Below are 136,319 nucleotides of genomic sequence, written 5' to 3'. Positions count from 1 at the left end.
AGAAACAGTGATGGCATTTCTCTGTCAGTGCATAAATGAGTAGAGCTTTGAAACTATAAATAGAAATTCCATCTTTCTTATGTCAGCTTCTTCAGAGTCAGACTCGAAGAGCAGCAGTTTAGAGAGCACTGCTCAGTAGCAGCAGAAGCAGAAGCTCTTTAACCATTCGACAATTACCTGATGATTGATGAAAGAAGCTCAGATGGATTACGAAAGGATAGAGAAGCCGCAGGTTCTACTTTTGTCTCTTCTCTCTCTCTCTCTCTCTCTCTCTAGCTTTGCCTGATATTACTTTGCTTTCTCTTCTTTCAATGCCTCTGCAATTGAGCTTTCAAACCCAGTTCTCTGTCTGGATTTCTCTTCAAATTGCCGTTTCCAGAGACTAATTTTGAGGAACTGAGATGGGTAACCCCGGTAATAGACTTTGCAGAGGAATTTAGTTCAAGATCTGAGAGATAACTAGTGGATTTCTTGTACTGTCAAGGTGATTTCTTATAGTGTGAATTTCGTGTAATCAAGCTTGGGGAAACAGGGAACAGATTTTTTTTTTTTGTTTTTTTTTTTGTGGTGAGAAAAGGTGGATACCCTTTTCTTATTTTTTGTTGTTGAAATTTGTGTTTTTTCTCTGTAGGGGGGAGGATTTTCCCCTGGTAAGCTGAGGAGCATGCTTTTAGGGATTGAGAAGAAGAGAAAGGAAGAGGAAGAGCTGGAATCGACTTGCTCTTTGAGATCTGAAGTTACTGAGATGGATAACAGAGGTTAGAACTTGAAACTTCTGCTATTCTTGTTTTATTCTGTTAGGTTTAGGGAGAAGAAGTTAGGGTTAAGACTAACAATTCCTTTTTTGTTCACTTTTCTTCGATTTCTTTTAGTGTATTAGGTTGACGGATTTGCGGTAAATTTTTTCTCTAGGGGATAGTACTTCAGAGAATTGCAGAGATGTAGATGTTCTTCCTGAATGCACAAATTCAACAACCACAGCAGACTCTTTAACTTCTGATATGGCTAGTGATCGTAGATTAAAGGAACATTCTTTGGCAAATTGGAGAATTAGATCTCAAGATGATAGTTGTCTAGACTATGAAAGTGGGCACGAGAGTGTGAGTGTGTCATCCTCTAATTTTGAGTTTCAGAAGGCTGAGAGAGCTTCTCACAGAGTGAACTTGGCACCATTCTCCAAACCTGCTCCTTCAAAGTGGGATGATGCACAGAAATGGATTGCAAGCCCAACTTCAAACAGGCCTAAGAGTGGACAATCCCAATTGACAAGTGTGCAGTTGGTTGGTTCTCGGAAAACTGGTTTGCTCGGATATGGAAGTAAGCAAGCAGCTACAAAGGTTGTCCATGAAGTTCCAGACCAAAAATCAGTGGCTTTCGAAGATGCAGATACTAAATGTATTGATCCGAGCGAATCTAAGAAGGAAGTGTGGGCACAGAAGTCTGTCAGTTGGATGCCAGACACATCTCCAGTAGCAGATTCATATTCTAAGCCTGCGCTTATGATGGAGAAATGTGTGTCAGATTCGGCAAGTAAGCAAGTTTTAAGTCACATTTGGTCTTCATATAATTTTATTTTTATTTTTAATTTATTTTTAATTTGTATGAAGATATTATATTTTCTGCTCAATTCAATGCTACTTAATTTCCAGGAAAGATTTCCTGAAAAATCTATCACTGCAATCAAAATGACCTAACTTTGCTCATGGCACATAATGATATTAATGGACTAATTATGCACATGTTTCATTATTCTGTACTGGTTTTATTTTTGTAGTGTTATCTTTATGAATTATGATAGGGTACATTTGATTATTGTGCTACTATCAGATTAAGGTGTTACAGCATCATGTTTCCTCTGATTGTTGTCCATGGTTCTTCTGTCCTTACCTGATTGCATGTATATGTATTAAATATATAGGAATACACTATTAACTCAATTTTATTTTTTCTGCTGTTCTCTAATAAATTCTGGATGTCTTTTCTCTAGAAAGCAAGATTTTGTAACACCAATTTTGCCCCAAATCTGCAAAATAATATGGACAAGGTGGTTGATTATCTTTATCAAAAAGCCAAGGGGGGAAAAAGTGAAATAGGAATGTATCAAGCAAGAGGATAGTGTAAATTATGTTGAAGTGTTTGTTTATGTTTTAACTTTAATGGATGCTTTACCAAAAAAAAAAAAAACTTTGATGGATGTCTGTGAAAACTTGAACCATTTTCCTTCTTTCAGGAAATAAAAAAAGAATTTTTTTTTTTGGGGGGGGAGGTGTTGGGGGGGAGACTTTCTACATGTAATTCTGTTTTGCTTGAGAAGGACAGCCAACCTCTGTGGTTATTGTTCCTTGTAACTAATCAGTAAGCTAGAGTTAGAAGCAGAGGAAAGCTCGAAGGGTAGGGAGGACAATTGGTATCGTACAGTTGGATTGGCCTTACCTAGACCTTCTAAGGGATGCAAGGGTTTTTCACCCTTTCCCTATCTAGTCAAACAAGATTTTACCCTTATCCTTACCATATAGGGCATGGATAAGTTTCACAATACCTGACAAGGAACATTTACCTAAGCTTCAATTCTACACCCCCTTCTACCCCAAATACTAAACTTTTTTTTCTTTTATTTTTTTTGGCTAACGACAGGTATTCAGGCCTTCGGCCTAACTAGTCCCGTGGGCCCAAACTGACCCCACAACCGCATGGACCGGGTCATACCGGGGTTGAATGAGAACCATTCAACTTTCACTGAAAGCAGTGAAGAGCACTAAACACCTCCGTGTGAGTGGCTCAAGTGTGCCTAGTGGGAGTCGAACTTAGGACGTCTGAGTTTACGGCTTGTACCAAGTTCGTTGCTCACCAACTGCGCTACCCTCTTGAGTTGACCATTTTTTCTTATCTCAATTTGACACAAATTTAGATTTATGAGGCAAAAAGAATGAATATAATATTTCTTTAATTAACTATGTAAGTATTGTGTATGAGTCTGTCCATTTGGGTGATGCTACAAACCCAAGGTTCATAGCTAAGGTGATAGAACCTTGCAATAGCCACTATTTAGAGTCATTTTTCTTTTTCGATCTGGCAAGGTTATATGGTTTCATCATAAGCTATTCAAGTCAATTTAATAATTTTTAATCATGATTTTTCTTAGATCACTACTCTTAAATTTTATGTGGAGTATGGCAGTTCTAATCCTATCATGATGTGCAGATTTTTTCATGCCAAGTACTGATGGCACGAGGCCACATTAAGACAAAGGCCACTGCCCATCCCCTTGCAGTTTTAGACTTTTAGGGCTTTGTACTTGCCTGAACTTCTTCATGGAACAAAATTTTACTTTCAACCTGTGTATTGCTGTCCTATGCTCCCCAAGGAAGATTCTGTCCTATGTCCCCACAAGTCCTCAAAGTAGGTGTGCACCAACTGCAGAGGATTATGGTCCCTAAAAGAAGAAAGAAATAGAGAAATTCTATCATGTCATTGAAACTTCTATTCTAGTCAAATGGATACCGATCCTTCGACCCAAAAAAAAAAATATTGGAAACTGATCCGATAACATACAATGGAAATTTTTTGTTTGATTCAAAAATTTGTTTACATTGAAGTAGTCAGTATAACTGTGTATGGAAAATTTAGTAAATCTGCAGTTCCTGCAATTCTAAATAATGGTAAAAGTTTTGAACTTGACGGTCTTGTGCTTGCATGCCATTTTGTGCAGTTAGCCTCAGCCAGCATGATTCATCCATATCTGTCCTTAATGCCACAACATTTATTGCACCTCCTTCTACGGTTAGGTCTGTGTCTATGAGAGATATGGGTACAGAAATGACTCCTATCGCTAGCCAAGAGCCTTCCAGGACTGGAACACCTGTGAGAGCAACAACACCAACGCGCAGCCCATCTTCTTCTCGTCCCTCAACTCCTGGCCGAGCTGGACCTGCTTCATCAGCTGTTGATACAACTGATTGCCATCTAGATCCTAACAGAGAAGAGGTGTCTGAGAAGGAACTACAAATGAAAACTAGGAGAGAGATAATTTCCCTTGGAACTCAGCTTGGTAAGACAAATATTGCAACTTGGGCAAGCAGGGAGGAGGAGGACAAGGATGCATCTACTTCATTTAAGAGCGTACCCGTGGATCAACAAGCCAAAAGTGTCATTGAGACCCGGGCAGCTGCTTGGGAGGAAGCAGAGAAAGCCAAGTATATGGCCAGGTTAAATTACTTAATGCAAAAAGTCGGCTTTTGTTTTCTTACAAGAATTCCAGTTTGATTCTTCACATAGCTGGAACTGTCAGTTCATGGCAAGTTTCTCTCAGTGAATCAAAACTCAAAAGTGTTGTTGCCAATAGGGGCATACCTTCTTTTCAGTTACTGCCTCCAAGTATGGGGTTTCAGTCTCTCAGATGGGAAGTTATGGTGAACATTGCAGGTACACACGGGAAGAAATCAAAATATTAGCATGGGAAAATCACCAAAAAGCCAAAACAGAGGCTGAGATGAGGAAAATCGAGGTATTTTTTATACTCTTGGTAGTGTGGTGACTTTCAATCTGACTGATTGTTGCGTCAAAACTTCTAAGCTTAGCTAGCCAGTTGACGATTGATGCTTCTATAATGGGTTTTAGTTTGCTTTTATGCTTCTGAATAATATTCCAATTCTTTTGCTCTTGAGAATCTTTACAAAGAATTATCAAGTTATGTATACTTTGTAGCAACCATATTTTTTACTCTCTTCTTGGAAATTAAATTTGGTCTCTGGCAATGATGCTTTCTCCAATAATATGAGTTTAACTTCTTTATAATCCTGTATGTTCAAATTTTGGTGGAGGAAGATAAATGGTACCATATGATTTATAGGTGCCTAACATTTGATGTTATTTGGTCTAGAAGGAATAATCAAAACAACTATAGCAAGGAAATCTGGAGCAGGGGCTGCATCTCAGTGTTTGGAATTTATTTATTATTTTTTTTTTTTTAATGTACATTGTTCAAACTTTGGTGAACCAAAATTGGTTCCATTTGACTGTGGATGCCAACCGTTTGAGGTTATTATGGTGTAGAAGGGAATCATAATTGATCCGTTGTCCTAAATTAGTTAAATAATCAAAATGATTAGCTAGGAAATTTGGAGCTTGGGCTGTCTTTCATATTTCCCCTTAAAATTTAGGACGGGGGAACCTTTTCCATGGAGCAGTTCTATGACCAGGCAATGAGCATAACTCTCAAACCATGGTTGGGAAATTGTATTTATATTGAATAGAAGAAACAAATTACAATAGGACCACCGGGTCTGCAACTAATAACAAGACTTTAAGACTTAAAGACTGGACATAAGTGACTTTACACTTAAATAACAAAGACGCTACAATAATATCCTTAAGAGAACCGATACACTTAACACACCCATAGAATTGACACACTTAACACTCCCCCTCAAGCTGGAACATAGCACCCATGCAAAGCTTGAAACACCCTTGGAGAAATACATTTCAAAACAAGGATTTGGTAAACAAGTCTTCAGGTTGATTACTCGAGCTAACAAACGGAGTTGTAATCAATTTCTTCATTACTGCATCTCAAACAAAACGACAGTCATCTTCGATATGCTTGGTCATCTCATGAAATACTAGATTACGAGCAATGTAAATAGCCGCCTGGTTATTACTAAACATGTCCATAGATTTGCTGACCAGAAAACCAATCTTCTGAACAAACGATCTAATCCATATCAACTTAGTTGCAGTGGGAGTCATTGCTCTGTACTCAGCTTCATCACTAGAACAACTAATGAAGTTTGCTTTTTTACTCCTCCTTGTAACAAGATTGCTCCAAACAAAGGTAAAATATCTTGTAGTTGACCTCCAATCACCATCAGCACCATCACAATCAGCATCAGAAAAATTAATTCCATTGGTGTGTTCATTACGGTGGTCAATAAACTAGCTAATCACACCAACATCAAAGGATATACGGGTAACAATAAGATATATATAAGTTTGTCGACTAACCTCCGATACTGATGTTTGTCTACAAATTCCTTGGCATCAAACTCTCCAAGTTTAACATGAGCATCCATAGGAGTATCAATTGGCTTACAAGTTACAACTAAACATTCATGTCTCACTCAGAAGATCAAGAGCATACTATGACTGAGACAAACTAATCACTTCTTTACCTCAAAAAACCTCAATGCCAAGGAAATATTTTAGAGTGCCCAAACCTTTCATCTGGAATTGCTACTTTAAGTAAGATTTAACATGTTTAATTCCAAACAAGTCATTACCTAAAATAATAATATCATCAACACAAACAACCAGCTCAATAACGTTACTGTACCCGCATAGGGACTATGTAGAAATATGAAAGTGGAATGAAAGTAGTCTACACTACGCCTTCAAAGGGGCTATGGCACATTTATTGACCCTTTGGATTCCAAGAGCCACCAAAGTCTTGTTTGTTTTTTTACTAGACTCAATCAATCGAGAGCTTGCATTAGAGAAAGCAGTAGTGATCAAAGACTTTGTACTGAGAGCTAGGGGTGGGATTTCCACACCTAGCGCTTAGATCGCGGTACTTTCTTTCAGAATCCATTCTAGCCCTTGTGGCATTTCAATCTCAGCCCTTCTTCTGCTCCTATTCTGGTTCTATACCCACCGCCATCCCTCTTTTGAAAAGAAAGAATTCCCTTCCTTCCCAGATCAAGGGTGCTCTACGATTAACTCAACCACCAGGAGAGAGTGCTCGTAGATCAGCTCTCTTGCTTTGTTTGCTTTACCTTGCTTGCTTATTAGCTTAGCTTGGTTTGAAAAGTCAAGTGCAAAAGCTAAAGTGCTTTAGTTTTGCGGTCACATAAACATTGAGAAAAGCTACAGCCATCAACAACTCTACTGAAGTTATCAAATCATGCTCTTGGGGACAATTCCAACCCATATTTGTTCAGCTCATGTAAGGCTAAATAGAAAACTGCACAACCCCAATAGGTACAAATGTCAGTATAGGAAAACAACCCCAAACAATAGTAAACAGCCCTATTAAGATCACAATTTGAACTACTAACACTGACCTAAACTCTGCCTAGAAGGACATAGCAGTAGAAGCCAATAACAACCAATTGGCCAAGGACAGATTTTTCAAAACTGAGAAAATAATTATGACCAAGAACCACAAAAATACGGAACAGTAAAGGGAGATATTACCATCGAATATAAGGTGGTATGGCTAGAACTGAAAATAATTCTAATTTTGATTTAGGTAATTGGGAGATTTCTGAGATCTCGATACCCAGGTGTCAGATGGCCTTTCTTCCTTGGTCGAGGGGCACTCCTAGTGGAGCCAATAGACTCGCCAAAGATGAGCCTGAATGGCCTTATCGGATAACAGATCTGTGGACTTGAATGCTGCCCAGAATTCTCCAGAAAAGTGCTGCCATAGGCCTTTGAAAAGAAATCTCAGATCACAGTAGCAGTAGTGGATAATGAGGGCTTGTATTTAGCCTTCTAACAGCTCTCGGGCAGGGCTATTATGGGTCAGAAAATAATAGAAATAAAGGGAGAGAAAGGAGACTCTTTTGCAAGAAAAGAAGGGGGGTAATGGGTTGAGCTTCTTACCCTCTCATAGGTCTCTCACCTCACTGCATCACACAGCCATAGTTTGCAATAAACTGCTCTTTTCTTAACCCAAATCTATTGGGGATCTACCCCTCTTGTTGTATTAATAACTAGAAAAACAAATTACGAAATAGGAAACCCAGTCCATGCATGGGCTTCTTGTTGGCCAAGTCTACTTTATTAGAAAGAAATAGAAAGAAAGAAAAAATAGAAACTCTTAACTAATAAAAATACCAACTACGTACTAGGAAAGAAGGATCTCAGCTGCACACAAACTCTTCTATCGCTAGCTGGCCTTGAACCCTTATAATACCTCTCAAGTAATCTCCACGCAAGAGAGCGTCCTGGTTTTGACTTATCTCCCAACTAATTGGCCTCGCCAGATCTAGAAAATCTAGGAAAACCCTCTCCACACAAGTTGTATTTTCCAAACTTACTTCTCCCCTGATTATTCTCAACACAAGCTGTACAAGAGGTCTTAGAAGTTCACATCTGCATTGTAATATATACCCAAAAGTCCCCCCCCCCCAAAAAAAAAAAAACACAGAGAGCTAGCATTGAATATTCATTTAAATCTGGAGATATATCCTAGAGATGCTGCTCAAAATAGGCTGCTTGATAGTGTGAAATAGGACCCAACATGCTGGAAAGTTAACCCCAAATTATAGGCCAATTGTGAATCAACTTTGGAGTCCCAATCATGGACTTGTTCTACAACAAATTTCTTAGCATTCTCCCCCTTGAGCAACATACCCAAGAGGTTGCTCCATATAGACCTCCTCACTCAAATCACCATAGAGAGGCATTCTTGATGTCTAACTGAAAAAGAGGCCAATCAAGGTTAATATAACCAGAGATCAAAACTCTCACAAACTCAATGCAAGTAAGAGGAGAGGAGGTTTCAAAATAATAACTCCGTAGGTCCAAGTATAGCCCTTAGCAACCAACCGAGCTTTCTGTTGCTCAACCAAACTATGTGGATTATACTTAATGATATACATCCAATGACTCCACACAAGATCCTTGCCTGGAGATAGATTTACCAAAGTTCAACTCTTGCAAGAAAGCAAGGCATTTATTTCCACATCAAGGGCCGACTTCCATCCAGTCTAAGATAAAGCATCTTGGTGCTTTCTAGGAACAAAGTGAGAGTTCAATGAGAGGCAAATATACGAAGAAAAATAAGATGATGGGAAATAGAAATATAATTAGAAATCAGATAAGAGTTAGAAATAAGGAGGACTAGGGTTAGAGATGAGGGAAGAAGGAGAGAAGTTGAGAGAAGGAAAAAGGTGAAATGAGAGCAAAGCGTTGGGAAGGCTTCTTGCTCTTTCCCAAATATATTAAGTTCAAACAAGTGTTAGGAATATTACATAGACCTCCCTAAGGGAGGTGAAAGAGAAATAAAAGAAAATACATATAAGGACAACTTAACATAAGACAGTTCCTAAAGTACCCCTATTACATACATTCTAACAAAGCAGCTAAAGAGTTCTAAGTATAGGAATGAGTACCTCCCAAAGAGCAATAAGCAAGTTATCAGAAGAAGAAGAACCTTTAGGCAAAGACTCGGATTGAGAGAGGTGAGGAATGACATCAACTGGCAGTGACTGCTTGGGACGATGCTAGTCTACTTATAATGGTGCCCCTGTAGGTTTGAGGTTAGAGGAATAACTTGAGGGATAGATGGAAGAGTAGGAGAAACATGACCTAAGTTAGAAACAACAATGCCAATCTAGGTAGTAGTCTAAAAAAATATAACATCAGCACTAACAAACTACTTACAGGTAACAAGATCGTAACCACCGTAGCCTTTTTTGGTGCAAGAGTACCCAAGAAAGACACACTTTATAGCACGAGGAGATAGTTTATCAGTGCCAAGACAAAGATTATGAACAGAACTTTGCATACCGAAATTTGTGGTGGTAGAACAAATAAAGGGTTAGGGAAAATAACAGAGCAAGGTGATTTATTACTAAACAAAGAAGACATCTGATTGATCAAATAACAACTTGTCAAAATAGCATCTCCCCAATAAAGTTTGGGGACACTTGTATAAAACATTAAGGATCTGGCAATTTCTAACAAGTGTCGGGTTTTCCTTTTCATTATCAGAACAAAAAGAAGAAATGTTCAAGCCAAGCAATCTCAAAAGGATTATTAGTATGCAAAAAGTTTCAAACAAACCCCAAACTGAACTTTAATATCATTATAAGATTGTTTTAAAATAGACAAACTCAAAAAGATTCTTTAAAAGATATCACCATGTCATGCGAGAGTGATCGTCAACAAAGGTAACAAAAAAAAAGTCTTAATCCTATACACTACAAGATGGGAAGAAAGTACGAAGATGTTTGCCAAGCTCACAAGATTCACATTCTATATAGAAGATAGACTTGTGATTAGGGACCATATGCCGTAGCTTGGAGAGAGAAAGATGATCCAGTTGGTGGTTCCAATGTAGAGAAGAAGCACAAACAAAGGTAACAAACGCCACAATAGATGAGGAAGCAACATCATAGTATAGGCCATCCCTCTTGTGCCCTCCATTAATCGTCATCTTTGTCTTGAGATCTTGAAAAAACACAATGAGAAGTGCAAAAGGTGACGGAATAGCTAAGATATTTTGTAATCTGACTAACAAATAAAAGATTGATGGGTAATTTAGGAACATAAAGTACGGTAGACAATAAAAGAGATGAAGACAGAGGATTGTGTGAGGACACACCTGAGTCGATGACCCATGGAACATTAGTGAGGGATCCATTTGTAAGAGCAACTTATGATGTCATGCGAGAGTAATCGTTAACAAAGGTTCTTAAAAAAAAAGTCTTAATCCTATAAGGACCCCAAATATCATAATGTATTGAAACAAATAAAGAGTAACTCCTATACACACTACAAGATGGGAAGAAAGTACGAAGATGTTTTGCCAAGCTCACAAGATTCACGTTCTACATGGAAGATAGACTTGTAACTAGGGACCATATGCCGTAGCTTGGAGAGAGAGATGATCCAATTGGTGGTTCCAATGTAGAGAAGAAGCACAAACTAAGGTAACAAATGCTAAAATTGATGAGGTCTTGAGGAAGCAACATCATAGTATAGGTTATCCCTCTTGTGCCCTCCATCAATCGTCATCTTTGTCTTGAGATCTTGAAAAAACACAATGGGAAGTGAAAAAGGTGATGGAATAGCTTAGATATTTTGTAAACTGACTAACAAATAAAAGATTGATGGGTAATTTAGGAACATAAAGTACGGTAAACAATGAAAGAGATGATATGACACCCAAGAATATGGCAAATACCAGACCTGCCTGGGAGATCGGTGAGGTGTCCCCACCATGAATACGGAAAGTACCAAGGGGTTTGGGAGATCGGTGAGGGTGTGCAAACTTTAGTCCCGCATCGCCTAAGGAGAGATTACTAGGCTAGTTAATAACCTCTAGCCTCCTTAACATGGCACAGTGCGTTTTAAAGCCTTAAGGCCCATGGGCCAAAGAGGACAATATTGTGCAAGGTTAATGGGGTCAGGGCGTTACAAATGGTATCAGAGTAGACCCCAACAGCGTGTGGAGCCACAGTGGGGACATTGTGCCGAAAGGGGGGGAGGTTGTGACACCCAAGAATACGGCAAGTACAGACCCGCCTGGGAGATCGGTGAAGTACCCCACCAAGAATACGGCAAGTACCAGGGGGTTTGGGAGATTGATGAGGGTGTGCAAACTTTAGTCCCGCATCGCCTAAGGAGAGATTACTGGGCTAGTTAACAACCTCTAGCATCCTTAACAGAGGAATGTGTGAGGGCACACCTGAGTCAATGACCTAGGGAACATTAGTAAGGGATCCATTTGTAAGAGCAACTTAGGATGTCATGTGAGAATGATCGTCAACAATGGTTCTAAAAAAAAAAAAGAGTCTTAATCCTATAAGGACCCCAAATATCATAATGTATTGAAACAAATAAAAAATGACTCCTATACACACTACAAGATGGGAAAGAAATACGAAGATGTTTGCCAAGCTCACAAGATTCACATTCTATATGGAAGATAAACTTGTAACTAGGGACCACATGCCGTAGCTTGGAGAGAGTAAGATGATCCAGTTGGTGGTTCCAATTTAGAGAAGAAGCACAAAGGTAACAAATGCCACAATAGATGAGGAAGCAACATCATAGTATAGGCTATCCCTCTTGTGCCCTCCATCAATCGTCATCTTTGTCTTAGATCTTGAAAAAACACAATGGGAAGTGCAAAAGGTGACGGAATAGCTAAGATATTTTGTAAACTGACTAACAAATAAAAGATTTATGGGTAATTTAGGAACATAAAGTATGGTAGACAATAAAAGAGATGAAGACAAAGGAATGTGTGAGGACACACCTAAGTCAATGGCCCAGGGAACATTAGTAACGGATCCATTTGTAAGAGCAACTTAGGATGGGAAATTAGACAATTGAAAAGAGGAGAATAGATTTGGCTTACCAATCATGTGTGAGGACACACCCAATGACCCAGTGACCCAAAGACTGAGGATGAGGAAGCAAGACATGTGGGTCTAAATGAGCCAATGTGGAAGAAGACTGAGGATGAGAAAGCAAGACATGTGGGTCTAAATGAGCCAATGTGGTAGGATGTTGGATCGAATGGCATCACTCTAGAGGAGGGGTGAATTGGGTGTAAGACTTTTCTTTTACATTGAAATAATCTCACAACTTTGAGTGATCACTTGTTCAATGATCAACATTAAATTTATGAACAGTATCTTGACTGATCAAACTCAAGTAACAGTACCTTAACCAAGGATTAAAGTATCGGTATCTGTCTCCGTATCGGTCAACCAAAATTAAAATACGCAGCGGAGGGTATCGTATCGTATCGTATCGGAGATACACTAAGATACGCTAAAGATACACACATAAATGGATAGGAAACATTTTTGCATAAAAACTTTGTTAAAAAAAGCTATTGATAACATGTATTATGCATAAACACTAAATTGAGGGTATCGCACTAAGAATTCAAGGTTTATAGTTGTCTCATAAATGTAAAATCCTTGTTCCCAACCTTGATTTCCACTTTAGTTAGAGAGAAATATGGTTGGCAACAGCTTTGGAACAAAAACCCCTCAAAAATTACCCATCTTGGCCATTATATGACCGTAGTGTACTGTATCAGTACATACCGATACTCACCGATACGTACTGATCGATACATATCGATACGTACCAATACATGCCGAAACGTACATTTGACCTCAATTTTATATATTCCATAGAGTCGTATCGGTGCATATCATATCGTATCGATGTGTATCGGTGGTGTATTGATGTATATCGGTATGTATCATAGGATATATATCGATACGAAAGGATTTTAAAAATTCCATGTATAGTATCAGTGTGTATCGTATCGGTCGGCTAAATTTAAGATACGTATCGGTATCGGAGATACTTTAAACCATGACCTTGACTGATCAAACTCAAGTAGCAAGGAAAATCAAAGTACTAACACCTCTTCTAGATGTGGATTGGATATCTTTCAGATATTATTGCTACCACTTTACCATAGATACTTGCAAGCAAGAGTTAACACTTAAATGCATAAAGGAACTGTTGCAATTGTTGGATTGCAACTAAGGTAAGCATTTAAATGTAAGTAAAGCAAATAAATGGACTAAGAAGAGGAAGTAGAGTAACTTACACAAGAATGAGGTGAGAGAGCCACTAAATGACAATCAATTTATCATTGTTCAGATCCTTCTTGATCCTACATCTGCTCCCACATTCAACTTGACCATGGATTTTCTCCACTAGTTGATTCTTTTCCCAAGCAAGAAACGAGCTTTTATACCAATCAATCACAGTCCATCGAATTGGGACCCAAACCTCCATGTCCAAGGATTTCATTCATACAATCACAGTCCTTCGGATTGTGTACCCAGGCCAGCAGCCAAGGATTTCATCAACACAACCTCAGCCCATCGAGTTGTGCACCCTAGCCAACAGGCAAGGATTTCACACAATCACTGTCCATTGGATTGTGTACCCAAGTCCTCGACCAAAGATTTCCTCCATGTATTCCAAGTACATCCATAAACTTGCTCCAAGCCCACCACCTCTTGCAGCATCTGACTTCTTTCTTCAAGTCTGGAACAACATCCTTTAAGCTCAGTTGTATCTTCACAAGATCTTTCCTTTACCCTTATCTTCAACATAATCTCTAAATGAAGCTCTTCATCTTGTGGGAGGCCACCACCTTATGTAAAATACTCAAGTCCTTGTAGCTATGACTCAAGCCCTTTTAGAGGCACCCAACTTTTCGTTAGAGTCGAGCTTATTCAAACTAATTTTTTCAATTGAAGCGCAAGAACTTTATCATCATTAAACGAATACTTCCCTAACTTCCAAGGAAAATTATCAATTAGGCTCTCTTGATCATCAATGAAAATGCTTTAGAAGTTGACACTTGATTATCCACTAAGCTCCTTCATTTAATGATTCAAACCTCCACTTTTGATTCAATAAATGACTGTTCACAGTTGACCATGTGCCACCACAGTTGGGAGTCCCAGATTAGGAAACCAGAACAGGACTGTGAATTGGGATATTCAAAAGCTGCAAAACAAAAGCATCTCAAAGTCACATATCATGTGATTTGTGTAGAGTACAGGTATAATACATTTTTTCTCATAATCAAGATGTCAACATTAATTTCATGAAGATCTTCTATGATATAGATGTGGCTTGGCTATATGACTGCAAAAAAGTTAGTAATATAACCATAAACAAAAAGCATTCACAGTGCATGAGGCTGCCACCACTGCGGTGTCTGGGGAGGATCATAGTGTACGCAGCCTTAACCACACTTCACAGAGAGGCTAAGTTAGTAATACAACCATATTTCTTGTAATTGAACACTTTCCCTTGGAGAAATTGAGATCTGAGAGACCATATGGATCTGAACCATACAAGTACTCAGAGTTTTAATTGGTGCAATTCGGAAATTTTTTTTTTTTTATTAGGTTTTAGTCTAGTTATTTAAAATTATAAATCATCTAGAACGGACATGATCAATCTCAATTGTAAATGCGAACTTCAAAAATGATTTGAGGCCTTGGCACAATCTAACTTCGGCAGAAGTTGATTAATTAAATTAATAAATCATCATTAATATTAGATGAGGATGTGTTATTCTCCTTGTTGAACGTGGTTGAGGCCTTGGCACAATCTAAAGAGTTCTAATTGCATGGGGAATTGGACCATCTGAACTGTGAATAGTTTATTTCAATTGGGAGTGAAGGGGCAGGGATATTGGATAAACTACCATGGAAGGTTAAGAAGTGGGATTATTTTGTGGAGCATAATTGCTCTCCTTTCTAATATAGACTTCTGACAGTATAATCTAGAAACTTGAATTGATTGTCGGTAGATATATCTACTCTTTCTGCTTCAGTTAAAAGGCTTAAAATCAAAATTGTCTTTCTGTTGCAGTAGGTTGTCTATTTTTATTAGTCCAATTACCTTATATGTCTAGTTCAACAAAACCAGACACAAGGGCAGGTTTGACCATAATAAGTTGGTTCAAACTTGATTGCAATATTTGTAAAAGAAAACTAAGGTTTTTCAATGTCCTCCAATGAAGGATTTAGGTGCAAAAATGTAATGGAACCATAGAATGATGCATTTGGAAATCATGGCTGATATACATGTTCTATAGTAACCAAAGATTATATCTTCAATCTATTACATATAGATATGATTGGATGGTGATGCCGTGTGGCCTGGACATCTTAAGTCACATCAAGGATTAAAGTATCGGTATCGGTCGCCGTATCGGTCGGCCAAAATTAAGATACGTATCGGAGAGTATCGTATCGTATCGGAGATACACTAAGATACGCTAAAGATACACACATAAATGGATAGGAAACATTTTTTTAAACACTTTTGCATAAAGAGTTTGTTAAAAAAAACTATTGATAACATGTATTATGCGTAAACAATAAATTGAGGGTATCGTACTAAGAACTCAAGGTTTGTAGTTGTCCCATAAATATAAAATCCTTGTACCCAACCTTGATTTCCACTTTAGTTAGAGAGAAATATGGCTGACAGCAACTTTGGAACAAAAACCCTTCAAAAAATCATGTTTTTCTGAAAAATTACCCATCTTGGCCATTATATGACCATAGCGCACTGTATCGATATATACCGATACTCACCGATACGTACCGATATATATCGATACTCACCGATACGTCTCAATATATACCGATACGTACCAATACATACCGAAACATACATTTTACCTCAATTTTATAATTTTCATAGTCGTATCGAGGCATATCGTATCGTATCGATGTGTATTAATAGTGCATTGATGCATATCGGTATGTATTGTAGGATATATATTGATACGAAAGGATTTTAAAAATTTCATGTATCATATCGATGTGTATCGTATCGGTTGACTAAATTTAAGATACGTATCGGAGGGTATCGTATCGGTATCGAAGATACTTAAAACCATGAGTCACATAGTTCGGGCAAAATATGCAATCCTCTTCCTCGTCACCGTCGAATCATGAAGGATCCTTGATCAAGTGACGGAAGTCATTCCATTGGTTCAGAAAAATTTCACTGTTCTTTTACTTATCTAGATAAGATGAACAGTCTCCTTTGCTCTCTTTTGACTTTAGTCTCATGTCATAAATGATTCTATAGTATGAAGTTTATATTGTTAAGAAATAAAAACTGTTTTAATTTTCTGTTTGATTCATTTTGCGGGATGTGATTAACATATTTTCATTGCACTGTGCTACTCAACAAAAACATACTTGGAGCCCTGATTCGGGACCACAGGGGGAGGGAAGTAAACTTTAAATCTATAGTTTCAGAAATTATGCATCATTTCACAGTAACACACTAGTGTTAATGATTTTTCAGGTTGAGGTGGAAAGGATGAGGGGCCGAGCACAAGATAAGTTGATGAACAAGCTTGCAGCGGCAAGGCACAAAGCAGAAGAAAAGCGAGCAGCGGCCGAAGCAAAGAGAAACCGACAAGCGGCAAAAACTGAGCAGCAAGTAGAGTACATACGCAAAACTGGCCGCATTCCTTCCTCTTGTTTCTGCTCTGATTGGTGCACTTGAAATTCCTACCCTTATCCCTTGGAGGAGCCTTGGCCATTTTCACCAACATATATGATTTTTTTTTTTTTTCTTCTTTTGTGTTTTGTATTTAACATGCATATATTAAGATAAGCTTCATAATTATAATTGAGTTGTTTGGAATGTTCATTGAAAATGATCCTCATAAATTGGTCAAGCAATCTAGGTTTTTACATTTGCTGTGTAAAATGCCCAGAGTTGATCCTGCTGAAGTATTTATCACCGCTTGGGTTGAGATCAATGGACCCCAAGCCAGAAACATGAGTTTTAGAAAATGAAGGGCTTCCACTCCTGGGAAGTTCCTAAGCACATACTGTTGTTACCTGAAAGAAAATGCTTTTCTTGAAGGTTGAACAATTCAAAAAATTTAAAGAGTTGTAGATGTTAAGAATTGTATATGGCAACCTCTTATTAATGTTTGTTTCTGAGAAAGGCAAAATGTATGGTTGGGTAGGGTTTGGGCCAGACATGGGCTGAGACTGTGGGTTGGAGATATGTATACATGTATATATGTATAGATGCATACAAGATAAAAGGCTATGTTTTGGTTTTAAGGGAAGTGAAATTTTCAAATTTAGAAAAGAAATTTATGTAATAAGGTAAACAACGTAGAAAAAGCACCCATTTCTGTACCCGTTCTGGAAGAATGAAGAAAAAATGGATGTTTTGTTAATAGGAACATAAAACTGTTTATAGCCATCGCGATATATACAAGTATACTCATCCAAGCCATAGGAACATGTACATATGTAATATGAGAATTTTCACATTGTTGAAAATCTTGTGGTGTACCTGAAGACTTAAATGGATAGCAATCGCTGTTAAGAACAACCAAGATCCAATGAGAATTTGCCTGTAGCTTCTGGTCTTTGACATAAATTTGGCCTTAACTAGTGAACAAGAAAGACATGGATGTATATTCAATACGCAATCAAAGGATTTTGCATGCTTACCAAAGAATCAACTCCATGAGAACGCTAGTGTGCCACAGCAAGAAAACGTTGCGCTAGCACACTCCTATACTGACATCTCGTGCATCGTGCTCATCCGTTGCTTGGTTGTTTGCTAGGCGCTAACACGTAGTAGTTTGATTGCCTAATCTAGGACCACCCTGTGGTCAAGCTGATCTACGACCACCCTTGCTTTGTTTTCACTCCGCTAGTGCGTGGCACTCCTTGCTTGCGGAGCGGCATACCGAAAAAAGAAGGAATGACTTTCTATATCTTCGATGGAGAAGTCCCCAGAAAAAGTCAAAGGTCTTCCCGATCTCTTTTTTGGCGAAAAGACTAAAAGTAGGAGTGTTCGGTGCCCCTACTTTCGAGACTCTGAAAGACTTCATCCAGAGTATCCAATGAAAACTCATTCCCCCTCCCATTTTTGATTATACATGTTTTATGTAATTTTTATTTTACATTTTATAGCAAAGGGTTTTGGATGCAAAGTGAAGTGAATTTTAATAACCAAATATGGAATAATTTGAAGTTAGTGATATAGCTAGATAGGGTAGTGATTACAAAAAATTCTTTTTTAAGTTTGAAAATTTCATTTCCCTTCCCTTTAATTTTCTTTACAACCAAACATAGCCAAAAGTCATAAGTCATATATAAGAATTTACATTTACTATAAACCATGAATTTAAGGTTCAAACATACTTTTTCCTATTCTATGTAAAATATAACATAAAAATGAAAAAAAATAGGACCAAGCGGGCCCACCCTGAGCCCAACAAGGCCTGGCTGAGATATTCCAACCTGACCTTGGAGTAAGCCAGATCTGCACTGAGCCTTGGGTAACCTAGGTAAGCCTGGGTTTTCAAAACCCGACACAGCTGAAGTGATGTTCCCCCAACTGATGTATGGTCAACCTACTACATCACATGTCAAATTCTATAGCGAAGTTGAACCATATCTGTCACACCCCGTTCACTGTACCGGGAGGAGAACTCTATGGCAGACTTGTTAGCGAAGAAAGGTGCTTCTTTGCAATCTTTCTTTCGTTTAGGATACTCATCCTACTTTTGTCAATAGGATATTGAGCCATCTCTTAATTATATATTATCTTTACTAGTTTTCTTTTAAGCTTATTTTGTTAGAGGTTCTCTACCGATGGCATTGCCATAAGTGGATCCTTCAGTCGTATTGACTATATATCTTTTGCTCTGCTAATAGCCATGTTATTTCTATTTATACTTCTATTTATTCATAGATACCATTCACTGGCAATACTCAATCTGGATTGAAATCTAATTAAGGCCCTTCATCAGCAGTTTTCAAATTTAGTGATAAAAGTTGGTCCATCCTCTTTTTAATGCCATAAGGAGATGAGATACCTAAACACGTTTTCCATGCTGTGACATTTCATACCATAGATGTGTTAATATGATGTGAAAGTAGCCCACACCCTGTTGCTCAGTTTTTCAGAGTTAGTGCAAGCTGGCCCTCCGTCCCTTGGTATTGGGATATAATGCATGGTCCCTAATGCCAAATTATGACACGTGTTTATTAGATAAGATATGTTCTTTCCAGTCTCACTCACTGGTCCAAATGATACTATTAGGGCTGGACAGCTTTGTAGCAAGAGTATATATAGCCCAGCTATTGACAGCCCTTGTGTGGTCAAGATGTGTTATGATAGCGATCTTGTTTAAGGGTGCCAATCGATCGGTTCGGGTCAGCATTGGTCTGGTTGAATTGATTTCAGTCTGTTATTGGATCCAACCTGAAACCAAACTATTAAGGAAGTTTTTAGTTTGATCCAGTCTGGTCTAGTTTTTTATCAGCTTTTTTATTATTGATTTGTAATCGGGCTACCATCGAAGGCCTGAGAATGACTAGGAAGGAAGAGTGATCCGATTCAGAGTGGAGAACTAAAAGAACCAAAGACATGCCTAAAATGACCATAGTAGAAGTAGTGAATAAAGACATGCATAATTTAGATCTTGTTCCAAGTATGATCTCGAATTTATAGATCTAACTGAAGGACAAGGATCCATGTAGTTGATCCCATCTAGATGGAATTTTACTAATCTATTATTGTTGTTTTCCTTTCCTTTTACTATTACTATTTCTATTTTATCTTTAAACGGATCTATGTAATCAACCATATTTAATTGGGGTAAGGCAGAGTTGTTGTTGTAAACGAGTTACCATCAAATCGGATTTGATCCGATCTAGCTTTGATTTACATAAGAAAATTAATGAGAAAAATATGGTTTATTTTTAGTTTTTGGTTTCTTATTAGGTTATTATTGGTCCAGTAGTTTTCAATCTTATTTTCAGTTCGATCGATGCATTTGGTTTGTCCGATTTAATTTGGGTTTTCTACAAATTTCATAAAACCAACTCAAAATCAAACCAATAAGAGTTCGGTTCAGTTCCATCCGGGCTGATCTTTGACACTCTTAGTCTCTTAGCATTGCTCATTGTAAAAGACAAGTTAAAAATAGAATCCAAATATTCGGTACCAAGATACCATACCATTTCTTATTGTGTTGCCCACTTTGTGGGCCTACACTATAAACTCCTAAACTTTTTGCAGATAACCCTCTCACCACTTTTGAAGAAAAGTACAATGGCTAACTAAATGAAGCAAATGGAGTATAGTCAAGTGTGAATTATTTATGACATATAAGGGTGTCTTAAGATAAAAACAAGCATCTCATGAGATTGCTCTTTTTGAATAAAGTTAGTCATGCAATGATAGCAGCTAAAGCATAATCAATGGCATCTCATCATCCCCAAACTTAACTCTCTTATGGGTTCATTGCCTCCTTAAATCCATGTTACCAACACTTTAACCAACCATTTCATCTTTGCCTAAGCTGAGTTAAAACTTCCTTATTGGATACTCTTTACTTTATCTTTATCTTTTTCTTTGAATTTATTGATTCAATCTGACCAGTCCACTAACTTTTATCTGATTTTCCTTTAAGGAATATGATTTTCCTTTTGGGAAAAACATTCCCATGCTATCAAGTGCAATAGTTCCGAAAGAAAGTGAAATTTTCAAATTTATAAAGAAACTTCAGTAATCATTGTTCCGACATGGTTATGTCACTAACTTTAAATCATTCTATATTTGGTTATTAAATTTCACTTTTCTCTCCATCTAAAAATCCCTTCAATTTGAAAAGTAAAACTACATGGCTACGTGGAAGGTGGACCTTATGTCTAGACATAGGAGCACATGAAATTATTACCTCACCCCCTATGAAATCAAATATCTTGTTCAAGTTGATGCCCTTGCTCTGATGCAATGGCCACGTAATTAGACAACGATCTCTTGCCTATAGAAATTACGCTTAAGAAGTATTATTACCAAATATGATAATAAATTTTAGTTTATACAATCATGTTAAGTAATGATTACAAAATTTTTATTTTAAATATGAAAATTTTTTTATTATTTTTTTTTTCTTTTCTTTTTATAACGAACTTAGTCTTTTTTTTTTTTTTTTCTGTCCTAAATATATGGGCCTCATGTGAATAATACTTTATTCAAGATAATCATTGATGTAGCGCACACATTCCTCTCCACACTGGAAGCATAGGAAATCCTCTCTCTTTCCTTTTATCAATTTCCATTGGAAGTGATAACTCATAAGTAGATTTCCTTCAACTGCACTGATCTTTGGAGAGAAAATCTAGATAATGTTCCACTGTGACTTCTAGGTAAACTGTTGCTTGTGACACCCATTTATGTGAAACACATTTGTCCTTTTGCTCCAAACAAGAATTTTAGCCAAATGTCCATTAAATGGGTCCATATGTTCTAATTACTTTTAATATTTTTTAAGTCTTGCTCAAGCCTAATTGTAGGGTAATTATGAGAACAAGTCCACTTTCCATGAAAGCAATTGTGCCCAACTTGAAATAATGGTTGAATGATTTAGGAGGGCCCATAGTGCTCATTATGTCTTTCACTTGGATTTGCAAAGGAGTTGATGATTCTTTCTTACTTGAGTCCTTAATGGGGTAAACATTCTTAGAAATGAATGATTGAGGAGTGGATCCTTTTCTTGGCATGTGACCTAATGGCTTTTCTCTGTCATCCACATGATGATACTCTTCTATGAGGAAATTAATGTCACCTTGTCCCCACTTAGTAAATTGACAGTCATAAAGGGTTATGGAAGTGGGCAAGTTGCTTAGACAATCCTTGTCGCCTTTTGTTGTACATATGGATACTATCATGTCATGTTACACTTGTATGTGCCCTTGTGGTAGTATACGGTGGCTCACTCTTTTTAGAGTCATGAAGGATCAAGTAGAACACAATGGTGAAGCACTATGTGGGCTTCACTTTTTCTGGACCTCTCATCAACTTTAGAAAAGTATATTTGCACACGCAGCCCGCGCACGTAAAGAGTGATTTTTTTTTTGTTTCTTTGGGGGGAGTGGGGAGGGGTTGGTTTTAACCTATCGAGGATCCATAAGCCACAAGGTAGGAGCCAAATGGGTTGTCTAGAGTCGGTGCCGGGGTGGCCTAAGATGGGGGAGTAGTGAGGCATTGCATGTCAACACCAAATGTGAATCAGAGATTAAATGATACATGTTTGATGGAGTTAGAGAGAAATTGTATTATTAGTGGGTAATAGAAGTTACGATAATTATTATTAGTGGATTAGGGGAGAATTTATAGGAGGAATTATATGGTGGAGTAGTGGAGAAAAGTTATAAGGAAAACAAGGAGAGGTTGGGTTGTAAGTTGTAACTATTATCGTATCCTAATAGAATGTAGATTAGAAAAAAGATAATGCTCAGTTGTTGAGTCGAGGAAAGCTATATCCTAATCAGGCCGAACGCCTAGGTTTCGTCTGTAAAATCAATCATATCCTATTGTATTTCTTTATTTTGTATTATTAATATCAATTATATCTCTCTCACCTATTTTATCTCTTGTACCTCCCTATTATTTCTCCTCTATCTTGTATGTATGTAACATTAATTGACTAAAGCCTTGAATATGCTTTGACAAGATATGCAAACAATCAGACCATGTCAAGGACCGTAGCTGGAGTTCCATTGCTATCAGTCATGTGGACATCTCAAAAAATTACTTAGTTGCATTTGGTTGTCTAGAAAATATAATAGGTCCTATGGAAACCATTGGAAAATGTGAACTTTCTAATGAAATATAAAATGCTGATTGGGGGGCTTCATAAAATAACATGAGTGGTCACTTCAATCTTTACAGTATTAGATGACCTTGAATTCAAATATTTTACAAGGTAAAAAGAACGTTACCTTGTCATATAAACTGGCATCCAAATACAGCTCCCCCACTGAAATGACTGCTTCAACTATAGCATCTCCTTACAAGCTTTTGTGGTAACAATGTATTCTACCTCTAATAGTAGATAGTGCAACTCATTTTTGCAGCTTTGATTGCAAAGAAATGGCTCTCCTACAAAAGTAAATAAGAAACCTAAATTAAACTTTATTCAATTAAAATGTCCTCCTATATATTCATCATATGCATCTGTATAGCCTTTCATTATGGATAATGAGTCTTCAAAACATAACCAAAACTTTATATGTGCTTCTTAGATACCTTACAATCCACTTTACAACTTTTTAAAGTTGTTTCCTTGTATTTCATAAGTATCTACTAACAACGTTAGCGATATATGTTATTCAGGTCTTGTACATACACATACATCAAAATCTCTATAGATGATGCATAAGGTTTTTTTTTTTTTTTTTTTTTTTGCTTACGACGGGTATCTAAGCCTTCAGCCTGACTAGTCCCGCAGGCCCATACTGACCCCACAACTGTATAGACCGGGTCATATTGGGGTTGAATGGCTCCCCTCAACTTTCTTCTCCATCTCATTCTTTGTTTGCTGGAGAAAACTTATTGACACTTAATTTAAAAGTAGCTAGCTAATGATATATTTACAGGTTTGGCATTCTTAATATTGAATCATTCAATTACTATCTCACTGTATTTTTCTTATGATAGACATAACTTTTTATTCTCCTATGATGCTTGCTCATCATACCCAAAATCTATTGTGCAACTCGAAGTTCTTTTATGCCAAAAAAATTACTTATTTCCCCATTTAACCAGTCAATCAAGTTAGCATCTTAAACAACATATAACAAAAGAATAATAAGGAAGAAGTCTGAATATTTTCTAACATAAATACAATAGTTAAGAGTGATTCCAGTAAAACCTTGAGTCATCATAAATCAATCAAAATTTTTGTACCATTATCGTGGTGCTTGTTTCAATCCATGCAAGCTTTTCTTCAACTTGGATATCACGTGCTCATTGTCCTTCATCAGAAAACCTTCTGTCCATTCCATGCAATTTTTTTTTCATTTAAATCTCAATGCATGAAAGTTGTTTTGACATCTAACTTCTTAAGGTTGAAGTAGTAATAACTAAACCAAGAATAGTGTGAATAGAAGATATCTTCACAAAAGGAGAAAATGTTTTATCAAATTCAACACCATTTTTCTACCTGAATCATTTGGCAACCTGATTTGCCTTGTACTTTATTTTATTATTTATCACCTTCATTTTTCAGAATGAATACCCACTTCGTTTTTAAAAAAATTTACCCTTTTGGAAGTTCAACTAATTAATAAGTTTTATTCTTATGCAAAAAAATTAAACTCTTCTTTTCATAGTTTTTTTCATTATTTATTTTTTCCTTAACGCATCATGGCTTCTTTCAAAGTTTTTAGTTCATCATTTCTGTGAACATGACATATTTTGATGATAGATATCTTGTTGAATCTTTTCGTTCTTTGTGACCTTACTATCATTGGTGGTCCTTATTGTGGAGCAAATCCCTTTGCTCAACATCGTCATGTATATCATATTTTTCATGCATATATTGTGATGACATGACACACCAACGAGGACATACTTTTCAATGTCATCTCCTTGAGAGATAAGAGAATTGAATTCACCACCAATATTAGGTGTTTGGTACCTTGATATCCACCCGGTTAAAACTAGCCTCCTTGTTACTTGGTTGAACTAAGTATAATACACACAAATAAATTAAAAATGCAGTAAATAACGTAAAAGCACATAAAATAAAAAGATGAAAGAACATCACATACCCAAAAAAAATTTCAGAAAAAAAAAGTTAACATATGAAAATGTGACGAAAATAAAAAGTAAGAGTCACATACCTAGAGCATTTGATTAAAAAGTTAGTATACAGGAAAGATATAGAAAATAATACTTAAACAAAAGAGAAATATACAACCCTATATGCAAAACTGACATGCATTAATACAAAATATAAGAAAGGAATTCCCTCAAAATATGAAAAGAAACCAAGATGAAATATAACAATGTTCTTAAAATAATAGAAACTGAATAAAATAAATACAAAATTTGTGTACAATAATATACGAAAAAAAAATAACGAAAATTTCCCTGAGGCTAGAAAATACATACAAATATTTTGGGAGGTAAAGCATAGTACAAAAAAAAAAATTTAAAACAATTAATTTAAAATATAAGAAATATGAGATAAAAACACAATCCTACAAATTGTCAACAACACATCTATTTTGATAGTAAAATCATGACAAAAAAATTGACAAAACGTATGAAAAATAATGTTTGAGAATATACATGAACAAGATGTGTAAAGATAAAAAAGAAGACCTCTTGAGAGCACTTTTGTACCACTCTTGTACCAGTAACAGCAAAAAATCATTAGGCCATTTTGATGGTTGTAGTGTTCAATGACTTTAATTAGTTTCACTTGTTTTTTGAAACAAAAATAGAAATTTATGCCTATTTTTGTGTCTGGAAACAGGAATGGATAAACAAGTGAGACTTGTTTTTCTGTTTATTGAAACAATTGGGAGAGAAAAATTGTTAAAAAACTGATGCTTCATTCGACTACCCAACCCATTGAAACTTCTCGTTCAAAATTTTGGCTCTTCCCTGTTACCCAGGAGCGGATGCTCTCAACACAAATCAGACATGGCATCTGAGAAACTACCGATCAGTGCGTAGAAGCTCAATGAAGAGCCGTTGGCATCAGAAGACGTTGTACGGTGGAGGAGGTGGCACTGGTTATACCGGAAACAGACGATCCTTCACTTCCAGTGATGATGTTCAAAGCTTGGTTTCTGGGTGTTACTTCCTATGTTATGATTATGATCCTTCGCCGGCATCAACAGATCCGCTGTAGCCCCTGATTCATCTTGCATATGGTTTAATAAAAAAAAAAAAAAGAAAAAACCCCTTAAAACTTGTAGAAATTGGTGGCAGTGTTAGGTGTTTTCAGTCGCCGGTTTTGGCCATTGATAGTAGCCATATGTCTAGCAAAATCTATTCATCCTTCGCCGGCATCGACAAATCGGCTGTAGTCCCTGATTCATCTCGCATATGGTTTAATCTAAAAAAGAAAAAAAAATCCTTAAAACTTGCAGAAATCAGTGGCGGTGTTACGTGTTCAGTCGCCGGTTTTGGCCATCAATAATAGCCATATGATAGGCAAAATCTGTTCGTCCTTCGTTGGGATTCAGACACATCGGCAGAAGCATTACTGACCGCTACCAAGGGTGGCTCTGGTCCTTCAAATCGATGCGCTTTCATAGGTTTTGGCCATATGTTTTGGGGTCGGAATTTTGACCTTCTGATCTATTGAAGGGGGGCCAGTAAAATCCTAGCATAGTAGACCCAACAGAAAATTTCAAGTTTTAGGGAGAAGCTTCAGCTTGAATCCAGGACCCTTTACATGAAGGAGCATGTGATCGTTACTATTTTTGCTAATTGTGGGGTGGCTTATGGAGGTGGAGATGCCCACTCTATCGGTGCCATTACGGTTATGAAGGCTTACTACAAACAGAGCTTGAGTTTCATTCGTCTCTTTTCCTTGTACTGGTTTGGACTTTGGATTTGAAGGGTTGGACCCTTGGATAATGAGATTTGAAATTGTACAGGTAAATTGTATCTTTTAACTCTCTCTCTTCTTAATCAATCTTTGCGGAAATCGTTTTCGGAAATAGATTTATCAAACACTTTTTTCAACTCCAAATATTATTCTTAGAACAGAAATGAAGAAATTTGTTTCTGCTATTTCTAGAGACAGAAACAGCATAAACAAAATCAAACGGGCCCTTAGTGTTATCAATTGAACATTCGTTGAACTATTTATTTGTATACCTACATACTAGAGGTTTTTAGTTTGAGATTCAATTTATATATCTTAGCTATTGAGCCTATTGTTCTTCTTCCCATAATTATTGAGAGCTTTTTGGAGGGAAGCAATGGAAGTGGGAGGAGAGAGATGGTCTGAGGGATTTGGCTCCTCTGTGGCGCAAGACAATGTCCGGCGCGCATTCAATGCCTAGCAACGTCTTGGGCTGCGTGTGACCACCTTGGACTCCATGTCAAGGCGTTTTTGGCCATTGGATGCACGTCGGACACTGTGTTGCACCACAAAGGAGCTCAATCCCAGTCTGAGGATGAGGCGTATGCCCTTGGAGATGGTAAGGATCCGGGTTGTGCTCCCCTCCATTCTCGAGGGTGGCAACCGCTGATTACTGAATTCCTAGGACCAGATTTGGTGCCTGCCAATAGAGAGAAGATTCTAGATGATGGTGGTGGTGGAGGTAGTCTTCCCCCTAAGCGTTCTTTTTCATTTGTGGTGGGAAGAGGGCTTCCTGATGTGGATGATTTGGCTAATCCGATTCATGCCAGCTCCTCAACCAAGATCATTTTCCCCCAAGAGGCATATGAAGAGTGGTTAGAAGGTTTTCAATTTGCTCTTATTGGAAGAACAAATTTTAGATTCGTTTCTATAGATGCCATTCATAAGGAAGCGAGAGAGTCCTGGAATCTGAAGGGTAGGGTGGTTTTGGCACCCATGGGTCTAGGGTTTATCCTCTTCCAATTTGAGACTGAGGCAAACATGGCCTTGATATGGAGAAGGAATTTCATTCTGGTTGAAGGGTAGATTATTCGATTTCAGCATTGGAAATAGGATTTTAGTATCCAATCTAAGCATGGCAATACCAGAATAGTTTGGATTCGTTTTCCAGACCTTCCACTCGAGTAGGCATGAAAAAATCCTCATAATGATGATAAACCAACTGCTATTGATCGGCACGTACACGCAATGCATCTGTGGGTAATTTTGCTCGCGTGTAGGTAGAGGTGGAAATTGAAGGTAAACGCATCAAGGAGATTCAGGTCTGATACGGCCAAATCAGTCGCTCAGTAGGGTGAGGACACGCTTCGCCCACTGGGACACGGGTCGCCCACTAGATAGGGAGTACAAAGACTCTATCACGCTCTATCACGTCGCTTGCATGAAGGGAATATTCCCCACAAGAAGAACGGACGTATTCGAGCGAGACTCTAAAAGGGAGGAAGGAGGACCCGAGAAGGACAGGGGGAAGGCAAGAGAAAACCCTAGACCCTAGGAACCATATAAGAAGGCCCGAGAAGAAGGAAGAAGGTAAGCATCAATACCCACACCATTACTCCCATGTTGAAAACTGTGCGGCCGACTCTAACTTGAGCGTCGGAGGACTAGCCCCAGACAAAGCTCCGGGCCTCTGCTGTCTGTGCTTGTGTAGGATCAGATCAACTCATATGGGGTTTTTGGCAGCAACTGATTGGCACCGTCCGTGGGAACGACAGTAATGGTGGGGAGAGCCTACAACCGCAGGAAGATAAGAGCAGCGTCAAACATGAACATGGGGGAAGAACCTTCAGGGGGGCTTCCTCCCTCGACGGAGATAGGACGAGAAAGGGGCAATGATGACAGGGAAGTATCCATAAGGTACCCGCGCTCAGGCGGATATTCAGTACAAGAAGGTAGTGATCCTCCGCCCCCTCTTGAAGCGCAAGAATACATGACGAGGGAGCAATTCGAAGCCCTCCAGGACAAATATGACCAGATGGTCGAGGCAATGAAGGAGGTCTCCAAAGCGGTCTCTCAGAAGACCGGCGGAGCACCGCCAGGCCCCCACATCCAGCCTGAGAGGGCTCGAGACGAGGACCAGAGCAGTACAGGGTCTATAAGGTCCGGTCATAACCTTCAAAATCGAGCAGTGAGAGAAAGTCCCGCACCCCGAGGTAGGACGCAGCGTGCCGCCAGAGATCCACATGGGGATCCGTGCCAAGGAGACAATAAGAGGCACGAGGACTTGGGGTTAAAGCGGATGATCCTAGAACTGAAAGATGAGATCAAGAAGGTGGCAGAAAATTGGACGAGAACCCATGAGCCAGACCTCACTAATGACATGACTCTAGCTGATGAGGTCATGAGGGATCCGCTCCCGATCAGCTTTCGCCTATCCAAGTATGACACTTATGACGGGTCGGGGGACCCCATCGATCACCTGGAAGGCTTCAAGGTCACCATGTAGTTCCATTGGGTCTCGAGAAACATCATGTGCCGTGCCCTACCATTGACATTCAAGGGAGCGGTGAGGCTATGGTACAACCGTCTGCCGACGAAGTCGATCCACAGCTTCAACGACCTAAGTTACTTCTTCGTGAAGGGATTCTCTAGTAACCAGCCCCTTCAGAAGACTACGTTGAACTTGACCAACGTCAAGCAACAGGAAGGGGAATCGCTACGGAACTACATGAAGCGCTTCCAACAAGAGAAGATCACAATCAGAGGTCTGGACCCGAAAGAAGAGTTCATGGCCCTGATAGGAGGCGTCAAGGATAAGGAGTTGAAAAGGTCCCTGGCGAAGCATACACCTAGGAATCTGACCGAGCTGAGAGCTCGGTGCGATAAGTACATCCAGATGGAAGAAACCCTCCAGGCCGATGAAGAAGCCGAAAGGAAGGCGGTAAGGAAGAGGCTCTCAAGGGCCGACGACAAACCCTCCGAAGAAGGCAAAAGACGAAAGTCTGAATGCGATCAGGCACCCAGTCCACCAAGGAAGTTTGAGAAATACGCACCCCTGAACCAGAGGCGAACAGAGGTACTAATGCAAATAAAGGATTCCCTGGATGCCAGGGCCATGAAGTGGCCAGGAAAGATGGGGCGACACCCCAAGAGACGCAACATGGACAGATATTGCCACTTCCACAGAGACCATGGCCACGATACCGAAGATTGTTGGCACCTCAAGGGGGAGATAGAAGGGATGATCCAAAGGGGATATCTAGGCCGATTTGTAGACCGCGAAAAGGAGGATGCCCAAGACGGTAATGGCCGTAGGGATAACCGTCGGAGAGATGGCAGAGGTCGCTATGAGAGAAGGGGGCTTGCCTGTAGAGGCAATCAGGAACGGCGAAGGGACCAGACACCCGAGGAAGCTGAGCGTCGCCCCCGAGATGAGAATAAGAGCCCAACTAGAGTTATAGCTACCATCTGTGGAGGCCCAGCCGCTGGAGAGAGTTCAATCTCTGCCAGGAAAGCAAAGGCCTACGCAAGAAGAGTACATATGGCAGAATGGCCGAATAAGAAGGCGAGGACGGGGACGGTTATCTCCTACTCAGATGATGATCTGGAAGGGGTACATACTCCGCACGACGATGCCCTGGTTGTCACCATGACCATAGCGGATTGCAAAGTGAAGAGGATCTTAGTGGATAATGGCAGTTCAGCTGATATCCTGTTCCTTGAAGCTTTCCGGAAGATGGGCCTGAACGAGGGAAAGTTAAAGAAGGTCGAACACCCGTTGCAGGGATTCTCCGGCGTCCCAGTGAAGGTGGAAGGGTCGATTGAGTTGCCGGTAAGAGCCGGCACCAGAGATCGCCAAGCGACGGTCATGATCAACTTCCTGGTTATGGGCATTACATCGGCATACAATGCCATACTAGGAAGGGTTGGATTGAACCTACTAAAGGCTGTCGTCTCCACACCCCATCTCAAGATGAAATTCCCAACCAAGAATGGTGTCGGGGAGTGTCGGGGCGATCAGGAGGCATCCCGGAGGTGTTACGCCACTACCTTATGGGGAAAAGAAAAGGTGGGCGAGGCGCTCCCAATAGAGGATCTGCGCGATGATGCCAGTTATCAACGGGGGGAGCCGACCGAGGATTTGGTGCAAGTTGAAGCCGAAGAGGGGGATGACACTCGGCAATTTCAGATTGGGGCTACCATGCTAAGATTGTAGCGAGAAAGACTCGTCTCATTCCTACAGAACAACGCTGACATCTTCGCCTGGTCGGCTTCAGATATGCCTGGAATAGATCAAGAGGTGATAGAACATCATCTGAATGCTAGCCCGATGAAGAAGTCGGTGCAGCAGAAGAAGAGGACTTTTTCCACCGAAAGGCAGCAGAAAATAGACGAGGAAGTGGAGAAGCTGTTGAAGGCCCAATTCATCCGCGGGATCCATTACCCGGAGTGGATATCCAACGTGGTAATGGTCCCGAAGGAAAATGGGAAGTGGAGGATCTGCATCGACTTTACCGACCTGAATAAGGCCTGCTCGAAGGACGCATACCCCCTACCAAAGATAGACCTCCTCATCAATGCCACAGCAGGATACGAGGCGCTGAGCTTTATGGATGCATACTCGGGGTACAATCAGATCAAAATGTCTAAGGTCGATGTCCCGAAAACATCCTTCATAACCCGAGGGTGGGCTGTACTGCTATGAGGTCATGCCTTTCGGGATAAAAAACGCAGGGGCCACCTATCAAAGGTTGGTGAATAAAATCTTCAAGGGGATGATTGGAAAAACCATGGAGGTATATGTGGATGACATGCTCATAAAAATCCTAAAGGCGGAACGACACATCCAAGACTTGGAAGAGGCGTTCCAGGTGCTGAGATGGTACGACATGAAGCTGAACCCAGCAAAGTGCGCATTCGGAGTAGCCTCAGGAAAGTTCCTCGACTTCATCATCTCGGAGAGAGGAATTGAGGCCAACACGGTCAAAATACAAGCCATTCGGGACATAAGGTCACCCCAGAATGTGAAGCAAGTCCAGGAGCTAACGGGTCGGGTCGCCGCCCTCGGGCGATTCATGTCTCGGTTTGCAGATAGATGCCTCCCCTTCTTCAAAGCACTGAAAGGGACCAAAAAGTTCAAATGGACGGAGGAGTACGAAAAGTCCTTTGAACAATTAAAGGAGTACTTGGCCGCACCCCCGCTGCTGACGAAGCCAAACACCGGGGATACCTTGCAGTTATACCTTGCTGTATTGGCAGTGGCGGTAAGCGCAGTACTGATGAAGGAAGAAGGAAGGCAACAACGGCCAATATACTATGTCATCCGAACCCTTCTAGATGCCGAAACAAGACACAGAAAGACAGAAAAAGTGGCGTATGCCCTAGTGACAGCAGCAAGAAAGCTAAGGCCATATTTTCAATCACATACGGTATGTGTACTCACAGACCAGCCCCTGAAGAAGATACTGCAGTGGTCGGATATGTCTAGTCGCGTGGTAAACTGGGCCATAGAGTTGGGAGAATTCGACATCCAGTACAAATCGAGAACCGTAATTAAAGCACAGGCCCTCGCAGACTTCATCGCCGAGACGACGCTCCCCGATGACCCCCAGGAGTTTGCCAAGGACCGAGAAGAAAAGGCTTGGACATTATACGTGGATGGTGTATCCAATAGTGCAGGAAGCATCGCAGGAATCATGTTGGTCAACCTCGAGGGTTTCAAGGTAGAATACGCCCTACGGTTCGGCTTCGACGCCTCCAACAATGAAGCAGAATATGAAGTGTTAATAGTCGGAATTAATCTGGCTCGGGCTTTGATGGCAAAGGAGCTGGTAGTGCATAGCGACTCCCAGCTCGTGGTATGACAGGTGAATGGAGACTACGAGGCCAAAGAACAAAGGATGGCCGAATACTTGAAGACGGTGCGAGATAGGGTAGCGACCTTCAAGGAATTCGAGGTAAGGCAGGTGTCACGAGAAGTGAATGCTAGTGCAGACGCACTGTCACAGATGGCCACCTCCGACTTCGCAGATCTTGGACGATAGGTGTATTTTGAAGTGCTATCACAGCCAAGCATCGAAAAACCCCGAGAGGTATTACCTGTAGGTGAAAACGGCCAAAGCTGGATGGATGCCATAATCGAACACCTCAAGGAAGGAAAGCTCCCAGAGAATAGGGATGAGGCAAGAAAAATAAGAATGAGGTCGGCGCACTTCCTTCTGAAGGACAAGACACTATACAAGATAGGGTTCACATTGTCGTACCTCAAGTGTATGGATTCCGTCAACGGCGAGTACGCACTCCGGGAGGTGCATGAAGGGATATGCAGCCAACACCTAGGAGCCTGGGCCTTGGCACATAAAGTGTTAAGGCAGGGCCTGTACTGGCCGACAATGAGGAAGGACGCGGAATCACTAGTCAGGAAGTGCGTCAAGTGCCAGATGTTCTCCCCGTGCCTAGGCTACACTCTATCGAGCTCTCATCCCTATCGAGCCCAGTACCATTCGCCATGTGGGGAATCGACATCCTAGGCCCATTCCCCCTGGCCACGAGACAGAGGAAGTTTGTCGTGGTGGCAGTGGACTACTTCACGAAGTGGGCAGAAGCCAAAGCCCTAGCGACGATAACTGAAAAGAACGTAAGGGACTTCTTCCAAAGGGCGGTAGTCTATAGATTTGGAATCCCTCGGGTTGTGGTGACGGAAAATGGAACTCAGTTCGCCAATCTGACATTCGGCTCATTCTGTGAGGCCCTTGGCATCGACCACAGGAAAATCTCTGTCGGTTATCCACCGACCAACGGGCAGATAGAGGTAACTAACCGTACACTACTTCAAGGAATAAAAAAGAGATTAGATGACACCAAAGGACTATGGGCAGACGAGTTGCACCACATCCTCTGGGCCTACCGCACTACTGAGAGATTAGCCACCGGAGAAACACCCTTCATTTTAACATACGGCACTGAAGCTGTACTTCCAGTGAAGAAGGGGCCATTACCCATCGGATTCAGTACTACAATGAAGACGAAAACGATGGAGGGCTCCGAGCAAATTTAGACCTCTTGGCAAAAATCAAAGACACTTCGCAAGAAAGGATCGTCGCTTACCAACAGAGGGTCGTAAGGCTCTACAACACCAAAGTTTGAAAGAACGAGTTTAGGAAGGGTGACCTCATCCTTAGAAGGGCTGAAGTATCGGACCCGAGACATCAAGGGAAGCTAGACCCAAATTGGGAAGGTCCCTACAGAGTCTTAAGGGTAATACGACTAGGGTCCTAGCACCTGGAGACTACGGGGGGAGGAAGGGTACCCCGATCGTGGAACTCTCAGAACTTAAGAAAATTCCATTAGTAGTGAAGTAGCAAGCACACTTGTTTTTTGTAGTTTTTTGTAATTTTTACTCTTATGCAATTTTAAGTTGTAATTCCTCATCCTAAACTCCGGAGGATTTTGTTCATGGAAAATACAAAAGCTGGTTTACGGCAATTGAGAGGAATTCTCTAGCCTGATGACCTTAACTTTACTGAACGATTACAGCCGAAGGTCTTCACCTCAGTCGAGCGCCCAGACAGGCCGATCCGATCTGGCTGAAGGTTGAGCTGAGCTTACCAAAGGACCAGGCATCGGTCAAGGCCCAGGCAGAGGCCGAGCCGAGCTTACCGAAGGACCACACAGGCATCGGTCAAGGCCCAGGCAGAGGCCGAGCCGAGCTTACCGAAGGACCACACCTCGGTCAAGGCTGAGCCGAGCTTACCGAAGGACCACACCTCGGTCAAGGCTCAGGCAAAGAAGGCCAAGCCTAGCTTACCGAAGGACCACACCTCGATCAAGGATCAGGTAGGGGCTGAGCCGAGCTGGCCGAAGGTATTAACCTCGGTCGAGGGGCTCGGGAAAAGAACAAGCTGTGCAGGCCGAGCGTTCACTCCTCGGCCGAGGGAACTTGACTGAAGGTCATCGGTTTTGTTGGGAGTGACCACTGTCGGAGGGTTGGCCCTTTGCTCGATCTCGGATCAACACTAGTTAACAGACCCTTTGGCTGTAGCTGAGGGGGAACACTTGGTGAAAACCACTTGTTCCAGGTCCCTCAAGTCCAATCCTCAGACTCGGGAAACCTATCGGATAAGCCGAGGGAGCAGGACCGAGCCGTGCTCAAGTAGAAAGGCAAACCCTAAGGCTAGCAACGAGGGGTTTCGGCCTCCTTGCGCCTAGCTACGGACTAAAGACCTTACTCAAAAGAACACAGAATGCAAGAAAAATGAAGGTTGGAGCAAAAAGAGAGAAAAGAAGTGCATTCATTGATAAGGCCCGAAGGCCAAGATTACAAGAAGAAGGCCCAAAGGCCGAGATTACAGAAGAAGGCCCGAAGGCCGTAGTTACATTAGAAGGCCAAGATTACAAGGAGCCCGAAGGCTAATACCAAAAACAAAAAAGGGTTGTCTGAGCCGAGACCCGGGGTGACTTCAAGGGGCGTCAGTCAGATTCACGGCCTCTTCCTTGAAGGGATGGGTCTCCTGGTCCAAACCACCGGGGGTCGGAGGAACCTCTCGTTGCAGCTGAACCTCACCCTCCTCGCTACAGCCTCCACCGTCAGCATCGGCAACCTTGGTGGCTGATGGGCCCACCTCAACATCCTCCTCGAAGATAAGCCCGATGTCCTCGAAGGAGACCCCTGGGTAATGCTCGAGGACCCAGTCTCAGACCTCTGTAGCTCCCATTGTGAACCCGGGGGCGATGGCGCGTTTAATCTCCTCCCAAAAGTCCTCGAAGGACCTATACTCCTTGACCCCTCGGGCCTCGGCCTCCTGGACCCTGGCCTTCATCTGCGACTTCAACTCCGTAAGCTTCCGATCGCATTCCCAGCGCGCGAAGAGGAGGTCCGTCTCCAGGTGCTCCACCTTCTCGAGGAGGATTGAACGCTCGTTCTCCAGGGCGGCCTTCTCCCGTTCGACGACCTTGAGGTCTCGGCACATAGCTTCAGCCCGAGCCGCCAGTTGACCCATTTGATTTTGTGCCTACATGAAACATTGAAGGTTAGAATGCTAGGACAAAAAAAAAAGGAGAGGATTAGGGGACCGAAGCTTACCCCAGCCATGAAGATGCAAGCGTTCGTTACCATAGCAGCCGTCCCTTGCCTTTGAGCCTCTGCGGCATCTCGGGGAAGACTACCCTTCATCACCAGCTCTCGAGCAACTCGCCCGACGGCCAGAGTGTCATCCTCCTTGACCGACCACTGAGGGACAAACCCCACTTCGGCCCTCACGGTCGCCACCCTCGGGCCTCTGGAGGCCACGGCGGGGGAAGGGTCTTAGGAAGGCACGTCATGGCAAGGAGCAACGAGGGCCTGGACTACCTCGACGCTCGGCCCTGGACTACCTCGACGCTCAGCCCATCGACCCTAGGTCTCTTCTTCGGGGTCTCGGAGGATGGCCCCTTCTTCTCTTTCCGCTTTGTCCTCGGCTGCTGTTGGGAGTCTCGTGCCCTGGCCTCCCTGATTTGAGCCTGCCTTGCCTCTGCGGCAGCCCTTGCCTTGGCCTTGGAGACTTGCACTGCAAAAAGAAACGATGGGAGTCAGTACGAAGCATTGACACTCGAGGGAAACAAACTGAGGCTAGCCTAACTCACCCGGGCTAAGCCCGAATCTGAAAAGTATGGCGTCGGACTTAAGGCAGTTGGCCTCGATCGGAGGTCAGGTTTCTTGCCGCCTCACCATCGCCAATGACTCCGCGTCTGCCCCAAATAGGGCAGGGGCGGAGTTCACCTCCCTAAGGTCAAGGATATCCCAGATGGTGTCGAAGGGCACCCCCTCGGACGACTTCACGAATAAGAACTTCTCCTTCCACCCGTGGATTGACGTCGGGTAACCCTTTAGAAGCCGAAGGTCCTTCCGGGGGCAAAAGTAGTACCAACCCGAAAGCCCCTTGCAAGCCTGAAGGAGGAAGCAGTTAATGAAGAGGGGGAGGGAGAGAGCCTCTGGTGCCTTGTGAAAAAGACGACGAAGCTGAGCACTTGTCGCCACCCGTTCGGTGTCAGCTGGGTCGAACATATCCCATAGTGCCGAAACACTCGGGTGAAGAAGGGATGGAGGGGAAGCCGAAGGCTGGGCCTTGAACGCCTCCTTATACAAGCACAGCTCCTCGGAGTTTCGATAGCTGGCTCAGTCAGATGGTCTGGGCAGCCGAAGCTCGAAAGCGTCCGAGACACTGAAGGAGGCCCTCAGCTCCTCCAGTTCTGGCTCGTCCATCATGGATACGATGTTGAGAGCCTCCACTTCTAAGGGCTCCTGGGTCTGGGCTCGGGAATCGAGCACCCTCTCCCTAAATCCTGCACAGTTTGAGCCACCCTTGGACCCAGACGGTGAGGCCGCGGACGATGAGTCACGGGAAGAGGGAGAGTCGGTGGAATCCGAGTACATCCATCGGATCTCCCCTGGACTCCGATGCCTATGGTTTGACTTCATCCTCTCGGAGGACGATGAGCTGTAGCCCGACGAGCAAGACATGAACTTACTTTTGGGTGTCGCTAAACTAAGGGAAATCGGTACGAGGGCGAGCTCTTCGAAAGGAACACCGAGACCGAAGGTGAGCTCTCTAAAGGAAAAAAGAAAAGTGCCCCACAAATGGACCCCTGCACTTTATAGATGGGGAGGAAAACGGTATGACTACCCGAGCATTAAGGAGCCGCCACGTCAAAGTACGAACCCTCAAGTTTTGCGCCTGAACGAACCTGACCGAAGGTCCCCCTCTCGATTGGGAGTTCAACCAAAGCCGAACAGACCTGACCGAAGGTCCCCCTCTCGGTTGTCTGTTCGGCCAAAGCCGAACGGACCTGATCGAAGGTCCCCCTCTCGGTTGGGAGTTCGGCCAAAGCCGAACAGACCTGATCGAAGGTCCCCCTCTCGGTTGGGAGTTCGGCCAAAGCCGAACGGACCTGACCGAGGGTCCCCCTCTCGGTTGGGAGTTCATCCAAAGCCGAATGGACCTGACCGAGGGTCCCCCTCTCGGTTGGGAGTTCAGCCAAAGCCAAACGGACCTGACCGAAGGTCCCCCTCTCGGTTGGGAGTTCGGCTAAAGCCGAACAAACCTGACCGAAGGTCCTCACCTCGGATGGGGAGTTTGACCAAAGCCGAATGGACCGGACCGAGGGTCCCCCTCTCGGTTAGGAGTTCGGCCAAAGCCGAACTAACCTGACCGAGGGTCCCTCCTTCGGTTGGGAGTTCGGCCAAAGCCGAACTAACCTGACCGAGGGTCCCCACCTCGGATTGGGAGTTCAGCCAAAGCCAAATGGACCTAACTGAAGGTCCCCCTCTCGGTTGGGAGTTCGGCCAAAGTTGAACGGACCTGACCGAAGGTCCCCCTCCCGGCTGGGGGCTCGGAGCAAGGCCAAAGCCGAACGGACCTAACCTAGGGTCCCCCTCTCGGTTGGGAGTTCGTCCAAAGCCGAACGGACCTGACCGAGGGTCTCCCTCTCGGTTGGGAGTTCGGCCAAAGCCGAACGGACCTGACCGAGGGTCTCCCTCTCGGTCGGGAGTTCGGCCAAAGCCGAACGGACCTAACCGAGGGTCCCCCTCTCGGTTGGTATGTTCGGCCAAAGCCGAACGGACCTGACCGAGGGTCCCCACCTCGGATTGGGAGTTCAGCCAAAGCCGAACAGACCTGACCGAAGGTCCTCACCTCGGATTGGGAGTTCGGCCAATGCTGAACGGACCTGACCGAGGGTCCCCCTCTCGATTGGGAGTTCGACCAAAGCCGAACAGACCTGACGGAAGGTCCCTCTCTCAGTTGGGAGTTCAGCCAAAGCCGAACGGACTTGACCGAAGGTCCCCCTCTCTATTGGGAGTTTGGCCAAAGCTGAACGGACCTGACCGAAGGTCCCCACCTCTATTGGGAGTTTGGCCAAAGCTGAACGGACCTGACCGAAGGTCCCCACCTCGGATTGGGAGTTCGGTCAAAGCTGAACGGACCTGACCGAAGGGTCCCCCTCTCAGTTGGGAGTTCGACCAAAGCCAAACGGACCTGACCGAGGGTCCCCACCTCGGATTGGGAGTTCGGCCAAAGCCAAACAGACCTGACCGAAGGTCCTCACCTCGGATTGGGAGTTCGACCAAAGCCAAACGGACCTGACCGAGGGTCCCCACCTCGGATTGGGAGTTCGACCAAAGCCAAACGGACCTGACCGAGGGTCCCCACCTCGGATTGGGAGTTCGGCCAAAGCCAAACGGACCTGACCGAGGGTCCCCACCTCGGATTGGGAGTTCGGCCAAAGCCAAACAGACCTAACCGAGGGTCCCCACCTCGGTTGGGAGTTCGGCCAAAGCCGAACGGACCTGACCGAGGGTCCCCACCTCGGATTGGGAGTTTGGCCAAAGCCGAACGGACATGACTGAAGGTCCCCCTCTCGTTTGGGAGTTCGACCAAAGCTGAACAGACCTGACCGAAGGTCCCCCTCTCGGCTAGGGGCTCGGAGCAAGGCCAAAGCCGAATGGATCTGACCAAAGGTCCCCCTCACCTCGGCTGGTGGCTCAGGGTAAGGTCGAGCCGAGCCGACCGAAGGTCTTTACCCCAACTGACCGTAGGCCTCGATCGCAAGCAAGGCTAAGGCCGAAGGAATATGGCCGAAGACAGGAAAAAGAGGAAAAAATTATAATTATGAAAAATTTGATTACTCCCACAGGAAGAGACTCCTAGCGGGAGTAAGGGGGCTCTTGATACGGCCAAATCAATCGCTCAGTAGGGTGAGGACACGCGTCACCCACCAGGACACATGTCGCCCACCAGATAGGGAATACAAAGACTCTATCACGTCGCTTGCATGAGGGGAATATCCCCCACAAGAAGGACGAACATATTCGAGCGGGACTCTGAAAGGGAGGAAGGTGGACCCGAGAAGGACAGGGGGAAGGCAAGAGAAAACCCTAGACCCTAGGAACCATATAAGAGGGCCCGAGAAGAAGGAAGAAGGTAAGCATCAATACCCACACCATTACTCCCATACTGAAAACTGTGCGGCCGACCCTAACTTGAGCGTCGGAGGACTAACCCCGGACAAAGCCCCGGGCCTCTGCCGTCTGTGCTTGTGCAGGATCAACTCATACAGGGTTTTTGGCAGCAACAAGGTCGAACGGAGGCAACCGGGTACTTCTGATTTGTTTTGGTTCAAGCAGGCTATTGTTTATGAAGACAACTCGGGTGTCTGCGGGTATTGTAAAAGACAAGGGCACACTGCTGCTGCCTGCAAGTTGCGGAAGATGGCTGAAGTAAGGGATAATCTTCAAGTTCTTGGAGCAGTTTATGTCAATGCAACAAGGAATGGTGCTCGTGAAGAGGCTGGTCGTTCTGATCACATTCCTGTAAATTCTTTGGGCGGTTTTGGTCAGGGAAGCGGTGTCCACGGTGGAGGCTTCAGCGAGGATGGGAGAGAATCTGGTGCGCTAATTATGGAAGGGAATTTGGGGCATATATCTAACCAGCCAATCAGAGGGAGTACTGCCAAGGAAGGAGAGATTTCAAATTTGAATACATCGCTGGTTCCTATTCAAAGAACGGGTTCTATTCAAATTATGATTCACTTAAATAAGGAATCTGAAATGGTTGTCAAGTCTCCATTGGTCTCTTCCACAGCAGGAAGTGAGTATGGGGATGACCACGTAGCTGAGCATGTGATCTATTCGATCTCTCCGAGCTCGCTTCCTCAAGGAGCGATAGTAATTCACCATGAAGAAATCATTGCTGCTGATGCTCTGCTCAACGTAGCTGAGAAAGATAATGTTGAGGTAGGAAGGCGCAGAAAGGAGAAGTCTTTGGTCAATACGGAGCAAATAAGAAGGTCTGACCGTATTGCCACCACAAAGAAATGAGGTATGAAAGTTCTATTTTGGAATGTGAGAGGTTTCAAAAAAACCTCAGCTCGTATGGCCTTAAGAAATTTTGTTAAGGAGAAAAACCCTAATTTTTTATGTCTAGCTGAGCCCATGATTGACTCGATAGCTTTCCCAGCTAGATTTTTGACAAATTGGGTTTCGATACTGATTTTATAAGCAATTCAAGGGTAGGGAAAGTTTCAAACCTATGGCTGGTTTGGAGAAAGGGTATTTTAAAGCCCATTGTTGTTTCATCCTTGGATTAACAGATATTTGTGTGTGTAAAGTCAAGAAATAAGATGGTTAAAATCTCTGTGATTCATGCCAGTTGTCTCAGAGAAAACCACAGGAACTGTGGACTGATTTAGCTATTGTGTATTCTCCAACTGATCCCTGAATGACGGTGGGTGATTTTAATGCCTTATTGGCCTCACATGAGAAGCAAGGTCCTGGTGCATTTAATTTAGGATCTGTGGCGGAGTTTGCTGCCATGGTTGATGTTTGTCATCTGATTCAGTTGCCTTCCCAGGGTGTGAAATTTACTTAGACAAACAATAGAAAGAGAGGGAATGTGTTAGCTGTTCTGGACAGGGGCTTTTGTAATGAGGTTTGGTTGTCTTATTTTCAAGACTGTGCCCAATTTGTTTTTCAAAGAGATTTTTCTAATCATTGTCCATTATTAGTTGTCTCTGAAGCTTGCTCGAAGCCTCCAAACTGCCCATTCCGCTTCCATAAATTCTGGATAGAAAATGATTCATTCTTGGAGATGGTTGCTGAAGCGTGGGATCAAAGAATTGTAGGCTCTCCTATGTACATGCTTACACAAAAGCTGAAAAGATTAAAACCGGTTATTCGTTATTGGGCCAGGATTTCTTTCCCTAACTTTGAAGCTGAGCTGGTCAGAACTAAAGAAGCTCTTTCTCAGATTCAGGAACAAATTGATTCCCAAGGGCTAGACGACGACTTGTTCGGGAAAGAAGCCTATGCTAAGACTGAGTATCTATTAGCTTTAAAAAATCATGAGAAATTATGGGCTGAAAAAGCTAAAATTAAATGGTTGAAAGAAGGGGACAGGAACTCCAAGTTTTTTCACCTCTACACCAAAATCAAAAGAGAAAAAAACACAATCCGTAGAGTGAAGAAAGGGGATGGCTCTTTTGTCTCTGATAGAGCCAGCATTACGGATTATATGGTGAATTCTTATAAAGATTTCCATAATAGGGTCCCTATGGTTGATCATTTGGAGTTACTGGATGATATTCCTCACTTGATAGATGAAATGGATCTTCTAACTCTGGATGCTATTCCTGGAAAGGTAGAAATTAAGAGAGCAGTTTGGGACCTTGACCCAGACAATTCCCTTGGTCTTGATGGATTTCCAAGTTCTTTTTTCATCATTGTTGGGAAGTGGTTTCTGTGGATTTCATCTATGCTGTCAGGTATTTCTTCAGCTCTGATATCATGCCAATAGGGATAAATAACTCTTTTTTGGCTCTTATTCCTAAAGTGGATGGTGCAAACTCCCTGAATAAATTCAACCCTCTATGCATGGGGAATTTTCTTTGCAATGTGATTTCAAAAATACTAGTTATAGGACTATCATTTCTTCTCCCTCATCTAATCTCTGAAGAGCAGGGTGCATTTCAATATGGGAAAGTTATTCACAACAACATTGCCCTAGCTTCTGAATTGACTAATTTCTTATATTCTTCCACTAGAGGAGGTGGAATGGGTGCCAAGATAGACATACAGAAGGCATTTGATATAATATCTTGGAGTTTTATTTTGCATGTTTTGAGAAGATTTGGGTTCACAGAAAAGTGGACGGACTTATTTTTTCGTCTTCCAAAATTTCCATTCTTCTTAATGGAGGTCCTGTGGGATACTTTGGTGTGGAATGAGGGCTTCATCAAGGGGATCCTATTTCTCCTCTATTATTCATATTGGCAGAAGAAGTTCTTGTAGAGGCTTGAAGAAGTTGCAACAGAAGAAAAAAATCAAAGCTCTGCAAGGTCCAAGAGGTGAGCCGGTTCCAATTCACTTGCTTTTTGATAATAACATATTTATATTTATGAATGCTTTTGTAAACTATGCTAGAAACCTCCATGATTTCTTGCATAAGTATCAGAAATTTTCCAGAGAGCATGTGAACCTTGACAAAAGTAAGCTTTTCATGGGCAAAGTTACTCCTTTAAGAAAATTATTTATATCTCTGATATTATGGGAATAAGCCCTTGTAACTTCCCAATCAAATATCTGAGGGTACAAATATTTAAAGGAAGAGTTAAAAATCAGTTCTTATTGCCGGTCATGACAAGATCAAAGAGAGGATATCAGGATGGAAAGGAAAATGCTCTCTAGGGCTGGTACAGTGCAATTAGTTGGCTCAGTTATTTCGGGTATGTCTGTCCATAATTTTTCTGTGTACTGGTGGCCATCTTCATTGATTAATCAGATGGAAAAATGGATGAGGAATTTCATTTGGTCAGGAGACGTTGACAAAGTGAAATCTATGACAGTGAAGTGGGACCTAGTGTGTAAACCAAAAGAAGAAGGAGGGCTGGACATTTGTAGACTACGTGATATTAACAAATCTATTCTCTGTAAGCAAGTTTGGAAGATCAAACGTGGGAATTCAGCCATGAGTAGATTCTTTATGGCTAGATTTCTCACCAATGGTATTCCCAAAAAATCATATAAATCATCTTTGGTATAGCCAAGTATTCGTAAGATGTGATCCTTCGTCTCCAGCAAGGAAAGATGGATTGTGGGGAATGGTAATAGTATTAATCTTTAGAGGGATAATTAGGTTGGTGAAAAATCCATCATGGACTTATGTGTTAATTTGTTGAATTCTTTGATAAGCTCTTCTATGAAGGTGTCTTCTATTATTCAAAATGGTAGATGGGATCTTCTTGATGTTACCTTTGAGACACTAAAAAATGTTTTCTCTATTGTCCGTTTGATAAGACTGCCTCAATTTGAATTGGGGGATAAGTGTTTGTGGAGTGAAACATCTTCTGGGATTTTTTCCTCCTCTTCTGCATGGAACGAGATTAGGAGAATAATCCCAAAGTCCCCTGGTTCTCTTTGGTCTGGAACAAAAATTTACAACCAAGGCACCACTTTTGGTTGGCGCCTCTTACACAGGAAACTTCCAACAGATGATATTATTTGTGGAAAGGGTGTGCCTCTTGTATCAAAGGGTGTGCCTCTTGTATCAAAGTGCTCCCTATGTGCACTTAGAATGTTGATACCTAACCCAGCATACTACATGATGCACATCCATTCATCACATACATACACATATCTTAGGCACCTACAAGTGTCCCAACTTACCTGTCTTACCTGTCTCAATTTATGTCCTTCAGAATGGAGATTTTCATAATAAAATATAATGCACAAATACATACAAGGATGCATGGTCATAGAATGTAAGCATAAAAAGAAAACTAGAGAAACACTCCAAAAAATCCAGGCACCCTCTCACCTTGGTACTCTGAACTAAGTGACTTCACTTCTTGTATCGAACAGGCTTCCTCACTATTAATCAAATTTCCTAACACCAGAACATATATAAAATATTAAAAATAAAACTAATTTAAAATCAATGTACTTCTAATAGGGTCATTTCTATCTCCTCTTATATATTTTATAGGTCCTTATGTGAAGAGGTTCTTAACATTTAACTAAATATTCTATCTCTTCCATAGATTAAAATTCTGCGAAAAATATAAATTCTCCCTTGGTAATACTTTCTTAAATGCCAAATCATCTATGGGCTATTGATTCACTGAAAGTTTGAAACCCTAAGCTCCAAGATCTGATTGGTCATCAAGTGAGTCTCAAATAGCCTTCAGGAATTATGGTTCTTCTTCTATGCCACTTAAAAGTAGAAACCCTAATCCTAATTATCATTCTCATGTAAATTTACAATTCTAACCTTAGTACAATAGTACAATACTTACCTGGCTGCTAGCTTGGTCTAATCTTTCCCTCAATAGGTAAGTTCTCTCTTGATTTCTCTCTCCACTTCTTCTTCCTTCTCCTTCCTTCTTCTCCTTCTTTTTTCTCTCTTCTTCTCCTTGCTCCGAACCAGATTCAATAGGGTTAAATGGGTATTCAGTGGTACCCTAACCCCTTTATATATATATATATATTTTTTTTTTTTTTTTATTTCCTCCACCGAATACATTTGTCCCTTTTTATAAAGCTCTCCACCGAATTGGTTTTATTTATATATATATATATTATATTTTCTCCACCGAATACACTAGCACCCAAAGCCCTCTCTTAACCCCACTTAAGCTTAAGGGGTTTTGGTTTCACGGTTTTAAACGGTTTCGATTTCGATTTATTCTATACGGTTTCTAAATGGTTAGCAATTGGTTTGCTAGTTTATTCACATGTTTACTAAAATTTTCTTTTGGTGATAAACGATTCAATCTTGCGAATGTGAAATGCAAACCATTATGTTTTGTTAAAACAACCAAACAACTAAGTAAAAAAAATATTTTGATAAAAAATAGTCTCAAACGCATCTAACAAGTCAGTCAGTAATGCTTACAGCAGGGATTTTCTTTCTCTCCCCACCCTCCTAAATAATGTGTTATAATATTGGAAAATATATATTTAATATGCCATGGTATAAGCAAAAATTGTATTTTATCAGTATACATTCTACTTAGTGTATTGGATTTAATTTAATCGGCATTCCAAACAATGACCAAGCTACCTCTAGAATTACTTGTATGCTTGCAGCACTCAATCTTTGAATCAAATGAGATACTAATGATATTTTGCAACCACCTTATTTAATCTTTAAACGGGTTAATCAGATCAGTTTTGACGGTTTAAACGGTTCAGTTTTCATGATTTCAATTCGGTTTGAAACCACAGGTTAAACGGCTCGATTCGATTTCAACCCGTTTAGTTAATCGGCCTAAAACTTGAAACCATAACCAAACCATTTACCAAATGATTTTGAGGTTTCAATGTAAATGGCTCAATTCAATTTCGATAAATGGTTTCGGTTTCAAATTCACATCCTTAAAGCAGCCTCAAGAAAACCAAAGAATGGTATCATGCGAACTCGGATTGGTGGGGATATCTCTAGCGCCCTCATTGCACATCCTAGAATGTTGGGCTTCGATGGTGGTGATAAAAAAAAACAGGATGTTAATGCTGTAGATCAAATAAAGGACTTTTCTACTGCAAATTATGAAACCTCAATCGATACTGAAAAGAAACTCAAGTTCTTGATCTATGGAAAAACCGGGGATTTTCGTTCTTTTATGTGTAATTGTTATGCAGTTTCATATATGTAGGGAAAGTTGTGTCAATTATTGAGAGAGCAAACCTCAGTGTTGCCTTATTGATAAGAGAACTTTCAATCTATCACCTGTATGAAATATTCCTGATACCTGAAACAAAGATTGTTAGAAAAATTGGTGGGCTGAGTCATGCCACTTGACATTGTCCTTAAGATCATAGATGCCCCCTATGGTGCAACCGGAAATATTGCAAATCGGCCTCCAAGATAAAACAGCCCGATGGCTCCCCTAGTAATCGTGCACTCGACTACTAGACCCCTTTGAATGCTATAGGGTTGTGCTCAAACTAGAAAACAAAACATCAAGAAATGGACATGTAAAATCCAACGAAACTCAAGAAAATCAAAGCTTGACAACACACACTTGAATACTTCAAATGCCTTGATCCATGTTTTACAAATGCTAAATCTCCCTCTATTTATAAGATAAGTGAGATGAGGAGTAAAGGAGAAGGAATTAAATTGAGACTTGAATGAGAGATTATACATCTCCCAAAACTGAAGAATTGATGCCTCAAGAGGCTTCTCATGTAGAGACATAAAGTGACTCAAACGATTAAAAGAGAATTACCTTAATGAGCTTTTAGCAAATTGTAGAGATTAATAACCATTATGTGGAGAGACTTAAAAAATCTCCAAAACTGAAGAAATTAAGGGGGGATGTAAAGAATCTTCAAAAACTGAAGGGGCAAGTGTTTTGAATCTTAATTTGTTTTTAAAAACTTGCATTAAAAACAATAATTCCCCCACAAGATTCAAAATACTGGTAAAAATATAAATACAAAAAAATATATATATAGTTTGAGCACATTAGAATGGTAGGACACATCGTTGCAGATGTCTTTCGGACTTGAATCTACACTAGGTCTGATAAGTCACGCTACAGAGTACGGGTGAAGTCAGACTTCTTGAACCTTTCCTCATTGGTGTAGCCGACTAACTTACCATCCATATCCTACCATCCGACGCCATAGTCAATCTTTTATATATTGTGGACAATTTTGGCCTTTATCCCCATCTTGGAATCATTAATGTTTACAGAATCTGCCCGTAAAATTCTCATTAGAGGTGGCCTCACCCCCTACATCCACTTAGGTTAGTGCATACTAGCCCGCAGTATGCACCACAGTTAACATACCCCCATCTGACATGAGCCTTGGCCGATTAAGAGTTTTATAAACTCATCCTCCTTGTCATTATGGTGAGTACTATCTTCCACATCTAATCCGGAATAGGAATATGATAGTATTAATCAAGTCATCCAGTGATTCTCAGGATCTCCTATCACATAGGTTGGGTGTCCATCACTTTAACTTATGACATGGGCCTCAAGCCTATTCCTTTAGATGTCTCTTGAATAACCTTGGTAGATTGAGGCTTTGTAAGCATGTCTGCTACATTCCTCTCTGACTTTACAAAGTCGATAGCAATGGTACCATTAGTTATATATTCCCTCACCAAATTGTGTCTAAGGCATATATGTCTTTTCTTCACATTATACACTTTGCTTTTAGCCTTTGCAATGGCTGCCTGACTGTCACAATGTAGATATAAAGAAGGCATAGCCTTAGGCCATAATGGTATATCTGCTACTACCTTAGCCATTCAGCTTCAGATCCAGCCTTTTCCAAAGCTATAAATTCAGCTTCCATGGTGGAACTTGTACCACATGTTTGTTTAACCGATTTCCATGAAATTGCTCCACCACCTAGAGTGAACACATAACCACTAGTAGCCAATGTTTCATTTAAATCAGATATCCAGTTAGCATCACAATATCCTTCAAGCACAACAGGGTTACCACAAAAATGTAAACCATAATTCATAGTACCCTTTAAATAACTTAACAATCTTTCTAAGGCATCCCAATGTTCCATTCCTGGAATCTTGGTTTGTTGGCTTAATTTTCCAACAGCAAGAGCTATATCAGGTCTTGTGCAAGTCATTAGATAAGAGACAGAACCAAAAATTTGGGAATATGTTTTTTGTGAAACTGGTTTCTCCCTTATTTCTTTGTATATGACTTCCAACAACTAAAGGTGTTTTCATGATTTGCTATCAAAATAGCCATATTTCTTTAGTAGGTTTTCCACATAATGGGCTTGATTTAAAATTATTTCACCTTCTTTTCTAATAATCTTGATTCCTAAAATCACATCAACCTCTCCCATATCTTTAGTATCAAAATGGGACTTTAGAAAGGCCTTAGTAGATTTTACTAAATCAAGACTAGTGCCCATAATTAACGTATCATCAACATACAAAACAATAACAACACCTTTGTTGTTATGGAACTTACTATAAACACACCTATCAGAATCATTTACTTGAAAATCATTTGAAATTAAAATATTATCAAATTTTCCATACCATTGTTTAGGTGCTTGTTTTAAACCATATAATGATTGCACAAGTTTGTAGACTTTATGCTCTTGTCCAGGAATGACACATCCTTCAGGTTGTTTGATATAGATTTCTTCCTCTAAATCTCCATTTAGAAATGCTGTCTTTACATCCATTTGATGTATGATAAGCATATAGAATGATGCAATAGCAATCAATAATCTTATGGTTGCAATTCTAGCAACTGAAAAAGTATCAAAGAAATCTATATTCTTCTTTTGCTTGAAACCTTTGACCATTAATCTGGCCTTAAACTTATCGAGTGTACCATTAGGCTTTAGTTTCTTTTTAAATATCCACTTGGTATCTAGAACCTTAGTTCCAGGTGGAAGATCAACTAATTCCCAAGTGTAGTTAGCAATTATAGAGTCTAACTCGCTCTTGATTGATTCTTTCCAGAATATAGCATCAGGAGATGTAATGGCATGTTGGTATGTAATAGGATCATCATCGACAAAATATGTAAACATACCATCACCTAAATTAGGTTCTCTCCTTTGCCTTTTACTCCTTCTAAATTGATTTTCACCACTAGGTTCAACAAGACTTGGTGTTAAAAAGTCTTCAGTCAACTTTTCAAGTGACACATTATTATTATTGGCCAAATGTGTATCAACACTTTGTAAATTTTTTCTTAAAGGAAATATATGCTCAAAGAAATCAGCATCTTTAGATTCAATGATGGTATTTGCTTCAAAAATGCCATCTGTAGATTTAATCACCATGAATCTATATGCCGCACTATGTTGAGCATAACCAATAAAGACACAGTCATAAGTTTTAGGTCCTAACTTCTTTCTCTTGGGTTCAGGTAATCCAACTTTGGATAAACAACCCCAAACTTTTAGATATCTAAGGTTAGGTTTCCTACCATGCCATAACTCAAATGGTATAGAGCCAGTTTTCTTATGAGGTATTCTATTGAAGACATAACAAGCTGATAATATGGCTTCCCCCCACAAATTCAGGGGTAATCCCAAACTTATAAGTATAGAGTTCATCATCTCTTTTAGAGATCTATTTTTCCTTTCGGCAACTCCATTTGATTGTGGTTGATATAGGGCCGTTGTCTCATGAATGATCCCATTATCTTCACAAAATTTTGATAGATATTGGGTATCATATTCTGTCCCTTTATCAATTCTAAGTCTTTTTATTTTTCTTTCCAATTGATTTTCAACCTCAGCTTTATAGGTTAAGAATGCTTGTTCAGCTTCATCTTTAGTCCGAAGAAGGTATACCTTAGTATACCTAGAACAATCATCTATAAAGTTTACAAAGTACCTCTTACCACCTCTTAACTCATGTGATTTGAAGTCACCTAAGTCACTGTGAACTAATTCCAATAGCTCACTTTTTCTTTCTACAAAAGCATGAGGCTTCCTAGTGAATTTCGCCTCAACACAAATGGGACATTTAAATGATGGAGGTTCTGGGTTACCATCTATCAGACCTACTTTGCATAACTTCTTTATGTATGATGCATTGCAATGTCCTAATCTACCATGCCAAACATCATACGAATCAACCAAGTAAACAGAACTACCAGCTTCCTCATTAATAACATTGGAAACATTCAATACAAATAACCCACCTGAGTTGTACCCTTTACCAACAAATATATTTTTTTGGAGACAATAGCTTTATCTGCCTCAAATGATAACTTAAACCCTACCTTGATGAGAAGAGCACCAGATACAAGATTCTGCCGAATGTCGAGCACATGCAACACATCTTTGAGAACAAGGGTCTTTCCTGAAGTTAACTTCAATTGAACCTACCCCTTGCCATAGACCTGAGATGACTGGAAATTTTCCATATATACTTGTTCACCTGATCCAACCGTTGAATAGTTGAAAAAGGCATTCCGATCCCCACAGATGTGCTTGGTAGCACCTGTGTCTATGATCCATTCTTTTGGTTTTTCAACCAAGTTTACCTCGGTCACCAGGCAGTGAAGACATCAGCCTCAATGAGGTTGACCTTAGTTTTGTTCTTCCCTTTTTGGCATTCTTTCTTGTGGTGCCCAGGTTTGCCACAAACGAAACAATTTCCCTTCTTTTTCTTGAAGGAAGTCCACTTCTTGGTCTTTAGACCTTTCTTAAATTGTTCGTGTTTTTCTAACTCAACCAAATTCGCTTTAGATTGAAATTCTTTAGCCTTTTTGATTTTGCCCTTTTCCCAGTTCTTCTCTTCAATTTTAATCCGGACTAAGATTTGATCCAAGGTCCAGTCCTTCCTTTTGTGCTTCATATTCATTTTGAAGTCACTCCAAGATGATGGTAATTTCTCTAATAGAGAACTAGCAATAAATTCCTCTAGCAATACCATCCCTTCTTTGGCCAATTTTGCCACTAGGACTTGGAATTCATCAACTTGGGCAGATATGTTCTTGTCATCCTTTATCACAAATTCTAAATAATTTGCAATAATATATTTTTTGTTTCTAGCATCCTCTAAGGTATACTTTTTATCCAATGCAGTCCAAATCGACTGAGCCAAATCATAAGATGCATAGACATGGTAAAATTCATTGGATAAAAAATTCAAAAGGCAATTTTTGCATTGATAATCCGCTTAGATCCATGCTTGCCTATGAGCTTTGAGGATAGGATCATCACTTTCAGCAAGTAAGGGTGAGATTAGAGCAAATGACACATTTAATTGTTCTAGGGCAAACAAAAATCTCTGTTTTCACCTCTTGTAATTTGAACCATCAAATGGTTCTACTTTATCAATTTCAGAAATGATCCTCATGTTCTCCATTGCTGACACAATATTATTAGCCATATCAAATAATTGATCTCTCAATAAACTGGTTCTCGGTCTTAAGAAATGTAGGGAAAGTTATGTCAGATTATTGAGAGAGCAAACCTCAGTGTTGCCTTATTGATAAGAAAACTTTCAATCTATCACCTGTATGAAATATTCCTGATACCTGAAACAAAGATTGTTAGAAAAATTGGTGGGCTGAGTCATGCCACTTGACACTGTCCTTAAGACCGTAGATGCCCCCTATGGTGCAACCGGAAATATTACAAATCGGCCTCCAAGATAAAACAGCCCGATGGCTCCCCCAGTAATCGTGCACTCGACTATTGGACCCCTTCGAATGCTATAGGGTTGTGCTCAAACTAGAAAACAAAACATCAAGAAATGGACATGTGAAATCCAATGAAACTCAAGAAAATCAAAGCTTGACAACACACACTTGAATACTTCAAATGACTTGATCCGTGTTTTACAAATGCTAAATCTCCCTCTATTTATAAGACAAGTGAGATGAGGAGTAAAGAAGAAGGAATTAAATTGAGAGTTGAATGAGATATTATACATCTCCCAAAACTGAAGAATTGATGCCTCAAGAGGCTTCTCATGTAGAGACATAAAGTGACTCAAGCGATTAAAGAGAATTACCTTAATGAGCTTTTAGCAAACTGTAGAGATTAATAACCATTATGTGGAAAGACTTAAAGAATCTCCAAAACTGAAGAAATTAAGGGGGGATGTAAAGAATCTTCAAAAGTTGAAGGGGCAAGTGTTTTGAATCTTAATTTGTTTTTAAAAACTTGCATTAAAAACAACAATTATTTTTGTCAGATTGTCAGATGTAAGATATACAGAAAAATATATCGTTTTTATAATATGATTGAGGTTGAGTGAAGAAGTAATTGGTTCCCCGTTTTGTTGTTTGCATGTGGGTTTAGGGTATTGTAATAAATTTCTCTTGTATCTGTTGAAAGGGTTGTAATAATATAGATAGCATTTTCTTTCCTCTTTGTTGATTTATCTTCAGGCTTGGATAAAGGCAGTGAAGGGAAGAAAAGGTGTTTTGTCTTGAAGTTATAAAAAAATCTAAAGTTGAGAGATTGTAGAAGAATTCTTTGCTATTAAGAGGGGATAAAAGGTTTCTGCCTTTTGGTTAGTTTGGTTTGTTCCCCTTTGTTTTTCTTTGTCAACTTAATATCAGATATTTGCACTGTAGTGGTTAGGGATACCGGGAACCATGTCTTCCTTAAGTAGGGAACTGCTCTTCTTAATTTTACAGTTCTTGGATTAGGAGAAGTTCAAGGAAATTGTACACAAGTAAGTAAATTTCTTCATTATGATTTAAGTGGAGCAGATTATTCCCAATTCCAATAGTAAGTGGATGTTTTACAATGAAGATTGTATCCAGAGCTACTGAATATTCAACTTGTATATAATGAAATTTTGCTACTCATCCTAGAAAATTTTATTCCCTTATCAATGTGCTTGTCAGAAGAAAAACTTTATGATTTTCTGGCTCGTTTTTTATTAGAATTTCTCAATTCATTGGATGGCCTACGAGACCTCCGGTGCTCTTTGTATCCTAATACCTCGGGGTGACATATTTTTGGTGGATTCCTTAGTTATTGTAGAGTTACATTGATGAGGAAGATCTTTGAATGCTTGCATGGTACTCACAATTAAATATACCATCAATGGTTCAGTTGGAGCATTTCTTAATTTTACTGTATCATTGAAAATTTTCTTTGAGATAAGGAAACAGAAGTATTTGGAAACCCTTGATAGGTGAGTCTTCGCCTTTTTTCCCCCTATTGTTTGTAATATCCTTTGGAGGATTTTTTTTTGTTTTAAAGGTTGCAATCCTGCCTTCCTTCTCTTTTCTATGCATGATTGAGTGAAGGCAGTTGAGATTCTTGAGAAAGATCTTAAGGTTTTTGCTTCTTTCAATGAAGAACTTTTCAAGGAGGTTGTGACGACCCAAGAATACGGCAAGTACTAGACTCACCTGGGAGATCGGTGAGGTGTCCCCACCAAGAATATAACAAGTACCAGGGGGTTTGGGAGATCGGTGAGGGTCTACAAACTTTAGTCCCACATCGCCTAGGGAGAGATTACTGGGCTAGTTAATAACCTCTACCCTCCTTAACATGGCATAGGGTATTTTAAAGCCTTGAGGCCTATGGGTCAAAGAGGATAATATTGTGCAATGTTAATGGGGTCAGGACGTTACAAATGGTATCAGAGTTGACCCCGACAACATGTGGGACACAATGGGGATGCTGTGCCGAAAGGGGAAAAGTGTGACGATCCAAGAATACAACAAGTGCCAGACCTGCCTAAGAGATCGGTGAGGTGTCCCCACTAAGAATACGGTAAGTACCAAAGGGTTTGGGAGATCATTGAGGGTCTACAAACTTTAGTCCCACATTGCCTAGGGAGAGATTACTGGGCTAGTTAATAACCTTTAGCCTCCTTAACATGGCACAATGCGTGCAATATTAATTGGGCTGGGGCATTACAAATTGTGACTACCCAAGAATACAGTAAGTCCCAGACCCGCCTGGGAGATTGGTGAGGCGTCCCTACTAAGAATACGAGGCATTATAAATTGTGACTACCCAAGAATACGGTAAGTACCAGACATGCCTGGGAGATTGGTGAGGTGTCCCTACTAAGAAAACGATAATTATCAGGGGATTTGGGAGATCGATGAGGTTTTGTAACTTTAGCCCCACATCACCTAGGGAGAGATTATTGGGCTAATGAGCCAAAGAGGACAATATTGTGCAATATTAATTGGGCTGGGGCATTACAAATTGCGACTACCTAAGAATACTGTAAGTACCAGACCCTCCTAGGAGATTAGTGAGGTGTCCCCACTAAGAATCTGGCAATTATCAGGGGATTTGGAAGATCGATGAGGGTGTGCAACTTTAGCCCCACATCGCCTAGGGAGAGATTACTGGATACCCGCTTGGGAGATTAGTGAGGTGTACCCACTAAGAATCCGACAATTATTAGGGGATTTGGAAGATCGATGAGGGTGTGCAACTTTAGCCCCACATCGCCTAGGGAGAGATTACTGGGCTAGTTAATAACCTTCAGCCTCCTTAACATGGCACAACACGTTTTAAAGTCTTGAGGCCTATGGGCCAAAGAGGATAATATTGTGCAAGGTTAATAGGGCCAGGGCATTACAAATGGTAGCAGAGCAGATCCCAATAGCATGTGGGACCACAGTGGGGATGCTGTGTCGAAAGGGGGGAAGTGTGACTACCTAAGAATACGATAAGTACCAAACCCGCCTGGGAGATCAGTGAGGTATCCTCACCAAGATTATGGCAATTACCAGGGGTTTTGGGAGATCGGTGAGGGTGTGTAAAATTTAGTCCCACATCGCCTAGGGAGAAATTACTGAGCTAGTTAATAACCTCCAGACTCCTTAACATAGCACAACGCATTTTAAAGTCTTGAGGCCCATGGGCCAAAGAGGACAATATTGTGCAAGGTTAATGGGGCCGGGGCATTACAGAGGTCATCCAGTTGCTTACACTTGAAAACTTGAAAACTTCAGGTACTTACTCGGTCCTTACTGAATTATAGTAGTGCATTGTGTGATCCAACTGCATTTTCATTTTCACTGTGTGGTATTAGATCTACAGGAAGAATCAGCAGCTTTCTAAGTATGGAGATACAAAACCAGCCTAGATTATTATGCTTATGGAACTTAAAATGCTTATTGAATTAAATCCATTATTTCATCTAATTCAAGTTGTTTTCTATAATATTTTATTTATATTTATGGCATCTCCAGTCTTAACTGGCAGCATCAACTGTGCAAGAATCTACGCCCAACCCTAATATTAAAATACTCTTCACTGACCATACTTGCACTCCTAACATTGGTGATCGTGCTCCACCTCCAACCAACTATCCCATTGTGGATTTCTCCTATTGGTGTCCATAGCGTAAGTAAACTCCATCTGATGTGTTTTAAAATAGTTTTTGATACCTTAAAGCATGCACTTATACCGGCCTTTCTTACTATGCATCCATTCTAGCCAGTTGTTAATGACACAAAAAATTACTAATCAGATGGAAGATACCTTATAAAATCCTTTTGCTTAATTCCTCCAAATATAAGAGTAGGGATAGCACATATAATTCACATATATGGCAAAAAATTAATATTACAATGTAGTATCTCTACATAATTAAGAAACATTAGACTGAGAAGTTATCTCGCTTAAATTGCATTGTATTTAATTCTATCCAATCTATTGTATAAATTCATTATGATTAGAGCAGGCAACTTATATTTAGTGAGATAACATTTAAATGATTTTGATATGGAAAGTCAATATGAGGTTTAAGGGAGAAATAGCTTCATATGGAACCCTATAATGATTTCTTTGCCCATGTATGAAACTATTCTATTGCATCTTATTGGTAAAAAGTTTCATATAATGGAGAAGGATCAGATTCTACTTCTGTTGGATTTTGGCTTCTCACCATACATTATATTCATATTTTGAATGCATCCACTGACAATGTCTAGAGTTGATCATATTCTTTTTATCCTAAGTGTGACTGGCCTTCAATGTAGTATAGTCTGTAGAAACTAGCATAAATTGAGTCTCAGACTTCGATTGCTCTCTGGCTTAGAGTAGTGCATAGAATTTCACTGGAGTCACCCATAAGAATAAAGGCTTTAACACTTTATGAGAAAAAATGTGCACCTTACATGAGAAGACTTGCAAAGGTTGTTGAGTGCCAATCACAGCAGAGTTTTTTTTTTTGGTAATAATAGCAGAGTTCTTCCTCCCCTTACAAATGCTAACAAGCAAGATAATGAATTAGTACTGGAGTAAATGAACCTAACAGGGTTACGGTATGGAGTTTTGATATTTGGATGTAGATCTTCAAATCAAGCAATGGATTAAGGTGGAAGTTATACAATGATGCAAGACCATAAGAGCGAATCATAGTGATCATACAAGTTGATGTTGGGATTGCGATTGGGGCATATATTCACCCCAGATAGAGATCATAGAACAAAACCTTTATCAATTTTAAATGGAGTAAATTTTTTGGGGTTGCACTTCTTGCAATTCCCCTGATTTGTCTGAGAAGTCACTAGTTTTCTTCCCTTTTCATAACACATTTTTCTCCCTTATTACTCTCATAATAAAATACAATCAACTGAGGAAGAGGTGGTTATTTTCTATTTTTTGTGTTTGATTTTTCTGTTGAAGGTTTTTTAATTTGAACCAACAGTCAAATAAATCAATTGGAGAAGTTGTATTCGAGGTTGTGATCTAACTTTACAAAGTTTATATTCAAAATAGATCAGCCTTGCTTCATAATCTCCTTTGTTTTTGTTTTGTTTTGTTATTTTCTTCCTCTAATCCTTTGTATCTTAAACCCTTGTTTAAATAATTTTTCGTTTCTTTCCAATTTAGATTGAAATAGATTGAGCCTTACAGAAATTTGGATTAGTAAATTTTACAAAGGATAATTTTTAAAATGAATTTAGATTGTTGTAGACATTTAATTTCTCTCCCACCTGACAAATGTTCACACTTGTCTTTGCACGTGTTTATTTTACTAGTAATATATATATATATATATATATATATGTGTGTGTGCACCTCAATTACGTGTAACAACAAGAAACACACTAGAGGGGAGGGGTCCACATGTCAGTGAGGTGTGTGTGTGTGTCATAAAATCCAAAAATCTATTTCCTGGTAGGCCAACGAGCCAGCCTGTTACTCCCAAGGCTCTCCCACCGGTTGGGTTAAAACTAGCCCTCTTTGGACTGTAATACTCCCTATCACTCCCATATCCTATTAGAGGTTAATATTTACCTATTGGCCCATAGTTCTTGTTGTTCCTTCCAACAATGTTGACGAAATGCCTAGGAACATGTTGAGTCACTCTTCCCTTCTTGGCATTCCACTGCTGCTAATCAAGCCAATATTGGCTTTCTCTGCTTGTTATTCTTGTATGTTCACAAGGAAGGTAGAGAAATGAAATTAAGGTGTTACATAGTTTCAATCTTATATTAGAGTGTTAACTAAAAGACTTGGCATATCTAATCATGATGCTCTAGTTGTTCAGAACTAGGAGATCTTACCATCTCACTTCATCTGTTTCTAACCTCTACCTTAGCTCCTCCTCCATTGATCAAGCTTAATGTTTCTTATGTTTTTTTTTATATAAGATATATATTATTTTAAAGTGTGTATTAAGTTAAAATGACAACTCTACATTTAGGCTATATATTAGATTTTATTTTATGGGATGATACTCCCTTGAGAAATGCTATTTTCTTATTCTTTATATTTTATATTTTAAGTGGGTTATGTGTTTACGTCATTACTACACTTATCTCTATAATTTTATTTTTATATGAGTATGCATTATCTTATCTTATATTTTACTCATTCGTGTGTGGTTATGAATGTTTGGTGGTTTATCTTATTTTAATGTCAGTAGTACTTTTAGTTTTATATTTGTCATTGGCTCTCTTTGTCAATCCTAGTACTAAATAGTTACATTATTTGTGTTGATTTTTGTTACTCATTTGAGCATATCAAATATGAATCAATTTTTGTACCTTATCATTATAGTCATAAGGATTAATTGGTTATGAACTATTGTACTTGTTAGTTTAATATCTTTTTGACTTCATGTTTTGCATTTCTGGATAAAATCTATGGTATAATTTCTTATTCTCCTATAGTTGCTCTCTTTTTTTCTATGACAAAGAAGAAAAATTATTTTGGAGAAAAGCATTGTATTAAGCATGTGAAAAGCATTGTATATATACCAATAGGGTTGGTAGCCTAGTGATGAAAATGCCCTCAACCTATCACCACTCGAGTCAGCTGGTTGTGGGTTCGAGTCTTGACATACCCACTATCTCCCATTGGTCCTGCAGAAGCGTTGTTTGCCGTACGGAGGCTTGTCTTGGGGGCTATGATCACTACCATGGAGCATCTTTTTAGTAACAAAAAAATAAAAACATTGTATGAGAATTTGAAATTGTGACAATATAACGTCCCGACCCCATTAACCTTGCACAATATTGCTCTCTTTGGCCCATGGGCCTCAAGGCTTTAAACCTCGTCGTACCATATTAAGGAGGCTAGAGGCTATTAACTAGCATAGTAATCTCTCCTTAGGCGATGTGGGACTAAAGTTTGTACACCTTCACTGGTCTCTCAAACCCCCTGGTACTTGCCATATTCTTGGTGGGGACACTTCACCAATCTCCCAGGCGGGTCTGACACTTGTTGTATTATTGGGTCTTATAGATAAGCCAAGTGTGATATTGAGAGTGGATGTAGGTAAGTTTCCAAATCATTATAAATTTCGTGTGTCAATTTGTCTCTTCTATTTTTACAATCTACATTGTCACCATCTTTGTTACAATTTATCTCCTTAGATTATAATGTATTTTGGGTATTTGAGTGTTTTGTTTTGGAAGAAATTTTAGTAACCCTATTCATCCCCCTCTTTGTGTTACCATGATCCAACACTCTAGTCTAAAGGGGATTGTAAATGATCTTAGCCTTTTGGTAAAAGAATAAAGGAAAAATTAAAGAGGAAATCTGACCTTCTTAATAAGTGAAGGTTGACTAGAGATTTGTTAGATAAATGGAGTTGACCTAGTAGGAACAAGATTCCCACAACCTTCATAAGTTGTTAGCCTCTTTGCATAGGCTTTCAATCGTTTTTTGGAGGCCTCAAAATGCATGCATTCTTCCATCGTTAAAGTCTTCAAGTGATAAGTTTTACAAGCAACTATTAGGATAACTACTTAAGCCTCAATATGATTCTTTGAAAAAATGCTCAACAACCAAACATAGCTCATATTGGATTTGAAAATTAAATTCTTATAAATAATGATGTGGATAAAATGACCACGAAGTATGATCTCCAGATAATAATATCATATGGTCAAAATAAGTTAGTGTGAGAATGGCTTCTCGCATTGTTGTTTAGCAAAACTTCCCCTTGAAAAGATTGTTAATGCATTTGAGCAAACTCCTCTTAGACAAATTCATAGTTCAAAAACCAAACTTGAGTCTGTGATGCCCCGAAACCTGGCCTAGGGTTTTTGGACATCAACGGTCTACAGGATCTGTAAGTTCTAGGCGATAATGAATTGAAGTAGCATCCACAAACATAAGTGCAAGCAAGAGTTAACTAAACTAATATATTATTAAAATTCAAGGTTCAAATATCTAATTCAAATTTTAAACTTAAAGTAAAGTTGAATTAAAGTATATCTTTTAAAGTTTAACTTATCATCTAAAAATAAAAATCATTTTCTTCTTCAAATCCATAAGCAATGTCCTCCTGCTGATCAACTATAGGTTCAACATTCATGTCATTTTTATAATAGTCCTCACCAACGTTATTTGCAAGTTATGAGGGTAAGTCTATAGGAAAAAACTTAGTGAATAGAACCACAATACTAAACATGTTTAAAATCATAATCATATAACCAATATCAAAAAAGACATATAATATAATATAAAATTTTTAAGAAGATAAAGAACAAGTATATCACACATACTTACATTGCTATATTTATATCGTCGTATAAGTACATATGATGACTCAAAATAAACTAAACAATGAACTCAAAATATCATCCATAAATGGTCAATATGTCACAGTAACACATTGCCCCTATTCAACATATAGAAACTCGCAGAAGCTAGCTAGTGTCCAACCTCTCAAAGACTAAGTCATACCTCCCGAAGGTCAAGTAACAATTGGTAGATCCTGCCGATGGTAGGTTTCATCATCTAATAGTCCACAGTTCGACTAAGTAAAAGTCCAGTAAACCAATCCTCACCTCAACATTATAACGTCAATGTTAATAAGGCAAGACAACAACAACAAAGTCAACCAAGAATGAAAAATATATATAAATACAAATAATTTTAGAATTTAAGTGTGATCAATACTCTGATTCCACCCTATCAATCCCTATGTAAATATGAAATCAATTTCAGTTTCAGTTTTTTATAAAAGTAATCAAAATAACAACTATAAATAACAAATCAATGATCAAGGAAGTCTCACATCCCTCCTCAATCAAAGCCGGTAATGTTAAGCATTATTATCATAACAAAAAATGTATCTCATATATCAAAACAGTAAATTTATGTAAACTGGTGTTTTTAAAAATATATGCACAGACAAAAACTCATTTGGTATAAGAATCATACAATGCACATAGTACATTACTCCATGCAATCATAATCATAGCTTAACACATAATATTAGAAACTAACATTATGTAATCAATGTTCCATTTAGAAAATTCTACTATGTACATATAATGTAAATCATGGAACAACCTTCAATTTGTTCCTCATTCTCTCATGTACATGACATTAGGTTTGTAAAATCATATTTTTAATGAAAAAACATTATAAAATCCAAGGTTTAGAATAGATCTAGGGTTTACATAATTCTCTTTTGGATAATATTAAGAAAATAAACAAATTAGGGTAGAGGTTCCACTCACCTTGATGTCATTCCCAAAATTCTGCCTCAGCCTATTCTGCTTACTAGAATAGAAAAATAAGACATAAATATCTCTAGAATTCTAAATAAGTTGAAATTAAATTCTATTGAAACCTAACTCATATATACAAGTCTCATATAAAGATCAAATCAAAAATCCCTTCTTAGATTAAGTACCAATTCTCCTCAAAAGCGGTCTTCAGACTATAACAGATTCTGACCAACGAATTTGAAAAACTCATTAACCCATTTTTTTGACTCAAATCACTTTTAATTTTTTCAGAGATTTAAAATACTCATGAAAGTTTATACGATAAAAATATAAGATTAAAAATCAAAGTCTATCTGCCTCCGTCACTACCGCTATTATCGGGTACAGAAAACTCTCCTAACAATTACCTATCTGAGTATATGAATTTTTTGAAGTATCAAATCAACTCCGAATTCAATGAAATTTTTAGAAGATCCTATAAATACATGAATATACTTCTAGTAATTATTTTAGATCATAAAATAATATTTAACTATTTTTAATAATATAAACAATCTACCCAGAAATTATTGTTAACCTATCAAAATCTTATTTTCTCTCTCCTTAAACCCACAATCCAAAATCGCAAACCTTTAAATCATGACTAATCCTCCAAGTAGAACATAAGAAAGTAATTAAATTATGTCAAAAACTCTTATCTTGAAAATCGTTCTAAATCTTGATTCATTTTCTTCTTTTTTTTCTTCTTTTTCCTTAACCTCTTTCTTCTCCACAATACATTTTCTTTTCCCTTTTGATTTTTTTCATAAATAGAGAGTGAGAGACAATAGAGCCATGTTTTTTGTTTGTATTTTCCTTCCCTAAATCATCTCCAACTCTATCTCTACCATTCCTACTTCATCTCCAACTCTCTCATCATTTATTCTAATCACAATTCATCTCTAACTCTTTATTTCACTTGTCATACCTTATCTTACTTACTTTATACTCAAGGCTTTCCAAATTTCAAAAGAAAAGTCCTAACTTTACAAGGAAAGCCTTCATTTGTTAATTATTAATTAGCAATAACTAGTTAGTTAGGGTAGTTAGTTAATTAAGTTTTATCCACTTGTTATCTAATTATCCATGTGGATAATAAGTTAATATGTGTAAATTCTTAATTAAATAATTCAATATTAGAGTTGAGATTAAAATCATATAATTAAAAGAAAAGTCAAATTATAGTCCAGTGGCAAAATGGTAAATTAAGGTTTAAGGGTAAAATGATAATTTATAGGGTTTCACCCTAAAGTTATTCTATAGTGTAATTACATCTAATGGATGAGTTTTAGCATTTACCAAGGATCGATGCACCCTCAATGGTCAGGTATCCCCACTTTAAGTCACCCTAACCCTACAATGGTCAAAAGACAAAATACCCCCAATCAGATTTCAGGGTATTACAAAATCATTGTTAACTATTACATTGAGCTAACCACCTTTTAAAGTCTCCAACTTCCTCACCAAATTCCTAGTATGTATTTAAAGGGTAAAAGTTGGGCATGTTAGCGTTGTGCCCAACACTATGTGTCTCTCATCTCCCCTGAAAAGCCCTCCCTTCCCCTCCCTCTCCCATCACAAACCCACCATTGGTTGAGCCAACAACAACAATAATATCAATAACAAAGCTTTTTCTAAACTTAATGGGGTCGGCTACATGGATCTACGACTGTGAGATAAAAAGCAAAGGAAAGAGAAGGGGGAAAGAAAAAGAGAAGAAACATAGCAACACAACACCTCTAGGACATCCCGCTTAAATGCAATCAACAACATGGATCTTTGCCCTCGAAACAACTATATTCGATGTCTTACTAGGATCCAAGCTTAGCTTCTACATGTATTTCCTTACCAACTCATTAATAGTCATTTTAGGCTTGCACATAACTTTTTTAGTTCCTTCCTTATGGATCTGATCACTTCTCCTTTTATTGGTTGAGTCACTAACTCCAAAAATTTAGTATCATGCTCAACCTCCACCTTCATTTAAATTTGGAATGTAAATTAGGAAAGAGCATAATGGTTTGATGTGGGATCTATCTTTTAGTATTTAAAAAACATGTCCCATTCGCATTTTGGGCTGCTGAATAATTGATGGACATTTTTAAACTAGGATTACCAAGCACTACGCAGTTGTGTCAATATGCCAATTACCAAAAATCCACCTATATTTGTAAGTGGCAAATCATCATTTCTATTTCTGCCTCCATCTCAATTAGCCACTTACCAAGAATGGGTAGACTTAAGGTAATGAGGATCACATAAAAGTGGAAAAATGTCTTATAAGTGGTTTTAAAATTAATTAAATTATAAAAATACCATTAAATCTCTTTACAGTGAAATAACAATCTTATAATTTTATGAAAGTTTGACTCACTTTCTAAATCATTATCATGCTTACTTCAGGTTGACATTTTGATTTTTACAGTGGAATGTTGTTCTCTATTATATGCAAGGTCCGAATAAGAAAAACATAACTTTGTGAACAGTCAAATATCACCAACATAATTATTTAATCATTGTTTTTGTCAAACCCAATTTGGAATGATTAATTTTAAGGAGAGAGAGAGAGAGAGAGAGAGAAAAGCTTATAAAAACCATTTGCAAAATCACTTAAACAAACAGCTGAAAATGGTTACATGATCAACAAAGCTCAATGCATATAAAAAGTCCGACACATGATTTGAAATGTTTTTTAATTGAATTGACAATTCAAATTAGAATCGATTTGTTGAATTATAATCAAAATGGATTCAGTGGACTTTGATTTCGATTAATATCAATCTCTGAAATGTAATTTCGAATCGATCATGTGCAATAATTAAATGGTACTTTTGCAATATGTTGGTCATAGGTTCAAAACTTATAAATAAAATAAACTCTCTTGAGAAGCAAGGGGTAAGACTGTGTACACTTGCCTTCCCAAACCCTGCAGTAGTGCGAACCCAGTGCACTGAATTGCTCCTCCATAAATGCACAAAATTTTTCTTTCTTTTAGATAGTAAAATGACAGAAAAACAATTAATCTTGTCCCTTATAGTTAGATCTAAAACCTTTTCAAAAAAAAAAAAAAAAAAAAAAGACTAAATGATCAAAGATATCTGAAAATGTTTGCATATGATTCCTAATTCTGATGTTGCTGTGCGAATATACACGTCTCCCATACAAACAACCAGGCTCCACTTTCTCTCTCCACTAAAACCCCTTATCTGACGGTTTGAAATCATTTCATCCATATGGCCCAAATTGCGGACGGGTGCGAGGAAACCCTCACCAAGCTGTTTCAATCAGTTCCCAACCAATTCCAATCTGATTCAAATTGCTTCGTTAGAGGCTTAGAGCCCAATTTCATGTTTAATAGTGGTTGAATCATTGTAGAGTGCTAAGCCAAAGCTAACCCAGCCCTATCAGAAACATTCCCCCAACAAATTGAATTATCAAAATGGGAATCATAATTGGTGATTGGAGTATACAATTACATGTTATCAAACTATCAACTGGAATTAGCTTCTAGAACAGTGGTAGACGGCTAGACAGTTGGGTTCAGCATAAGTTCAAAAGAAGGTCGATTGTTTGACCTTCCTACCCTTTAGCTTTCTTGAAATAGTAGCAATAGTAGTATGATAGGGGTGTTAATTTCAGGCCCACACCGGTAGGCCCAACAGAGCCTTGCTGGTCAAGCCTAAAACCAGCCATTATAAATGCTCATTCCCAGTATGAGGGTTTAACTTGATGAACGCCCAATAGGGACCAATCGCTTAATAGTCCGACTCAGTTTGACATGTTTTAAAGGTTGATTAGAACTCGTTTACCGAACCCGACACATTTAAAGCCCATATAACTGGATTAGAGCCTGTTTACTCAGCCCCACAGTTTAAAGCTTATTTTGAGATAAATGTCTTATTAACCCGTTTAGTTTGCTTATTGATAGCCTGATTAAAGATCGATACCTGGCCAACCATTTATAAATGGGACCATACATAGCCTATGAGGCCCATTTGGTCATGGTGCGAGTTCTTAAAGTGGGAAAACCCGAATAAACCCAATCAAAACTGGCCCAACCCAACCGGTTGACACCTATAAATATAGTAGTGTAGTAATAAATGTGAGCACTTTATGGGGGTTGAAATCGTCTGCAATTCCGATCTTGTACAATTCCGTGTAATACCACCTTCAGACGGTAACACATGTATTGATACCAATACAATAGTCCAGATCTGGTACAACTAATAAAACATTAAATCAGTGAATAAGCATTTAAATCATATCTGGACCATTACATTGGTATCAATACACGTGTCACCTCCTAAAAGTGGTATTGCATGGAATTGTACGAGATCGGAATTGTAGATGATTTTTTTCCACTTTATGGTCCCTGGATAGCCCTATGTGGGGCTTAGCAAAAAGAAAATATCAACTGTTGGATTTGAATCTGCCGTGATAATTAGGCCATATTTGTTTTGATGAAGAAAAATGAAAAAGGTAAAAAAATGTGATCAAATGTGAGTATTTAGATAAATGTGGTGGAAAACTTTGTAAGATAATGTTTGATACAATAATTTTTGTCCCGTAAGGTGACAATTAACTTTTCCCATCCTATTCACTTGCAAAGTACACTAAAAAAGTTGTCTTGTGTTTTTCTATCTCTCTCCTCTTTATATTTTATCTTTTCCCATACAAGTCTACCTCACTTCCATTTCCTTTCTTTCTCATAAAGGTAGACCTTATTAAAAATTACATATTTCATTATTTATTTTTATCCTCTTTCCTTATCAATCAAACCCATAACATATAGGATCCATCCTCATGAGTTTTTCATTATATTTTATCCTTCAAATAATTAGATCATTAACATCATCGTCCAATTAAGATCAATTCTCATGGAGATTCTTGATCTAATGGCTGATGGTCTAAAGCTATGTTTGGTAACTTTTCAGAAAAATATTTATGGAGTTTTTTCATTATATGGGAACAAAAAATCAGAATAAAGCATTTGGTGCATTTATGGTGTGTTTCATTTTTTTTTTTTTTAACAAGAAGTGAAAAAAAAAAAACACTAGAAACAAGAATTGGTGGAATGAAAAAAAGTAGTTCTGTCGTTCTAATTTCATTAAAAGAAAAAAAAATATTTTAACATAAAAATTAAAATTTCTATTTTTGATACAAAACGTCATTTCTAAAACACGTTACCAAATGCAACCTAAAGCTTACAACATGGTTGACACGTTTCGTCTTCCTGTTATGATGTTTGCATGGAATGAATTGTTTTGCACACCGAAGGTTACAATGAGTGGTCCCTTGGACGAAAAGGTAGGTTTTTTCCTTTTTAAGAATGAAAAGGTAGTTAAAAGTAACTCAATTATATGGGTAAATTGGGTGCTCATTTACTTTTAAAAACCGGATTATATCGGGTTGTATTGGGTTGCAGTAGTGTGTCATGATTCATGAGCAGGGATTTAAATCTTGTTAATTGGATTGGTATCAGTCGCCTCCGATATCAATTTGAATTGGTTGATTTTATCTCTTTTTAAATATTTTAATTTTGTTTAAATATAAAAAAATAGGTTTTTCAACCATTTTATCTTAATCTAATATTCATATCTGATGCAGAATCAATCAAGTATTAATATTAGTCTCAAAATGATAATAATATGATTCATTCAATCCAATACCAACACTTAGATCCCTGATCATGAGTCCATGTCAGGAATGTAAAGCAAATAAAGTCAATAGGCATAAAATGAGATTGTAAGAAAACCAAAATTTACAAAATTGAACCAAATTTTTACTAGGGTTGGATGTGGACCACGTAAAGATTTAGTTCTCAAAGATCGATATTAATCCAACGCAGATTAGATTAGTACGTATTGATCAATTTTGCTTTTGCTTGTTAGAAAAAAATATTTTTTTTTTACTGTTTTACCTTTGAAATGATATGGGCAATTGATCTAGATTGATCAAGTATCAATATCGGCCTTATATGACATCGATACGATATGACTGATATGACACCAATACTTAAAATCATGGGGCCACTAATGAAATCTACTGGTCGATGGTGTTGAACCAAACCAGATACGGATCGTATGGAACATATATGAATTTAGACCGGATAAGCCCGGGTTGGTTCAAGTATAGCTGCCCTTTAGTCGCTTGTATGTCAAGAGTCACCCACACAACGGGACCTCGAGGGTCTTACGTCAAAGACGCACAAAAAATGTAGGGACCACAGGAAGGCGCCAGAGGAGGCTATGAAAATCTTTAATAGTCTACTAATGAATCAGAGTGAAAATGACATCTTCCCTTTCACACTTCCTTTCATTTTTTAAAAGCTCTTTTAGAATTCGTATAGATACTTGAGACGTAAGGACCATAGCTGTGGCTTATATGAGAATTCACAAAAAGAAAAGAAAAGAGCTTATATGATAAGATCCTCGTCTAAAGGCCACTCTTTTGGAATATTTTATAGGTAGAGTTAATATTTAGTTTTTTAGTGGAGTTAGAATCAAAACGGTAACAGAGAGAGAGAGAGAGAGAGAGAGAGAGAGAGAGAGAGAGAGAGAGAGAGAGAGAGAGTTTAGTTTTCCCGTCAATGCCGAAGTGAGAAATTGAATCATCCAATGAAAGATTTTAATGAGGAAAGAGAGTGAGAGGTCCACTGGCAGGATGTGAGAGGGTGTATATCAGAACACATTGGTATCATGGAAACCTTTTTTCTATATGACAAATACCTTTTAATTAGAATTTACATTGTTCATAGGTGGAGATACTCAACGGTGCTTTTCTACTTCAGGGTTAAGAATCCAAATTAGTGTAAACTCATTAATAAGCCTATATTAATTACTTGGGTGATTTACATCAACCTCCCCTGTCATTTGTTCAAATTACATCATTCTCCCTAAAAATAAAAAAATTACATTTAAATCCACCCAAACTAATACCGTGAGTAAGGGTGTCAATCGGTCTGGAACCAAGTATCCAGTCTGATATCGGTTTTGATTCCAAGGAATGTTAATGTGATCCAGAACCAGACCAAGTCCCATCTCGGTTCTAAAAATTGGTACTCGTACCTGACCTATCCGGTTCCAGTCCCGTTTTGGTTCCTATTCGAGTTTTGTATTTGGTTCTTATTTGGTTCCAATATCTAATTTCAAATTCAATTTTTTTATGCAGTTGCTATTCGGAAGAAAAAATATAAATGCTCATTCACTAAGTTATTGGTCTTCCCCAACGAAAAAATGAACAAAAAATCATGAGCTATCAATGGATATATATCCATGTCGAATGATCATAAGCAATCGATCATCTATTGAACTTCTAATATCGTTAATTTCACTATTTGAAACTCTATTAGATGATTTATCATTTAGGTGATTGAAACTAAATAACGTTAATAAGCCTGAGCAATCAATCTCCTAAACGATAATTGGAAGGCAAAGGGTTTAGAGTTGGACTATATTTGAAACTCTATTAGATGATTTATCATTTAGGTGATTGATTATGCCGGGTTTCCATATAAGTTATATCAAGTTTTTAGTTAAAGAGGAAAAAATGATATTAAGTTATTCGGTTTGGTTTCTGTTAGAACTTTCGATTATTGGCATAAATCCAGATCAAGATCGAATTGAATTATAAATACTTATTTCAGATCTGGGATTTAACCATATTATAATGGGTTGGATTTGGTTCAAGGTATTCGATCCATAATTGGATTCGATTTTCGGTTCCGGTTCGAATTTGACATCCTTAACCGTGAGAGGCGTTAGTTTTTTAAATAAAAAAGATGATTTTACCCCTTAAATTTGGATTCGGTTTTCTTTCAAAAACCAGTTTCAGTGTATATAGAATCACGTTAAATTCCAAGATAGCTCTTGATAATGAACAAGACAAGATATGACTGTCGATCGGAAAATCCATGAATGCCCTGTTTGTTTCAGAGTTTTTGGGTCCGGTCAAGCTCTTGGTGGGCACAAGAGGTCCCACCTCTCTGGTTCAAGTACAGCTACAAATGCTGCTAAATTTGCAGACAATTTGATAGATCTTAACCTCCCAGCTCCGATTGACGATGACGATATAAGCCAAGTTGAACTATCCGCCGTCTCAGATGCAGAATTCGTTGATCCGACCAAATGACGAATGGTGGTGATTTGGATTCGGTGCCATAGGATGTGGGATTACAGTGGAAAAACTCTAAGCTCTTAACGCAATTATGAGGTAAAGAGAAATTCCAAACCTTGTGTCTTATGGATGCGATCTATGATTATTTTTAGGTTAGTTGAAGAATTGGGTCAAAACTCAAATTGGGTCTCTGTATTTACAGATTTTTCTTTATATTTCTTTATAAAAATCCATGCTTTTTTTTCCCCTTCTTCTTCTTCCCCGAAGTCTGGCGTGCGGTTGATTCCATCACTCCCTGTCTGTCCGAGATGGGTGTTCGAAAGGGCAATGTGTCCTCCTCCTTTTCCCCAATTACATCTTCTTCCCAGTAATTTGCCTCTCCGTCATGTCTCTCGGTGCCATCATCACCACCACTAACCCTCTCAACACCCCTCGAGATCCGAAAACAGATCACCGATTCCAAACCCATCATCGCCTTCACCACTCTCCCTAAACTCTCCGGCACGGGTCTTCCCGTCATTCTTATCGGACAACACGACAACCTCTCCATTAAGCAAGCCAAGATCGTCTCCTCGCTTGAAGATACGATGAAGAAGGATCCAAGCGAAATCGGAAACCGAGTCAGGGAACGAGTGAGACTAGACGATACGGCAACGCTGCTCTACTCATCTAGCACCACCGGCGCCAGCAACGGCGTGGTTTCGTCGCATCGGAACCTGATCGCGATGGTTCATATGGTCCTGAACCCTTTCAGGTTGGAAGACGGAGAGCAGACCTTCATATGTACCGTCTCAAGATCTGTACTTTTCCTTTTCTCTTCTTTTCTGACTGTGATGTAAATCCCTCCCAACCTCAGCAGGGATTTGGCCGGAGATGTGAGCTGCAATGGCGATGTAGAGGCTAGTGATGCGGTTTGTACTGTTGGAGTTGTCACCGCACTTCTGAAACTGGTTTTTGACAGAAGATAGAAGAAGAAGCAGAAGTGGGTAAAATCGTTATTTTCATTTGAAAAACTAACACGGCGTTAGTTTGGATGAATTTAAATGTATTTTTTTTTTTATTTTCAAGAGGGATGATGTAATTTGAGCAAATGATAGAGGAGGTTGATGTAAATCACCCTAATTACTTTATCAATTAGTGTATATGACCTAAAATCAAAAACCACTCCCTCTGTTTTTTTTCATATTAATGGTTAAGGATGAACACTGTGACATCTACAACCAAAACCCATCCCTCTCTTTTAATACTAATCAATGGCTAAGCTTGAACAATGTGACATTTACTTCTTTGAGTAAAAATGATAAAAATGATGCTCAACTCAAATCATCATTTTAGGCTTAACCTATAAAAAGTAGTTCTCTCTTACAACTATGTTTATCTCTTTATCTCTCCCAAATAAGGAGTATGTATATGTCTTTTCAAGGAAGAGGAGGAAGACAGATTCAAGGGAGTGGTTCTTTTTTCTCTTAACCTACTTACAATTCTAACATTTTTAAGACTCTTATCTAGTTTCATTTAGGGTCTTTTTCTTGAAAGGTATTTACGGTATTTACAATTGTCAAACTTAATTCAACCATCCAAATGCATTTGATTTATTGATAATGTATTATTTTGGTGTGGAGCATGATAGAAAACATACATTTAATACAATGTGGAGAATAATACATGAGAATGTAATCAATATAACAAAAAGTGTTTATGACATATGATCGGAGAATGATGCTTGTTTATCCTCTTCTCATTTTTTGAACATTAAGATTCTTCATCCATGCATAATGGTTTTAATCAGTTAATGTCAGCAATATATATAGAATAAGGGAAAAAAGCTTGGTTGCAACCCTTTATTGGTTGCCAAAGATATGGAATAATTCACTTCCCACTAGGGTTCACAAATACCCTCCGATATTATGGTATTTTTCAAAATATCCTTTTAGATTCCATTTATTTGATTGTCACAGGGGTTGCAAGTTTGCAGTTACTTGGCTCCAACTCGGACAATAGTTAAATTTCGTCATAGAATAAGTATAAGGACCAACCCTGCAACAAAAAACAAAATCTAATTTTCTATTATAGAATATTCTGATTAAGTCTACACATAAGCTATATTTTAATACCAATTAATGCATCTCAATAAGTTTTTTTTTTTTAAATGCCTAATAAGATACAAAATCTCAATGTTTGATCACTTATCATTATTGGACTTAATTGACTCACTCCCTTAATAGTCAACACTTATTAATTTAATTTTATAAAATTCACATTAATGAGTATGTTACATTGTTACTCCACCGAAAAGGAAACCTTCCAAAGTATGACCTAGTATAATTCTAAAAAAAAAATAAAAAAATAAAGAGAGGTTTAAGATTATAGTCCATGGTAACCACTGCGTGCCTTATACATAACATTTTTTTTTTCAAATTTCTAAAAATTTCTCACACATTTTTTCCCTCTCCTTCTATTTCTCATGCCGTACTCTGACAACGACCACTAATAGATCAGCGGCACATGCCTCGCGTCATATCAGACAGAGCATCAACGCCAACCAACGGATGAGATCCTCCGAGTACGGAACCTACGAACGATCAAGATTGAATTTGCCCGAACTCGCAACGTCCGCGTCTCTCTTTCCCTTCTCTTTTTCATCCCTGTGCTTATAAAAGCCTGCTCTATTGCTGCAGATCGAGTTTAGTCTGTTTTGAGAAGATAGCGATAGGTCCCAAAGGGTTGCAAAGCTTAAAGCTTCTCTCTCTCTCTCTCTCTCTATATCTTGCAGAGGAGAAAAAGCTCTTTCATGGCGATCTTGGAGTACGAGCTTCGCTCAGAACTCGGTTGATTTCTTTCTAGATACATGCTTACTTCTACGTTTTCGGTGTTAGGTGAAGAAATGCGCGATCTCTGAGTCTGATAGAGATTAATTTCTTTCGATTTTGAATTTTGTTCGTCAATTTAGGTTGTAGTGGACGCAATTGAAAGTTGAAGACATCAGTTTAAAAAAGCTTCGAGATTTTACAATTCAGTTTCGGTGATTGTAAAGCTGCTTGTCTGTGTTTTGGGATCTCCAGCTGTGGTACTTAAAGAAATTAAGAGGGAGTTGGAAACGGAGATTTGAGTTTGATGCTTTGTATTTAGTCGAGGAAGTTATTATATTATCTAGCTTTGGATGCGCTCACAGGAGTCTGCTACTGGAAAAGTTCTGGTTTAGCTGCTCTCAGGGGTGATAGATTTCTGTCTGGTTTGTGAAATGCGAATGTTTGAGCGAAGAAATGAAGTCTATTACCATGGATTAATGGTTATGGGGGGTAAAATGGTTGCGGAAAGAATCTTCTGATCTCGGGATTGGGTAGAATGGCACAGTGGAGCAGACTTGGGACGAAGCTTAAGCTATCGACGTCTTCAAGTCAGTTCTGCTGAATCTAGAGTTTTTTCTTTTTTTGAAAATGAAGCTTTCGACTACGGGGATGTGTCAGCCGGGTCAAGAAGGCGGTATACATCTTCTTCCTGTTTTTCTTCATATGCAGAAATTACTTCTTGTTGAAATAGTTCGTTGGTAACGTCGTTTCCTGATCAAATGTTTCCTTTGTTCTTGGATAGGGGAGAAGAGGTGCTTGAATTCGGAGCTTTGGCATGCTTGTGCTGGTCCTCTTGTGTCCCTACCAGCAGTCGGCAGCCGTGTTGTCTACTTTCCTCAGGGTCACAGTGAACAGGTACACGGAAGAATCGGTGTTTCTTTCCTGTCTTTGTCTTCAATTGAGCAGTTTTTGTTTACTTCTATTTTGCATTCAGGTTGCTGCTTCGACTAACAAAGAAGTAGATGGGCATATACCCAATTATCCGAGCTTGCCTCCACAACTGATCTGTCAACTCCATGATGTTACGATGCATGTAAGTTCTGGACTTTCGTTCTACAGATAGTTCGTTACTAGTTAAGGTTGATAAGAGTTTGAAGGGAGCTTGTTGATGTGAAATTTCAGGCAGACGTGGAAACAGATGAAGTTTACGCTCAGATGACATTGCAGCCCTTGACACCGGTAGTCCCAAGTTTGGAATTTATTTATTTATTATTATTTTTTATTTTTTATTTATTTTTAAGTATTGGCTTTCATCTTTTCAATGAAATGATGATTTGTTCGAAATTGAAATTCTTAAAAATGTTGCTCCTCCAGCAAGAGCAGAAGGATGCTTATCTTCCTGCGGACCTGGGAATTTCAAGCAAGCAGCCAACCAATTATTTCTGCAAGACGTTAACTGCAAGTGATACCAGTACTCATGGAGGGTTCTCCGTTCCTCGTCGTGCTGCTGAGAAAGTGTTTCCTCCTCTGGTAGGCCTTCAGCGTGAGAGTTCAATTATATTGTTTTGTAGATGGTTCTATGCGATGTGTTATTTATTATTATTATTTCAAAAACTTCTTTCAGGACTTCTCCCAGCAGCCCCCAGCTCAAGAACTTGTTGCAAGAGATCTTCATGATGTTGAGTGGAAATTTAGACATATTTTTCGTGGTAAGTTGAGAGAGTATTTATTCTTCTATGACTCCTATGGGCCCATGAACCTCGTCTCCTTTCATTCCGCCTGCAGAATACTTGCCTATTGATATCCAACTAGCAACTAATTTACACTTTATTCCTTTGGTATATTGACGAACTTGAGGTATAAATTTTGGACCAGACAGGGTAATCCATGGAGATTAGGGCTTCCTACACTCCCTGAAATGAATATGTAGCTTTAATATCCGTAGTTCCTGTCTTCTCTTCTGTAATTCTGTTTCCTATAAATTATCTGGAAAAAAAAAAAAAGGGTTTCCTACTCCATTAGCCACTTGCAATAAACATGTTTAAGCAAGTCAGAAGTCTGTACAAGCAAAATTGAAGGTAATATCCCAGCCTTGCCCCAAATATTTGGAGTTTGTCCTATCAGGGTTATAGCCTCCAAAATTATGTGTATGATTATTTATAATTTAGCTGAAGTAATAATTGTGCTATGAGCCTCCACTCTATTTAAACCCTTTGGCTTGCACTGTTTTGCAAAGTTCTCAAAGGTATTCATATCTACATGTCACAGATGGACAGCTGTAGAAATCTCAGTGTGCTTTTAGCTGTTATACTTTGATGTTTGATTAGGTTAAGTGCAACCTACAGTTTCTTGGCCTGAATGGGACACTGCTCAAGTTAGTGGAAGCTATGTACTAGTCTGTGCAAAAGTGTCATGGCTATGGTTGATGATTTCAAAACTCAAAAATAGTGTCTTCTTGGATTTGGATATCACCATCCAATGCTTTTCCACGATTTATATTTTATGTTGTGGTCGTTGGTAAAGAAGCAAAAGTGTCAATGCATGATGGAAAGGTGGGAATAGCTTTCGATCCTTTTTCTCTCCCGGAGTTAGCTCAGCTTGTCTGGATGGTAGAGAATGAACAGTTATATGTGGTTGAAGAAGATGGCAAAATATGGAACTGTGACAGTTCTGACACCTTTTCCGTGAAGTCTTATTTTGACATTTGAGAGGGCAGTGGCAGCCTTTGACATTGTATTGGTTAGAGCCTAGAGGGCTCCATAGAAAAACTAAGTTATTTTTTAGGACAGATTAAAGTTTACTGCTAACCATGTGATTTTTAGACCAAATTAATGTCTATTTTTTCCCCTAATGTTTAATTAGTCATTAATATTATGCCATTAATATTATGATTCTTGCACTTGAACTTTTCAATGTTTGGACTTTGAACTTTTCAATGTTTGGACTGGTATGATTTAGCTGGGTCTGACTTGGTTGATGCTGTGAATTTCTGTGCTACTGTGGAGTTTGTAAATTTCAGTACTTTAAGGTTGGTAACTGTGTTGTTTAATTCCAGCGGTAATTTCTTTGAGTATTTGGTGGGAAGAAACACCAAGGTTTCTGAAGGGCGAGCAAAAACTAGCATATGTGATTGCTAGAATGGAAAAGGGAAAGTTCAGTTTCAATGCTCGCGGACTCAGAAACTATTAATGCCACTGAGATTAGAACAAATTGGTCCTATTGAAGGAACTTAGGTCGAGCAATTTGCAAGGATACTTGGAGAATATTTGATTCCTTGGAGAGAAAATTTAATAATTTTGGAATTTTGATATTTTCCCCTCTAATTTTTCAATATTCTTTGTAGGAGATAAAGGGAGCAGTATGAGTAAACATTCACACCTTTAAGACCTACATTATTGATTAACTTGACTTTAGATCATCTTTTCTGACATAATCTCTTTATTTTGGCGGTATTTATAGGTAGCAGGTCCCTAAGGAATGGGACTGATTGACAGTGGAATAAATTTTTAGTTTTGAAGGTGGAAAATTATTCAGCATGCTTTGATCTCATAGTATTAAAGAGTTGCTTTTTGTTCAGCTTAAAGTTATCTATAAAGTTCTAAATTTTAACTTTTTATATGGGCCACTGCCATGTCTGGACCTTTTAGTTGGCCAGAGCAGTGATAGATTATCAATATTATTTTTCCCTTAAATGTTTTACCCCTGCAGCCATATCTGTGAATGGTCATAAATGACTATTGTGGTCCATTCCATAGGGTTGGGTTCATTGCTAAAGTACTGTAGAAAGGATCTATATATTTATTTTAGGACTGTGAGAACGTGGATGTGGTGGTCTGTCAGGTGAGTTTACTTACCAGGTGCATTATATTACCCCAGAATATATTCCATAAAATCTTGGTTGCTGCTTCTTACTGCATATACACATCATTCTACTTGCCTGCTCATCATGCAGGACAGCCCAAAAGGCATCTTCTGACCACAGGATGGAGTGTGTTCGTTAGTGCCAAGAGACTTGTTGCTGGAGATTCTGTTCTGTTTATTTGGTAACCAGTGACCTATACTCTAATTTTGATGTGAATTTTCAATCCTTCAGACTTTTCTGATGGTGCTCATTATCTTGTTCTGATATCAAATTTAGGAATGAAAGGAATCAGCTGTTACTGGGGATTCGCCGTGCCAATCGACCACAAACGGTGATGCCTTCATCTGTTTTATCAAGCGATAGCATGCATATAGGTCTCCTTGCTGCTGCAGCACATGCTGCTGCCACTAATAGCCGTTTCACGATTTTTTATAATCCAAGGTAGCTAATGATTTTCAAATTCCTTTTTTACTACTTCAGTTTTCCTAATATTTTGTCTTTCCTGTTTCATTGTTATTTTCCAGGGCAAGTCCTTCAGAGTTTGTTATACCCCTCTCCAAGTATGCAAAAGCGGTGTTTCATACTCGTGTATCTGTTGGGATGCGTTTCCGTATGCTTTTTGAGACTGAAGAATCTAGTGTCCGCCGGTAGTAGCATAATTTGATCTTTTGACAACATGGCTATCTCTTATGTCACTTTTGAATTTCTTTTTCTTGCATATCTAGATATTTGGTAGGCGTCCTATAGAGCTATGAATTTCCTGCAGCTTTCATTCTTATTAGTACTATTATTTGGTTGGGGGTGGGGGAGGGAATCATATGTATCCAGATTTTATGTTTTTAATAATGGTGGTTGTCGAATTGTTTTGGCCTATCAGTTTGAATAATGAAGTCTAGAGTCTATATAAGAAGAAAGAGCGTATAAACTTTGTTACCCAGAATATAATGTTAGTCTACTCAATCATGCAACAGCAATTGTGTTTATGGGGGTTGCCTGATCTGGTGCTTGATGTATGTCCTGGTTTTTATTTTTTGGCTATCACTTCCTCATGTAAATACTCTATTTCTGAGGGAAGTAATAACCTTCCGAACTCCCTGTTCGTGGTTGAATTATTTGAATTTGGCAGTCCTTGCTAGTGAATGTTGAGATCACTGTCTTGGGTTTGAAAACATTATCAGTATATTGGGATGACCTTTTTTTTTCTGATAAAGTCTGTAATTTTCAGGTACATGGGCACAATTACTGGCATAAGTGATCTTGATCATGTTCGTTGGCCAAATTCTCATTGGCGATCTGTCAAGGTAAATATGTGCAATATGTCGCCTTGTTTTTAAAGTAGTATAAAGACTAGTACTGCATTGCTCCTATTGGCCTTTATGATATTGATTCTATCTATGTGCGGGGCAGTAAGATAGTTCATGAAGGGAAAAAATGAAGTTTTGGTAGGGAGGAAATAATAGATGTGTTAATGTATCTGGGATTGTTCTATGCTGAAGGATTCAATGATAGTTTAAGGGCTTTGCTTACCTCTCAGAAACAACTTCACAGCCACCTCATCGGCCTTTAAGTTCACATAGGTAATCGGAAGCCCCATAAAATGAGGTTTATAATTAGTAATAAAGATTTTCTGACATGTCATTGGGCTGTGACCTCACTGTTTCGGAGTTTTGCATCATAGTTGTCAAGGTGCCTAGGTGACCCAAGGCATTGGAGAGCTGCTTATGTGCTTAGGCGACAAGGGGCCTAGTTTTTTTTTTTTTTTTTTTTTTTTTTTTTTATTAGTGTATCCATTGTATCTAGTAGGGCAATATAATCATACATATAGGATTGCAGCAATAACAATAGAGATTGAATCTATGCACTAATTTGCATGATATCTAGCAACATCATTGCAGCATTATAACAGCAACATTATGTCAAAAACAACATTTTTTAGAGGGGGAAAAAAACCCAAGTAAACAAGAGAGGGAGAACAAGGGAACTGAACTGGTGAAGTTCAAATTTTTTTTTCTTAATTAATTCATTCATTAATTAATTAATTTTTTTGGTTACTAAAGGATCCTGTGCTTCTCAGCTATAATTAATTTTTTTGGTTACTAAAGGATCCCGTGCTTCTCAGCTATACACAAACTATTACATAAGCCAATAAAATGTTAGAAACAACATTATTTAGAGGAAAAAAAAATTGAGTGAAAAAAAAGACTGCCAAGAGACCTAGGTGTCCCAAGGCGCCGGCCTTATTAAGTCAGATTAAGGCGGGGGAGTGCCCAGCCCTTGAAAACCTGCCTGGACACGCCTTGACAAGCATGGTTATCATTTTCGATATTTTAATGAGAAAGTTGTTTCCTAATCAAAATTTTCCCAATTGTAGGTCTCTTTTCATTGAAGAGTCCGGAGCTCTTATTAATGTGTTCATGTATATGAGGTCGAGGCTGCAAATAATGTTGCTGGAATTGTGAAGTAATTGTTGGTGAAATCATTTGGAGATCCTCACAGATTTCCAATGACAGCTAACAAATAGAGTATATAATCCAGTGATTCCAACTCTCAGTTGTTCCTTTTTCATGGACTAGCTCCCAGAAACATGGATAAAACTGAAAGGGTAGTTATTGGTGTCACAAGTCACAAACATTTGTTATGTTACGAATGTTATGTTTATATACTACTGGTATGGGTAGTTAGAAATTCTGTTTCTTCCCTCTAGTGTTCTGGACTTCAAAACCCATGTTAGTCGTCTTTGCTTCCCATATTCCCCCTCGGGTCTTTGGTTGTGTTTGTTATGCCCACAACTCCTTGCTCGTTCTAAGCTTGATCCTTGCGCTTTTTGTTGCATTTTTCTTGGCTACTCCTCTTTCTAGAAGGGCTACAAATGCTACCATCCCCTCTCTCTCGCCAGTTCTTTGTTACCATGGATGTCATGCTCCATACCTGAGCCCTATTTTCAGTCACCTCTTGAGGGGAGTATGCTATGAGTCCATTTGTTATTGACACTATTCGTCTTGATGGGGAGCAAGTTTGTGAGGGGGACCCACCTCTCAAGGAAAGTAGTATAGGGGCTTACTTACATATTCTCGCAAGAAGAAACAGCCTAAAAGCGACCCGCTATAGACATTTGTGCACCGCGATCCACCTCCTGTGTCTTAGGTAGGTAACATGGATCCTCCCATTGTTGTCACTTGTCCTACTAATATTCCCGTTGCCGTTGGGAAAGGAGTTAGGACGTACTAAGTATCCTATTTCTAACTTTGTTTCGTGTAAGTCCGTGTGCCCATCATATTTGGCCTTTGTTTCCAATTTTTCCTCTGTTTCTATTCCGCAGGGTTGGAAAGATGCTGTGGCTGATCCTAAGTGGAAAGATGCTATGGTGGAAGAGATGCAGGCCCTTCGGAAGAATGGTATTTGGGAGCTTGTTCATACTCGAAAGTGAAAGAAACTTGTGAGGTGTAAATGGGTCTTTACTATAGTGACCAAGGCAGATGGCACCTTTGAGAGGCACAAAACCAGATTATTTTCCAAGGGCTTCACTTAGACCTATGGCTTAGATTACCAAGAGTCCTTTATACTAGCAACTAAAATGAACTCTTGTCGCACTCTGCTATCATGTGCTGCCAACCTTGGGTGGAATCTCCAACAATTAGACGTGAAAAAAGCCAGTCCTAAACATTGATTTGAAAGAAGTCTATATAGATATCTCACCAAGTTTTGAGTCGTCATTCATTATCAGGAAAGTATGCCAATTACAGAAATCGCTCTATGGTCTAAAGCAGTCTCCATTGGCCTGGTTTGGTCGGTTTTTCAAATCTGTGCTTTAATTCAGTTACAAGCAAAGTTGGGCCCGATCACACCCTATTTGTCAGGAGTGATGGTGGTAAAGCTGCTCTTATAGTTTATGTGGACTATATACTGATCATAGGAAATGATGATGTTGAAGTTTTCAAGTTCAAAGCTCAACTTGCATCAAAGTTCGAAATTAAGGATCTGGGCTCTTAAATATTTCTTGGCTATTGAGGTTGCTTGATCTGACAAGGGAATTTTCATCTCCCAAAGGAAATATGCCTTGGACCTTCTTAGTGAGATAGGCATGCTTGGGTGTAAATCTACAGACTATCCTGTTGAGGCTAACCATCATCTTAGTAATGATGGTGGAGATCCAGTTGATCGTGAAAGGTATCAAAAACTTGTCTGCAAGCTGATTTATCTTTCTCACACTCGTCTTGGCATTGCATATGCCATAGGGATTGTGGGTCGATTCCTCCATGCTTAGTTGTCCACTCACCTTGAAGCAATGTACCATATCCCGGGATACTTGAAATTTGCTTCAGGAAAGGGACTCTTGTTCTCTAACAACAACAATACCAAACTCGAGGCCTTTGTTGTTGGGGATCGGGTAGGATCTGTTGATGATCGTCGCTTTAGTTTTAGTTATTGCACCTTCCTAGGTGGTCACCTTGTTACCTGGAGGAGCAAAAAACAACCTGTGGTCTTGAGGTCCAGTGGTGAGGCTGAATACTGTGCTACTACTCAGGGTGTTTGCGAGCTTATATGGCTCAGGGTTCTATGCAGTGATCTTGGAAATGTTACTACTGGTCTTATGCGGCTATATTGTAACAATAAAGCTGCTACCAATATCGTTTATAGCCAGGTTCAACACAACCGGACGAAACATATTGCCATTGACCAACATTACAACCAACATTACATCAAGAGAAGCTTGGAAAATGGTTCCGTTTGTATTCCATTTGTCACCTCCAAGAATCAATTAGCTGATGTGTTCACAAGAGGTTTATATCATAAGGTTTTTCATCCTCTACAAGTTGGGCATGCGTGATATGTATGTACCAATTTGAGGGGGAGTGTTAAAGTGTATAGGTTCAATGTGTCCAGGCCTATCAATCATCCTTATGCTAGCTGTAACACTAATCTCTTGTTTAAAATAATGTGGCCTCTATCATATTAGACAAGCTGAATCATTCTCTCATATTTTACTTTTCAACTTTGTAAAATAAGGGTAAGGATTCTTTAGTGTATAAACATATAGGGAGGGTAAAATTGAGCATCTCATACCTGCCTCGTTAGATGGGTTGCAAGTGAACAACTCATAATAAATGAAATATTACTTAAGATATTATTCATAAATAAGCAAATACTCCCTATTTGAATCCAATAAAAATAATTTAAAAATCAAATTTCAAAAGGATAAAAAGTCAACCCCCCAGTCTAAGAACAAAAACTGAATTTGGTTATAGAGGTGATTTTCAACTTTTAAATGCTGGGGTTTTTCTCAATTATGAAAATTTTATAAATTATATTATGTTAAAACATTGCTAAAATCCAAAAGTCGTGTAAAATAATCTTTTGTTTTGATATCCATAAAATTATTTTCATTTAGGCGATTTTAACAGCACTCGCGCACTTAAAAATACGTTTTATTGGAGCATAACTTTGTCATTACTACTCAGATTTAAGTAATCTTAGACTTGTTGGAAAGCTGATTTTATGTTATAACTAATACAAAAGGTCTCATATAAAAATAAAATCATTTGACCGGACAAACTTATTATAGAACAAGAGCATTTATCTAAATATTGATTTTTTATAACTTAATATGACTTAATGTTAATTTTTTTATGATTTGATGACTAAATGTTGATCTTTAATGACTTGATGTGGCTTAATCTTGATTTTTTATGATACAAGGTATAAATAGCTTACTAAATAATGTTAGAAAATAGGAAAAATAAAAAAATAACACTTGGTTGCCTTGTCCGCCTTAAGGCGGACGCATTCTCGCCTAAGCGCTTAAACAACCCTCCACCGCCTTGATTTGCCTTGACAATTATGATCTCACCTCTCTTTTTCTGGTTTTCTCTTATCTTCTCCTTTCCTCCCTATCTTCCTCTCATTTTCTTAATTTTCTCGTGCTGGCTGAACCTCTGTTCTGGGCGGTAGTTGCAGCCCTCAAGAAGTGGATCGATCTCTTTCATGGGAGATCTGTTTTGGTCGAGCCTTTAATTAGAGGAAGCTCTCCCCTAGGCTACTTGAACCCTAGCACTTCAGACTAGGGGTGTCAACTGGTCGGGCCAGTTCGATTTCGGTCGGGCTTAATCGGGCTTGAAGACTTTCAAAGGCTCCACCGTGTCTGCCCATTTAACTAATCGGGCTTAGTTATTGAGGGCATGGTATGCTTTATATTTGGTCGGCCTGCCTCGGGCTATAATTGGGCTTTAGTCGGGCCTTAACCGGGCTACGGACATGTTTAATGTTAAACGGGCTTTAACCAGTTTTTAAACGGGCCCTCTTAAAAATATGTTCTTAAATTCTTGCCCACTCATGCAAGCCCAAAAAAATAACAATAAATCAATAGATGATACCAAATATAACCATTATTTAAAATGTGAACATGTCTTTACTTTTTAGTTTTTACTCTTTAATTTGAGGGGTAAAATAGGTATTCTACAATCATTAAGGGTCGGGCCAGGCCGTTGTACAATAGGCCGGTCTTGGTCGGGCGTTATTCAGTCGGTCTCGGTCGGGTGACCGACGGTCCAAGTAGCAGGACTGAGACCGACTGTTTGTAAACGGGTCGGGCTCAAGCCCGACATGTTTAATAAATGGTTTGGGCCGGGCCGGTCTATAAATGGTCGGTCCCGATCGGTTTAGTCAGGTCGAGCCACGAATTGACACCCTTACTCAGCCCCAAAGACCCTTCCTGTGGTGAAGAGCAAAACCTGCAATTGGGTTGCAGCCACATCTATCGCTAACTTCAGGTTCAGGAGCTTCCCACATCATGCTGGCCTGCTGATCTGAGCATCTCCTTGGTGGTTTTGGTAGACCTTCTCCTTGAGAACCTTCGTCTGAAATTTCAGGCCAAGCCGATGTCTAACCAGTGAGTTCTCCATCTCAAAGCCCTGCTGACTACACCCCTGCAATTCTTGCCCTATGGTCTTATTGTATCGTGAGGATGAAGGTGACCAGGTTTGGGAAACTTCATATGAAGTCAGATCTTTTGTTATTTTCACAAAAGCCCCTTCTTTCTGAAGTTTGGTTTCTAAGTTATCCTTAGTCTGAATTGAATCTCCAAAACCACCCATTCTCCTAATTTTAATACCTGCTTCGTCCCTAGTCACTTATTTCCCTCCCAAAGGGGTTCTAATTTTCTATAGAAATTACCAGATTGCCACTGCTCTGCTTGAGATTGATTTAAATGCTCTTTTGTGGGCCCATAAGCAAACTGATTCTGATTTAGAAACCCGGTTTCGCATCATCAACTGTCATTTCATCAAGGAGAAGCTGGAACAGGGCACTATTTCTATTCCATTTGTATCTTCTGAGGCTCAGTTAGCTGATATATTCACTAAAAGTTTCGGTAGTTAAGTTGTTCAGTCCTATTGTTTGCAATTTGGGCATGTTTGGGGCTAGCATCTATGAGATATAAGCTTATTTCCCCAAATCAACAGTTATCCATCCTACAGACTGGCAAAAAAAGGGTGTACCTAGTGCACGAGGCATCCACCACTGCGGGGAGGATCATAATTTACGCAGCCCTAACCCCTACTTCATAGAGAGGCTGTTTCCCAAATCCCAGAGACTAGCAGACCCACTGTAAAGTTTAAATGATCTGAACCATTAAATCGTTGACCAGTCATTTGTTTTCAGTGGACCTTATCCTTGGGGAATATGGAGTACGAACTGTTCAGGTCATATGATCAGCAGTCCAATAGTTTTTGAAAAATATTTCTTTTGAAAACGAAGGAGTTTTTGTGGGACTTAATATCGTTTTGAGGCCATTAAGCTCATTTTGAAAAAATTCTGGATGAGGGATATATAAAAGCAAGGGTTTTGAAGGTTCAAGCGAAGTGCAAAATATTCTTTGGAGTGATGGCGTCAACCAATTGAGAACTTCTACTCTGCAATGGTTAAATCAGGTTTTCATCACTCTATGAATCCTAATGAATGGTATTCCATCCAGTTAGACAATGCCCCAATAGAATGATCCTGCTCTAAGTCGCAAATCAACGGCCATTAGGTATCTTGTGGAGATCTGTCTGAGCTGAGAATTTTATTTTTGTGCTTACAATTTGAATGTGCTTTAGCTAAAATTTTATTTTGGTATAGTATTGGTCATAATTAACTTGACTTTTGAAAGTGTAGGTTGGTTGGGATGAATCAACTGCTGGTGAGAGACAGCCAAGAGTTTCTTTGTGGGAGATAGAGCCTTTAACCACATTTCCCATGTACCCATCATTATTTCCTGTAAGGCTTAAACGACCTTGGCATCCTGGGATTTCTTCTTTACATGGTACGCTTTTAACCTTCTATATATTTACCTTTTGCTGTCTTCCTCAGATGCTGAGAAAATGCTGATGTAGCAGCGTGTTGGAATAGTATTAGCCCAAAAAACGAATAAGACAATGTTTAAGCCCAGTTTTGGTCTGAAATATTTTCATTTTCCTGTTGATTAAAAATTTGAAAGGTATTCTGATCAAAATATAAACAAATAGGATTTGTAGTCATGGATGTTAGGTTTTTATTTATTTATTTTATTTTTATTCTTTATAGCATGTAAAAAAAGGCCTTCCAGCTGTAAGTATTGAAAGTTGGATTGGGCATCTGTTATTTAGGGTGCTTGTATGTAAGGCTGACAGAAGTTAATTGTATGAACTACATTTTATTTTTTTAGTGACAATTGTGCCACAGATTAGAAGCCAGTAACTAAAAAGAAAAAAAGGGAGAAAAGAAGAAGAAAAAGATGAGGAGTTGAAACTGCTAGAGAACTGTAAAATCGTCACTCTAGCACCAACCACACTTATTTAATAAACAATAAATTGCATACATTTAAACAAGGGAAGCAATTCCTACTTCCCTTGTGCAGCAAGAAAATGGAAAATGAAAATTTAATCTAATTAGGAAATAGAGATCTACCTAACTAGGAAATAGATAAATCAAAATATAGGTCTGGCCACGATAGGGACACTCCCCCTATCATGGTACACATGAAAATTTGCTACCACATGTACAAAGGTTCCAATCTTTAACACTCACCCTCAAGCTAGAGCGTACAGGTCACCCATGCCCAACTTGAAGTAGCATTTCTGGATAGTAAGGCCAAACAGAGACTTGGTAAACACATTACAACTGATCTGTAAAAGAGACAAACATAGTAACAATTCATTTCTACATTACAACATTTCTCACAAAATGACTCTCACCTTCAATGTCCTTGGTCCTCTCATGAAACATTGGATTGTTGGCAATGTTGATAGTTACTGGATTATCGCAAATCATCTTCATTGGTTTGAGTGACTGGAAAACACAACTTTTGAAGTAACGATTTCAACATCAACTCAATTGTAGTATGAGCCAGAGCTTGATACTTAGCCTCGAGTCCTCGACACTACACTTAGATACAATTGTTTGCTTCTTGCTTCTCTAATTGACTAGATTGCCACAAACAAATATGCTATATCCTGTTGTCAATCTCCTGCCATCATCAGCACAAACCTAGTTAGCATTAGAAAATCCTACTAGATCAACATTAAATGATCCCCTTCCTTGGAGCCCCTTCCGATAGTTTAAGATATGACAATCTACCTCCCGTTGAACCTCCTTTGGAGATTGCATGAACTGACTAATAGTGTCAACAACAAAGAATATCTCCGGTCTAGTAAAGGTATATAAGTTTCCCTATTATTCTCCCATACAAGGTCTTGTCTTCAAGGTCTTCACCATCATTGTCCCAAACTTATGATGTGGATCCATAGGAGTGTCAACAGGATTAGAGGTATGCATACCAACCTCAGATAAGAGGTTTAACACATGTTTTCTTGTGATAAACTAATTAAATGCTGAGAAAAAACCTGAGGGGATCTTCATCTTTCATTTGAAAATGTTGATGACGATAAGGTTTCATCTCTGCAATTCCGGATGCACTTTCATAATAATGTCATCTACATGGACAATTAACACAACCACCTTAGAGCCCTACGTTGGGTTAGAATAACATTGTGAAAACCCGCCACAAGTAACAATGGAGCTAAACTTGTCGAGCCTTGCTCTAGGTGATTGTTTCAAAGATATAGCCTTGTGTAGCTGGCCATGCTCTGTCAAAACTCTTCCCCTGAGCAATATACTTGAGAGGTTGGTCCATATAGAACTCTTGTCGATCACCACATAGGAATGCATTTTTGATATCCATCTGATACAGAGGCCAATTTAGATTCACAGCCAGAGATATTAGTCCATGAATAGAATCTAAACGAGCAACAAGAGAGGAGGTTTCAAAATATTCCACTCCATATATCTAGGAGTTGAGAAGAAGAGACTAGCTTGAAAATGATAGAGTCCCCCTTGTTTATTTGTGACCTATTAAATGGAGATAGTTTGAGTAGAAAACATTTGGATGATTGCATTATTCAACAAGATACCAGACCTCATAGATATGTACAAAAGGTTAGTTTGGCAGAAGTTAAAGAAGCCTTAAGAAAGATGAAAACATGCAATACACCAGGTCCAGATTAGATTCCAATTGAAGTGGGTGGAAAACCTTAGGAGTTGGGTATATTGGTCAACCAATTTGTTTAACAAGATTATGAACACAAGTAAGAGATGCCAAATAAATGGAGGAGAAACATTATAGTCTTGTTCTACAAAAATAAAAGGGATATCCAAAGTTGCAATAAGTATAGAAGCGTAAAGCTAATGAGCCATACATGAAACTTTGGGAGAAGGTTATTGAAGGTCGTCTGACAAGAGAGCCTTGTATCTTAGTGTACCAATTTGGCTTTATGTCAAGTAGATCCACGACGGAAGCTATCTTTTTATTGAGGCTTATAGAAAGATATAGAGATAGCAAGAAAAAAAAGCCTATGACAGTCTCTAGAGATTTAATTTGGCATGTTCTAGCGAAGAGAGGGTGTTGAGTAAATATGTGGATGTGATTAAAGATATAGATGTGGTGACTAGTGTGAGGTATGTGGGAGGTCAGGGCAAGGAATTTTCAATTACGAGTGGGTTACATCAGGGATCAGTCTTAAGCTCTTACCCATTTGTGCTTATCATGGATGAGCTAACCAAGAGCATCCAAGATAGGGTCCCATGGTGTATGCTCTTCGACGATGATATCGTTTTGGTGGATGAGACAAAGGTAAGGACTAATGCTAAGTTAGAGCTATGAAGATCAACCTTGGAATCACAAGAGGCTTTATGATTGGTAGAACGAAGACGGAGTGTACCATGTAATTTTAGTTACACTATGATGGATAATGACATGGTGAAAATTGAGAATAGAGAGATACCGCAAAATGATTATTTTAGATTTCTGGGATCTTTATATATAAAGAAGGTGACATTGAGTATGATGTTTCACAAAGAATTAAAGTGAGATGGATGAACTGAGACGTGCAACCGTAATATGTGTAATTGATGTATCCCTTTAAAACTTAAAGGAAAGTTTTATAGGACTGTTGTAGGACCGACTAAGATGTATGCAAGGATTAAAGTATCGGAATCGGTCGCCGTATCAGTCGGCCAAAATTAAGATACGTATCAGAGGGTATCGTATCGTATCGTATCGTATTGGAGATACGCTAAAGATATGCATATAAATGGATAGAAAACACTTTTTTATACACTTTTGCATAAGAAAGAGTTAAAAAAAGCTATATATAACATGTATTATGCATAAACAGTAAATTGAGAGTATCACAATAAGAATCAAAGGTTTATAGTTGTCCTATAAATGTAAAATCCTTGTTCCCAACCTTGATTTCCACTTTAGTTAGAGAGAAAAATGGTTGGCAGCAACTTTGAAACAAAAACACCTCAAAAAATTGTGTTTTTCTGAAAAATTATTTATGATGTATCGGTACGTATCAGTGTACTGATACATATTGATACATACCGAAACGTATATTTCACTTCGATTTTGAATTTTCCATAGAATATCAGTGCGTATCGATGTGTATCATATCGAATCAGTGGTGTATCGGTGCGTATCGGTATGTATTGTAAGATACGTATCAATACAAAAGGGTTTTAAAAATTTCATGTATCGTATCGGTTTGTATCGTATTGGTAAGGGCCGATACGGTACGATACAGACCAATACTTTAAACCCTGGATGTATGGGGTCGAATGCTGGGCAATTAAGAAATGCCGTATTGCAAAGTTATGTGCAGTAGAAATGAGGATGTTAAGATGGCTGTGCAAGGAAAATAGTAAAAATAAAGTAAGGAATGGACATATTAGAGCTGATTTGGGAATTCCCCCGATCAATGACAAGCTCTGAGAAAATTATTTGTGGTGGTATGGACATATGGTCGTGTTCAACAGAGGTTTAGGGGTGCCCTAGTATGGAGGAGTGATATCATTCTGATTGAAGGAGCTAAAAGAGCTAGGGGGTAGGCCTAAAATGACGATAGGAGCAGTTGTGAGGAATGCATGCATAGTTTGGGTTTTGCACCAAGTATGACCATGGATAGAGCTTATCGGAGAGCAAGGATCCATGGAGCTGACCCCATTTAGTTGAGATTCTCTTGACTTGTTGGGTTGTGCCATTTACTCTTACTTTCATCTATCAACTCTCACTTTTCAGCTTTCATTCATTCATCTTTCATTTCTCATCTCTTTCTCTATCCCTCTTTTTTTATTTCTTCACCCCCCTTTTTCTGTTTAGAATTCAGTTTTTCTTACTTTATTTTGTTTGGATCCATGTAGCCGACCTTATTAAGTTGGGATAAGGCCGAGTTTGTTGTTATGGGTCTGGTTGAGTCACAAGTCTTATCCTAACATACAATGATCCTAAATGGTCTAATCATCTAGTCAATGCCTAGCTTTAATACTCCCCCTCATTTTGTTGAATAGATATCCCTCATGCTTAATTTGAATACAATAGGATGGAATGACTTAGAAGTCAAACCCTTTGTGAATATATCAACTAACTGATTCTTTGAAGTGACAAATGGAGTGCAAATTGAGACTTGTTCGAGTTTCTCCTTGATGAAGTGTCTGTCATTCTCAATAGTCAATATGCTTGGTCCTATCATGTTGGACTGGATTATGGGCTATACTGATTTCTGACTTATTATCATAGTAGAGTCTCATAAGTACTCCAGATGTTAACCCCCAAATCTCCAAGTAATACCTTAAGCGAAATAAATTCACACACATTATGCCATAGAGCGGTACTCTGCTTCTGCACTGGATCTTGATTTTTTTTTTTTTTTTGCTAGAAGATCTTGATACCATTAATCGCTTCTTTGCTTTGCCAAGTAACCATAATTTTGTTGAGGAATGTACAATATCTTGACGTAGAGCACCAATCATCGATGGAACCGGTCTGGCCAGCATTGGTAAAGCATTCATTCTTTAGACTTCCGTTGTTGGAGAAAAAACCCTTTCTTGGTGCTGATTTTAAGTACCTCAGTATTCGGTATACAACCTCAAGGTGATTGGTCTGAAGATCATGTGAAAAATGACTCACGACACCAAAACGACAAAAAACACCAACAACATAAGCAATATCTGGCCGAGAATGGAAGATGTATGTCAATTTTCCTACAAGTCATTGATATCTCTCCTTGTCTGTTTATCCACCACTGCGGTTGAGTTGATGATTAACCTTAATAGGAGGGTTTGTAGGTTTACGACCTAGAATCCTTGTCTCACTGAGAAGATCTAAGACATACTTTCTTTGGGAAATGAAAATACCTTTGCTTGAACATACTGCTTCAATCCCTAGAAAGTATCTGAGAGGTCCTAAATCCTTGGTCTCAAATTCTATATACAATTGGGTTCTCAACAAGGAGAGTTTTGCATCAAAACTCCTTGTTATCACCATATCATCAACATAGACAATAAGGGCAGTAACATTTCAATTCTTGTGTTTGACAAACAATGTATGATCAACATGGCTTTGCATATACCCAAACTATTGCGTAGCCTTCTAGAACCTGCCAAACCAAGCTCGTGGTGATTGTTTGAGACCATAGAGGGACTTTAGTATTATATACACCTTGCCAACTGTAGATGATGATGCAAAGCCTGGAGGGATATCCATGTATGCCTCTTCTTTGAGATCAGCATTAAGGAAAGCATTTTTTCACATCAAGCTGTTGGAGGTTCCATCCAGCATTTTTCACATCAAGTCGTCGGAGATTCCATAAAAGATTTGCAGCATAGGATAGCTTTGCTCAAACAGAATTCATTTTGCAATAGGGCAAATATGTCCTAATAGTCCATCCCACAAGTCCGACTGAAGCCCTTGGCAACCAGACTTGTTTTATATCTCTCAATTGCTTGCATTTCCTTCACCATCACCTTTCCACTTAGGATCTATGATAACTTCTTTCCAGCCTTTGTGGGATAGATACAGAGGTCAGAAGACAAGAAGAAACAAAGACACGATAAGAAGGAGACAATGGTTCATAATAGACAAAGTTAGAAATAGGGTGTTGGGTGTATGTTCTAAATCCCTTCCTAATAGAAATAGGAACATCATCAGACGAGGAGGGAATATCATTACCTAATGTCTGAGAAGAAGAAGGATCTAGGAGCATTGATGGACATGGTGGATTGGGATGGGCTTTTCTTTCCTCTTTTCCAGTGACATGGTTAGTGTCTATCTTCTCTCCTTGAAGTCGATCAGTATCAATAACCAAAGGAGAATGAAGCTCTTCCCCAACACTCTCCCCTGAAGGAAGGACTAGTAATAGGACATGAAATATAACATCCATTGTAACCAATAAGTGATGGGAAGGAGGATGATGACATTTGTATCCCTTTTGAGAGAGAGAATACCCAAGGATCTTAATTTGGAATTGTACACAAAATACACATAGACGAATACCCTGGGAGGAACATGAGAAGCAAGAGAGGGATCCGAAAGTAGACAAATAGGTCTTTCAAAGTCCAAGACACTGGAATGAACCTGGGTAATAAGAAAAGCAACAGTAAGGATGGCATCACCCCCAATAGAATTTAGGGACTTGGGTGGTAAACATCAATGAATGAGTGACTCCAAGAAGATGTTGATTCTTTCTTTATGGGATACCATTTTGTTCAGGGGTATGAACATAAAAGTTTTGGGACGACCGTGTTAAACAAGGTAATGAAGGAATGAGCCATCTATATGCTCCTTCCCATTAGCAATCCTCAAATCTGATCTTGAGCATGGAATTGAGTTCGGATCATGTTATGAAAGAAACGGAAATAGGAAAAAGCCTCGGACTTAGACATGAGTGATGCAGATCCCTTGGCTTGGCTGGACCGGACTGATCCATTATGGAGGCCTTAGCCAAGACATAACCAACCCAAACCGAAATTCTGGTCTGGCCAGGGTTGGTAGTCGATATTTATGAAAGCAAATTAGTATATTTGATTTTTCTTTACTTTAGAAACAAATACATATGTTTCCTTTGCAAGTAGTTAGTTTCCATTTTAGATTAATTCAATCTTTACTTGCTTTCCAATTTTATGTAAGGACTTCTTCTTTAAATTGCTGTAAACGATTATGGAGTCGGAGTTTTGAATGAAAGAATTGAATGTTGGAATTAATGGATGAGTCTGTGGCTGTTGCGAGCCTTGCGTATTTCCCCCTCCTACTTTGAACTTCTTCTTTCTTCATCTTTCTCTTTTCTTTTCTTCTTCCTGTCATCTCTACCTCTTATCTCCCACTTTTATTACCTTGTTATGTTCATTGGCTACTGTTCTTCATCTCTGCTGGGCGTTAAAGCCAACATCAACAAGAAGCTGGCTGACCCCTGTCCTGTGACCGACTGAATCAGAGGTTTGGGTCGAAGGAAGCTGCCTTGTAGGCGACTCCAACCCTTAAATCTTAGACCAAAAACCTTTCTCTGCTGTGAGAAAACAAACCTGCGACAGGGCTGAACCCTAAGCTACCGCCAGGTTCTATTACAGGTTCCTACTGCAGCCTTCCAACCTGCAGATCCAAGTGCTTGTCTTGTGGGTTTGCTAGAGCCTTTTCCTGAGAATCTCCGCTTGAAGTTTCAAGGAAAACCGAGGCCTGGTGAAGAGTTTCCCTTGATCTGAGTTTTCCCAACTATATCGTCCCTGCTTTGGTACAAGGAGGAAGACAACCCCCATGGTGAGTTAGGGTGTTTAATTCCTTTTATTCTGATTTCCTATTCTACCCCTCTATTTGTCTTTAACTCTTCCATATCCCATACTACTATTTTACTTCCTAATTTACCCCCACCAAATAATTATTAACTCCCTCTAAGTCCCATGTCCCAAGTACATCAATAATCTGTTTATTTACGATACTACCATTGCAATTTGATTATTGAGTTTTCTTATTTGAGTGGGCCCATTAAGCGAATCAAATAGGGTTCTCTTAAACCCCCGGTTCTGCATTAAGTGGTATCAAAGCCGAAAAGATTCCTATAGCTATGGTGAGTAACAATGAACTTCTTCAGCAGATTGGTTCACAGAGAGAAGAGACTGATACAACTATTGCCAATCTCACTGAACGAGTGACTACCTTAAAGGGAAGTGTCAACACGCTCAATAATAATATCACTTCTTTGCAGGCTTCTATTGACAGGTTGACAACTTCTGAGAAAGGAAAGAGTCCCATGCTACCTAAGGATTCTTCCAACTCCATCCCGCAAGGGTTGCCATACGTCACCCGACACCTATTACCACATGTTCCCCTTCCACCACCACCGCCACCACCACCACCACCACCTCCACCACCTCCACCACCTCATCATACACCACTACCACCACCACCACTACTACCACCATATGGGCTTGGATGATATGATGACGGAGCAGATAAGGTAGCGAGATTGGACGTCCTTGATTTCTATGGGGACCACAACCCAGAGCAGTACCTTGACTGGGTTCAAAGTTTGGAGATTTTCTTTAAATGGTACAACTTGATAGAGGTGAGGAAGTTGATATTTTGCAGAGGGAAAATTGAAAGGCACAGCTCGTGTTTGGTGGATAAAACACCAACAGAAAATCAGACTCAAAATTTGGGGCAAGTTACTACATGGGCTGAAATGCGAGGTGCGATGGACAAAGATTCCAACCGACTGATTACAAGCAACGTGTACACCTGAAATTTGTTCAGTTGAGACAAGACAATATGTCGGTTGAGTAGTATGTGGCTAGATTCTACTATTTAGCCACTTGATCTGACTTTGAGTGGGACGAGAAAGTCTTGGTGGTGCAATTCCGCAACGGTTTGCATCCACAGATTAGTGCTGCACTGGCTGCTAGTAGGTTGTCTACTATGGAGGAAGCAATTCATGTGGCCTATCAGGTCGAGGAAAGTCTGAAGAGGCCCTACACTTAGAGGACTTTTCCTGACACATTCTAAAGGAGATACCTCACACCCACAACAATTTTCTCCTTAAGAGAAATTGGCTTCAGTTAATAAACGACAAGCTACTGGTTCTTCATCAATGCCTACACGACCGGCTCTTCCATATTCCCCTTCGTGTCATGGTTCTGACAGACCTTACTCCCCACCTTGGCGTGGTTATGACAGGAACTCAGTAAGAGGCTATTCAATGCTTCACGTGCAAGGGATACAGGCATCGAGCTAATCAGTGTCCTAATCGGTTGTTAGCATACATCGATAAAGACAATTTTATACCCTATGCACCAGAAGAGCAACTGAAAACAGGAATGGTAAATCTGGAGGCTGAGTGTGAACGTGAGCCTAGTGAGATCAATGATGGTGATAGTGACGGTGAGCGTCAACCGTTCTATGTGATCTGTCCTCTTTTGACTAGACAGAAGGTTTCCGAGGAGGACGATTGGCGTTGTGATGCAATGATATCTTGTGTAACATGGTGATTGACCCCGGCAGTTGCACCAAATTTGTCGCTGAAGATGCTGTTTGCAAGTTGAGTCTGAAAACAGAGCCTCATCCGAATCCCTACAAGGTTGGGTGGGTGAACAACATGAATCTGAAAATTAATGAAATGTATTTGCTCACGTATTCCATTGGTGGATTGATTGATCAGGTGCAGTGTGATGTTCTCCCTCTGAAGGTCTGTCACATTTTTCTGGGGTGCCCATGGTTGTTCGACAAGACTCCTTTTAGCATGGTGGACTTGAGATGAAGTTTGTCCCGGCAAAGAATCTTCCCCCTCTGAAACTCAAGAAGACAACTGGTACTTTTCTCCTCAGGCGCATTGACTTTGACGGCATTCTTGGACCTCATCCAAACTCGATGGAGTCGAGTTCTGTTCAGAGGAGGCAAGCTGATGTTGATGCAGATGTAGATGGCTTGGCTTGGATGGACCGGACTGACCCACTATGGAGGTCTAAGCCAAGACATAACCAACCCAAACTGAAATTCTGGTCTGGCCAGGGTTGGTGGTTGATATTTAGGAAAGCAAATTAGTATATTTGATTTTTCCTTACTTTAGAAGTAAATACATAGGTTTCCGTTGCAAGTAGTTAGTTTCCATTTTAGATTAATTCCATCTTTACTTGCTTTCCAATTTTATGTAAGGACTTCTTCTTTAAATTTCTGTAAACGATTATGGTGTTTGAGTTTTGAATGAAAGAATTGAATGTTGAATTAATGGATGAGCCTGTTGCTGTTGTGACCTTGCGTATTCCCCCCTCCTACTTTGAACTTCTTCTTTCTTCATCTCTCTTTTCTTTTCTTCTTCCTGTCATCCCTACCTCTTATCTCCCAGTTTTATTACCTTGTTATGTTCATTGGCTACTGTTCTTCATCTCTGCTGGGCGTTAAAACAAACACCAACAAGGAGCTGGCTGACCCCTGTCCTGTGACTGACTGAATCAGAGGTTTGGATCGAAGGAAGCTGCCTTGTAGGCAACTCCAACCTTTGAATCTTAGACCAGAAACCTTTCTCTGCTGTGAGAAAACAAACCTGCGACAGGGATGAACCCTAAGCTACCTCCAGGTTCTATTACAGGTTCCTACCGCAGCCTTCCAACTTGTAGATCCAAGTGCTTGTCTTGTGGGTTTTCTTGTCTTGAAATTTCAAGGCAAACCGAGGCCTGGTGAAGAGTTTCTCTCGATCTGAGTTCTCCCAACTCTACTGCCGCTGCTTTGGTACAAGGAGGAAGACAACCCCCATCGTGAGTTAGGGTGTTTAATTCCTTTTATTCTGATTTCCCATTCTACCCCTCTATTTGTCTTTAACTCTTCCATATCCCATACTACTATTTTATTTCCTAATATACCCCCACCAAATAATTATTAACTCCCTTTAAGTCCCGTCTCCCAAGTACTTCATCAATAATCTGATTATTTACGATACTGCCACTGCAATTTGATTATTGAGTTTTCTTATTTGAGTGGGCCCGTTAAGTGAATCGAACAGGGTTTTCTTAAACCCGGTTCTGCATTAGGGAGAAGATAAACCCAAGCCAAACGTGTGCAGTTATCAATTATGGTGATAAACCGTTTGAATCCACCCTGAGCAACAATCCTAGAGGAACCTCATTAATCTGAATGAATAATAAAAGAACATTGATTTTAATTATCAGTGGGAAAATTAGGTGACCGAGTGTGCTTAGAGAGTTCACAAATATTGCTATGCCCAAATAACTGCCATGTGGCAGTTCGGATGTGGCACATATTTTGTTGACTGGTAGACTCCAGGGCTGCTGCTCACATGTCAAGTTTCAGCCTGAAAGGTGTTGGCAAAATGGCCAAATAAAGCATTGAAAGTCCAGGATCATGAAGGGTGCATGCCCTTGCATGGATTGCTGAAAATACAAAGGAATAGATGGCAAAATATATCATCGAATTTTAGCATGAAATTTTTCATGCTGTCTATCTATGCCATACCCAGACATTGAATGATTACAATCTATACATCATCCTTTGACATGGCACCAACAAGGTGTGCATAGATTCCTTTAGGGTGAGCCATCAAGAGAAACTGTGTCCTCTATGGCTCCATCTGGTTGACAGTGAAGTCAAGGGAAATGAAACAAAAAATAAGATGGAAAGTTTTTGCACTCAGCACCAACAATGACTATGTAACTTACTATGGAATATTTCTTTATCTGGTGATTAGATTTTGTAAAAAGAACTTTGTGGCCCCTAAGAAGGGTTTCCTTAGGGCCCACCTCATTTTCCATATGGAATGATGAAGTGGAAATTTTGGCCGTTGGATAGAAATGACGTGATCTAGATTACGCTCATGTAAAATTTTGAGCTTAATGCAATCAAATGCCCTTCAGTATATTGCATGCAACTTCTTGGTAGTTTTTGCATAAGTGTGCACCTTCTTGGTAATCCTGGGTTTTTATTTTGCCATTTGCCATATGGTCAGCTCACTTTAGGGCTGAAATTGGACATGTGAGAAGGAAATTTTGGGGTTCGTATGTCCACAAAAATTTGGGCCTATCCAAGCTGCCATATCGAAGATTCTTGTGCTGTGCAGAAGGCCCTTCGTAGGTGATCTGTCCAGGAACACATTGCTCATAAATTTTACTTTTCAACCAAATTCCTTGGAGTTTAGAATTTTAATAGGGACATAAATGCAGATCAGAGGGGAGGTCTGCTGGTGGTGGGTTAGATCAATGGGAGAAAGGGAGAAGAAGAGAGAGAATATCATGCATGTGTGTGTGTGTGTGTGAGAGAGAGAGAGAGAGAGATATCAACGAAATTACATTCATCAAATCATGGGGTGCTGTTAAGACTGACATTTATAAGAATCAAACTAACTTTATCTAAAAAGAACATAAATAAAAGAAGAAAATACAGACTAGAAATCTCCAACCATAGGGGCTGTTGGGAAATCCTTGATTGACCCAAACTTCCTATAAGCAAGGCATATAGAACTCCATAATAGCTAGCCGTAGGGCGTAGGAACACTGAGATGGGGCTTCAATCAACATTAATTGTAACCAGCAGACTAAGAACTCTCTCTCTCTCTCTCTCTCTCTCTCTCTCTCTCTCTCTCTATGTGTGTGTGTGGTAGTCGTCAAAAAACATTCTATGGGAACAAAGAAACGGAATAAAGCGTTTGGTGTCAACTTGGTGTTTTTCGGTATTTTTGAAACGAAAAGGGGAAAAAAAATCCTTAAACGCAAAATGATGGAATGGAGAAATCTTGTTCCGTTATTTTGGTTTCGTTCCAAATACAAAAGAAGTGAACAACTAGGGTAATCGTTCCTGAAACAGGTTCACAAAACGCTTTTTTTTTTTTTTTTTTTTTTTTTTTTTTTAAAAACGGCATTTTGACAAACTGAAAATTCTGTTTTTGTGACGAAAAGTTGTTTCTGGAACTGAATGACTACCAAATGCAGCCTTGGTACCATGACATTTTCCTTGTGTTAATTCTTTTGTAGCATAGGACTGTGGTCTGTTCTGCAAAGTTATGGAATTGCAACTAGATTCTAATAATGTATAACGGCAGAATAAGAGAGTTCCAGCAAGTACGATCCCCTCATGAAAATTTACAAAATAAACCATACATAATTGTCTTCATGCATGTTTGGCCCCTGACTCCCTGTCTTCTAGCCAACCTCTCACATGAACTCTTGCAATATTGGTCATGCCAAATGGGAATAGTAAAAGTATGGACCCGATTTGTCCTTCTACAAGCATCGATAGGCTGTCCACTATCCCCATCAACTAGATAGATCAATAGATGGTGTAGATGGAACTGTAAACAATTTCTCATCGGGGGTGATAGATTTGTGAATGGCCAATAAAATACTGCAGTTGTTCATCCTTCATCACTAATATCATCTTCATTTGCTCTTGAATGCAATATCAGACTTCCTCACTGTTTACTGTCATTATCAGTGTTGATATTATTATATTTGTTTTATTACTGTTCTGTTTCAGATAATACAGATGATGCAGCAAATGCCCTTATGTGGCTGAGAGGGAATAATGGAGAGCTGGGTATTCAATCCTTGAATTTTCAGGAACTTGGTGTGAGCACCTTGATGCAGCAGAGGCTTGATCTTCCATTTCTGAGAAATGAACATGATCCACAGTACCAAACCATGGCAGCTGCAGCCTTGCAGGATATAAGAAGTGATCCTCTGAAACAGCAAGTTCTGCAATTTCAGCAGCCTTTGCCTTTCCTATTCCAGCAACAGTCAAGTGGGCCTAATCAACTTTTGCAGCTGCAAATGATGCAACAGTCATTTTCTCAGCAGACTGTGCAAGCACAAGCCCAAAATTTAGCTAACCAGCATCGGCACCTTGTGCAGCCACAACTGCTACAGTCACTGAATGATCAGCAGAAGCAGCAGCAGGCGCAACAGCAGCAACAAACATATCAAGAAGCTTTTCAGATTGCAAATGATCACCTCCAGCAGCAACAAACAACTTTTTCTGCTCCTTTATGCCAGAAAACAGATTTTACAGATTCAAACATAACCTTCTCAGCTGCAATAAACCCTGCATATATGCAAAGTATGATGGGCTCACTTTGTCCTGAAGGCAGTGGCAATCTTCTGAATTTCTCAAGAATTGGTCAGTCCGTGCTGAGTGAGCAGCAACAACAGCAGCCTTGGGGACCAAAGTTTTCTTGTTCACAAGCCAATGCATTTGGTAACTCAGTATCTGACCCACAGTTCACTGGCAAAGATGGCTCTGTGGAGGCGGACAATTGTAGTGGAGATGCCCAAAACCACACTCTTTTTGGTGTTAATATTGATTCATCTGAGATCCTGCTTCCCACTTCAGTGCCCAATCTAGTTACTTCTTCAATTGATGCTGATGTGTCCTCCATTCCCTTTGGAGCTTCTGGCCTTCAGAGTCCTTTGTATGGCTGCATGGATGATTCTTCTGATTTTCTGCATGGTTCGGGGCAAGTTGATCCACCAACCAAAACATTTGTGAAGGTGAGTAGGATTTTGGTTCTCATTTGAGATTCCATTGCAATGCTGTTGGTTTGTCAGTGTGGTTTATGATCTGTGCAGGTCTACAAGTCAGGATCAGTTGGGAGGTCACTGGACATCACCCGCTTCAGCAGCTATCATGAGTTGATAGAGGAGCTTGGTCAGATGTTTGGAATTGAGGGCAAACTTGATGGCCCTCTAAGATCAGGCTGGCAGCTTGTATTCGTTGACAGGGAGAATGATGTTCTTCTCCTTGGAGACGACCCTTGGGAGTAAGTACTTTGTAAAACGAATCAGTAGACCTGTTTGAAATAGCGGTTCAAAATGCTCTGTTTGTTTTGATTTAAAATGGGTAAAGTTAAAAAAAGAAAGTAAAATCAGTAAGTTAATGAGTTTTGTAAGATGAAGGGAGAATGATATCCCATGATTGAGATAATTGGCTGAATCCCGTGAAACCATTTCATAGAAGTTCATTGATATCTTCTTTTTATAAAGCAAACTGACTTCGATTCTTGAAAAATCCACATCACCTCTGGTTAAGTTTGCAGTGGGTGCCACTATTTTTGAGCCGAACTATTGTTGTAAAAGCAGGGGAATTAAAAATATTCCCTTTATTGTACTTTCGGGAATTTGATATCGAAACAAATGTGGCAAACCCACTCAAATTTTCTTCGACCTCTTCAATGGGTTTTTGATATTAAGCATGAACTAATCCAAATATGTTGGTTCTGGAGTCCTTGTAGAATTTGTGCTGAGGGTTTTTACCTGTCTTTTAAACTAATGGAATGTGTATATGGCTATTTGTGCAGGTCATTTGTAAATAATGTTTGGTATATCAAGATACTTTCTCCCGAGGATGTGAAGAAACTAGGGAAACAAGGGTCTGGGATACTTCCCGTGAGCTCTCTTGACTACTGAAAATGAGACAAGATGGTATGACCTAGCACATCATTTGGTTCTTGCTTCGATGATTTCTAGTGGTATGCTTTTAATCTTTTATGACTGAAATTTTTTGGCTCATGATACTCTTATTCCTGATGGAAATAACGATGTCGTCCTTTGACTATATTATTAAGCTAGTACCTTGGTAAGTTGAAGCTTTTGGTGGTCTTGAGTGAAACATAAAATTTATACAAAAGAAAGCAAAGTGAGAAGAGAGCCTTAGAAAATCTAAGGGGGAAAAAAGAAAAAGAAAAGAGGAATGCTAGGAGATTGATTGCATGTGGCCAGTCTGGACTCTGGGATTTTAGTTAAATTTGGTCTATTGAGTAGTGTAGTGGGCTTTTGTTGATTCCTCTTTTACTTTACTGCACTGTACAGTGATAAAGACATGATTGATATTTAAATCTCATATAGTGGTTCTTCTTTAATTGCTTAATGTTCCACTTTTTTTATGTTGATATATATGCATGCATTTGTGTCATTACCATGATCTGGATCCAATTTGCTCAGACAATATTCTGTGTGACTTCTGTCACCATTTTCTCTTTTTGAGCCCAGCTCTGTACCCATAACATAGAGGACTTTCCATCTTATGAAGGTGGCATCTGGTAAACCGTTTTGGTGTTTCCACTACATAACTTCTTTAATTTTTAGGGATCAATCGTCCAAAGTCCATCTGCTATGTCCGACTGATTAACCCCCTTTGGGGACACTGTTGTAGATGGTTACGATGACCTCTTTCGTTGTTAAGGAGAATGAAAATTTGAAAAATGATGGTTTTAACTACGTTGACATGGCGATATAATAACATGATCTCTCTCTGTCTCTCTGTGTTTTTCCGTCAATAACATACCTAAAATTCTTGTTTGCTGGATGACCATATGGTCACTATATTTGTTTTTGAATTGAAGTTGCTTCAAAATTTATGCAGATTTTCCAGAACAAGCTGGCATTCACTGCTTGACTTGGAAATAATTGTATGCGATGAAGCTTCAGATTACGAACTCTTCGAACAGGTGTTTTGGTTTCCTATGTAATATAGATATGCTCACATGCATGCTTACATAAACTTCGTACCTCATTCCCCACCAATTTGTTAGTGTTTCAGTATTGTATTTGTTCATCAGTCTGAAAACTCAAACCACTCATTTAGTAGCTATGAATGTTTATAAATACTGAATTACGTTGTCTAGTTATTATTATATATGGAAGTCCTTAAACCCCAGTTTTTTTTTTTGGTTTGGAAAAAAGAACCAAATAGTATTTGATAGTAACTATACGGTTTAACAGGTAATCAGGGTCTATGATTGTAGTTTTTCTAACCATAGCCTCAAGTGCTATATACTTTGAAATGAGGATGGTTTCGATGTTAGCCTTGATACACAGCTTGGGTTTAGACAAAAAAATTCAGTTTCCAACAAGAGGGATTGCTATCCATGGCCATTGGGTACTATCGTTAGTACCAAAAAAATTCCCTAATTCCCCTACATTGCTCCAAATCTTAACCACCTCCCATTCATCTTCTTTTGCTTTTCTCATCATGTATAGGAGAAAATTTGGTCATAGGTTCAAAACTTGGAAACAGCTTCTTCTGTGAAGCAGGGGGTAAGGCTGTGTACACTTGCCCTTCCTAGACCTTGCTAGTAGAGGGAGCCGTCGTGCATTGGGTTGATATAATCCTATGCTGAAATATTCAACCATCTTGTCCTTTAAAAGCACACATATTGCATGGTTATCAATGGTAATACAAGTATAGAAAAATGTGTATTCTAATCAGTTACAGTTATGGAATTCCAAGTAAGTATCCTGTGGCTAGGTCTTAATTTTAATTTTTATGGAATATTTCACAAAAGTCTGGTAAAGCATGCTACTCCGAGAAAATGTAATTTTGGTATTTTGTCAGATATTTTGTTGAAAACCTACATTCAGAACCCATGCTGGTAATTTTTGGTTGAAATTCATTCAAGAAACTCTTGAAATTTTGACTGAAGAGGCCGGGCCTCAGAGGGACTGTCGTGGGTTTGAGTTGGAAAATGGCCTCTTTGCAAAGCTGCGTACATTATACTTTCCAGACATCATAGTGGCGTGGAGCATTGCGCATTGGGTATATGTTTTTTTTTCCCCCTAAAACGGAATAGGTTGTGTGAACGGTTTATGACCCGAAACTCTAACGTGAAAGCTCTCATACTTCAGTTAAAGGTTTCCTTGGGAATATGAGATAAGATTTTGTTACGATTCTAATTCCCCCTCCCCCAAAATAAATAATTAAATAAAAAGTTACAATCTACCAACAAAAAAAGAAGTTAGTCATAGGGAACTGATCCCACATTGATCACTAAAGGGATTTGATATGGGTTGATATAGTTTTGGGTTTCTTCACCTTAAAAATCTGTTTATGGGGGTTAAATTCTCCCTCTAGGATTTAGTTCTTGGTTATTGGGTCTTTACAATGTTGATACAATACCAATTTAGAACCATGATCTCCCCATAAAAATGTATCTTTACCACTACTAAGTTCCTTCTTTGTGTTTTCTTATTAACCCTATTGGAATCTCAAATAGGTGCACTTACTTATCTCCTTCACATTGGTAGCAAATTTTTTGAAAACTTCAATTACCTTCAAGAGATTAGAACTTGGAGGATTGTCCCAAAGACATCCTGGGCAGATGGATGGATGTTAATCCAATCTATCTTTTTTTACAAATGCCCTGAATCTATGAGGCACACTTTCCTATCTTGCGATTTCATCTAGAGAATCTAGACAGCTAGTCCATTGGGTTGAAAAACTAGAATTTTTTTGCCATCTCGTTTTGTAATATGCTTATGTATTTATTTAACTCAAGAAATATACCTGGATAATAATATTTTCACTTTCTTCAATACCTTTATTATAATATGCTACTTTACTGGTCACATTAAAAAGAAAAAAATAAATAAATAACATTATTTTCAAAATGGCTAAACTGAACCCCCACTCAATTCTATTACTGGCTAACCTATGGAAAACCAACTATGCCACCCTACACAACATGTGATATCTACCTGCTCTTATTCTAATATTCTGTGTTACCCATCCTTGAATTTTCCTTTTTCGTCCATGCGAGCATAACTGATAAAAGTAGCAAAAAAATGAGGTTGAGCCTTTTGTATTATACATAATGGAGATGTGTCTCAATATAAGCTAGTTTTTTTTTTTTTTCTTCAATGACAGGAGACTTTTGAGGTCGGTGCAAGGAGCCTTCTTCTTGGATTAAAGAAAGCAAAGCTAGATGGGTGGAGCATTGGAGAAATATGAAGCAATTCAAATGAAATGGAATACTTTTTTTTTATCACAATACCACCTCACGGCCTTCGAACATTGGACAACTCCTTTTGAATGTTCATAATACATTATCTCTAACATCATTTTGGCTCAAGCCTACCAACAAAGTGGTACTCCTCTTGGCGTGTTTGGCTCATAGATCAATGAACAATCTCTTTAACATTAGCATTTTGAATCCAAACATAGATATACTACAATTTTTCCTTTAATCTATTCTAATTTTTATTCTTTGATTAAAAAAAAAAAAAAGGTTTTACTCCATCTTTTTTTTTTTCCTATGCATTCTACTCATCATTGAATCTAAATATATTCTGTAACATATTCTATTTTATAATGAGTCTAGGTGGCCATGAATTTAATATTTCATCAGAGAGAAAATTCTTAATGTAAGTTCCAATTTATTCGGAGGTTATGTAATTTTCCCTTGAGGTGGCAACCCAAAGGCAGCCAAGGCGGCGTCCCAACTCAAGAAAGGTAGTGGGCTGATTAGTGGGAAGGGGGAGACTTAAACAAGTGACCTCTCCCTAAGACTTAGGCCAACGCTCTATTGTTATGATAGTCACCACCACACCAAAGGCGCCTACCCCATGTTGTATTCAGTGACTAAAAAAGTATAACATAAAAGTTGTTTTGGCCCTACACAGAACAATAGTCATAGGATCAGACATGAGCCAGTGCAAGCTAAAAACCAACAGATGACCATAGAAGCAGACATCTCCTTGGTTAGCCGTTAGCTTGGAACGCATGCCCTGAAATGGGGAAGCAGACTATCTCCTTGGTGAATAGTGTGCAATCAGAGAACAAGGATAATAATGGATTGTAACAAACCCACACAGATATGATCGCAGATGAGATGATTGTTCGCCAACTCAATGCCTAAAGCATTGATACCACAACAAATCTGTAGAACTTGAATACTGGTGAAATTGCTTACTTTTGCATTAATATGTGGTATATAACATCAACAATAAATTCATTCTTATCTCAACTTCATGGGGTGGACTACATGGATTCAAGCGAAAGTGCCAACGTGCAGACCAATGACAATACAAGCATAAACACAAGTCATTGGGGTAAGATTGTCATTTCACTTTCACCATCCAATGAGTCTATGTGTAAGAGTGCACAACTGGCACACCGTAAGGTAGCACCCACTGTATCTTAGGGGTGTCAAACGATGCAACTTTGGTTATTCGTTCTAGTTCTGGTTCAATTTATATTTTTATGAGGTGAACCAGAAAACACACCGGATAAGAATAAGCTGAAAAAGGATTCAATACATATTACATGTTAACACAATAGCACTAACAACACTGGTGTCAGTTAACTGTCGGTTTTGTGATTTCAAATAGAATCAAACTGAAAAATAACCTACAAAACCATTTTTCTACTGTGTGCTTCGATTCAATCATATATTTTGACACCTCTCTCTTTGGTGCGGCTTGCTACAACGGTGTGCGTATCCTTCTTCAGTTCTTCCTTTGGCTTATGTGAAAGAGTGTGGCCCCTATGCTCGTACACATGGGGACGAACAGACCAACTCGTGCCCCATGGAAGGAGTTATTAAATTTTTTATGGATACTTTGTTGTACACTCTCAATTGGCTCACACACGCATAGGAGCTGCACTCCTCCACAGAAAAACTCTTCTCCCTTTTTCGCCCTTTTCTATTGATTTCTTGCTAACCAAACACCCTAAGTCTAGATTTTCTTAACATAACCCAAATCCATGTTTAGCTTAGAGTTGACATATGGACCACAACATTGTACAAGTGGTCAAGCTAGACGTGTATGGAAATGTATGGAAAGGTTTAGCTAAAGTGTCCCTATCTTGTCTCCTCTAAATGGATAAGAGATAGCCCCCATTTGTCCATCATCAATGAAACTTTCCACCAGTCAGCTTCAAAATCTATGGAAAAGGTAGGTTAAGTAAATACGTAAGCCGCTTGATACTATATACATTTACCAAAACATCCTCACTCTTACTAATATCTTTCTGACATATCACGCACACCTATTGGAGGTTTTTTCGTAATTCTACAAATTCAGTAACTGTTTTCATTCTACATTTACAAAACTACCATTAAGATTCTTTTTTCTGATACCTGATTAGACAGAAGAGTATCTTTGTTCTCTCAGATAGCCGTTACCCTAGTTGAAAGTACAGACAAAACCCGTGAATAGAAATTAGGAAGTGCGCTTCGGTGAAAGCTCATTCACTCGTTGAGAGGTTAAGAGAGAGAACTCTCTAAAGCCTCCATTCTTCTCTCTCTCTCTCTCCTCTTTCTTCCCACGCCCACGTGAGTGGTGAGATCGGATCAATCTTTGCTACTCTTATGTTATTGCCCTAATCTTTACCAGCTACAGCGAAGCTTCTGCGACTGTTAAGCTTTTTCACGATCGATCTTATCAGGAATTGGGTTTAAAATCAAGGGATCATTTTGAGGTTGCAGAACGTCCATGGAAGTTGGGACTCGAGATTCAGGTCAGCCTGTATTGACGGCTGAGGAAGAGTTTCTGAAAAGAAATACGGATTGCGTTTATTTCCTTGCGTCGCCTTTGACCTGTAAAAAGGTATTGAATTGGTTTTTAGGTTTTTGAATCTTGATTGTTCTGTTTTTAGGGTTCATGGGTTCTGTTTAGATTGATTATTGCATCGGTTTGATTTGAGTGGTTCTGTGTTTTATCTCGATGACAAAAGGCGTTGGTGGTCTCTCCCACCGGGGGTGATTAGATTTATGCGCTTAATTAAGATTTTTTTCACTAGAAAACCCAGAATTTTAATTCTGGATAGTTGGAATTTTAGATAGTGGGAGGTCGAGGATTTTGAGTTCTGTTGTTTTATATCTTGTTTATTTTTTGTCAGAAAACAATAAAAATTCTACCGTTCTTCTAGTGATTTGTCATCCTAACTCCTAACAACTGGTTAATATAATTGAAATATGGTATTTATGACAATCACTGAAGATTAGTTGACTGGGAATGCTGTTGGATCTTATTTAGTTTATCTGGGGATTGTTGATATAAAATTTTAATTTGCTTTTGTTGCGTGAGATCAGATTCCCGGTAGTTGTATTTAATGAACATGAGGAGTCGTTTGTGGGAACTGTTGACACCAGAAGCTAAGTTGTTTTGAAGAGTGGGTTTCCTTAATCTGCATGTACAGGAAATCATTTGTGGGGAATATTTTTTATTGAATGGAGGACCTTATATTGCACACTTTGTTTCATCTGGCCACAGATTGTAAACGGTTTATCCCTCCTTACCCCTATGTGAAGTATGAACTGTCAGAAGCTTGATTAGATAGAATTGTAGTCCCTTCTATGACACGTATTTTACATTCTATTCTTAAAAATTTCTTAAGAGGGGAATGAAGAAAAAGAACATCTTTTGCCTATCCTATCAGACTTTTATTTAACTTAATTTCAGTTATTTATTTATTTTCCATAATTTGATTTGGCAGAAGCTCAATATTACATGTAGAAATTATAAAATCACCTCTGAAACTAGGACTTAGTGGCATAAGAAAATTACTTACAAAGGTGAAATTTAATGATCTGGAAAGAAATTAATTGTTGGGAAGAACTCAAATGTTTGGGTGCAAATTGCAAATGCTTCTCTTACCTCATAGTGCTTTTGGAAAGGGAAAGCCATTTTTCAATTAAGCTCAGGTGCTTGATGACAACATCTCTGATTGCTTTTGATGGAAATCCAGCTTCTGCTTCTACATAGCTTGTGACATTTAAATTAATGCTTCTTGAGTGGCATATTAAGATTTTCATTTGAGATACTGCAAAGAAAAAAATTAATCACGTGGCTTTGCCTCCTTAAGGAGAAGATATCAGCTAAACACTTACAGCGAAGTGGATTTAGTTTAATGAATGGGTAATTTGCAAGAAAATGGTAGTTGCCTTAAAAAGGATATATTGGTGACTGCGATTTGTGAGATCCCGTTATAAGGGATATACACATGGGTAGCTAAAGGAGAAACTATGAAGGACACGGCTGGGGAGTGGGGACCCATCAATGATCATGCCATGTAAGAATAATTACAAGTCCCACTTTTGCAAGGTCACTTGTGGGTTGAATGGAGTTGGCCTTAGCTTTCAGAGTTTCTAAGTTAAGTTGCTGCCTTCGAACTTGTCCCCATGACTCTACACTGGAAGCTCAAGCTGAAGCAGATCATAGGGAGGAGATTTGGAGAATATTTTACAAGATCAAGAGGAGATTTAGAAGATATTCTAGAAGATCTAAAGGAGATTTGAGTGGGAAATATTATGTTGAAGATATTTCTAGCTACTATGGGGACTGTGGGTTTCACTTTGAGGCTTCTTACTTCTATTTTGTAGGGTTGGGTAGTTATGCTACAATCCAACCATAGTTTCTATTTTGTAACACCCTAGATAGTTTCTATTTTGAAGGAAGACCTAAATTGTGAGGCATTCTCCTATTATACTGGAGGTTTCCTATTTTGTTAGTTTCTTTAAAGTTATAAATATAGGAGAAGGGGTGTTGACCCCCTAACGATTGGGAAAAAGTGAGTTTTGGCTTTAACCTTGTTACTGCAGTAATGATATTGTGCTTTTGGACCATGGGCATATGGGCATAGCCTTATACCCAGCTTCGTGGAAGGCTGTTGTAAGCATATGCCAATCGTGCGTAGTAAGGTTACTACTAATTATATCATATTGTATTAATATGGCTTCTATGTTGCATATAAGTATAATTATATAAAATATCATTGCTATATTACATATAGTCATATTTTAATGCATTATTTGTGGAGTGACCTTACATAGGCCATCTTTGTGGTGGTTGTGAAATTGGAAATGTTATGTCTAATTAGAAATATATGTTGATAATTTTTTTAATTTAATGAAGTATAAATCTACACTATGAAATCATTATATCTTTATTTTTTTTTTGTACTATTTTTATATTACTAAACTTGCATATAAAGTGAGACACATTGGATAGAGAATTTACTTGCTTCTAGGCATCTAATGGTTTTTTTCCATTTTGATATTGAAGCTAATGGGGGTCAACAAGCTGTTTACTTGTGAAGATGCCACTGCATTTGTTTATTGTTGTTGTTGTTGGTTCATTGAAATTATGCATTAAAATATTTTCATAAAGGTTTTTATCTATAAAGCCCTTGTTGTGCTTAGATGCAAGCCTCATAGGAGTGGGCTCCTTAGTTGGAGAAAATAAAGTTGGGCCAGGAGGGGGGGGGGTTGTAGAGGAGAAACTTCTCCAGCAAATCAATATGTTAGTGTGTGAAAAATTGCAGTTGTATAGCTAAGTAATTTTTGGTCAAATGAGCTGAGCCTGAATGATTTGCATAAAAAATCTGTTGTGAAGGAATTGTCGTTGGCACGTTTTGGCAATTTTCCCTGGGAATTGGAAATTTTTTATTCAGGAGGCATAATCCCTTTTAAATGTTTTCTCCTGTGACAGTAATAATAGCAAACACCTTGCCTACCAGATCACTATTAGCTATCCTGCAAATTGGTAACTGATGTACTATTTATGGCACCGGACGATAAAGTTCTTTCCATTTGTCCTCGCCATTGTTTTCCTTTTTACTCTGTATATAATTTTGGACCTGTCAATTTAATGTGGTGTTTTTTTCTTGGTGTCTTGGAAGATCCAGTAAATTCTTTTTGCCTTTTTGATGATTGTGATTCCTTTGAATTCTTTCTTTGCCTGAATCATTTCAAAGAATGTCAATCACGTGGGTGGTCTGACATTAAACAATTATGGGTATTCTATGTAATCATTTTCTTTCTGAAATTTTCCTTATATCCCTTTTCTTTACCTTTCTTCTTTGTTATAGGGAAGTGAATGTGAATATCGCCATAGTGAAGCTGCCAGGATTAACCCCAGGGATTGCTGGTATTGGATGAATGGTAACTGCTTGAATCCAAAATGTGCATTCCGGCACCCGGTGAGTCCTTTTGTCAAACATGCCTTGTTGGTTTAGTGGACAAATAAACTTGTTGTTTCTAACCTTTAGCATTTAATTATCTTTATTTTAATTAAAATGTCAGTGCTATGCCTAATGTAATGTTTTCAGCCACTCGATGGCTTGATAGGAACCCCAGGAACACCTTCAGTGGGATTGTCTGCACCGCCTTCACAAAGTGTATCATCACTGCAAATGCCTCCAGGCCATACTCCTGCTTATAGCTCGGGAAAACCAGCTGTTCCCTGCTATTACTTCCAGAAAGGGCTTTGTTTAAAGGGTGACAGATGCACCTTCATGCATGGACCACAACCCCTCGGTAATCCACCACCACGGCAACAGGAACCAAAAACTGCTACAACTGTTGCTGAGCCCCAGAATCCAAAGAAGACTTATGGGGGCCTTGAAACACATCCACAACAGACGACACAAGAGAACATTAGAAAGTCAGGTTTCATAGCTGGTTTTGGGGGCCTTGAAAGGTGTGATCAACAACAGACTACACAAGAGAACATCAGAAAGTCAGTCGACGTTTTGCCTCCACCCAAACCTGCTATGAAACCTGAAACTTTTCCTCCAAAAAGCAGCATAGTTAAGAGAAATATACTGCCACCCACCACAGTGGATGAGGAGCGTCTTAAATACATAACAAATGCTCCCTCTAATGCCAGTGGGAACTCTGTACCAAGGCCCCAGCGTAGTCGCCAGGCTCAGGCATTTGATGACCGTGTCTTCCAGGATGGTAAAGAGGCTGATGAGTTCTTAAGGGAATCCTCTCCTGGTTTTGATGTTCTTGTTGATGATGAACTCAGGGATTCTGATTACTATCATACGGAAGATGAGTACAGAAGAACAGCCAGCCATGAGGGAAGGCGTTTGAACACTGTGAATGATTTTGATTATGACCGTTCAGTTGATTATGCTCCATTTGCTAAATATGACCGAGAACCATATGATGATTCATGTGGCTATGATTCATATGGGCAAGTGCAAGATCAGTATGCTTGGGAAAAGCGAAGGGCTTCATCTGAGAGGACAGAGAGGCCATCTGTGCCAGAAAAGAGAGGTTTCTCTAGAGTTGAGAGCCTTGATCAGATTGATGAGTCAGATCTGCGCCGACGACTGTCAAAGCAGAGGAGGGTCAATGGTTTGAGGTCTGCAGTTAGCCCTGACCGTCATGGTGATATTCATTGGAGGGATGACCGTAATCGCCACATTCAAGGCCAAAGAAATCTGGGTCATTCTCGGAGAGATTCGCACCATATACCTTATGAGAGTTCCAGAAGCAACAGGCTGCAAGGTCGACTTACACTTCCTGGGAGATCTTCACCAGACAGAAATCTGAATGATTTGCGTCCAGCGAGGGAAATAGATAGGGGAATGAGCCGCAGTAGATTGTCACCAGGCAGGCCTCCAATATCCTCCCACCAGGTGCGTGAAGGAAGAATAAAACGGCAAGGCCAGGACGACTTTAGAGAGGCCAGAAATATTAGAGGGGTTCCTAACAGAAGAGATGAGGTGGATAATAACACTCCATATTTTGCTGGTCCAAAAAGCCTTGCTGAGTTGAAAAATTCTAAGGTCTCAGAGAGCACTGAAGCTCGGAATGCAAAGGTTCGACAAGTGTCACAGCTAAAGGAGCAGAAAAACTTAGAACTCGGACAACCAGTGGGTCATGAAGAATCTGAAGGTTCACTTCCTTTTGAGGGCCCAAAGCCCCTGAGTGAGATTTTGAAGAGAAAGAGAAAAACAGAAACAGCATCTTCTGGGAATAGCACAGTTTCACAAAATGGGCAGCTGGATAGTGGGAAAATAATTACCGGCAGCTCCAGGATGTCAGCAGAGAAAGATTCTGTTCAGACCTCAGAGCCTGAGAAAGAATCCAATCATCAGGCTCAGTGTGAGGAAGAACCAAGGTCCTCAGATGCTTATCCAGATAAAGCTGCTGAAGACAATGAAGAAGGTCAGATCACTATGGAAGGTGATGATGTGGTTCACGAAGGTGAATCTTCGGATGCCCAAAAGGGAACTGAGCTTGAGACTGAAGATGGAATGATGGTTGATGATGCAATGGAAGATCAAGAAGATCAAGAAGATCAAGAAGATCAAGAGCTTGAAAACTTTGATCACAGGGATGGAGAATATGATTATGACCAGGCTGATGTTGGGGATGAAGAAAATGTGGACCAGGAAGAGTACTTGGATGATGAAGATGGGGATGATTTTGCAAAGAAGATTGGGGTCATGTTCTCTTAAGAGAGACGGAGAGAAGGAAATTGTGGGAGGGACTCATTTTTAGTGTTTTAAGAGACTTTAGGACTTCTGTTCAATTTGAAAAGAATAGAATGGCTCTTTGATGTGAGCCGATTTAGATGCAGCTGTTGGTTTTCTGCATAACAGTTAGGAGACCTTGTATTAATCAAAGCCTGTTTCTTTGTATTTAACATTTGAGCTAATTCAAATCTCTTTATTTCGAGTAGTGGCTCTTGCAATCCCACCAAATAATATTGTGTGCATTTAGGCCTACTGTTTTACACCCAGCTGTGCTCAACAACCACCTGATTTACAAATTATCTGGTTTTTGGACTTTGATGATCCAAATTAATGCCTAAAGGTTTTAAATGTTAAAGAGGCTTTTTTACCTGATCTGAGGATAGGTTAGATAATGTATTCTCTAGATGGGTATCTTCAAATTTGTAGCTCCAAGTTCCATCATATGTCAGCCCAGTTGTGTAATATAATAATGAGCAGGGACTAGAAATGGAGCTCTTTATGGCCAAATCAGCCTAAAGAACTACCATAAACAGGATCTTTGCTTCAGTTGGGGGAAGCTTTGGAAATTCTAATAGTATAAACTGAATCTTTGCTTCAGTTGGGGGAAGCTTTGGAAATTCCAGCCCACCATAGAGTTGTTCTTTTAATATAGAAATGCCTCGTGGGATCTAATCTAAACAAATTTAGGATCAAAGCTTCTCTACAAAGTTACAACCACGCAAACCCAGTTTGTGGACAATGAGAGATTCATGCTATTTTCTTGTGTGATTATGCCAAGGCTACTTGATTCACTCATTTTTTTTTTTTCCCCCTTTGGGTTGAGGGAGTGGGATGGTTTAGGTTATTTGGAGAGAAACCTACATCAATCCTTCTAGGACTTTCTTTCAGTTTAAAGAGCAACAACAACAACAACAACAACAACAAAACCTTGTCTTAACTTAATGGGGTTGGCTACATGGATCCAAAGAAAGCTGAAAGAAGAGAAAATAAAAGGTGTTAAATGGAGACAGACTAATAACCACTAGCAAAGTAGAACACAGCTAAAGCAGGTCCGCTACTTGGATCCTAGCCCTTCAATATGCTCTATTCGAAACCATACTCGGGACTAGACCTAATTTGTGCATATCTTTCCTCACAACCTCTCCTATGGTCATTTTAGGTCTACCTCTTGCTCTTTTGGATCCTTCTATCTGAATCAAGTCACTTCTCCTTACCGGTGCATTAGTTGGCCTTTGCTGAACATGTCCGAACCACCTCAAATGGTATTTTCGAAGCTTGTCAGAAATTGGGGCAACCCCCAGGTCTGCTATAATATGATCATTCCTAACCTTATATCTCTTCTAGTTTTCCCATACATCCATCTTAGTATTCTCATTTCCGCTACCCCTAGCTTATCGATGTGATGCTTCTTAACGGCTCAACATTCTAACCCTTACATCATAGCCTGGCGCATGATAGTCTGATAGAATTTTTCCTTAAGTTTTATCGGGATGCGTTTGTCACATAAGACTCTAGACGCACTCCTCTACTTCATCCATCCCACCTTAATCCTATGTGAAACGTTCATCCTCTATATCATCTTCTTTATTAATGATAGATCCTAAATATCTAAAATAGTTACTTTGCTTGATCCTTTTTCCTTCAATAGTCACTTCTTCATTATCTCTCGTAGAGTGGCTAAAGTTACACATCACATATTCTGTCTTTGATCTGCTTATCTTCAGGCCTCTTGTTTCTAAGGTAGATATCCATTACTCTAGTTTAGCATTAAGTCCTGATTTTGTATCATCCAATAAAACAATATCGTCGGCAAAAAGCATACACCAAGGGACGTCACCTTGTTTATCTTTTGTCAGCTCATCTAGAACAAGCGCAAACAGATAGGGGCTTAGAGCAGACCCTTGGTATAGCCCAATAGAAATAGGAAACTCATAGCCTTGACCAACCTTGGTTCGCACACTTGTTACCACGTCATCATACATATCTTTAATTAGATCCACATATTTGCTCGGCACCTTTCTCTTATCTAGGACATACCATATTAAATCTCTAGGAACTCTGTCGTAGGCCTTTTCCAAGTCGATGAAGACCATGTGGAGGTCCTTCTTACCAGCTCTAAAGGTCTCCCTGAGTCTTCTAATAAGGTATATAGCTTCAGTAGATGATTTCCCTGGCATAAAACCAAATTGATTATCCGAAACTCCTGATTCTCTTTTCAAGTGCACTTCAATAATTTTCTCCCAAATTTTCATCATATGGCTTATAAGTTTTATATCTCTGTAGTTATTGCAATCCTGGATATCGCATTTATTTTTGTAAATGGGAATTACAAAACTTCTTCTCCACTCATCAGGCATCTTCTTTGTACTCATAATCTTGTTAAAAAGGTTAGTTAGCCAAGATACGCTAGCAAGTCTTAAGCTCTTCCAAACTTCTATAGGGACATCATCTAGGCTTGGAGTCTTTCTAGACTTCATCTTTCTTAAGGCATCTTTAACCTCAGAAACTCCAATCCTTCTTACGTATCTATGTCTAGTGTTGTCCCGATGGGAAGGAGACTCGAAAAGAGTAAGATCCACTCGGGTTGTCTCAGTTTAGAAGCTTGGAAAAATAATCACTCCATCTCGTCATGATGTCTTCATCCTTAACCAGCATTCTACCGCTTTCATCCTTGATACACTTGACATGTTCAAGATCTCTGCTTTTCTTGTCCCTCAACTTAGCTATTTTATATATATCTTTTCCCCCAGCTTTAGTGTTCATGTTACTATAGAACTCATCATATTTCTTAATCTTTGCTTTCCCCACCAATTTTCTAGCTTCATTTATGGAAGAATAGTATTTCTTTTTATCCTCATCTTCCCTTGTCCTTTGCCAAGTCTTAAAACAAAACTTCTTGTGCTTGATAGCATTTTGAACCTCCTCATCCCACCTCCAAGTTTCTTTAAGGTCATGCCTAGTGCCTCTCGATTCCCCTAGAACCTCTTTAGCGACATTTTTAATACATGATGTCATCTTGATCCACATCTCATTGGAGTCTCATTCATTGTCCCACTTACTAAGTTTGGCTATTTTATCAGTAAAAGTACCCTGAGTGTCTTCTTTTAGTTTCCACCACTTAATCTTAGGGAAAACTAGCTTCTTTGTCTCATGAATCTGTGAGCAAAACTGCATATCCATGACCACCAATCTATGCTGAGATGCAAAGCTCTCTCCCGAGATAACCTTGCAATCTTTACACATCAATATATCAGCCCTTCTGGTGAGAAAGAGGTCAATTTGGCGATAATGATGGCCACTTCTATAAGTAATAAGGTGTTCCTCTCACTTTTCAAAAAAAGTGTTCAAAATAGGTAGATCATATGCTACTGCAAAGTTTAAAGCTGAAATCCCCTCCTCGTTCCTCTCTCTAATACCAAAACCTCCATGAACATCTTCATATCCTCGTCGATCCTTCCCAACATGTCCATTGAGATCATCTCCTAAGATAATCTTTTCATCATGTTGAGAACTTTGCACTAGTCCATCCATATCTTCCCAAAATTGTACTTTACTAGCATCATCCAGCCCTACTTGGGGAGCATAGGCGCTAATTATGTTGACAACCTCTTTCTCCAACATGATCTTTATTGCAATGATCCTATTCCCCACTCTTCACATCCACCATGTCATTCTTCAGGTAATTGTCCACTATAATGCCAACCACACCCTTATGGCTATGGTCTCCCGAGAACCAAAGTTTGAAGTCATCCAAGGCCTTAGCTTTCTTACCCTTCCATCTTGTCTCTTGAATACAAGCAATATTAATCCTTCTTCTCCTCATGACATCTAAAAGCTCCATGCTCTTGCCTGTTAGGGATCCAATGTTCCAGGTAGCAAGTCATACTCTACGTTTGTGATCTACATTTGCAACAGGTCGGTGAGACATGAAAATCAGCAGAAAAAAGATGTTATAAAACAAAAACAAAATGGATCCATGCAAAGGGGGAATGGCTACATATGATAGAGTGCCGGCTGCCTACCTGACGGTAATTACCCACACTTGGCAAATCGTCAAACTCTTCCCCGCATCTCCCAAATCTTTGTATGAAGTATGGAAAAAAGAAAGCTACTTGCTTGCATGTGTCTATGCCTAGACATAGGCAGTGCAACATTTTTGCACTGCCCCCTACCCCATGCGATGAAGATGCCTCCGAAGCTCTGTGCAAACTCCCATTATGTGCTGGTGCAGGGGCCGTGCAAGCGGCTAGAGTTCTATTGCCCGGAAGGAATTTGTAAAAGAAAATTAAATTTAAAAATACATCATCTCGGTTATCCTAGTTTTTGTCTCCTAAAAGTTTTGAATTGTGCTGCATATTACAAGTTGAACTAAGTGGGTATTGTGGTTTTCCTAGTTCTTTAAATATCCATGATTTTGAGATGGGGATAAGGTTAGATAAAATGTCCACATATTCAAATAGGACATAAAAAAGATTTGATGGTAGGATGAGAATGATAAATTAAATGGCTACACAGCTTGAGAAAAGGTTCACGAAGTTTAAGTTCGCCCGTACTCTATAATGCGATTTATCAGACCTACTGTATATTCAAATCCAAATGACATCTACAACGAGGCATCCTAGTGTTCTTATATGCTCAATTATTATTATTATCTTTTTTTTCAATATTTTGTAACTTCTTGAGGGAATTGTTGTATTAAATGTAAAAGAGTTTCAATATGCCTCTTTTTTTGTTTTTGTTTTGTTTTGTTTTGTTTTGTTTTTTGTTTTTGTTTTTGTTTTTGTTTTTTGTTTTTTGTTTTTTTAATTTGTCTACCAAAAGTCTCCCGAATATGCTGTTTCTAGTAAAGCAAAGTTGTGGGACATGCATACTCTCACATTGGTTATAAAAGAGAATAGACTGAAGTTCATATAGTACAATAGGAACCATGAACAAGAGCAAGGTTCCATGAAATAAAGTTCACGTGTTCTCTCGTATTTTTTTGTTAGAAAGTTTCTACTAAATATATATATATATATATATAGTAAATATATAAGGTGGTGTTGCTCTCTAAAATACTATCAGAGAGCTTAATAATATATATATATATATATATTTATAAAGAAAATATATTAAATCACAGAGGAACAAAGGCCAAGGTCTCTCCTAAACAATTAGGAGTAGAGAACCAACACTTAGCTGAGGTACAAGAGGGGGCCAAACTTGATAGCGGTGTCATTGATCTATCAATATGAGAGAAAGAAATCAAAAATAAAAACTGACACAATTTGAAAATGTCAAAAATAAAAGAGAGCATTTCCTTTGTAATTCCTAACAACAAACAACAATGGAAGCTTTATCTTTATTTATTTATTTATTTTTTCGAACAAAGTTCCATCATAATTGATTTTAAGTGTGTTAATAGGAGGCATATATCTATGATGTTTTTCAGGTGATGCAATGTGGTTGCTTGGAGATCAAACTCTATTTCTACTCGAGAAGCCCTATCAAGAATATATATGGTGTGAGGGTCAGATGCTTTGCTACAAAAGTTTTTTATGTTATGGATTTTCAAAAATTTCCAAACAAGAAAAGCAAATTAAGAATCTAGCTGAATAATGGTTTCATCTTTGCCTTTGGATTGCACAAGCCATCTATGTAACCAATTTAAAAAATGAAGATGTTGGGAGGGCAAGTGATTTGGCTTGAGCCCTAGAGGGAAATGAACCACATTGCTCTTGCCAAGGGGCATAGAAGGGTGGCATGGAGAGTAGTCTCCTTCTCGTCATTGCATTAAGGGAAAATTGCATCAACCATAGCTTTCTTCTTAAGAAGATTTTCACCCATTGAGACAACTTCCTTGCAACATTCCATATAAAATTCTTGATTTTTGGGAGATCTTTGATGTGCCATATTTTGTTTCAAAATTACTTTTGTCTTGGACAGATTATTGTGGATGTAATACCCGTGGGTCTACATACATGAATTTTCTCAATGTAATAAGAGATCGCATAATTTTCTTACTGAGAGAATTCCATCTAGGGCAATTGGTGTTCAATTTACACAAGGAAATAAGCCAATTCAGCAATTAATGCCTGAAAGAATGTCAAAGAATGGATATGTTTGTCATAAATAAAAAAGACAATGAGCTCTATGAGACCATAGAACCTTGAAAGGACTTTCAAATCGTTGCATCACAGAGAGAATTACTTATTGACAACCTGCTCTAATACCATGTAAAAAAATTGAACAGACCAAAACCTGTGAAGAAGAAGAAGAAAAAAAATATCAAGAGAGATATCTAAACCCACGATAGTTTAATGCTCTTAGATATCATGGTTCTCATCTTATTTATAATGCAATAAGTAAGAGTCTTGATAGGAAATCTACTAAGACTCTAATAAAAAATAAATTAATTAATAAAACTCTTTTATTCATTAGTACCATTGAATTGATGTTTAAGAGTAGCATAATTTTTTTTTCCGTTACTTTAGAAAACAGTAGACCTTTTGTTCAATTAATATAATATCTGAAATAGATATGTTTGTACGTTGGGATTGATCTATGAGATTATGGAGGATGGATAAGTCGATTGGCAAGGATCTTAGCTATGAATTTGCATGAAACATTGCTCAAACTAGTTCGAAGAAAATAATGGACAACTTTTGGATTTATAGTCTTGGATATAAGGGTAATGTTGGTGTGATTCAACTCTTTGAGGTAATCGGTTTAAAAAGAAGATGTTATGTTTGTCTCAAATTCTTGACCCATTTTAAAAATTAACCCGCTTTGACATATTTTGGTGGCAACCTTAATGAGTTTTTTTTCCCCCTTCTTTTGAGGTTTGTGATGGTACTGGGCCAAGTTTGGAGCCCATCATTGATTTGGTATGGGGGTACGACCTGATCGAATGTGGCACGATGGATCGACCCTATTTGAAAGACTATATATTTGTACTATTTGTCTTGTTGTGTAAACAAGTAAGATTTGAGGATTTTTTTTGATTTAGGGTTTTTGGGCGAGAGTTTTTGCTGTGTGTTTAGGTGTTCTTGAGAGATCTCCATTGTAACTTTTCTTCCATCATAAAATGAATCACCTTCTTTTTAAACATCACATTAGCATGTGAACCTCGTCAAATTTTTCTGTCATCTTAATCGAATATGTTCACTTTATAGTGTATATTGGTGTTTATTTTAACCTTTGTTGATGTTTGTTTTAACAAATGAAATTAAATCGTTGTCTATAATATGTCAAAATTTATGATAAAATTTACTTGACATCCTATCAGATCCTGGAGATCCCGTCGGGTGAATCTTGAAGACAATAGTTTTGATTTCTTCATCTAAGCCACAATGCACAACTACTCGTTTGTTTCATCTAAGATGCAATAGTAAATATAGCTGAGAACTTCAAAGAATTGAGAAGTAGGTGATTTTTTTCTTTTTTAGCCTTGTCCTCCTCCACTCAAGTATTTCCAACTTATATTCTGTAACTGATTAATTTGTCTTCTTTGGATTGTAAATGAGGAAAGTGGTAGTAGCACGTACATATTGTAATCTTATTTTCTCTTTCTTTTAATATAAACCGTCTATTTAATAAGAATTAATTTAAACCATCAATCAATTTTCTATATTGTAATTGGTTCCCAGTTTTTAGGGTGGAGAGATCATGATCATCCTTATCTTTAACTTGCTGTGATGGTCACAACAGGGGCGAGTGACGGCCTCATTTCATATGTAACCGTTCCAATTTCTTTCCTTCCAAATAACCAGGGAGAGAAGAGGAGGATAATGACAGTAGATTTCTCTCTCTCTCTCTCTCTCTCTCTCTCTCTCTCTCTACAACATTTTTTTATTTCTCTCCAATTGCTCTCTTTGTAGACGATCCGTCTCCCTCTCACTACAAATTTGTTTTAACTTCTCAAGTTTAGAATACACAATGCCAGTTCACACAAATCGGGTCCAAGCAATCCATGGAAACAGAAGATAGAACATAGAAATCAGGTATTCACCTTCACTTGTTCTGAACTTACTATTGCAAAGTCAAGCAAAGCAAGAAAGCCAGAACTTCAATTTTTTAATTTATTTATGGTGATGGAATATGCGATAAATAGTACCCTCATTCATTGTATACCATATGCGATTTCCTCTATAAAGAAAATCCATGAATTTCTTCATTGAGGGAATTTCAAGAAAAATAGGGCAACTAGCGATAGTGAGTGGTTTGGATTTTGGTTTTGAATTTTTGGTATTATTTCATGCCTCCTAAGTTGAACTACCTATGCTGTCATTAAGAACTCTTTAAGAACAGAAAAAAACCTCAATTCTGGCTTAGAATACTCACGCTTATTAGAAATGTAATCATATTGTTAATTATGCAGAATATATATGAAGTCTTGCTTCTTAGATTTCCATAACTTCCATTCTCTAGGTCTAGAAAGTAAGACAAGCTTGGATCCCATGAACTGATCTCAATTTGAGTTGAGAACTCCTGACTTCAACTATAGATTTCACGATCTGATCTTCTCTTTATTGTTATCGAATAGCCTTCTATTTCTTTCCCTTCCAAATTATCGGGCACATGACATAAGGGATCATGCTCCAGATCCGCTAATTGGGTAAAATAACACTCATGAACAGTCTTCCCATTCTCTCTAAAATCTTTCCTGTATTGAATAGCCATCTATTTCTTTCCCACAAATGTTTGAATGCAACCATAGAATAGAGTGCAAGTTAGATGGAATAAGCTTGGAACTCAGTCAAGAAAGATGTTTACACGTGGCAGCTAAGTGGTGCCCAATAGGGGTTTATGTTTCACATACCATCCTTTCAACCCAATAACCTTCTACCCAAGGCAAAAAGTCTTATATTGACCTTGTTTATTTGAAAAAGAAACAACAACATTAAAGAAAAATTGAAGGCTGTTATTCATAGGTGAAGAAGTGCAAAGGACTTTGCTGGTGTGAGTGACAGTGACAAGGGTTCAATGAAAGTGCTAGTCCAATGGTTCCCCTTATTGTGGGTGGCATGATTATCCATATCATTGATCATATTGCATTGATTGGAATACTTGTTTACACAGAAAACTGATCTAAAGGCATGATAGACCCTTTTGAACTACTTATTTCTTCAGTCATTTTAGCCATGCATCCTTTCAATGTCTGTATATCTTCTCCCAGTAATTGAAATTTAGCTTTATTGATTCCCGGGTTCTTTTGTGGTATGAAGAACTAAACAGACATATCTTTCATGTATTTATATTTCATCTCTTGCTTATATTTAGTTCCTAAGAAGAACATTCCCAATCTCAACGGTGAGAAAACTGCATAGATCAAGCTCCTAATCCTTGCATAGGTCAAATGGGATAACCAACTTACTGCTGCAAGTAGAACTCCTTTAAGAAAATTATCCCTTCTTCTTTTGCTGTTATAGTTGTTGCCTCTGTTGCTTGAAAATGTAAACTATCTCCCAATTCAGAAACCAATTGAATTTTAGATGTAGTAGATTTTGATGTCAAATCTTTCACACTGACCTTATGTGCACTCTCCAACGCCTGACCTCCTTTGATCAGTACACCTTGAGAAGCACCAACTCCAGTGCCAACCATAACTACTGTGGGAGTTGCCAAACCTAGAGCGCAAGGGCAGGCTATGACCATGACAGAGATGCCAAATTGAAGAGCAAGCTGAAATCTATCCATGGAGGATGGTATCCAAGACTTTGGATAGGCATTGAATTTTCCAGCTATAAACCAGGCAAGCCAAGTGCAAAATGCCAGGATAATAACCTGTAAGAATTAAAGTTGAATAGTCACCAAAAGCTTGGAAAGCAAAGTGGTCTTGTTTGATAATTAGTACATATGCAAAGTGGTTTCATGTGGCTTGTAAGAAATAGAAATTTTATCAATTGTTAAATAAATTTTCACATCTTGAACTCCTGGGAGTGCTTGAAGAGAATTTTCGATCATCCTCATAGAATGATCGGTGCGTACTCCTTCTACCTTGAGCTGTATCTTGCTTTTGTCTTTGTCTATACCAATAAGTATGGCTTCAAAGCTACTGTACTCGACTGCTTCCATAAGTTGCTCATGGCTCACAATGTTATGATGAAAACAGATCTCTGCTTCTTCAGTTGCTAATGCAACTTGGGATTTCTTTACACCTTGAATACCTTGTAGAACAGATTCAACAGTTGTTGAGCAAGAGGTACAAGTCATTCCTTTTATGTGTAACCGACAAGTTTGCATGGATCTCTCATTCACCTCATCCTTGATTAATGCTGCCTCAAATCCAACATCTTCAATAGCCTCTCAAATTGTTTCCTCCTGTACAGTCCAAGTTACATAAATAACAGTGTAACACTTAAAATTGGTGCAAAAGGAACAGAATAAAGCAAACCATGCCATCAAACTAATACGTGAAGTGAAATACATAGCTGGTCAGACAAAAAATTGAATAACATTAAGAGAGAAAATAAAAAGGTATAAGAGCAATGCTGATCAGACACAAATTTGAAGAGCATTAAGAGGGAAAATAAAAGAATACAAGAGTAGTCTCAAAGACAAAGATGAAAAATTTATCATATGCTAGCCCACTTCAACACTTCCTCCTCAAAAGAGTTAGGGAGAGGTTTGATTTTAGAATGAAACACTCCAATGTGATGAACCGTATGCATATGTTGCAGTCTTCATGGCTTGGTTGCACTGTGTAATGTGTAGGCAACACCTCCATCCCTTTATTCTGTATAGCATCTCATATGTGTAAAATCTTCCATTCATTTTTTTAGGCAATTGGCACCTATTAATTTGGGGTTGATTGGTAAAGCTCTGCAAGACTGAGAGGCTAACAAAACATTACTCTTTTTGTTTGTCATTTACATCATCTCTCTCTTTTCACATCATTCCTCTTATTGTGAGATAGATGTGAACTTTTCTTTATGCATAATTATTTATCTTAGGTTCTAAATCTATTGGGGAAGGATTTGGTCCTAAGTTCAATTATAGTGTGGAAGGAAGTAGAGCAAATAAACACTTCATGAATTGGATTTCATTTGTCCCAATTTTCACCAATCAGTCATTGGGATATTTCATGAATTGGATTTCACACTTGACAAAACTTGGCAATTTGACGATTCCTACAAACCATATTATTATAATGAGTTATTGAGTAATTCATACTCAACAACTAATGTGAGTATGCATCATAGCATTTAGATCTGAATGGTTTCCTATTTCAGTACATAGTATTAGCAACTAGTCTTGTATTGAGCCTTCTTATATTAAGACTACCTTATATGACTAGATTTCTTGTATCTTGAGCTTCAATTCCAAAGTCCAGCAATTTTTGGACGATGGTAGGTTGTGATTTTTTTTTCAAGTACTCCTTCTGTTCAGTGTGGTGCTACCGAACAGGTGAGCTCAAGGATGGACCTAATGCTATACATATCACATCCAAGGCCCTTGATCAATGGCAGCAAAGATTGATTGACCTCTTTGAGGGCTGTCTTTATGATATCTCTGACGCTACTCTAACTGACATAGTCCCCAAATACTCTATTGATATTAGGTACCATGTAGCTACAAAAACCCCATTAGTTCCAAATGCAATATGCAATACAAAAGTTTTATGCGCATGCATTTTTATGATACAAATGTTCTGTAGAGTATGTTAGTAAGAAAATAGCTTGAACTAATTGCTTTAATTTCTCTTTTTAAATAGCCCTTTAAGGATATGATTGATGGGATGAGACTGAACTTGAAGAAGTCTATATCAAGAATTTTGATGAACTGTATCAATGCTGCTATTATGTACCTCGTACAGTTGGGAAAATAAATTAAGGGTTGAGATGGGACAAAACCAAGAGTTTCTGTTGGCTCTATTTGGTAAAGGTAAGGAGATTATCTCCTTCGCATTTTGCTATAGAAAATTGCATGTAATAGGTTACTATTCTAGGTTCAACCACTGTAATTAGATGAAATGAGAATGAGGTCACCAATTGTGATAGAGAAAAAGATTGTGTTTCGAAACAGAGACCACTATGCCTTTTTAAAAGTAATTGAACCATCATATTCTATTTATCTTGTTTCACAACATATTCCGTAATTGGGTTTGCTTGTTAGTTGGTAATGGATTCTCCTTTGGTTCTCATTTTAATGATTGCCCCACTTTGTCTAATTAATTGATATGCAAAGCTTCTTGCTTTAGGCTTGTAGGTTGAAATCATAAGATTTCAATATTTTTTGCAATGAAGCCATGATGGATCTCTTATAGATAGATCAAACCTACCCTGCCCCTTGTTTTGGGGATTTTTAAGACAGCTTGAAGCTTTACAGTGTTCATTGTTGTTCTTGTACGTTGGGAGGATATATTCAATTCCAGCATTGTCATCCTAATGTTGAACCTGTGGAATGCCGATGTTAATTTGAGTCATGGCAAGGCAATGAGTTTCTCTGTTCTCTGAAAATTGCATGTATCTATTCTATGCATTAATTTAAATCAGAAGAGCTTCTTACGTATTTATTAAAACTAATGGTAGTCTTTGAGTGTCAAAAATGTAAACCCATTGTGGATTTGTAGTGGAACTGAGTCATCATCAACATAAAAAACACTACAGGAAGATTTTTTACAGAAACTTTATTGTAAATAATCTCCATGGCAGAAATGATCTAACTTTTAGTAAAACATGAGATCAGAGTCAAACAATGAATGACGCAGATAACCAGATACATGCCATACATTGATGTTTCACACCAATAACTACATAGCTACACAATGGGTTCTCAAGAAAAGATAAACAGAGCACATAATTGATGAAACATCACATGGAAACAAGCTACAGTTTATTCTCCACAAGATAGTAAAGCTAAATCAATAATCATTGAACTTAGACAAAATACACCCATGTATAAGTAGATATCAACAACTACATATCTATTGCAATGTGGGGGGGGGGGGGGTGGGGGATAAAAGAAAAAGAAGAAGATAAATGCAACAGAAAGATGATATCCTAATCTTTTTCTATTTTCATTATTCCCAGTCCCTTGGTATCTTCATTTGTTGGTTCTTCTTTGTTGAGGATAATCGTTGGGATATCCTTATCGTCAAGTATGATGAAAGGATTTCGTGGAGAGTCGCCAATTCTCCCCAAAGGACGGAATGCTGGGGTAGAAGAGTAGCAGCCCTTGAAGCATATGGTATCCCTTCACGAATCATTTCATATTTCTTTGCCACCATTGCAGCATTTCTTAATTTGGCCATCCATTCTCTCTTAATACCTTAGAGTTTGGTCATCCTTGTCTACCTTCAACAACAGATTTGATTAGTTAAATCTGAAAAATTAAAGAAGAGGAAGAAAGAATACAGGAGAAATTTACCTCACTGGTGAGTCTTTCGTATCTTTCCATAATATTTTGAAATACTAGTTGGTAGAGATCCTTCCTTCTCTTGAATTTCCTCGATTTGCAGATGGGCAATAATAGAAGCTTTCAATCGACTACTAATGTGGAAATAGTCATTTATAAAGAAGAAGAAAAACAGTAGTGGAGGGAGGCACGCTCCCTCTTTCTCCCTCTTTCTCTTGCATGAACGTAGGTAGTGGACATGGCAGGTAACTGAGAGCAGCTACAGGTGATACACCACGTTTCTTCTTCTTCTTCTTCTTTTTTTTTTTTTTTTAGCAAATACGGTACACCCTGAACCAAGTAGTATTTCAAACCTCAGCCACCCCTCTACACCACCATTTTTTTTTTAATTTTGTACAAAGCATATACGACACACCCTGAAGCAAGTGGTATTTCAAACCTCAACCACCCCTCTACACCACGAATTTTTTTTCTTCATTTGTGGTAAACCTAGAAATCACGTTTAAGAGTGCCAATTGGCTCAGTTTTAGTTTTTTGGCTCGGTTTTGGTTCAGTTCAAGAAAGTGATGATATGAACTGAAATTGAACTGAGAACCGAGTTGGTTCTGAAATTAGATACTCAATCCAAATTAAATCAGTTTTGATATTCGGTTTCGATTTCCAATTGACACCCTTAATCACGTTTGCACATAAATTTAAAAGAAAAAAAAAATTTATAGAGGTGCGAATCCGTTGTTTAAAGGGTAAATGGTCCAACATATCATTAGAGAGAGAGAGGAAAAAAAAAACCCAATCCATCCAATCCCCGCCAAAATCATGTTTTAAAAAAAAAAAATCAGAGGCTACATAGGTGGTACACGGTTGGGATTTGGGTCCAAAAAATTAATATCCGTTTGATCCCTACCAATATAAATCCTATTCATATCGATAATGGTTGACATCGTTCATGAGTCTTAAAACCTTGATTACAATTTACCCTGCGTGTGTAAATCAGTCTAGAGCCGATATTCGAATTGACACCCCTAATGTGGGTCAAGCATTAAGGACAACTTCTATAAGATTACTCAAAGAAAACCTCAGTTACTAAACTAATTTTATGTCATTCCTCATGTATTTAAGTTCCATTATCGTTTTTCATTTCTATATTTAATTCCAAGTGAGTCCCCAAATCGATTTCTCATCACTTAGAGGTGTTAATGGGACAGTTTTATCCAGTTTTAGTGTGGTATTAGGCCAAATAGAAACAAACTTACTCACCAAAATTTAATTTTCTTTCCGATTATTTAGGTCTTTTATCAGGATTTCATAGTGGTCGTTTATTGATTTGTTACATATGGGCTAGCGCAATGATTCTTAGATCTACAGACGTTGTCAATTTCAGGAATCAAATTGTTGACTTTTTACCAGTAATAAATGACTGATTCTATCATTGATAAATATATACATCATCAAATAGAAGTGGGCAATAGGACTTGCTCCAGTTATCTGGAGAATATTTATTTTTATAGTAATAAGGTGTTCCTCTCTTGTTCTTTTTTAAGGAATCTTGAGCACCATTGTGATGATGTACCTAAGTTCAAGAGGAAGCCACATGTTGTCCCATATTCTAATAATATTAGTTCTATTCAACTAGTTATGGTTTTTTGTTCCGACGACAGTTGTAAGGCAAGGCTGATTGTAAATCACCTTGCCTTTATCTGGGTTCAGCTAGAGTCATATGCACTAACATGCCGACAAGAGGTATTGTCCAAAGTACACACCAACTAATTTTTTAGTAAAAAGAATTGCACCCATCTTTTTAATTTGCTGGCCACTTATCACATAAATCTATTTGTACAAAGGGGGACTGATCGGAGTGCCCAATTCGAGTGGATCTTGTTGTTTTATGGTTATCCTTATTGGCACCCGGCCTCTTGGTGGTGATGACATGGCCATTTTGGGTGACATGATCGAAAGTGATGACGTGACATTGTTCAGTGTTACCGTTGAGATAACATATCCACATGGTATGCACGGAGTGGATTGATACAGCCATGGTAGGTGGTGCAGGTTTTAAGGTCAAAACTGGAAATTTTGGCCTAATTACACCCAGGAGCATTTTCAACAGTGAAAATGACATTTTTGGAAGACCATTTCTCATGAAAAAGATAGATTGTAATTCATCTGGTTCAACGCTTCTTTCTGTTTTCGTCGCGTTCCGATATGGTATGAAGAAGTTAAGCCAATGACCTTCAAATAGTGTAACACAGCAAAAGAAGACTTACATATTAAAAAATGCCAATTTTTATAGCATTGCAGAAGTCATGACCAAGATACCACTGCCTTAAAAAGAGATTTAATGGAAAAAAGATGCTTCATAGCTCCATCAAAATATGCAAATTCCAAAAGAGGTGTGCTAGAATTAACTTGATTGTATGTTTCCATGAACTTAATGGAACTGTCCTCGCTACCTGTAAGAAAGAAGATTTTGATCAAAGTTGCAGCAAACAGTCTACACGAACCTCACAAAATGCACATCGATTGTTTCATAGAAATGCCATCTAAGAGAATGAAGAAATAAAAATCGAAATAACAAGAGGTGTGGCCTAAGACATGGCATGGGTTGTGTACTTGGCATATAATGCAAATGACATTATGCATTTGGGTCACATGATGAAGGATGGATCGTCTTTTCTCAAAGATTTAAAAAAGTATATATTTGAATATGAGAAAGAATTATAGTTTGAATATTTTTGGCAAAAATTACTTCGTGACTATGGAATGGAAAAAAATTCTTAGTGAAAGTGTGAACAATGACCTAAAGGAGTATTTAAAATCCACTTTGGATGTTGTTCAATTTTTTAAGCATTTTGAAAGGGTTGTGAATGATAAGCGAGATAATGAGTTAAAAGCTGAGTTTGATTCAAGAAACAAACTTCCAAGAAACATGTTCTCTATGTCATTAATTATGAAACAAGTTGGGGAAGTCTGCGCTCCTTATATTTTTGAGAAATTTCAAGAGCAATATAATTGGGTTAATGTTTGCAAAATAAAATTTCGAGATGAAAGTACTCCCTTGCGTACCTATTTGGTTGGTATTGTTGATTCGGAATGTGAGTACAAAGTCTTTTGTAACCCAGATGAGCTCACAATATATTGTAGTTGCAAGAAATTTGAGACATTTGGCATTCTTTGTTGCCATTCGTTGAAATTTTTGGAGAACCTAGATATCAAGTGTATTCTTGAAGCTTATATTTTACGGAGATGAACATGAATAGCAAGAAGCATGGTAGTCAAGGACAGTAAAGGAAAAGAGGTTGTTGAAGATGTTACTTAAATCGTACACTACGATATAAGCTTCTTTATCCTAATCTTGTTAAGATAGCAGTACAAGCTTCATATTCAGCTGAAGGATATGATTTGGTGAAAAATGTTATCCAAGAATTATGCAAGCAACTTGAAAGTATCATTATATCTGATGGCTCGCTAGTGGTGGGCTCTAATGAGGTCCCTATTGTCCTCAATGGAATAGAACTAAAGAAGAAACAACCTTATAAAAGTGGTAGACAGGGTAAGAGTTGGGTTGAAATACGAGGAAAGAAAAGACAAAATGGAAGACCAAGTATCAGTCAAGCTCCACAATAACTTGAATCAGTTCCTATCCCCTTTACTGCTGCTGCATCTTCTTCACTGAATGAACCAGTTAGTTTCACAGATTTTTTGACGGTGATTATTATAATTTTTTGTTTTGTTCTTTAAAAACCTAAACCCTCTTATGTATATATATTTTTTTAAATTGGTACCATTGTTGCCTTTCTGTAGGGGAAAGAGCATCAACAAGATACATGGATCATTTCCAAGAATATGATTGAGAAAGAGCATTTTTCTTCTTTGACGGTAATTGTTAAAAACGATCGTTCTGTTCTTTAAATACCTAAACCCTCTTATTTATATAATTTTTTTAAGACCGGTACCTATTGTTGCCTTTCTACAGGGGAACCCTGATCATCTTCTTTCAAATTTAGAATCTCAAGCATCAACAATATATATAGACCATTTCCAAGAATATGATTAAGGATATCATTAGTCTATTTGATTTTAATACGCGACTCTATTGATATTAAGAATTGTAATTTTGATTCAGCTACACATTTCGATATCAATAGTAATTTAATTATTATTTTGATCAACTAAAATTTTTAGTTTTGTAGGTAAATCTTTAGGGATCTTACCTAGGATATGATGGTTCGAATCCATCAAGGTTCCACCAAGCATTCCATTCAGGCTCTACTTCTCACACAATAACCAACTTTGTTCATTACTAAGGCCCCCTATGACATGAATTGTTCAAGAAGGTCAAAAATACATTACTGCAGAGAAGATATATTTATGGTAATTCAAATTATAATTACTTGAAAGTAAATTGGAAATTAGAAAGGCCCTAAGAGTCTTCTAAACTGTGTTTAGAAAAATTGGTCCTCTGATCCTTTTGTGAGCCGTGTTTCAGAACCGAGTTGCTAAAATGGATTTGCAGCCCTGTCCTCTGTTTAATTTCTTCTTGCTAAAATTGGACAGAGATCAGAACTCAGATGAGAGAAATGAATCGTCAGTTATAAAGAGAACAGAGAAGACAGAGTCTGCATGCCTCTGTGGTAAAGGAGATTGGCAAACGTGTTTTAGAACAGAGTTGCAGCCATGTTTCAGAGCTAGAAGAAAGAAGGGATTAGGGTTTTAATCACCAAATTTCAGAACCGATTTCAGAAGGAATACCTGGGTTTAGACCCGAAACCTGGAAAATGGAGATCCAACAAGGGAAGCTCTAATAACCGTTGGATCGTGCTGATCCACGTGTCGCAAGCCCAAGGTCTCTCCACCGGTCTCCGCCACCGATGCTCTCCACAGACGTTTTTTCCCCAAGATGCATGAGCAGGATCATCAGAGAGATAACCTTCGGCGACAGGGGTGGCATCACAGAGGGGATCAGAAGAAGGCGAACCAGGATTGGGAGAAGCAGCAGCAGCAGAGGAAGACGAGCAATAGTGACCAGAGAAGTTTCCCATACTCGTACCAGAGAAGTTTCCCATACTCGTACTCTTCTTTATGGACCCATTCGTGAGTCGTAACACCGAACAACTTCACCCCTCCTCTTGTTAGGCGGGTGTAGTTTAGGCTCATCTCCAACTATTGTATCCTCCAACGCCCTTCCAACGACCATCCAAGAGCAGTAGGGGCTTGGTCACACATTCCAACACCTACCAACACTTGGGGATGTGTGTCCAAACCTTTCCAGCCTTTGGATGGATCATAGGTGTTGAAGAGGATCCCAATCCGTGAGTTGTGCCCGTTATAGATGCAATGAGAGCATTGCTGAGTCATGGTGACTCTGCTCCCCACACACGCTCATTACTATAAATATATGATTAATAGAGGAATAAGCTGCACACACACACACACAGAGAGAGAGAGAGAGAGAGAGAGAGAGAGAGAGAGAGTTTAAAACTTTGAATGGATAATACACGTTCAAACCCAGGGGATGAGTCTAGATGAGGTTTTGGAGTTGGGATGTGGTTTGGAGGAGATGACTTGCTGTCACTGTCACAGCCAATGTTCGTTAAAATGAGAGAGAAAGGTTTCAACGATTCAGATTTTATGTGGTTAAATCCATGACTATCTATGAAGAATGTTTTACGAACATTGTTTACAAGTATGTATCGTGACTTTTTTGCCTTGTAGATACTTATTTTTTTATTTTTACTCCATAGCAAAACCATTGGATCCTAGATTTTTGGGCCCACACGATCTCCTGTCTTATTATAATAACGTCAAGGCCTTCTTTTATGATCCTTTCATGGGCAAACTTCCTCTTGAGTAAGAGATTTACTATTGAAGGACATAATTGTTTTAGAAGTTGGTCCTTTTAGTGATTGAGATGACCAAACACTTGTTTATTCTATCTTCTAGAGGAATGCATTCACTCTTTGATTTTACAACTAAATTAGTATATATATAGTTAAAATTTTAAAATTTATTATGCTAGTTTGATTTTCTACTCTTAAGCTATGTTTGGTAGCCAAGAGAAGAAAAGAAAAAAAAGAATCTAGAAAAGAAAAGAAAAGAAAAGAGAAGAAAAGAGAAGAAATGGTGAGAAAATAAAAAGAGTATGTATGTTTGATTAGCAAGAGAATAAAAGAAAAGAAAAGAAAAAAATTAAAAAAATTTTGAATTTTAGGAGAGAGGTAGGCACATAAGAAATCATTGTGTAATAATTCATTTTTGTCTTATTATGTTTTCATATTTTCTCATGTTTTCTTGTGTTTTTGACAAAAAAAAATTTTGAGGGAGTAAAAGAAAATTTCACAATTCTCAAGAGGAATTTGGAATTTGAAAAGGGGAATCTTCTCTTGGGTGAAGACATACCAAGTGCAAAGAAAAATTCTTAATCCAAGGAAAAAAGTACAAAAAGTGTACTTTTTTCTTTTCTTCTCTTTTCTTATCTTGGCAACCAAACACAGCCTTAAGATTCATCTCTTAGGCACATTAATTCAAATCTAAAATGTCTGATTCCCTTACTTAAATAAGTATTGGTGTCCCAAAAAACAGAAAGATGATCTGAGCCCCACAATGAGAGTTTGAAATTCGAAGCTTTAGGATGCTTGGTGTGCAAATCATAGTTGACCAAGACTTGATCAAGCCTTTCAAGAACTAAGGCTATGTTTGGTAGCCAAGAGAAGAAAAGAAAAGAAAAGAAAAAATAATCTAAAAGAGAAAAAAAAAAAAGAGAAGAAAAGAAAAGAAATGATGATAAAATAAAAAGAGTATGTATGTTTGGTAACTAAGAGAAGAAAAGAAAAGAAAAGAAAAGAAAAATATTCAAAAAATTTTGAATTTTAGGAGAGAGATAGACACATAGAAAATCATTGTGTAATCATTTATTTTTTGTCTTATTATGTTTTCATATTTTCTCATGTTTTCTTGTGTTTTTACAAGATATTTTTTTGGGGAGCAAAATAAAACTTCACAATTTTCAAAAGGAATTTTGAATTTTAAAAGCTGAATCTTCTCTTGGGTGAAGACAAACCAAGGGCAAAAAAATTCTTAACCCAAGAAAAAAAAGTACAAAAAATGTATATATATATATATATATATTTTTTTTTTTTCTCTTGGCTACCAAACATAGCCTAAAGTATCATCCGTCCTTCAGTTAGACTATGTAAATTGAGGACCATTGCTTTCGAGATCCATCAATGCACAATTTCCCACATAATTTTTGAAAAAAAAAGGAAGGATCTTTGAAATAGTTTTAGGTCTGCCACCTGTATTTCTTTAAGGGAGAGAGATAGGCATGTCGCCGATATCAAGTATGCTAGCGGATAGCACCAATAGGAACACATGATGGAGTATCATTCAGGAAGGATATAAGGGTCATTTCAGAAAAAGGGAAGAGAGAGATAGATACAATGGGTGCTAGCATACTTGATATCGGCGGCATACCTAACATTTTCCCTTTCTTTAATATCCAACATTTTATCGAAGTCTTCAATGAGAGACCAAGGATCACCTTTGATATTAGCATTGACTTTTTTCTTTTTTGGTTAACGATTGATATCCAAGCCTTTGGCCTGATTAGTCATTCGGATCCATACTGACCCCACGACCGCATAGACTAGATCATAGCAGGTTATATGAGAACTATTCACCTTTCATAGAAAGCAGTGAAAGGTATCTAAGCCTTTCATCCTGACTAGTCCCACAATCCATACTAACCCCGCAACTACAATAATTGGGTTATATTGGAGTTGAATTATAAGAACACATGCTTCTTGAGGCAAATGTCTCTTGTCAACTTGGCTACCCCTTGGGGTTTAGTTTTAATTGGACAATGTCATCATGGGATGAGTCATAAGTTAAACCATCATTAGTGGATTGAAAGTGAGAATCAATCAAGTGAGAAAATAAGACTAACTAAGTGTTGGGTGTTGGGGGGTTTTTTTTTAATTGAATAAAATTGAGGTTCTTTCTGACCATAGAAAAACATAATAATAGAAACCATAATAAAAAATAAATCTCATATCATATTTAAAAAATCTCAATCAAAAAATCAGATCTTAAAGGGAGGATGACACCAAATGTTTTGTTCTTAATCCTATGGGCTCGCAATCCAATTCCATTCGGACAGTGAATAGTTTAATAAGAGATGCCAAAAAGATTCATAATTATGATCAATACTGAAAGGCACAAAGTAAAAAAAAAAAAAAAAAAAATGTTGGACAAAGTCCTTAATAATTGACCCATAATTTAAACGTCTTATGAAAATGTTTAAATATAAGATGTAACTTGATTTTTTTTTGCTAACCCCATATGAGTGGCCCAAGGTGTGCCTAGTGGGAGTCGAACTTAGGACATCCGAGTTTACAGCTCGTACTAAGTTCGTTGCTCACCAACTACGCTAACCCCTTGGGTTGGATGTAATTTGAGATTTTATATGAAACACCAAGGAAAATGGGCTGGAACAGACTCAACTAATTGATGCCTGCTACGAGTGTGAGGTGTAGCTATTTTGGTAGTCAGCTCACCCAACTTGGAGAAAGGAAGAAATATTGATCCTGGTCCTCAAAATGTGGAATTCAAATTATTACAATATGATTCAATGTCGGTTAGACTTATATCCAGATTTCTTTTGTCGACATCAGAAAAGGTTTTTTCAATGTTGGATTTCTTTTGCGCAATTATGTATTGAACAATAACTAGAGTATGACCTAAGTTGGGACTTGTCAGGAATTTAGTAATGTGTTTTGCACTATGTCCAACGTTTAATAGAGTTCTACTGGTCAAATGACATATGGCCAACATTGGTAATATTTCGTTGCGTAACATCCATAATTAATTGGATGTCGGAAACAACTAGTTTTATGTTTCTTATTTTTTGAGAGATATTTTTTAGGTCCTCTTAGACAATTCAAGTATTAACAAGGGTATCTCTCATTTCTATAGAACATGCCTTGGACACTTCATCTATGATTTTTTAAAATCTCTCTCTCTCTCTTTCCTATTGGTTTATTATTTTAATATTTTTTTAAGTTCCATTCCTTTTGTTGAGCACAATCTAATTATATCCTGACGTGGCCCGATAAGCGAGTGCAACAACTAATTGAAGGCCTAAGAGAAAGTTTCATTATGGAGATTGATTTGCAAGAATCCATATTGCACTATAGAAAGCCACTGCGATCTTAAAGAACATGATTGGTGGCACAACTCAACCCCACCAAGTGTTCGTGATTTTGTTCATGTATAAAGCTCTCACAATATGTGGTTAACATTGTTTTTATTTCCAATGTTAAGCCATTAAGGTAAGTTCTATATTCTTAGTTTCTTTGATATTTTTTCTAATAGAATTGAATGTTCTCAAACTTTTTTAGCATTGTTTAATGAATGCATTTTCTTTAAAAAAAAAAAAAAAAAAGGCATATAGCTTTTTCTACCAAAGTGTAGGAAATCTAGATACTTGTAAAAAGTTTATTGTTTAGACCCTTCTATCTTAGTGAAGATAGAATCTAGAAAATTCTAGGGAAGCATTTAGAACCTCTAGAAATTCTAGATATACTCTAGAAACCAATAAAGTTCTAGACAAGGTTGTATAGCTAAGGAAGAAGAGAGATTTCTAGACTTCTCCATGACTCTAGAACATTCATAATCATTGGATGGAGGATAGGTGTAAACATTTTAGGCATTCCTTGAGATCTTGGTTGCCTATAAATAGGAGTGGCCTTATTTGGCTAAGACATCAAGTAAGTGAGCATTCAATTAAGCATTGTTTTAAAGTTTTCTAATATAATAGAAAGTTTTTCACTCAAACTCTAGTGTTCACTACTTCTCTTCCCAACTCCCTTAAGGAGTATGGTAAGACTGATTTAGTGCTAGTGAGAGTACTAAGTGCCGAAATTGTTGCTTAGAAAATTCTAAGGTTGTGACAATTATGGTATCATAGCTTCGGTTGCAAGGAAGCCAAGCTTGTGGGATAGGCATAATGTCTAACGTTTTGGACATGCACGATAAGCGAGCAAAACCGTGGAAGGAAAACAATTCCCAACATAGTAAAGTAAAAACAAGTCCGTTGATGTTAGTGTTGTTACGAATCATTGCTTAGCTCGGGTGAAGCTAGAAATGGTTGAGGTGAATGAGCATCTCAACATTATAGAGCATGTTGAGGAGGAGCTCAAAGGCCATGCGATAAAGCTCAAGGAGGAGCTTGCTGGCCAAGTGGGGGAGCTCAAGGAGTCCCTACAAGGTACTCTCAACACCATAGCACACACCCAAAAGGAGAAATTTGCACCTTCAAAACTCAAGTGTGGGAGGCATTGAGCAAAGTAGAAGCTAGCGTTGAAGAGGTATGTGAGGACTAGGTAATGTATAAGAGGCTAGTGGCCGGGGGAGCCACTACCTCTTATGAGGTGCATAAGATTAAGGAACCAAAGCCCAAGTTGTCTGACAAAAAGAGAGATGCACGGAAAGTCAATAACTTCCTATTGCATATGTAGAGGTGTTTTGAGGTGATGACACTTAGTGATAAGGCAACAAAGGTATGGACCGCTATTTTCTGCCTCACCGACATTGTAAGTTTATGATGGCATAGGAGGCATGCTGATATAAAAACATGCACATGTACTATAGATAATTGGGATAGTTTTGAGACAGAGTTAAAGAAGTAATTCTATTAAAAAATAATGCTTTCTTAGCTAGGAAGAGTCTTAAAAGGCTCAAGCACACAAGTTCTATTCGGGATTGCATAAAGAAATTTTCTACCCTAATGCTCGAGGTCTAGAATATAATTAATGAAGAACTCCTATACAACTTCATGGATGGCCTCCAAGGTTGGGCCGCACAAGAACTGTAGCGTCGACATATGCATGATCTTTTGTCGGTCATTACAACAGCGGAGTCGTTAGTGGAGTTCAAGAGGGAAGATTATTCTAAAGCTAAGAAAGGCAACAATAAAAAATGTGGAGGAGATAAAGGTTCCAAGACTTACCCTCCCATGGAAGGCACCAACAAACTATTTTCAAGAAAGGAGGGTAGGCCTAGAAATGATAAAAATGATATTTCACACCCAAAGACAAGTGTTCCCTATGTGATGGGCCACATTGGGTTAGGGGTTGCCTTTAGAGGAAAGCTCTTAACGCCTTACTTGAGGAGAAGAGTCGGGATGAAGCACATATGGGTTTCCTACAAAAACTAAATGCCATCAAGGCTAAAACAAAGGTCAAGACCACAACCTCTCAGAATGGGCTAATTCACGCAGAGGTGCACATCAATGGAAAGACCAATCGTGTAATAATAGACACTGGGGATAACCACAAATTTATCTCGATAGATATACAAAGAGACTTGGATTTAGGGTGTCAAAGGAGGGAGGATGGCTCAAGGCTGTTAACTCCCAAGATCGTCCAATTTATGGTGTTGCTCAAGGGGTCGAGATGAATATCGAGACATGAAAAGGCATTGTGGATTTATTGATGGTGCCTATAGACAATTTTCAAATTTGGCATGGTGTTCCTTAGAAGGGTCAAGGCCATACTTATTCCATTTATCAATATAGTTTGCATCATAGAGGATAGAGCCCCATGTATGGTTCCAACAATGTAAGGCACCAAAGAATGTCCAAAGCTCTTGATAGCCATGTGGCTCGAGAAAGAGGGTAAGAAGTGCAAATAAATCCATCTTGTTGCATTGTTTAGAGCTAAGGTAGGAGGGATTATACCAAAGCATATTGAGAAGATCCCTAAAGAATTTTAGAGCATCAAGACTTCCAAGAAAAGAACGAGACATACCAGAAAAGGGAGGCAACCAACCAACTTCGTGGGAGACTCAGGTTATGGGACTTCGATGAGAGCCCCAATAGGCATTATTACTTCTTACAGGAGGGAGGTTGAGAACATAATTCTGACCGTGTCATTAACAGAAAAGGAATTCCTCATTGAAGAAAGTACTTAATCAAGTGGAAGGGGTTACCAGAGAGCAAGATAAGTTGAGAACCCATCGATTCTCTATGGCAGTTCTGAGATCAGATATAGAGGTTTCACGAAAAAGCCACCATGGGGACATCGCTAACTCAGGTGGGGGGAGAGTGTCACAACCCGCCCAACAAAGGCCAATGGGCCAAGCTCACAGCCCATGGGCGTAGTCCATTGGGCTAAGTAAGGTTTAGTCTCTAGAACTTTTTACCAAATTGTGCAAAGTCTAGGGCTTCTTTTGGTAATGTTTTTGTTCCAAAAACGACGTTTCATGTAAAAAACAGAAATTTCAATTTCTGTTTCAAAATGCATTTTTTTTTTTTTGGGAACGATG

At 38.7% G+C, this 136,319-nt stretch overlaps 3 protein-coding genes and 2 long non-coding RNA genes across 10 annotated transcripts; all 5 read left to right on the top strand.

Annotated features, from left to right (window-relative positions):
• Positions 1-82: 82 nt before the first annotated feature.
• LOC122079427 lies at positions 83-16,902 on the top strand. Of its 4 annotated transcripts, none has more exons than XM_042645880.1 (6): positions 83-232; positions 632-758; positions 913-1,530; positions 3,710-4,205; positions 4,423-4,504; positions 16,552-16,902. In XM_042645880.1, the coding sequence occupies exons 1-6, from the start codon at positions 188-190 to the stop codon at positions 16,753-16,755; spliced, it is 1,572 nt and encodes a 523-aa protein (XP_042501814.1). In that variant the 5' UTR covers positions 83-187; the 3' UTR covers positions 16,756-16,902. The 4 variants fall into 4 exon arrangements, with proteins under 4 accessions (XP_042501814.1, XP_042501817.1, XP_042501815.1 ...); XM_042645883.1 differs by having other exon boundaries at positions 873-1,530; XM_042645881.1 differs by lacking the exon at positions 16,552-16,902 and adding an exon at positions 14,145-15,396.
• Positions 16,903-68,705: 51,803 nt separating this feature from the next.
• LOC122078672 lies at positions 68,706-69,866 on the top strand. 2 transcript variants are annotated; one of them, XR_006140155.1, is made up of 2 exons: positions 68,706-69,437; positions 69,543-69,866. It is a non-coding gene; the product is annotated as an uncharacterized LOC122078672 (long non-coding RNA). The 2 variants fall into 2 exon arrangements; XR_006140154.1 differs by having other exon boundaries at positions 69,540-69,866.
• Positions 69,867-71,369: 1,503 nt separating this feature from the next.
• LOC122079845 (auxin response factor 12) lies at positions 71,370-100,325 on the top strand. 2 transcript variants are annotated; one of them, XR_006140551.1, is made up of 15 exons: positions 71,370-72,166; positions 72,275-72,387; positions 72,467-72,565; positions 72,655-72,711; positions 72,847-73,002; positions 73,097-73,181; positions 75,425-75,515; positions 75,611-75,775; positions 75,859-75,981; positions 76,560-76,635; positions 83,486-83,633; positions 97,152-98,161; positions 98,240-98,430; positions 98,968-99,138; positions 100,032-100,325. XR_006140551.1 is itself a non-coding variant. In XM_042646597.1 (15 exons), exons 1-14 carry the CDS (start codon positions 72,121-72,123, stop codon positions 99,074-99,076), a joined length of 2,469 nt encoding a protein of 822 aa, XP_042502531.1. In that variant the 5' UTR covers positions 71,370-72,120; the 3' UTR covers positions 99,077-99,091; positions 100,032-100,325. The 2 variants fall into 2 exon arrangements, 1 of the variants encoding a protein (XP_042502531.1); XM_042646597.1 differs by having other exon boundaries at positions 98,968-99,091.
• Positions 100,326-104,632: 4,307 nt separating this feature from the next.
• LOC122079798 (zinc finger CCCH domain-containing protein 32-like) lies at positions 104,633-110,865 on the top strand. Its single transcript, XM_042646521.1, has 3 exons — positions 104,633-104,995; positions 108,258-108,368; positions 108,498-110,865. Exons 1-3 carry the CDS (start codon positions 104,882-104,884, stop codon positions 110,640-110,642), a joined length of 2,370 nt encoding a protein of 789 aa, XP_042502455.1. The 5' UTR covers positions 104,633-104,881; the 3' UTR covers positions 110,643-110,865.
• A 7,457-nt stretch (positions 110,866-118,322) lies between these two features.
• Positions 118,323-120,573, top strand: LOC122079008. Its single transcript, XR_006140251.1, has 2 exons — positions 118,323-118,642; positions 120,210-120,573. It is a non-coding gene; the product is annotated as an uncharacterized LOC122079008 (long non-coding RNA).
• The last annotated feature ends 15,746 nt before the right edge of the window (positions 120,574-136,319 follow it).

Source organism: Macadamia integrifolia, chromosome 5, assembly GCF_013358625.1.
Source record: "Macadamia integrifolia cultivar HAES 741 chromosome 5, SCU_Mint_v3, whole genome shotgun sequence".
NCBI lineage: Eukaryota > Viridiplantae > Streptophyta > Magnoliopsida > Proteales > Proteaceae > Macadamia > Macadamia integrifolia.
The sequence above is the reverse complement of the archived record's forward strand: the minus strand, read 5'-3'. Positions and strand labels throughout refer to the sequence as shown.

Coding starts and splice junctions, on each gene's coding strand:
- LOC122079427 (XM_042645880.1), top strand. CDS start 188: ATGAAAGAAGCTCAGATGGATTACGAAAGGATAGAGAAGCCGCAG. Junction 1,531..3,709: donor ATGTGTGTCAGATTCGGCAA/GTAAGCAAGTTT, acceptor CATTTTGTGCAG/TTAGCCTCAGCCAGCATGAT. Junction 4,505..16,551: donor CTGAGATGAGGAAAATCGAG/GTATTTTTTATA, acceptor ATGATTTTTCAG/GTTGAGGTGGAAAGGATGAG.
- LOC122079845 (XM_042646597.1), top strand. CDS start 72,121: ATGAAGCTTTCGACTACGGGGATGTGTCAGCCGGGTCAAGAAGGCG. Junction 72,388..72,466: donor CTCAGGGTCACAGTGAACAG/GTACACGGAAGA, acceptor TTTTGCATTCAG/GTTGCTGCTTCGACTAACAA. Junction 98,431..98,967: donor CTTGGAGACGACCCTTGGGA/GTAAGTACTTTG, acceptor CTATTTGTGCAG/GTCATTTGTAAATAATGTTT.
- LOC122079798 (XM_042646521.1), top strand. CDS start 104,882: ATGGAAGTTGGGACTCGAGATTCAGGTCAGCCTGTATTGACGGCTGAG. Junction 104,996..108,257: donor CGCCTTTGACCTGTAAAAAG/GTATTGAATTGG, acceptor TCTTTGTTATAG/GGAAGTGAATGTGAATATCG. Junction 108,369..108,497: donor AATGTGCATTCCGGCACCCG/GTGAGTCCTTTT, acceptor TAATGTTTTCAG/CCACTCGATGGCTTGATAGG.